This window comes from Chanos chanos, chromosome 8 (assembly GCF_902362185.1).
Source record: "Chanos chanos chromosome 8, fChaCha1.1, whole genome shotgun sequence".
NCBI classification, from domain to species: Eukaryota; Metazoa; Chordata; class Actinopteri; order Gonorynchiformes; family Chanidae; genus Chanos; species Chanos chanos.
Genome location: NC_044502.1, coordinates 13,269,647 through 13,413,825, shown reverse-complemented (window position 1 = coordinate 13,413,825; position 144,179 = coordinate 13,269,647). Strand labels below are relative to the sequence as shown.

Below are 144,179 nucleotides of genomic sequence, written 5' to 3'. Positions count from 1 at the left end.
GCATTGAGAATACTGCACTAAACTGTATGTGCAATCATTGTTGCTGGTCCTGATGTTGTTTCCTGACAGTTCTGGACGATGTTGTGATCTCCCAAGAGTTTTTCTCTCCTCACAAACAAACCTCATCAACACTGAAATGGTAAAAATAACGTCAAATCAACACATCCAAAGCAATGTCCACACTACACATTAAGAGTTAAAAAGTTAATTTATTTATTATGTATTATATTTATTTTCAAGTACCTCTTCAAGCTATATGTAGGAAAGCTATATATGGTATAATGCAGGTTAGAAGTATAAAACATGAAACATAATTCACACTGGTTTGTGCTGTTTCCCTTAACACTATCAAGAAACTCACCTAAAGTTACAATGAACAAAATACAGTTGAAGAGAGTGGACACAATGGTAAGAGTTTTCCATGGTGTCTGAAGATTTGTCAGATCACACTGTTCACAAGTCTGGTTCTGGAATTCTGAGGAATTCTGGGGTCTGGAGGAATTTTCTGTAATAACTGAACAGTTTTTTTATATTTGAATCCTATTTCTAACAATCTTTAGTAAAGAAAATTAAATCACTGCATTGTTGTAAAATAATCCTCATCATTTATGTCTTAACACCAATACAGTATGAAAGACTGAGTCGCTTCTTGATCTATATTTGTATGTATTTACACTGCCAGTCCAGACAGAAAGGGCATAATTACTTTAGTAAGTAAAAAATTCAGAAAGCAAAGTATAGTTCCATAAGTGCAAAGCTTCTAATTCATACTGAGTGTACATAAATGCTTTTTCATATGATCATATGATCTGGTCTATCTACATGTGAACTGGCAACACAGACTTGAGAAAGAATACTGCACATTCATGTAATTACATCTAAAGCTGTAATTGTAATATACTTAATTATGTATGCAGCTCCTCCAGTTGCATTTTGTGAAAATCAAACACATCAGAGTCACTCTCAAGAAACAACTGTGACAACATCAAACTCTTCATTTCATAATCACTGTAAAGTCGTGGAGCAATGTTCCAAAGAGTGACATACAACAGACTATAAACTGTCCTGTAAACACAATATAACTGATGGGTTTTAAAATAAAATATATGAAAGTTTTACAAAATTTACAAATGAGTCGTAACAATCTAACCTGTCATCGGAGCCTCTTACCAGGGATGTGTAGTCTAGTGCCACTGCTGAATTCAGGTGGTGGAGTGGTTGTAGTACAGAAGTAAACACCAAGTTCATCCGTGGTGATATTTTGTATGAATAAACGATGATTTGTTTGCACAGAATATTTCTGTTTATAATCATTATTGTAGTAGCGAGGTAATGAGTTATGAGGGGAGCTTGAGCGTAACACATGTACTGGAGAACTTGACTGCTGTTTGTACCAGTGTACCTGCTCCTTTACAGAAAAATCACAGTTTACAATCACATTCTGTCCAATGTTGACTTGTACGTCTTCAAAACTCTCAACTGCTCGACACCATATGATAAGACCTGAAACCAACAACAACAACAAAAAAAGTCTGTTAAAGATTTTTCACATAAAAAGACAAACAACAGAAAAACTGTATACTTACATAAATTAAGATATATAATACTCATTTTGTATTGAAGTTCTGAATGACTGATTCATGAACAGGTAAGTAACCAGTAAAGCACACAGTCTCTACTGGACTAAAGCACTGCAGAGTAAATTTGTGCAATGAGTCTGACCACCAGACTCAAGAGGAAGTCAGACTTCTAACCACAGTCAAGCACTCCCATAATGCAGTTGTGTCGCCTTTGAAAACACTCACACACACACACACACACACACACACACACACAAACAAGCAAACAGACACACACACACACATTCAACCCAACAACTTACTTAACACACAAAACAATACAATATGTTTTCACATGATGAAAAATTCCTGCTGTATTTTCATTTTTTAATCTTTTTTCAATTTAAATGAATTTGTGTAGTATACTTAAACTAACCACAGATCAAAAACATTTACTTTTTTTTCAGAAATTTCACACAACAAATAACCGTAGAAGTCAATTTCACACAAATTAAATCAACAAACATATCAACTTATTGTTAATACTGTGTACAAATAAAAAGTCCATGCCTTTTGAAGAATATGGCTTTAGAAAAAAGACTATGTCTTAATCCTTCCCAGGCACTTGGGTTTGCATTGAAATGAGTTTGTCTGATTTTGAGCCATGCACATAAGTAATTTTTTATCGTCATTTGATTTATCAATTAAATGTCTTACTGTTGTGGGATGCACCACAGAATGAAGAAGAAGGAATTCTTTTGTTCGAAAAGAGCCAGACAGAATTCCTGTTCACTTACTTATCACTGAAAGATGATTGCATGAAAGAATATTAGTCAGGTAAGCAACAAAGAAGTGAAGTATAATTAATGAGCAAGATCCTTCACCATGATCTGTGAGGGCCACTTACAACTTGAGACAGTAAAATCAATTTGAAGAGGTTGATGCTGGTTACATGTTAAATAAAAACATTTTAACCACTAGGAAATCTCGCACTGTAAGAAAGCCCATAATATAAAGGTTCTCAATCATAAAGCTCAAATTCAGTTTGCATTAAAAGATTTACCCGAGTAATTTCACATACAAGATTCAGGAATAAATAGTGCCCTCTGTGGGTTATCTAAGCAAATTACAACTTCCAGTCTCCGTTCTGAGGTTAACTAGTTTCCTGCCTGCTTAATACTCCTGTCAGTTCTATCACTCAGCTCTCTATGGCATGCTGAGCTGAACCTCAGTTTTAGTGAAATTGCCATCATTACCATCAACTGGACAGAACTCTATGGAGTAGCAGTAATGCAATGCTGAAGAATGTTGACTGATAGCCACAAGGTCAATCCTAAACATGATTGTTTACTGCTGATGCACTTCTGATACATCCACTTAAACTAAGGCTTGCTCCAGATGCATGTGACCTTTGTCCTAGAATCAAAAACTGCTCAGAATCAAAATGGCTGCTTAGGATAATAACACTCCGATCTTTCTCTGATCGAGTGTTCTACCTGCTATGCTAAATTCCTTTCGCTGCCACTGCTATTTGAAATGTGAGTCCTGTACAGGTTTGAAATTTACACTCAAATCCAATCTGAACCAATGACATTCAGGTCTAGGCCCAGCCCTGCCTAACATATTCATGCATTAAAATAAATAAATAAATAAACATCCTGCCTAGTTCTTACCTCATGTGCAGTGTCTGGCCTGAGACCAGGATGTAGCTCTAAAGAATGATGTCAAATGGCTGTATTAAATGGCTCAGGGATGATTGCAATTATTTCCGGTTGAAAATCTAAAGAAAAACTGGTCAAAAAATAATGTTAGGCTGTTTGCCTGTAGATACACATTGTCCCACCCGGCAGTACGTCAGAAAATATTTTACTGGCATTTAAGGCCAAATTACTTGGACTCCTCTGGTGAGTGGAGAACACATGAGCCAGACCAGCAACTTCATTGAACAGTTTATTGAGAGCATGAAGAACAAATACAGTCAACAGGAGGGACTGAGTCTGTGCACAGCACAGTTTTCACAAATAAAAAAAACAAACAAAAAACAGTTCAGGTAATACAAGTCACTCTTCAAGATGCTCACAGAACATTCTCACACATTCCACCCTGATATACCTTCATATATTCCATCATATTCTTGAACATGGTTCACTGCTCATGTAAGTGGCCTCATCAATTGATTGTCTTGGATTCTATAGATGTTTGGGGGCAGACAGTTAAGTTAAAACCTGTTTCCACCATGTCTTTCATGAGACTACCTCTGCACTTTCCCCTAGCAAATCTGACAACAGAACATGATGTGACTTTTTAAATGGCACTCAACATCATACTCAACATTGTTCATAACATGACACTGGTATAAATACAACTGAGGATAAATTCACAAACAGATCTCGGAACAATGTTCATAATATAACAAATGTATAAATACAACTGAAGATAAATTCACAAAGGGATCTCAGAACATTTTGCATGTTTATACTGTAACATAAACAGTGATACACATATGCAAAATACGGTCCCACTTCAAGGTTCTCTAAATTCTGTAGTACGAATAAAGAGGAATTTAGCTCTTTTCACCTATAACACTTGGCTGACAAAGTGATGACTTTTACCATTGCTCTTGAGGAGAGGATGCAAAAACGATTCTCCCTCGGAAAGAGCATGGAAGTCACACATTGAGCAGCTTTCAAGATTTCAAAGAGAAACTAATGAAAAATATGGCTGATAGTACTGATTAACCAAAGCAACATATCAGATAAACTGTGACACTGCAAAAAAAGTGAACTTCCCCTTTATGCACATTTAATTTATTTCCAATTAAGGCAAGATTTGGTTTTCTGTAAGTTTCAAGACTGTAGATAAACAAATAAAAGGCAGCCTGTTATCAGCAATTTGCAAAAAGTTCCCTGACAGACAATAAATAAGATTACACCACACTTCACTGCTCATGTAAACCTAAATACATAAACAGGATTGGGCAGAGTACCAGGACAAAACCATGACTGTGTTTCATGTTGCTGTTTCCAATGCCAGAACATGACTCCTTAGCTTTTCTCTCTGTACAAGAAAAAAAAAAAAAAACATTCATACTTGGTCAGGATCATATTTTAATTTCCAAAACTTAAGCAATGTTCATTTTCCAAACTAGAACACAACATACATTTTCCACATTCCTCACATCAAGTTTTCAAAACCTCAAACGAAACAGCTGATAGTAATAGCGGCCTTTGTTTCCTAAACCACACCTGCATTTTTTCGACAAATTTAGTTTTACATTCAACATCAGACATATAAAGACATGCAAGAGAACTGCAGCACAAGAAGGCAATTTGTATGCATGGCTTAGCATTTCTGAAGAATAACTTCAATAATTCACCCAAGTCCTACACACAGAATAACGGTTCAAACATACCTCTGACATGAAGTTCTACTGGACGTTTGCAAGGAACAGAATCAATATAGCATGAATAATTCCCACTGTCTGTGAGCATCAAATTCTTCAGTAAAAGTGAGAAGTTGCCTTTTCTGTACTCCTTTTGGAAGGTTTGTGTTCGATTCTTGAACTTCACATCTTGGTAAATTGAGTCACTGTGTAAAGCAACTTCATGGACAATCTTACTGCCATTGAGGCTCCAAATTATTGTTGTCTCTTTAGGTGATGTCACATTAGTGCATACGCAAGGCAATGTGACATTGCATCCTGTGACACTTTTCACTGTCTCCAGCAAAGACACTGCAAAAGAAAATCACAACCTGAAACTGTAGTATGAAATAAGGTTACAGTATTCTTTGTGTTTAGAACGGACACACTGCCTGGCCACAAAAAAGTCACCATTTGGATTTAAGTAAGCAAATACTTAAGAGCCTATGATTGGATAATTACTGCAGTGATTAAAATGTTGCAGCTGGCTACAATTCTTTTAACCCTAACAGATGCAGTGAGTAGCTTCTTGTTTCTTAAACAACCATGTCGGAAGACGTATCCCATGGTTATGGAAAAGATGTTGCTGTGTTTCAGAAGGGTCAAATTATTGGCCTGCATCAAGCAAAGAAAACAAATAATAAATTGCTGAAATTACTGGAACTGGGTTAAGGACCATCCAAGACATTATTAAAACCTGGAGGGATAGTAGTGAACCATCTACTTCACAGAAGAAATATGGACAGAAAAAAAATCTTGAATGATTGTGATCGGAGATCACTTGGTGAAGTCGAATCGTAAAAAATCGACAGCAGAACTCCCTGCTATGTTTAATAGTGAAAGTAAGAGCATTTCCACACGAACAATGCAATAACAACTCACAGGATTGGGACTAAACAGTTGTATGGCCACAAGAAAACCACTTGCTAGTGAGGCTAATCAGAAAAAAAAGGTTTCAATTTGCTGGGGAGCACAAAGACTGGACTCTGGAGCAATGGAAAATGGTCATGTGGTCTGATGAGTCCAGATTTACCGTTTTCCAGAGCAATATGGCACGTCAGAGGAAGACGGGAAGCACATGAAGCGATGCACCCATCATGCACAGTGCCCACTGTACAAGCCTCTGGGAGCAGTGTTAAGATCTGGGGTTGCTTCAATTGGTAAGGCCTAGGCTCAGCAATGTCATGTGGCAAGAAAATGAAGTCAGCTTAGTACCTGAAGGGACTGAATGACCAGGTAATCCCATAAATGGATTTTTTCTTCCCTGATGGCACAGGCACAGGCCTAGTCCTGGACGACAATGCTAAGATTCATGGGAGTGAATTTTACAGAGTGGTTCAACTCTCCCATCTTCAATACAAGATTTCGGCCAAAAATTAATGCAACTCTGGACAAAAATAAATGTTGTGACTTTGCATAAGGTTGTCGAAACAATGCCACAGTGAATGCATGCCACAAACAAAGCTAAAGGCAGTCCAACGAAATATTAGAGAGTGCGACTTTTTTTTTTGGGGCCAAGCAGTGTGTGATTGACATCATAACAACAAAATGAGAATTTTGGGTGTAATTCATGTGTGTGTTGTGGCCTTTACCTCTGTCAAGATGTGACATCAAAAGATATAACAGTAGGCATCTGTGGACATTAAAAGGAATAAATAAATAAAGCAGAAAAGAACAGTTCACCCAGCCTCTGATCTGTTTTACTGTAATGACATACTCCACACCCCAGAATACCTGGGCAGACTTCAGCTTTAGAGATCCTCAACATGTCATAACAGGTTCAGTAACACTTAGTCTGGAATTCAAGTCTAATGAGATTCCATGTTATCACTGGCATGACGATAAACCAACAATACTGGCTGACTTTCTCACTGAACCTGCTACTGAAAAGTGTCATACCTGGCGCAGGTCAAAGGCACGGCAAATTTTCTGTTACACAAGCTATCTAGTCAAGACCCACCAGACTTGTCTTTCAACATGAATGATCAGTGTGTGCTTATCGCATGGTTCATTTGTAGGGTGTACAGAGAGGTCAACTAGCAAGTAGCAAATTATTAAAAGAGGTTTACCATTCCACTTTAACTATGGGGCAGAGGCGAGCTTTCCCCCCCAGAGCACACACACTGAACGTTGGGAAATAGCAAGAGTCGTAGCTAATTTCACAAGTTTGAGCGTATAGTTAACTCTCTAACACTGTGACAAGTCTGTGCTCTTTTCCCTAATATCACTTCGAGCTGAATGTTTCAGACTATGGAGTTGAATTAATACGAAAATATGACCTTCATGAACTAATACGGAAGTGGAACAAGCTAGCTATTAACTAGCCGCCCCAAACCAGAATGGAAAGTGTTAGCGAATTAAATGAAAAGACAGCTGGTTTAAGTGGCTCTGCGATAATGCCGTAGATGGAGAGCAAACAAATGTATATACATATAAATATATGATATACGCATTCTCAATATTTACAACCCGTTCGTTTTTATACACGTACAAGGCCTAATGGTACAGCCAGTAGAGGAAGTGATAAACATGGCCTGCTTGAAGCTGCCGAAATTACACTCACATTCAAGTTGCAATGGTCACATAAGGCATCCCCAAGACTAGTTCAGTAACTGCTAGTTCAGTCTATAACAACAACAACCTACACAACAAGGCACAAACGACAAAGCAATTAACAATGTTGTGCGTGATTACTTAGTACAACTACAAGCACTTGAAACGAGCCAGTGACGTCATATCTCGGAAGTTTATTTGCTCACTGAAATCCTTTCAAACTCTCAGCTTTTTGCTTGGTCAAACCAACAAAGTTATACAATAAACCGCATTACAATCAGCGTGATAAAATGTGTAGCTCTGTGGGGTGCAAACTTTCCACAGTTGATAGAGCTCCTGAGAAAAGCAAAGAACTACAAAATGCTAATCACGTCATCGTTGAGGTAATCGAACTGACAACATTCATATGGGATTGGCTAAAGCCATTCAACCTTGAATAAATGTAAAAACTACCCCACACCACCCCCAACGGTTAAGAGCAGAGCCTATTTAGAAATTCTCATAGACTTGTAGAAGGTAAAGCTGTTAACTAATCCACCAGTCAGATTTTGCATTTACATGCTCAGTGACGAGAATTTTGAAGAAAACTTAAGAACGTAAGAAAACTGATAATTTGTTGTCTAGCTGTGTTTTTAAGAGTATGTGCATTATGCTAGCTCTAGGTTCACAGCTGTAACTTTTCGAGAAATAATATTGTGCACAAAATGCAATGGCATGAGATAACTGTAAATCGTCCATACGGGACATTTTCCGACTAGTGGACTGTGTCGGTATCCGATCCATGCCGGCTGCCCAATCTGTTCTGCATATGCACAAATATTAGTGCATGCGCAGAATTTAACCTCTTTTACGACAAAACACCAGTCCGTTCCACGCATGTGGAATTTTTTCTTTTACGTCGTTTCAATTCAGTCTACATTACATTACATTTAATACATTTACATTTTATGCAAAGTGATTTACAGGTAGGGAAACAATTCAAGCTACAGAGACCTATGAGTAAGCACTAAGTATTACATCTATTCAATAGGCAAAGTGCAAGCAATAAGTGCGAGTTTTCTTTCAAGACAAAGAGCAGGAGATTAGGTGGAGAAGAACACAGTGGGTGCGAATACGGCATGTTAGGGTGTTACAGGTGTTAGGAGAGGAGGTGCTCTCAGAAGAGCTGAGGCTTCAAGAGATTCTTGAACATAAAGAGGGATGCCCCTCCTCTGATGGCAGTTGGTAGGTTGTTCCACCATGTTCCACCATAAATGAAAACAGTTTGGACTGAGATTGCCTTGTGTGTAGGGATGGAAATGCCAGATGATGTTCCTTGGAGTGGGCGAGGGACATAAGCCAGTATTAGCAAGATCAGGTAGATGGGTGCAGACCCAGAAGTCACCCTGTAAGCGAGCATTAGTGACTTGAATTTGATTTGGCCGGCCATGGGTAGCCAGTGGAGGTCAATGAGTCGCGGTGTGACATATTCCCTTCTAAGCTGATTGAAAACTAGATGTGCTGCTGTGCTCTGGACCATCTGTAGGGGTTTCACTGTACATGCTGGGAGACCTGCTAAAAGGGCTTTACAGCAGTCAGGCTGAGAGATAACCATGGCCTGTACCAAGAGTTGGGTGGCATGCTGAGTCAGGTACGGCCTGAGTTTAGTCTATTATTTTTCGCTGTTAGCATAGGGGTAGCAACAGACATATTTTAAAGTATATAGTGAGTCTAAAGTCTAGATGGAGACGACATACACATGCATTTTATCGAACAGAATTGAATTCAGGGTCTCTCAGGCAGTTATTTAACTACCACCGGCAGTTATTTAAATACCACAGGTTATGTTGTCAGTTTTCCAAAATCCCATTCATTCTCTCATAGGGAATTTTTTAGCAAACTGGAACTTAGAAAAATGCTAATCTGCAGCATACAAAATAATAACTGTCACTTGCACACTCTATAACAAGCATTAAATATCTTTAAACAGACTCTCACTGTGAACTGCCAGGTGTTTCCGGTTACGTAAACTCACTTGCGGTCGTCAAGTGTTTCAACCATGGTTTCAACACTGTAACACCATAAAATGCTCACACATGCGTGGAACAAATCGGGCAGGAACACGTTGTGTTTCCGAGTGTGCAAGCACATGCATGTGCAGAATGCATCGGGCAGCTGGCACAGATGTGGCACTGACAGACTGAACTGAAAGGCTGTGCCTTTAAAGGCTAGTGTATTGCGAGATCTTTGGCTTACGTGGCTCTGTGCATGACACCCGACTATCTGTTGCCTGCAAAAGATAGTGATGGGGCGTGTAAAAGGGCTGGTTGATGCACGATATTAAATCTATTTTCAACAGTATTGTAAAGAATAATAACTGAAAAATAAAGGTTGTCAGCAATTTTAGTACTTCAGTACGGTTCTTTTTGATGGGTGAGAGCAGGTCCCAGAGACAGAGAAGCTAGCTCACAATTTTATAGGCCATCTGAGGTGTTCGTTAAAAGTGAGTGTATGAGGCCTAAATTTTGTAATGATACTGCAGTTTGATTACCTTTTGGTATTGAATCACACTCCAGATGTAAAGCTCCAGTTGATTTCAGGTTTTAATTTAGGCGTGCTTGTAGAGCAAAGGTTCCTTTTAAGGAAGTTAAACTGATTACTATTGTCAGGTCCTGACTGACTGAGTGTGTATCTGTGTGTTTTTGCATGCAGTTGTTCTACTATGTGTTTTTATTTCTCCCATATTTTTCCTGAAGGCCAACAGTCAATTTATCTTAAAGTGCTATTAACATTTCAAACTGATATCTGATTGTTGGTACTTGTTGGTAGGAGGGCATACCCTTCACATGTGGCTGGCTTGGGATCACAGCTTCCATTGGGTTAGACATTCCATATCTACATTACATTGAACTGGAAGGTTGAAACTATTTGTATGATACTGCAGTAATGTGGTTTTCTAATGGTGCAGGAACCACGAAGTCTGGCCTCATTGGCATGAACATTGCCAGCAGGTGCATGCTGACTTTGGGTTCCAATGTGTGCAGGATGCTGATAGGGCAGACAAGATGACTTTTGCAGGGACAACTGGAACCGAGGCTGTTCACATCCCTACCAACTAATTTATTCCCAAGAGTTTCTCCCAAAAAGCAGATTAGGTACCCTACTTTTCTGTTGACTGTTTAGATATTGATGAGCCGTGTGTAGTCCAGCTTCAGTGGATCTCTGGTAGTGTTGAAGAGGTCACTGTAAATCCAAGGTTCAGTCAGTTCCCTGCACATAGCTCCAGAATACTTCTGCAGTTACACATTGAAGGTATTCCTGGGGAGATATTCAGATATTTTTCCTGTTGAGGATGAATACCTAGCATTCACCAATAAGGTCCAGTATTAGATTCACTGGTATGGCTTGTTACTGTTCTGCCCTCTGATTTACGTTGGTGAAGGAGGTTTATATGTTGCCAATGATGATTGGTTATAGTTTATGCAGTGGCTGTCCAAATAGACACACATCACATTGAATCCACGAAAGACTTTTATTTTGATACGTTGTAAGAGACTTGCTGTGAATTGTGGGAGAGGGAAGTGGTAGACAAGTTGCATGAAGCATAGGTGTGTGTGTGTGTGTAGGCTTCCCCTGTGTTTTGAACTTTCTTAATACCTTCGAAAGCAATGTCTGTAAGTTTTTGGTGGTTTTGTACTTTATTTAACCTGCATAAGTAACTAGATTTTCCTCTATATGCACTGTTAGTTACATGGTGTGCAGATTGATGTCAATAGTAATTGATTCAGTTGCTGTTGGTGGTGGTTCCTTCTCCTCTTGGTTGGTGGTGTTTTGTTTATTATTTTGGCCTTGCCCACCCCTGAAGTCTTTTGCAATTCATTAGCAATAATAATAAAGCTGACTAACAATCCTCAACGTTGGTGTTGGTGTTGTGTTATCACTGGTAGCAAGTTAAGGAGGGAGTTCCACACAGTTATGCTCACCCCACCCTAGACGGGGTCGAAACAGGTGAAACGGTAGTGTTTGAAGCAAGATCACACTATTTATAGGAAAGTAAATTCCCTCCAAAACGTATTTTTGTGCAGGAATGCACCTGATTTGTTCATGCATATAGGCTCTTGGGTGATATATTAATAGGCCTGCCTTTCACAAAATACAAACATACAACTCCATGATGAATATAGCCAGGACAATGTAAATATAGCATATAAATAAATATAACATATAATGTATATTCATAATATTTATTAGTATATACATGTTTTAGTAAAATTCCTGCATCTCTTGTCAATACATTTGTAGCCCATTTCCTCAAAACTATGTTAGCAATGTCCACAAGCGGGCTGCAAGCAACAGCTAGGCGACTGCAAGTGGAAGCGACACAGCAACACAGTGACTTGGCGACAAAAGGTCTCTGCCAGTGTGGGCGCAGGGTAAGTCGTTCACAATAATAGACCAACCATATGTTATATCGCTTGGAAGCATAAAATGTCGAGACAAATAGGGTAATATAATTTTACTATTCCTTAATTGGAAAAAGTTAAGTAAGGGCAGCCCATTCTTCACTAAAAGAACATTTTCCTTTCCTTGTGGCCATGATGTCACCTGGTGGCTTTTACCTTAAAATCTGCAACGTTTATCTAAGTTTGGTTTTTGTGACGTAGCAGAGGAATTCACCATCTGCACAGTTTGACTGACGGCTGTCACAGCCTTTTGATGATCCCCTTCACTGCTCTTTCCTTAGCCAATGGATGAAAGCCAGGCTTTTATAAATGCTTGGCTATGTTGCATTTGTATGAGCCAGGTTGCTGCTTTTGTTTTTGTTAGGTAATTTAGTTTTTTTTTCCTCTTTAATAGATAGTTGCTTTTTGTCTGTTATTCTGGCCTGACCTACCTACAAAGTCTCTTTACATTTGCTTCCACTTAATTTATTTGTGGGAATTTCTTTTGTTGAGGACCAGTGAGCAAGTGACAGGGGAGGCAGATTCTACAGTCACTTTTAATAGTAAAGACTTAACCCTACACTGGGTTGTAGCAGCACAACAGCCCATTGTGCCATCTTAAGACTGCTAAGTGTGGTGCTGCTGAGCAAAGACTGGTGGTGCAATTGTTTGTGTTTGAATTTGAGGTATAGTCCAGGCTTAAATAACACAGCAGCTGATTCCCTTTATAGACAGCCATCAGCAGGGGGGTCTGGCGACACCACTGATGAATCTGATGATGACTGCATAGCCATTTGCAATATTGTGAATAAGGGAACTGCTTTGGGATCAGAGTTAGTCACAGTCAGTGTCAAATGTTCGAGAGTAAAGCAAATAAGAGCTTTGAGAGCTGGTGTAGAATATGGAATCAGTGAATTAAAAATTAATGCACATCTCTCCCTGGTTACGCCAAAGCCAAGCTTAGAGCCGTTCAAGACAATGACGGTACCGTCAGTGCCTTCAGAAAGTTTTGGAGGAGAAAGCCTTGAGAATGCCTCACAGGGAGAAGTGTAGTCTGTCTAATGCCAGGTTCAGATTACACGATTTCAGCCCAATTTTGACAAGATTTTGTCGTCGTGTTGGGGCCGAATATGAATGTCGGGAATGACGAACGGCGCCTTTACCCCGTGTAGTATGACATAATCTAAAAACAGCGATGTGGCATCTGGAATGCCCCATGACACTCGACATAAAAAGTCTAGCATGTCAGAATTTTTCTGTATTTTCCTACCTAGTTTGACATCTCCTATAACTTGTTCCTTGACATGGTCCAATAGGACAAATGTCAGTTGAACTCTCCTATGAACTCTCACAAGTTTGTGAAAGGCAGCATACGATGATTGGTTGGGGTCATACTTGTAGTGTTGCCAGTCTCCTGGCCAAGACACGGCAAGAATTTATGGCACTATGATTGCTTTATCTGACAAGGTGACCATCGTGAAAGAAAAGAAATATCATGTAGTCTGATTCCGTCATAAAACAGTAAGGTTTCTGTTTAAACACTGGAAACAGATCTAGGAAAGAGAGGTTTCAGGGGTGTACCAGATCCCCAGTGACCCATATCAAAGGGAGTGCCAGCAACCACTTTTACCTGGGTGTATGAAGGACAGGGTGCTTGAGGCTGTTCATGATAATATGAGATACTGAGTGTTGAGCACACCCTGACTTTTCTGAGACAGAGATGTTTCTGGGTTGATATGAATGATGCTTAACATTGGCCCAAGAAATGCCAGAGGTGTGCCTTGACCAGAATGTCACAGCCCATGATGTGGATACTGTTGAAATAATCTCTGGCTACACAGTTGTTTACAGAATCATGGTTACATGAGGTAACATGTGACTCAGATATTATAGTGGAAGGAATCCATGCCCTGTGAGCTGGCAGTGAACAGAGCAGTAACCAGAAAAGGTGGGCTTTTTGCTTTTGTGAATTCCAGATGGTGCAGCCCCAGTCATGTCAGTGTGAAACAGAGATTTTGCAGTCCTAGTCCTTGCAAGCTGTTCCATGTTTATTGTGATGGTTGTCTCCATCCTTCCCTCTGCAGATGCAAGTTCCACACACTCAATATCCTAATACATTGACGATAGTAACTGGGGACCTCAATAATGCATGCTCTCCTACACCCTCTGAAACTTTGCTCAATACGTGATGTGCGGTACAAGCGAGAATGAGACTCTGGACATTCATTCATTCATTCATTCCTTCTCTAAACCACTTATCCTAATTAGGGTCGTGGGGGGTGCTTGAGCCTATCCCAGTGCTCACTGGGCAAAAGGCGGGGAAACACCCTGGACAGGTTGCCAGTCCATCACAGGATTCTGGACATGTTATTGGAAAATATAAAGTACACTGAGACCTCCTATGCCCTTCCTCTGTCAGGGAGATCAGACCCTGACCTGGTACGCTGAGTAATTGACTACAAGCCTGTCATCCTATGCAGCCCGCCACAACCGAAACTGGTTGTAGCACTTGTTTGGGCTCTTCAAGTGTGGCTTGAGCTCATGGACTAGATCATGTTTTTTAAACACCTGTGACAAGAGTCCAGATGTGCTGTCCACCTGCATCACAAACTACATCCATTTTTGAGAGGACACCACGATACCTACTAAGCCAATATGCTGTTTTCCCATTAAAAACCAATAGATTAGTCAAGACATAAAAGACTGTTGAAGAGAAAGAAGAGGTTATTCATGGCAGGGAACAGGGAGAAAGCGGATAGCATACAGAGACTGCAGAAGATGCAGGACACGCTTAAAGAAAACAATGCAAAGGAGATTCGGAATAGGATGATGAAAATCACTGGCTACAAAGTGACTGGTGGTGTTGGAGAGGGATGGTGCAAGGAGAAAGCAAGCAATTGAACATGTTTTTTTTTAAACAGATGCTGCATCACGGGTGTGGTTACACATGTCCAGGACAGGTGTGGTTGCACACTCTGAAACAACCTGGCTAGTTGTGGTAATGTCTCTCCTAAGGGTTCAAGCATTAATAGGGGCAGCTGATCTGTGGGAGGGAGAGGGAGGCACATTTGCATTCCCACACCATGCTATCGCCAAGTTTCTTACCCACAACAAGTTTATTTCTCAGTTAATTCTGCTAGCTGATGGCCCTGAGGGAAGAGTCTTCGCCTGGCAACTGCCATGATACCACTCTCTGTTGCCTCAGCATTTTACCATTCACTGTTGCTCTCTGTCACCTCAGAGCTCCAGGTCCTTCTTCCCGCCACCTTGCAGGCTCCAAATTTAATGCCAACACCTGATTCTGTCCTGGTGAGGGTTTCTGCACCTGCAGAGGCTCCAGTTCTGGATTCAGTTGTGGTAGAGACTCCAAATCCAGTTTTAATGGGGAATTTTCTTGCAGCAGTGGCTCCAGCTCTGGATCCAGTTGCCATGGGGTTGCTGGCACTTGATCCAGTCACCGTCAGTGCATTGCCACCTCTGGGTCTCCTGTTGTCACAGAGGTTCTGGTATCCTCTGGGTGTCCAATCCTGGTTGCTGTCCCTGCAGAGGCATAGGCTGTCTCTGGGCACCCTGGTCCTAGACCTGTTGCTGCTGAGGCTCTGGACTTGGTGTCTGCAGCAGCATCTGAGGTTCTGGTCCCTGTTCCAGTTCCTAATTCCTTTGAAGTCTCTTTACCTCAATCTCTGTGCTTACTTCTGTTGCTAAGGCTCCAGACCCAGTTTCTGCAAACTGTAGGTGCTAATTCCCTACCTTTTTGGTGTGGAGTTAAAGTATACAGAAATGTTGGTAAAGACTACTTTGTTCACTGAATATCGAGGTGAAAACTCCCCTGTTTAACCTGGATGGTTTGTTGGATGTTCTGTTCTAGTACAAAATTATGTCTTTCAAAATGCAAAAGTCATTATAACATATGGCCCAACAGCACAGGCCAATGTGAAAAGTTCTGTGTCACTATTTGGCTAAATCAGTGATGGGATAATGAAGCAGGTCCTCCACATATTTCACAATCAATTATTTTCTTATGAAATTTTCAAGGAATATTGCCCTGTTGGGGGTTGAGGGCGAACCTCCTCCTCCACAACCAGAAGTGTCTTTTATTGCCCTTATGATGTCTTATGATCCTTTTATGGCTTAACACACCCTTATTATACTAAAACAAATATTCAGCTGAAACACTGTAAGCAAAAATGGTGTCACAGAATATCTCCAACCTGTACATGAGTTTTGTGATTGCTGCAAGCACAATTGTATTTGATCTTCCCCTTGATCTCAGCCACCAAAGACATGGAAAATATGCATGCTATCAGACATGGAAGCTGTTCTCCAACTATCCACTGCACCATTAAGGTCACTGTAGTTTTCTGATTCTGCAAGTGTGTGATTACACAAATCCTGACGTGCCTGTATTACTACACTGACTTCATTCAATCAGCGCCTTCTTCATGTTAGCAGAAAAGACAGCTGTAGGTGTCATAGGTTAAGTGTTTCTATTGTTTGTTCACTCATGTGCACAAGAATTTCCTCGGGATGAATAAAGTTCTGTCTTATCTTATCTTATCTCATTTGTCATTAATTCAGTTTTGGTGATTGATACTTTTTGTACAAATTGAAGAAATCAGCCTATAGCCACATACAGTAATTTGCTCTTTAACAGACAAATATGTGAAGTTCTCTCCAACGTCCAGCTCATTAGTGGCATCCAGTTTGTGCATGTTCATCATCAACTGTGTTAGAGTGCCAAAAACAATCAGGAGTATCAAAATTATATGAAGCAGACAAGATAGAAGCAATCCACTTATGTTCTGAATCAGCTTTGTTGGAGAGGAAGTAAAACTTTTTTTTCCTTTCAGAAAATTCCAAAGCCAGGGCATTCCAGATCTGAAAGTGGTTGCCTTGAAATGCAAATTTATTCTGTTCATTCAGACACAGTTTTTGATGCATGTCTGGTGACTGTAGATTAAAGGGGATAGTCACTTGAAAATTCATTTGGCCCTTGTAACACTCTCAGTGGAATATAACTATGCAATCTGGTTGACTTGAGACTGAGAAAAGTTCTTTGGTTCATTTGTCTGCATCATATGACACTAGTTCAATGATTCTAAATGAAACAGCAATTTTTCTAAGTCTGCCACAGCTTCCTCTCTGAGGTCACTGTTCTGTCTATTGTTTTACTCTTCTAGGCTATAATGTGCCTTTTTAAGCAAGTTCTATGATGCTATCACACCCAAAGCCTTCAGTAAAATCAAAACATTCTGCCACTTATTGAAATATTAATAATTAGCATCTTCGTACCTCCCTTTAAGAGAGTAAAGAAATGCATGTTTTAAGTTCTGATTCTGCTGTTCTCTGGATTATTGAAAAAGTAAGTGACCGTGAATGACATTCGGGTTTCTCTAATGGTAAAGAAAACAGTGCTGAACCCTTCCTGTCAACCAGACACGACTGGTCTCAGGCATTTGCTTCCCATTTGCTTCCCATTGCAGGTTTCAGTTCAGCACTGGGAGTGTGTATGGCCTTTACAGGAACAGGCAGTGCCTCCTCTTTGCATTTCCCCCTTTTAAAAGGGAACTAATATCAGTCTCTATATCTCATAGTTAAATTCTGATGATGAATAAGAATTTTCAGGTCGAGGCATAGAACATAAGAGTATTTCAGACACTCTAAATATACATGCCTCCTGTGAGGATGTTTGTCAGCTGTTATTATTTATGAATTTGAAAATGTCTGCAGGTTTATTATTATTATTATTATTATTATTATTATTATTATTATTATTATTGATTTTTTTCTGTTATGAATTTAGCTCATACATAAAATGTGCGTTCATGTAGTGCTTTGCTTTGTTTTGGGAAAAGGTTGAGATGGATGTTTTTGTTCAGTGTTTCCGCTAGTAACATTTCTCTGTGGCGTACTGCCATGCCAAAATCTTTGCCGCTATGGCAAAGGAAAAAAAATATCAATCATCTCATTCAATGCCTTGGTGACTTGTCCGGGAGGCCTGATTTCTGCGCTTGCCCCCCATGCATGCATTATGGAATTCAGTAGGTTATAACATTGTCATTTACCAGACGTTCCTATAAAGCTCTGATAAAATGAGCTTACTTATGTATTTTCCAAGGGAAATTAAAAACAGACGAGGTAGGTAAACAGAGCAGGCATCTCTGCATCATCTCCTCCCACCTCTCTCCTCGTTCTCTTAGGCCCAAGCGGGGTTGGCTTAGCTCTTATCCATGCTCTCTTCCCTTTCAGTAACAGCGTTTCAGTAACTACTATACTGCAATCTACACACTTTATGGATGACCCAAGTAACATGACTACCACTAATGGCATACACTTTTCTGTGGCTGCGGCAATGTTCTTGTACCTCTCTCACACACTGATTCAGTGGCATATAAACATGTCCCACTCAACTGCAGACAGGGTCCTCACTGTTGGTTTTGTTCCCAGAACAGAAAGGGTGGCCTCTTCCATTTCAAACAAACTACTGATCATGTAGTAGCTGCTGTTCTATTGTGTTTGGATGTCTTGCTCCAAAGACTTCAATGAGGCCAAGTTTCTCTGCTTTTGTTCACACTTAATTGTTGCTAAGGGGACTGTGCCTTATGTTGACTGTGCTTGACAACTGCAAGACTCCCTCTAATCCTCAGTCCTTCATGACATTGATCAGCTGACAAGCTGAGGCAATTAATACTGCGATGGAGCTCGTAAGTGCTTTTCTTTTTGATTCACTCAGTTTTGATGAGGTTACACTATGGCCTTCCATTGTTCCATCACAGTCACACACACCTTTGACCAGACATGCCCAAGTTTTACCACTATAAGATCTTCTTTTATATTCTGGCCTCTTTGGAGATCTACCAGCTCAGTAGACAAAAACCCTGAATCTCAGCTACAGAATGTATCACCATTATCCCATTTTACATACACACATACTTTCCATGGAAATACATTCATTTCTTACCTTAGTGAGACCCCTGGCCCTGGGATGATGTGGCATGTTTCTATGTTTCAGGGCAGTAGCAGGTGTTTGCTTGTCTAAAGCAGACCAGCAATGATCATCAGTCATTTACTACATATAGAACAGCACCTGCTTGACAAGATCTGATCACTATTGCAGGTTACTGCTGTGTAGGCTATTGGCCTTAATCTGTCACTGTCTATTCTCTAACATGTTATAAATTAAGTTGTGCATGTTAACATACCTAGTTAACTGGTGTACAATATAACTTTGGAATTAAAGTGCAAGGTGATTAATCAGTCCTATTATCAATTTTGAATGATTGTTTTAAATGGCATGTAAAGGTTTTGCGATTTCCTTTTTTTACCAGTACATCCCCTGTCTCTCACAATCAATTTATTGTGATAATCTGTAGAAATCAACAGACGAAAGACATTGTATTGTTTGAGTTTAAAAATATGTTAGTAAAAAAGAACAGCACATAAACTTACATAATTTAAGATTCATAATCCTCATTTTGTAGTGAACTCCCAAAAGATTAATTCCCACTGCTCAGGTGAAGCGTATGATCCCTGTCTGGTTTAAGCAAATGAAGAGGTTCCGCTGAAAATGGCCAAGATTTAAAGGATGTGAAACTTCTAACCACAATCAATGAAACCAATAATGCAGTATAGTTTCATTTTATGTGTCTGAGTGTCTGAGAAAATTCAGAGCCTGTGAACAGGGGTCTGTTATTTTGTGGGATGTCTTAGGTAGGAATGAGAAAGGTGATATTACTTTTGAACAGTTTCAGGATATCCTTGATGTCTCACAGCTTACCTAGTTAAACTAAGGGGTGCTGTTTGGTAATTTTTGATCATGTAAATTGACATTATAATAATAATAATAAAAATAATAATAATAATAATAATAATAATATTTATTTAGAGCCCAATATCACTATTTATAGTCTCAAAGGGCTTTACATGTCTATAACAAAGTCAAATCAAAATTATATCATGCATAAGTTCGAGAAAATAGATAAGTCTTTAGTCTTGTTTTAAAGGTATTAAGAGAGTTTGTTTCTCTAACTTCTTTAGGTAAACTATTCCAAAGGAGAACATGAAAACTACTAAATTACTGTAGGCTACTCACTAACAACAAGAAGAACAAAAAAGTTTACAGGATTTCTTTGAAGGTCTTGTTTTCAGTATAATATGAGGATACAAGAAATGTACATTTCAGACCATCGCTTTAAGAATTTGTTAATATTGTAATAAGCCTTGTACGATGTTCTGATACTCAGAAACACAAACACAACCGTGACAAGCAATACTGGTCTCCTCTATGGTGCTCTCAGTATATCTTCACTCAGAGTTGCCTTGTTTGGCAAAACTTTATTAGGGTACTTATAGTAAGACACAGATGTTTACTGATGTTAAATTAAGCTAAAAAAAATTTGCAATTTCTGGCCACAGGTCTGTATTCCTTACCTCTATCCCGTTACTGCTCATAGGGTTATGTCCAGTTATTAGTGAGATGGTTCTATGAAACTTTCCTAAAGCTAAAGCTGATGTCATCACTTGTGACAAACAAACTGAACAGAACAGAACAGAACAAATGACACAATTACTTACTAGACATAAAACAAACAGACCTCGACAGGGAGACTAGAAGTTGTAATGGGCTGAGATGACCAACAGGTGGCACTAGATATTTTTCTTTCAATCTTACATATCAAATGCTGTAAGTTAGTGGTGGGAAAAAATGATGTTGCTGAGAGGTTTTAAGTTTTGGGTTTTGGGTTATGTAAACTAAACTTAAATATGCATGGACTGGATAGCACACATATGCTCAGTTAGCTCATACATTAAAAAAATAATATTATTTTCTTTGAGCTGTGTGGTGATCATGTAAGTATTTTCATAAAATCGGTTTAAACATGAGAGAGTTCTTAGGATTCTCAAAAGTAAACTACACTTCCTACAATTCTAGTAGGTAGGAACAGAGTCATCATTGTCGATTTCTGCTGCGTTCATGTTGTGTCCAACTTCCGCATGCATACAAGGCTGCACAAATCGGTCTGGGGACGCAGATCGGGTCGTCGCACAGCTTGTGAACTCATATTTACCATTTCTGAGGTCGTAATTACAATTTGGTGTTTGGTTTAGGCATGTGCCTAAGTTGGAAATAACACCCAAAAGGGATTAGAACAACAAATTTATAATTACACCATTACAGTTAATTAATTTAGTTTAGATTGGTAGTGCTAATAGTGGTTCCAGACTGGCCATAGTCCGGGTCACATCTATGGAAGGGGAAGGGGTTTTAGCTTTTTTTTTGTTTTTAAATTCATATAGCATACTTAAAGGGAAGCAAAATAATATAAAATAAAATTTGTTTGGGTGTGTGCGTGTGGTTTTTGAGCAGCGCACACAGGAGTATGAACAAGATTATGAACAGACCTTAAAACTCAGAGGAACAGGCAAATCGAACTGTCTAACTACTAAATGCAAGAATCTAAACTTTTCTTTTCCACTACGTCCAGTGGTGTTGGCATGGTAATTCTTTGTGGGCACTTAGCTGCTCTCTTAAAGGTGTAGTTTCTGCCTTCCTAACATCGCTGCCCTGAAATATGCTGTGCATATTTGCGTCCATAAAGAAAGAGACCCTAGGTTGGGGCTACATTGACCTCTGTCTTCATCAGTGAACTGTGGGAGGGCAATAAGACGGGTAAGTGGTCGCGTTTATTTTCGCCTCTGTAGTCTTACAACGTGCATCTGGTCCAGGGAATGTCATACTGACTCAGCTTATAAATCACAAGGCTGACCAAAGCTTGAAAGTTATACCTCAGCGTGCTATGAATCTTCTTAAACCCATGAGGCAAAAGTCAATGTAAATACCTGAGAGGATATCCAAGTGTACAAACATGGAGGTGAGGCACTCAAAATTGATATCCCACCTCTTCTCGGTATGTCTACTTATCTTGACTTGAAATGGGCTGAGGCAATCCATGCTGGTGCTGCAGAATGCAGGTTTGTGGAGACTCAGTTGCGCTGATGGGAGGTTTGCCATTTTAAGAATGACAGGCTTAGCCTTCCACTTATGGCACCCTGAGCAGGTGAACTGCAGCGTACACACAGCTTCATATCCTCTCCGTCCTCTCATAGAGGAACAGGCAAATTGATCTGTCCAACTACAAAATGCAAGAATCTAACTTTTCTCTTCCAGTTCACTACTAGTCCATCTAACAGCGTTCACCCCATAATTCCTTGCAGGCACATAGCTGCTCTCTTAAAGACGTAGTCTCTGCATTTCTAGCAGCCTGTGTTGAAGCTTGCAGAGCTGTGGCCAGTTTTGGAGGAGATGGAATGCAGCTGTTCCAAGATACAACACAAATCTCAAGCACTCTTCTAGGCTCGAGCTCCAAGCAGTGTGAGTCAAATCCCACCACCTGTCCACATAGTTCTGCCACGTAAGCTTGAATGGAAACAGTGTAATGGAGGCTCTCTAGACATGAAGCCTCCATAGAGGTGCTGCAATAACATGGGAGCAAGATGACAGACTGCGCAAAAAATGAAGAGAACCTTCAAACATCTCACTTGACCTGGCAAATGAATGCTACTCTTTCTTTGGACAGCTGAATTTCAAAAGAAAAAAACTGAATAAGGCCAGTACATTTTGTAAGATGAATATTTTGAAACATGAATGTTTTGTAACTACACGAATGAGATGGGAGCTGCAACTTCAAGCCCCAAAGGAAAACCAGCTTTGCCTCCAAGCAAACTCCCAGTACCAGAAATGAAAAGAAAAAAGGAGGAAGCAGGGGCGTAAGGAGCCAACACGGGGCCCCAATGCAGGAAAGTCAAGGCAGGCACCCAGCCCATCTCACTTAACCAGAACACATGGTGGCATAATGTCAATAGAAAACAGGAGAAGCATTTTGAAGCATGCAGCTTTAAAATGACCGGCAACAGCGAAATCCACTGCACAGCTGGTGCTACAATTCTATTATTATATTATATATATTATAGTAGGCCACGCTTACAGGCCCCCAATTGTCACGGGCCCCAATGCGGGGCCTTTACAGTAACGCACAGTGCTGCTTTCGACCACTGTTTTTCAAAGACAGGATATCCATCTCTATCTCTTGATGAATGAACTGATAGCCAGTTTTCCAAAGCATAATGTCGTGGTAATGTAGAACACTGTTCTGATGTCCTTAAACATTCATGACTTCAGAAAGTAAATGTATCACTTGTTAATTGTCAATTTGAGAAACTATCAGTGTGTGTATTCATACTGATGTTGATAATGATCTCTAAATATTATTGATGTTGATGATCTGAAACTGATATTTTCAAATAAACACAGGTATCAGCTTCAATCATTTAAGACTGTAATGCTTTTGTCAGTGAAAAGCTGAAATGGATGATAAAGTCAGAATTTTGGTTTTGTTTATATTCAAGGATAGGACATTCTTTTTAAATCAGTTCAGCTTTTCCCACAAAGTAGGGAAAAGTTTTATAGTTTTTGTATGGTCAGAAAAGGACAAATCTTTCCAAACAGATCAAAAGGTAAGAACATGGAGGAGGATGACACGTGCTGATCAGCTTTATAAGGGAAGATATGGTTGATAGAGAAGTCAAGTGGATTGGGCTGAATTTTTTTCTCTCATGATATCTTAGTTCTGTGATGTCTTAATATTGTGCTCACTTGTATACTGAAGAACCTCTTGGGAATGATCATTGAAATCTTTGCACTTCTGCTTCCACTGTAGAGACAGCAATAAACTGTTTCACTTTACTCAAAAACACCCCTACCAGTCACAGCCCACCACACTTGTGTCGGGATGGGACATTTCTTCAAACTAAGTTTTTATTCACTTGATCCCAACATTTGCATGTTTTAATGTGTTATTCAGTTTTGGTTGTACTAGAATTTATATATGTTTGCATCTGGGTTTGTTGGTTTTGATGTGGTTTAAACGGTTTGATTGTTTTTATTTTGGGCTGTGTGGAGTTGTCATTACGTGGATTCATGGATTTTGTTGTGTTGCACTATTTGGACTGAGGACGAGTGTATCTATAGGCGAGACACTACGGATACTGGGCAGGGATTGGAAGCATTGCCCGGGCATGTGTGCATGTCATTGTTGTCAGCATCGATACACAACGTGAGTGACGGCTGTGGGTCCTAGCAAAGTGGCTGGGTGTTCGCACGCTGCTCACCTAACTAAATTCAGTGTGTTATTTCAGTAATTTCAATCCCTCTGGCTAGATTTTTTATACGTTTTGTTTGTTTGTTGTATACCTTGCTGAAGGAACCGCGTACTGGCCAGCCTCTCTCCTGTGTTCCAGAGCTGCACTGACGAATTTCGTAAGACGACACTGGGGCATTGACGGGGCCGCGCCAGGAACAAGCCGCTGGAACGACACAGGCAGGACGGCACAGGGGAACAGGCAGCGTGGAGGAACGGACAAAAGTTAAACAAACCGCACGGGATCGCCATTGGTTTTAAGTAGCCTACTGATTTTGTTACTCTCTGGCTAAGCCCAACCAACTAGTCTCTGTTTCTTTTAGAGGATGCTGTTTTAGTTTAGTGTCCTTTATGTTTTTTTGTTTTTTTTTAGACTGGTGCATATATCAAGCTGTGGTATTGAATAAAAATTATTTAACGTTCTCCTGTGGAGTTCCATTTGACAGTGGAGACACCTTTGTTGCTGGTATATCAGGAACCTCTCTATTGTGTGACACTAGCACTAACATCACATGAGTAGCAAATCACCTGTTTTAAAAATAGAACGCATGTCATTGCTCTTCATTATTATAAACTGGTCAGAACCGACTTTAGATTGAGGTTCTGATTTCCTATATTGAGGAATTTAATTTTTAAGCCAGTGCAGTCCTGTTACTCTTCACCAGTTTAATGAAGTCAAGCAGTTCTTCAATTTTCCAAACTGAAAAGTTTGTCGCTACAGGTGCTTTTTAGAAAATTGAGTGTCTGAATCTCAAAAGCAGAGAAATGAGTTACATATGAATTGTAAAGTAACCTTAATTGTCTAGACTGCTTATCAGACAGCAGTACATTATAATATTAAGACTGCAAAATCTAAGTGACTTCCCCCCCTCCCTCTGCTGAATGGACAATTACTAATTTTCCAATGAGGTGTCAAAAGTGCACAGCAGCTGCAGATGATAAACAGCAAATGATTGCTGTATCTGACACAGCAAGTATGTTTCATGTCAACACTGGGACTTTGGACACCCTCTCAGAACTGACTGCCAATATCTATCTGTACATCTCATACTCTATTGGAGAGTAGATTTAGGACCAGAATTGCATGATTTTGCCATAAATTGATATTACATGACATTTCATAAGAGTGCTCTTAGAAAAAGAAAAAAAAAAACATTTTTCAATTATCGTTAAAGCTCCTGAAAATATACAATTTTGTAAGTTAAGATATGAAGTTATAAGTTTAACAAAAATGATTAGATTGGCTTACCAGTGGTGTTCGGTCCTTGTGTGCTATTCACAAGTGTAGGTGTTGAGCCACTGGGAAAAAAACTTGACTGGTCAGGTTCCGTGATGTTCTTTACAGACCGGATGGTTCTACATGACTGAGCTCCAGAGCATGAGGAAGAGGTGCTCATCAGATAGTCAGAGAGCGAAGAGGGCCTCTATTATTGAGAGAGCGAGTGAAAAAAGTTTTACAAGCTAAAAAACTGATTAAAAACAAAAGCACTCCAATGAAGAATCAGAAGCTAGAAAAGAAACCTTTGAAATTGCTCTCAGATCCTAACTCTGAATCAGCTTGCTACCACAACGCCTGACCCTTGTTCTTCTAAGCTTTATTGCCGAGCTTTTATAATCTCTGTGGAATGTACCATTTGAAAGGGAACATTGAGTAAACATATGACACAGCAACACACAGAGTCAAACTGTTTTGCTTTGCAGGACAATACACACACACACACACACAGGCAATAAATATATTATAACCGTTATTAGTTATGTATATATTAACCGTTTAAGCAGCGATTCAATTTGACTTTTTTCAGGTAAAGAGGGAGAGAGAGAGAGAGAGAGAGAGAGAGAGAGAGAGAGACAACAGGGGAGAGCAGACAGCCAGGACCATACCCCCTCCCTTGTTGGCACAGGATAGTTGTCAATAGCTGGCACTTTAGCCCAAACAAGACACACCCTTTGCCTACCACTCAAGCTGAGATACATCTGTCACCTTAGCAAATTCCTGCTTTGGCAGGTTGCCAGACAAGCTGGCCTCAACGAGACTAACAGGGTGTCAAGAGGCTGGACATGACCCCAGGCGCTGCTTTACAGGTGTTGCTTTATGTCATCCAAATAGGCAGTGCAGCCTCTTAAACCAAACGAAACCTTGTTCATTAGGTGTTGTGAGGTAGCAGGAGAATTGCATCAACCAACAGGCATAAGAAAGTAATGGAACAATCCCCTAGGACTGATTAGTAACCTTTAGTCACAACTTAGTCACAACTTAGTCACAACTTAGTCACAACTTAGACAACTTAGTCACAAACACGGCACTCCCCACCTGATCAATACGGTCCTGAAGTCGATGAAACCCCTAATACAATCTAGTTACTTTCTGCATATTAAGAGGCATTGTCTGATAAAACCATGGAGAAACCTAGGGATAGTTATTACTCAGATGTTTGTGGAATATCTAAGCTAAACATGGGAATGACAGATTTACAAAGAAGATTACAAAGAGGAAAGAAATTGCTATTTGTCTGCTTTTGAGTTGCTAGTTCAACCCATGTGGTCACTATCCAAAAGACTATAACAAGAGGTCAGATGGTAATGCTTGTCTCACTCCTTTAGGGGCTTGCTGTCAAAAAATGTTTTATGTTGTTTGGATTAATGAATATATAATATAGTAAGAGTAAACCATATACCATATGTTGTCAGTGAATCATTACTAAGAGTGGTCTTGTTTGGCAAGATTCTATTGTGAGAAACAAAATTCGATTGTGAGAAACAAAAAATGTGTTTTTGGGTTTCAACCCATAGAGATTGGAAAGTTGGAAAAACTACTTGCTGGGCTAAACAATGATAAACCAGCTGGTATGGATAATCTGGATGGACGGTTACTTAAAGTTGCAATGAACATAATGTCATTGCCAATATGTCATATTTTCGTATTTTCATGTTTTGAGCCTGAAAGAGGGGTTATTCCCCTAGCTTGGAAATCGGCCAAGGTTACACCTCTTCCAAAACACAAGCGGGAGAGTTTCTCAGCTATCAATAGCAGGCCCATTAGTATTATTCCAGTGTTGAGCAAACTAATGGAAAAAGTCATTCTTGAACAGATACTACACTATTTTTTTAACTTAATGAATTAAACTCTGATTTCCAGCATGCCTACGAGGCAGATCACTCAACATGCACAGCACTGACAGAGATGAGCGACAAATGGTTATCTTATATTGACAAGAAAATGATGGTTGGAACTGTATTACTTGATTTTAGTGAAGCATTTGATATTGTAGATCATAAGGTATTATGATTCTCTGTTGATTTGTTGGTTATATAATGTACTCCACCCAATTAAATTGCATTGCAAAATGCTGAATTACTTCTGAAATGCAGAAGCAACAGACATTGATAAAGAGAGAATTGACACATGGGAATATGAGTGCATGCAGAAAAGTTCTTGGAAAAGAGAATCAAATCTAGATCAACTGCACTAACTGCACAATCAATTGCACTAACACCCAATACGACTCACCTACCTACCTGCACAATGCCAATGCTGTTGCCAGTAATTCACTGTCCGTGTCAGTAATTCACTGTCCGTGTCAGGTGTTATGTCTGTAGGTGTTATGTCATGTTATGTCTAGGTTTAAAATACGTAGGTTTTTTTTTGGTTTGTTTTGTAGAAGTTTTTTTACTTTTTTTACTTACTTACTTAGTACTTCTTTACCCAGTACTTTCTGTCTTTACTTAGTACTTCTGTTGTCATATTTATTACCCCCCCCCCCCCCCCCCCCCCCCCCCCCCCGTCTTTTTTTTTTTTTCCCTACCCTCCCCTCTTTACTTATTGTGCTTACTGTGGGTATTTATTGTTTTATGTGGTCCTTGTGTAACGCAATCTCGTTCCCCTGTATGTATGAGTCTAAGTGTTGCAAATACTGGGCTCTTCTTCCCTTAGGATAAAAACGAAGCCCCAAGTTATTGTCAGTCATAAAGTTCAGATCCCCTGAAATCTGAATACAAATCAATGACAGGAGTCTCACGTGTTTTCCCATGCATACTGCTGAGCACTTGTTTTCTGATATGCTCTTACTACCTTCAAGCACTAAACTGAAATTTTCAGAGACATTGACAATTACAGAGACAGAGACATTGCACAGGCTCCAGAACATTTGCACAAAGAAATTGTCTTTAATTTTGTTGGGCACACTCTTGTGGTGTATGTTTCCTTGTTAATACCTTGTTAAAAAGGCTGCCGCTCCTTTAAGACTGGGGGGACTGAGAGGCCAATCACTGGCTAGCGGAGTGTAAATTGTTTAGTCATGTACGGACAAGTTTGAGAACGGCACGGGGAATCATAAGTTCGGGAGTTGCAGTTCTATAGCTTAAAACCTGTCAATGTTGATATTAATAGTTCAGTCACAGTTGCTTGTGCGTCTATGAACAACGTAAGTTGCCTGTGTTTCTCCTGTTCGTAAGTGTTTATTGTTGTTCATGACGAAGTATCAGAGAACGTAAATGTCACATTAGCATTCATAGAGAAGTAACAAAGTGATAATTGCTAGACGGCAGATTGAAATGTTCACCGTAATAGTTTGTCCTCTCCCTTATGGAGTTGTCTATATTCAGATTGAGTGCTTGAATGTTCACGATGTTCGTAAAGGTAAGCAAGTAAAATGTTTACGGGGGATATTAACCTGTTTACCCCTGTTGGCGCATGCGCACTAATGCACGTGTGCTTTTCATATTACGGGAATGTTTTGCAAGTGGTTTGTATTGTTTTATGGTAAGCCCATTTGTATTTTTGTTCTGGATCACTTTATATTTGTATTCTGCTTACTCTTTTTATAAACCACACACACACACACTACCTCAAGTTCATGATCGAGTGAAAATAAAGAATCCTTAATTCAAGACTGGTGACTGGAACCCCTCTCTTACAACACAGCTAGAGTTCTAACTGGACTCTCTACAGTGATTTGAACCATCCGAACAGCACAGAGTTTCCTAACTTTCATACCTTGATCATATTTTTGCCAAAATAGAATAGAATGGAATAGAATCTCCACACACACACACACACACACACTGTGAGCAGGGGGCCGTGAATTTAACCTCTGCATTTAACCCATCCTATACACCAGGTGGTGAGCACACACACTAGGCACAGGAGCAGTGGGCAGCATGCCTGTGCCCAGGGAGCAGCTGGGGTTAAGTGCCTTGCTCAAGGGCACTTCAGCTGTGGATGTTGACTGTTCACCCACTTCCCCCACCCACGTTTTTCCTCCCAGTCCAGGGGACTGAACCAGTGACCTTATGGTCACACGCCTGCATCTCTAGCCATTAGGCCACAGTTGCCCCTCTATCTGAAAATGGTAGCCGATAAAAACATAATGTCACAATTTTCAGACCCACCTATATCTTGGATACACCAAAGAAATTCTGCATGTCTTTCTCAAGCAGAGATTTTGTAACCCTTACCTCTCCTCTTGATATGATTGACTGTTGGTCTTCCAGTTCAGATTATTAATGTATTATTTGTATTATTTTGTATTATTTTTTTAATGATAGTTATCTGTAGCGCTTTTGCTGTCTTTTTTCATTTATATGTGTAGACAAGGGATGTGCAGAGAGCCCAGTATTTGTATCTGTATCTGTATTCGTTGAGGCAGAAAAATTATTTGTATTTGTATTTGAATAAAACTGGAAAGAGGTGTAACAATCCTGTTTTTGTTTTTATACACTTCTAATTTTAGGATATTTAACTGTTAATATAAGTGTTCTCCAATAAACTATTATCATAATTATGAACACTTAAATGTAATATTGGTTTATGGTCTTCATAAACCCAGCAGTAAACATGTATAACAATAAACATCACTGAAAAGAAAATCATTTTAAAAGTAGCATTCAGTTCCTGATCCACACTCAACCCATTAAACTAAACTCTAAACTAATAAATACCCACGTGAACATTGTGAACTCTGCCACCACCCACCCTAATTGGAGGATGCAAAAGTGTGACACACAGACTGACTGAGCAGTGAACCACAGCCTGTAGGTGGACTAGCTAGTAACTATTCGCCAGAGCTAACAAAGGCTAATCTCCTACGTGGAGCATCTTGTGAAGTTACACTTTAGTTCAGCTTTCATAAATAAAGAAATACTTTTGGCACGTCAGCACCACATTATCGTAAGTATCAGGACTTTGAAAAGATTGTGCATGACACTGTGTCTACTCCGAAGAGAGAACCACACAGACTCGGACTTGGAAACACTGGGCTTAAATAGTATTAACCATGAGAAACGGGTGGGTGCAATGAATCAGTGAATAACTAATGACTGAGTGATAATTAGGGACGCAACATAGAAGAGTTTGCATTGAATTCTTCTCCAGTGGCTCCCTCTGGTGACCAGAGTGCAAGCACAGTGCATTAGGACCCTTCAGAGTGTGACAGCCTGCCTGACCCCCTGTACCTTTCTTTGGTGACTCAGTCTACTATGGTTCCTCTATTTATGCCCTGCTCCAGAATAGATAATCTTTACAAATCTTCCCCATGATATCGGACCGAAGACTCAAGGTGGAACAGTGCACCATTTTTCACATTCAATGTGAGACTGTTGGGTGCTGTGGCACAACCTGACCAGATATGGTGGCTCCATGGCAGTGATGCTGTGTACTGGATTACAAATACCATAGTGTACTTGAGGAGGTAAGAGGCTGTTTAGAGATTGTTTAAAAGCTGTGAAGAGAAGTCTCAAATTACAATAAACTGACTTAAAGGTCTAGATCAGTATATATTGATGAGGGTGAGAAATTCTTCTTTGCTACTGTTACCTTAGCTTGTTTTCTTATTGTTACATAATCTCTTGGTAAATTGCTTGAAAAATGTGCTGAACACTACTGATGTCAATGTAATAATAATTATTGTTTCACTCATCTCGCTGCATTTTAGGCAGTTCACTCAAAGTAACTGAAGTGCATTGTTTCATATTTATGAAACAAATATAAACCAGACACAAGTTTTGGTTTTTATTTCAGCATGGATAACATCTGAGGACAAAGCTGTGGTTCTAACTACCACCACCTTTATGTGAGACTTCTTGTTGTTCAGATGTCTGTCTGTATGGTCTAAGAAGAAATCAGAGGTGTTGGACATGATGCTTTTTTTTAAACCAATGTTCCTATGTTTGAGTTTATGTATGCTGGAAATGTAACACTTCAGTGTTTGTTTGCCCTTTTTCTTACTGTAGTTGACCAGTGACAACATTGTAGGGGAGGCATTGACCATAAACGTATCTATCAGTGAAGGCTGTTCATCGTTTCATTTAGAGTTCATGGTGTCTGATCATTGTCATAGTTTAGACTCCTCAATACAGATGGAAAATCAAAGGTTTCTTCCTTAGGCTGCTGGTTGGTGCAAATGTGCAGGCAGTGCTTGTGTTCTGTGCACAACACTATGTGACTGGTAAGTGTTGAGTAAAACCATGACAGTGTGATTTTGAGGGAACAATGTAAATGCTGTACAAAGCACAAAATATGTACAAAATATAACTAATAGGGTTTAATATAAAATATATGAAAGTTCTATAAAACTCACAAATGAGTTGTTACAATGAGTCAATCTGGAACTGTTATCTGAGCCTCTTACCAGAGATATGTAGTCTAGTGCTACTGCTGAACACAGGTGATGGAGTGGTTGTAGTAGGGAAATATACAGCATGATTATTAGTTTGTACAGAATATTTCTGTTGGTAATAATTATTGTAGTAGTGAGGGAATGAGTTAGTAGGGGAGTGTGAGCATAGTAATTACTGGAGAACTTGACTGTTGTTTGTGCCAGTGCACCTGCTTCTCCAAAACAAGGTCACAGTTTACTGTCACATTCTGTCCAGTGTTGACTTATACAACTTCAAATTTAGCAACTGCTTGACACCATATGATCAGACCTGAAAACAGCAACGGCAAAAACAGTGATTTTTCAGTCTGCTAAAAAAAACTAATAAATAAACAAACAAAACAACAACAACCAAATGTATACTTAAATAAATAATAAATAAATAATAAAACCAAAGAGCTTAGTGAGGACCTCTGGTTGCACATTGTGGCAGTTCAGAATTATTGACTGATCTGTGAAAAGACACAGCCCGGCAGAATGCAAAGTGTCTGCACGTGTAAACCTCACCACAGTGAGTTACTCCAGCAAACTGGAGCAACAGCCTCCACAGGATGTTGAACTACTGACCACAGTTAATGATGCTCATCATGCAATGATGTTGCCTTTGATATATTAACACACACACACACACACACACACAGACACACACACACAGACACACATACACACACACACACACATACAAAATGAACCCAACAACAACTTGCGTAGCACTTATAATGCAAATTCAGTAGACTTATTTTATATGAATAGAGTGATCCAAGAAGAATAGAGATTCTATTCTCTATTTACATGCTCCCTTTTGGTGACATTATTCGTTGTTACAACATTAACTTCCATTGTTATGCTGATGATACTCATATTTTCTGACCTATCAAGCACAATGACTGCTCTGAATTGGCTAACTTTGAGGCTTCAGATTTCCTGATGCTTAACGCAGGCAGGACTTAAATGCTGGTCACTGGTCCCCCTAAGCATAAGTATCTATTCAGTGATCTAACCCTAAATTTTGACAACAGCATCATCTCTCAAAACTTTACAGCTACAAACCTTGGTATGATTTTCAACTCTAGTCTCTCACTAGTCACTCATATCAAAAACACAACTAAAACTGCTTTTTATCACCTCCGTAACATTGCTAAAATTAGGCCCTTTCTAATAGTAGCTGATGCAGAAGCCATTGTTCTTGTATTGTTCTGTACTCTGGCCTGCCTGCTTCTAGGACCAAAAGTCTTCAGCTGGTCCAGAATGCCTTTTCCTACCGCTCTCCCTTCCTCTGGAGTGGTTTATCTACAGAAATTAGGGAGGCCAACTCTCCTCATACTTTTAAAACCAGTCTAAAGACTTATCTGATTTGTCTAACTAATGGATAGTATCATTTTGATTTGACTTTGCTATGGACATGTAAAGCCCTTTGTTTGTACTGTTTTTCTAAAAGCACCAGGTTATATACTTCCAACTGAACAGATGAGTGTTTGCATGGATTTAGAGAAAACTGTTAGCATGAGGGGGCTGCACGGTGGCACAGTGGGTAGTGCTGTCGCCTCACAGCAAGAAGGTCTCGGGTTTGATTCCTGGCCAGGCGGCCAGGGTCCTTTCTGTGTGGAGTTTGCATGTTCTCCTTGTGTCTGCATGGGTTTCCTCCCACAGTCCAAAGACATGCAGGCACTAAATTACCCCTCGGTATGAATGTGTGTCTGCCCTGTGATGGACTAGTGACCTGTCCAGGGTGTTTCCCTGCCTTTCACCCTATGAGCACTGGGATAGGCTCCAGCACCCCCCACAACCCTAATCAGGATAAGCAGCTTAGATAATGAGTGAGAGTGTGTGTTAATGTGAGTAACCTTTAGTCCAGCAGGTGGCACTAAAATGATAGAGTATAGAATTGTAAGAAGGTGAAAGGATAATAAATAAAATAAAATTCTGATTGTGTCAAGAGCAAAAATAACTACGTTGTAATGAAGAGTTTCAGAAATACAGACTTCCTTGTTTTTAGGATAAAAAGAGAAATATTCTGTAAATTCATATTATCAATACTCATCAGCCCATCGCCAGGGGTATGGAGTCATATATCTGTGCTTTATATCTGTGCTTTATTAAACAAAGACTGGACACATAATGCACACAGGTACGCAGACATGTAGACAAGTCCATGTGGCCTCTTAGTGATCCACACAACATCTAGTCATAATCACCAAAAATTAGAAACATTAATATCTGCTTTTAAACAAGTTCCGCAAAGTTTTGTCTTATGCATGTTTAAGGTGAAACAGTTCCGTGTTTGTGCTGTCGTCCCTCACTGCAGCTGATCAGTAATGTCTCTGGGGCCTAACGTCACAGCACTATAGGAGAACTCTAGGGAGTGAACTTTTTAGTTCACAAACTTTTGATTTTAGAAGTGATCTTTAGTTCCTGGTGATGAATCATTGTGACCATTTAGACACTTAGACCGTTTCATGTGAACATAAAATCAGAGGATCTCTTCTGTAGACTGCTGGCGGGCATGAACACGTGTGGTGTGCTCAGTGTGTGGTCTGTGCAGAACACCATGTGACTGAAACATAAGTGTTTTGTTTAGTAAAACCATGAGAATGTGACAATATCATGTAGAACAGACAACCTGAACGTTGTGCATGAGCTTTTCAAAACCACATGACGAGGCCAGAGTGCATCTGTTACCTTGGTAACTGTTAGAATCTGGCCTACAAGAACATGCATGCTGTTTTCTTCAGCATCTTTCTGTAATGGATGTAAATACATCAAAATGGTAGGGTCAGTTGATGGGGTCAGTTTTCTGCTCTACGTGACAGACATAAGCATAATTTGCCTGTTGCAATGATTTTGGGTCAGTTAGATCAAGGTCAATGTTCAACTAAGATAACTACTGCAAAAATACAGTTAGTATTGGACATGCCCGACTTCATGCTTACGAGGAGATCAATTTATCTAGTTTAATGAAAAAATAATTTAATAGATGGATCCTCTTGAATCACTCACCACAGACTTCCAAACTGTCTCTGGCTGCAACATCAGCACAAAAACTGTGTGTCGGGAGCTTCATGAAATGGGTCTTCATGGGCGAGCAGATGAACACAAGCCCAACATTACTGTGCGCAATGCCAAGCAACAGCTGGAGTGGTGCAAAGCACGCCGCCGCTGGACTCCGGATCAGTGGAAACGTGTTCTCTGGACTCGTGAATCACACGCCGCTATCTGGTGGTCTGATGGACAAATCTGGGTTTGGTGGATGCCAGCAGAGCACTACCTACCGGAATGCACAGTGCCTTCTGTAAAGTTTGGTGGAGGAGGGTTTGGGCTAGACCCCGTTGTTCCAGTGAAGGGTAACATTAAGGCTACAGCATACAAAGACATTTTAGACAATTGCATGCTTCTAAGTTTGTGGCAACAGTTTGGGGAAGGCCCTTTCCTGTTGCAGCATGACTGTGCCCCTGTGCACAGATCAACGTTCATAAAGACATGGTTTGACGAGTTTGGTGTGGAGGAACTCCAGTGGCCTGCACAAAGCTCTGACCTCAACCCCATTGCTAACATGGTAAAAATGATCCCAATGTAGTACTGCAGAGTGATCAGTGCTCATGTAACAGAATTGCTTTGCTGGTTGCAAATCTAGCCATGCTGAATCATCACTGGTTGGTAGTAGCTCTTTTGGAGTCCGCTGTGTTGCACTGCACATCTATAAATCTGCCCCTCCTTTTTTTTTTTTTTTAAACTGTCACGCGTTCCCTTGACAACGCGCTAGTTCGCTTCCTGAGATGTAAGTTACACTTTTAACTAGCTCATTGCTACAGTTCACGTTTTCCATGAAACGTGAGTTCATCTTAAGTTGTACATCATAGTACGGTTAGTAGGGAATAACTGAGCACATAATGAGGTTGTTTTCAAATGGTTTTCAAGATTCAAGAGTTTTATTGTCATGTGCACAGCAAAACAGGCAGTTACACTGTACAATGAAATTCTTACTTTGCTAATCCTCTGTTACCAGACGAGTATGGATAAAAGACAATACATGAATAAAAGTAAAAATCTTATAAGGAAGATAAGAGACAAAAAAACGAGAAAAATAACAGTTGTGGTAGATCCATGACAAGTGAGGTAGATCTATGACAAGTAACTTTGTATTGGAGTATTAGCATTTAAGTTAAGTTTTAATCAATGTAAATATTTTTTTCTGGATGTTTTTCATGTGAACGCAATGTGCAATGTGGCCTGGGAGGTCCATTATGTTCGTTAGGTGAACACTCCATCACTTAAACCCCAGTGTACCATGTGCAGCTTGTAGTGTCAACATGATTTAACCACTCTAGACTAGAGTGAATTTCTAGAGTGAACGTGACCACCTGTCTCTATAGGAAGTGACAGTTCTACCCACAGACAATCTCTCCCATATTGCAGTTATGACAAAATACTTTGTAAATGTTTTCTCTCACTCTGGTAAATCAATTGTGGACAAACAGACATAAAAAAAAATCACACAATTCAGTAAATTAAACTTAAAATTACTGATTCATCCTGGAACAGCACACAGTCTCTGCACACCTAAATCACAAAAGGTTACACTGCAACATTTTTACATGCTAGTAATTTTGATGTTTCAATTTGAATTTTGCAGGGCTTATGTCTTCAAATCAATTTTGTTTGCCCTTTTATGCAGAAATGAATCACTTCCCTTCATCCAAATCATCACAGAAATAGCAAATAATGTCATTTCATCCCAGGGTAAAGGGAAACAGTACTGGTGGTTCCAAATTTCACAGACTTGATGTTCTCTCACTCCAAAACCTTTGCACCTCTCACTTTTACTGTTGAAAGAAAACACAACAATTGTTACACAGGGGCCTTAAATCAAGAAGATGGCACCAATGTGATGGAGTTATATGGCTTTGTTAGAGGAAGAACAGTTTTTAGTTTCAGCAGCATAAGCTGAATGTTTCAAAGCCAAAAGCAAACATTGTGCTACATGTATGTTAACCATTATATCTGTGCTTCGTTAACCTTAAAACTATGACCAAAAGTATTGTCAGTGAAGCATAATCATAGTAAAACATGTCTAACGTAGCAGCATCAGTCAGCTAATCAGTGTCAGCTGACAGTCACTGTGTCAGCAGTGGGCATGGTTACATACAAGCAGTTACTGGTTCAGATTCCAAGTAGTGCACCAGGAAAACTCACCAAGTACTGCTCACCTGTAGTGTCTGAAAAAGCAGTGGGTAATCAGAGTTATATTTTTTTATACTTATATTCATGAGTTTAAGATTACTTGCTGGGAGAGAGAGAGAGGGAGAGAAAGAGAGCGAAAGAGAGCAAGAGAGGGAGAGAGAGAGAGAGAGAGAGAGCGAGAGAGGGAGAGAGAGAGAGAGAGAGAGAGAGAGAGAGAGAGAGAGAGAGAGAGAGAGAAATGTTGCCTTTGTCATATTTATTTGGGAGTACTTGCGTTCTGCTGTGGAACTCTTGGTCCTCTTTTTTCCGTTATGTGTAGGCTGTTGCATTGTTTTCATGTGAGGTTTACGTGGTGAGTCTCTAGTTTACCCCACACATCTCTGTGTTTGTGCTGCTTGTCTTGGTCAGGATGTGGGGGTTATTTCTAGGTGTATAGTCACTGACAATCCTACACATTCTCACTGAAGCGTAAATCCTCCTGTCCTGATGTGAACTGTTAGAAATATTTATATATTTAGTGAATGCTCTTATCACAGACAACAAACACCACTAGAGCTCCACTACCCCAGAGATAAGTTCCTTTTTTAAAGACACAGTGGAACGTACCTGTGATTGTGGAACCTTAACTAGCAACAGAGCAGTTTTATCCACCATACTCAGATTAAAATCCTCAAACCGCTGCTTTTTCCCCCTCAACTCATAAGCCCTGTAGATCTCTGTACTTATTTTGGTGAGGTCATGAGAAAGGAGAAATTATCATACTGAAAATCAGTGCTCTTAAGTTTAAGAGTTTGTACATTTTGGAAGTGAAAGGGTTGAATGTTTGAATGTTTGAGCTTACAGCCCTCTCCCAGAGTAATTCTGTGGTGATTTCTCTGATTTTTACAATGCTAGTGAAGGAGTCTGTATAAAAGACTTGGTGATCTGCTCAGGTGATCACTGAACATTAATTTTTCTCTTGGTGTTAAATCGTTGTGATAACTTTGACCTATGCATATGAATAAAAAGAGGACCTGTTCTGTAGAGTGTATGAATGTTTGTCCTCTGCTAAATGTGATGCATGTGTTTTGTGTATGAGTCTTGTATAACTGGAACATAACTGGCAGTACTTATGCAAAAGAAAACCCCGCCTCTGTGAGAGAGTGTGGTGTAGAGCAAACAACACGAGCTTTGTACTTGAGCTTTTCAAAACCACATGTTTTGAAGCTGAGGTTTTGTAGCTGAGGTTTTCATGCAAGTAGCCCTTTTCTCACTTTTACTCTGTAATCTTAACAGCTTTTTCAGTCCAGCCTACAAGTAAAAATGTTTCCTATTCTGCTGTCTTCATCTTGTTTTAGTTTAAAGAACCTATCAACATAAATACCAAACTAATTTACAGAGTACAAGTCAGCAGAAATGAAATATTTTAGTTTTGAAGTATGAACAATGCATTAAACAAAAACATGATATTTTCTAAATGAACAGACACAGCACAACAGCTAAATATGTAATGCTGCACAGAAAATCTGGCTTAAAGTTTGGCAGCAAATGTAAAATAAACTCAAGACACAGAGACAATTGTACGAATACAAGGCAATGTTCATACGAACTGATGATTTGCACATAAACTGTGTAGACAGTCTTAAATGAGAAAGTTCCGTATGTGATGTATGCAAAATGTTGTGCTGATTAGATATGTGACCAAAGAAAAGCTGTGTTCAAAATGTTTTGGAATTCAGAATGATGGAAAACCAGAATAACTTTTGGTATGAGTCCCTGAGAGGGAATGTTTCATCATGAGGTGAAATTATCTGTTGGTGAAAATATCTACTTTGAATACTTCAACACCAAATATACGGCAAAAAATTCTTCATGGTAACAGGAAGCCTAGAGGTCAACATACTCACCAAAGTTCATGATGACTGGCTGTTGGTACATGACAGCTATGTTGTGTGAGAACATTAGTTGGCCTATGTGTAATACATTTAGTTTTTCACCATTGTTACACTGTGTAAAGTGTTAATTTGATCAGTCACACAGCCTGAGTTTTCAAGACATTTTTATATAATATCTGTTATAGCAAAACTAAATAAGCAAAATGAACAAAATATCACGCGTCCTCATGATCACTCAGAAATTGTCTCGGCCAAGATTGGATGGATATGGTTTTGTAAAAAAGGCCAAACCAACAGGCTGCACCAACTAATTATTAGTAGGCATATGTTTTGGAGACAACACTCTTGAACACCAGTTCTTAGAAAACTGCTGAGATATCTCAAATGGTAGATGCCAAATTTCATGCTCATAATAAGGATCCAAAGAGAAGATAATGTTTAAAGGTTTTACACAAAAGTCAAAAAGGTAACAAGTTTTTCAAGGTATTTTTTTTCCTTCTCTTCTCTATCTCTAGACCATATGCTATGTGAATGTCTGGGTAAGGGGTAATTTGGAACATATCTGCCAAGATCCATTGACAGTTTAGGCAACTCAGACACTAAGAAACAACCAATGGAACATGAACCAGTCAACAACAACAGCTGCATCATCTGCAGGAAGAACAATAAGGGGATCGTTATTGTGTACCATATGTGGTATTAGTGGTCCCTAGGTATTGATCAACAGGTGAATTTTTTGGTGGCATACTGTGTGTTGGTGTCTCTCCCCAAATCCTTACTGTATAGAAATTATTCTGTGTGACTTATCATGTGCTTTACAGAAATAAAACATGCTCACTGATGTTTGTTGTTTGATGATGGCTGTATGGAGAAAAGAAACTGCATTCATAAACTCTGTGCTTGTCTCTAACTTGTTCACATTCTCAATGAACCTGCTAAATTCATTTCTTTATTCAAAGCTTTTTTTTTACTCTGCTCTTCCCAACCACTGAGAGAACAGGTACAATCCCAGGTACATAGCCAAGGAGTTTGAAATGTGTTCATATATGCAAACTTATGTACAGACACCATAATATAAATATTACTTTGATGTTTTATTGTCAGATATACAAATTCTGCCCTCGGGTAAGTTAAACCATTTTTGTTGTTTGCATAGTATTGTTGAACAGACTTGTATGATGAGGAATCAAGAGAAACAACAGACTTTACCAAATGGAAGATTTGCAGTCTGACCATAAGTGTACATATGTCTGTCTCTATCTGCGACTGTATATGTCTGTAGTTCATTCTTTTTCTTCCTTCAACTATTCTTGCACTTGTAACTGGTCAGTCACTGAACTTAGCTGGGGCACTTATACCACAACCTGCCCTTTAATGGCTACATGATTGGCTTGTATTTTGCCTAAATTGCAAGAATGTACTAAAAGCATGCACTGAATATAAATATAAATGTAAAAAAAAAACAGTGCTGTAGCAGCAGAATGCTCCCACTGTCTGACAGAATCACAATGTTGCAGCATGTGGGAAGGATGGAGTCAGACAGGTTTCTTTTAAACAGACACACTCATCCTGTTGATAATCAACAGTTAGGAATGGAAAAAACACATAACGGTGACACGGCATTGCAGACAAACACAAGATGAGCTGTAACCTGATTTTGACCATTGATTAGGCACCAAAAAAAAAGAAAACCCCATGGTCGCACATTGAGCAAAAAATCATTCTTTGCTGTAATTTAACTACATGGGTTTTCTAAACAAAGCTTTAAATTATGTCACATTGTGTAGCAAATAAAAATGTAAAAAGATCAACAATACTGAAAAGAGCATGCCCTCATTTCCAGAGGTTTCACTGCATCTTTAGCAAGTTTTCTTATGACATGATTCCAGTGACATTTGGAACACAGTAGTAATAATTCTCTGGGACAGTTATCGAACTGTGACATCTACATTTTCTCAGTGGCTTTTTGAGTAACACCATGTCTTAGAGCACTCTGCATGATCTCTCCGTTTTACGAGATTTAGAACAGTTTGTGGTGTCACAGACTAAATGGCAACAGACAAAAAGTGTGAGAAAGAAAAGCATGTGAGAAGACAACTGAGACCTGTGTGGTTACACAGTGACAGATGCTCAGCATTGAGAATACTGCACTACACTGTATGTGCAGTCATTGCTGCTGGTCCTGATGTTGTTTCCTGACACAGGCACCCGTATCTCTGAGTACTGCAAAAACGGCAGAGACTTATTTTCACATTTAAACCTGATTTGTGTTTAACATACAGTACGTTGAGGTCATTCATTAAACTTACATTGGAAAGTACTTAATAGTTCCAATTAGTTACAAGTTACAATTCCACATACAAATACTTCATACTTTGTATGTAGAATAAGCCATGTTTCATCTTATAGAACCGTTACTTTCAATAGTAAAAGTCTGGATTAACGGTACCACAGGGACATCTGACAAAGCAAGATAACTAAGGTGTACAGGTAGGTTACACATGCTGTCAGTACTGAACAACCCTGGATTATAACACCTGTCAAGAGTCATTTGCACTCTGTTATTTTAAGAAATAAGTAAGGATGAAGAAATATGAGATACATACATGTGGCCCATCAGGAGACTGAGGCTGTTCTACATCATGATGGTGAGATTGTTGTGAACTCCCTGGAGGTTTTTCCTTGTGGCAAAAACACCTCCTTACAAACACTGAAACGGCAAAGATCAGCGTAACGAGGTCTCACACTTCAAAACATCAAGTCACAAATGGTAATACGTTTATTCTTCTTCATATTTATTATTGGGCAATCTCCTCAAAGTCATTTTAAAAAGCTAAAAGCTAGATGCAATATATATTACATGTATAATTCATATTGAATTATACAGTTGTAACTTAGAGCTATCAATAAATTTACCTAAAGTCAAGATTAACAGAACACAGTTAAAGAGACCGGACACAATAGTAAGAGTTGTCCATGGTGTCTGTGCTGGTGTTGGATCACAATGTCCACATGTCAGATTCTGGTGTTCTGAGGAATTTTCTGGAAAAGCACATAACTGTGAGTCACATTTCAGAGACACGATTTTCACTAAAAGTGAAAAAAAGCACCGAATAATTTAATTTAAAAAAAAAAAGAAAAAAAAATCAGAATTTGAGTCTAAACACCAGCGACATAAATTAAAATGATATAAGCTTTTTTGAACAGTTAGCATATATCCATTAACCTCCTGAAATGTAATTAAAATACCACTGAAAAGAAAGGACAAAAGTACTTCAGAAGTAGTTTGGGGGGGGGGGGAAAGTTATATTAATGCAAAACACCCAGGTCATACATAGTGTAGTTAAATGATGCCTTACTCCACTGGCACTTAAAGAAGACTCTCTCTCTTTTTATTTACACAGTTGATGTTCAATCTAGTTTTATACCTATGAGCGATGTATTAGCCATTTTCAAATCTCTCAGTAAGCCAGAGCATTTCAGCAAAACTGCAAAGTAATTTGCTTTGATCATTTTCTTATTCAATAGGGCACTATAAGTAATTCTTATTCATTTTATTTCAAAGTCACTGCAAGTGGTGAAGCTATGTTCCAAAGCGTTCCATAAAAACTGAGTATTAAGTGTCCATCTACCAAAACACAAGCAATGGATATACATGAAAGTTCTAAAGAAGTTATAAGTGAGTCATAACATAAATCAGTCCGTTATTAGAACCTCAGTAAAGCCTCTTACCGGTAATGTGCAGTCTAGTGCCACTGCCAAACACAGTTGGTGCACCGGTTTTAGCACAGATGTAAACACCAAGCTCATCCATGGTTATATTCCATATAACTAAACAGTGATTTGTTTGCAGTGAATATTTCTGTTTATAATCATTATTGTGGTAATATGAGTTAGAGGAAAGAGGGGAGAATGAGCGTAATACAGGCACCAGAGAATTTGACTGCTGTTTGTACCAGAGCACCTCCTTCTCTACAGTGAGATCACAGTTGAGAGTCATGTTCTGTCCAATGCTGACTCTGACATCTTCAAAACTCTCAACGGTTTGACTCCATATGATCAGACCTGAAAACAGTACAGATAAAAACAGATTAGTTTGTTCTACTGCTGTTTGCTGTTTGAGAGAAAAAATGGGAGAGAAAAAATACCTACACAGTTTAAAGTGCACAATCCTCATCCTCTGTTCTTAATTACTGATTCTCCTCTGAGGAGGTAAGTACCAAGTAAAGCACACAGTGTCTGTATGAGTTAACCAACCTGGAGTGAATTTCTACAGCAAATCTGGCCACCAGTTTGCAGAGGAAGTGACGGTTCTAACCTCAGTCGTATATTCCCATCATGTGATGGTGTTACCTTTGAATATAAATACACATTACAACTCACCCTGAAACACACACACACACACACACACTTTACTTCGCAGCAATATGGGAGCATAGAACACTGTTATTGACTTTTAATGACAGCATATGGACTGATAATCTGACTATCTGTTGTGGGAAGTATAATGGAGTAGGCATGGAATGTCATGGAATACCAAAGATATGAAATAGACCCCTAATGTCCAAAGTCTGCTTCTCAGTTACTTATGACTGATTTTTATATAAATAAATAACACATCAGCTAAATGAATTAATAGTGCCAAATGTATCCCCAAGATGAATTTGATGACAATAAGCTGAGAGAGCAAAGACTTTTGCAAAGAGTTGATGTCTAAATGTTGATACTGGCTGTGTTTGGAGCCTTTCACCAGCAAGTTTTGTTCCACTGGGCAAAACTGAATTTGATGAATGTAGTGTCACCAACACACACACAAACATATTTTGTGTTGAAAACTTCCAGTGATTGCGCTGTAACTACTGAGACTACACTTATTCAAATGAACAAGAGTGTCTACCATGTCAACATTTTCAACTTCATATTTTCATAACAGAATTTAGATAAAACCCTCAGCCTCTCAGCAACCATATTCTTTTTCCACAGTTAATATAGTGCCATCTGTTGGTTATCTTAGCACATTAAAACTCCCAACCTGTCTTTTGAAGTCAGCTTGCTCTAAGATTGCTTAGTAATTCTGAAACTGAATCTCCTCTGCTCAGTGTGTCGCCATGGAAATACAGTGACAAGAATGATACAGTTAACTCCCCATATTTTTTAACATCCAGTTTTCAGATATATGTTGGATTCAGTTTCTGCTGTGTGTAGGCAACATACACAAGAGGACCAAAAGCCTAAGATAGGCATAATCTTTCACATGGACAGACAGATCTATGCCATGAATAAAACAAACATGCATAAATAATATGCTTTTTTTTTCCATTTTCAACTAAATAATTGGAAATGTTTTAACTTCAGTTGCCATTGTTTAGTGACAAAAGAAGCAAGTTTTTAAAAAAACTCAAAACCAAACTTGCTTTAGGAACCAGAACAAAACAAGCCCTTTCCACACAGTCATCTTTATTTACTGAGATAATGTAGCTGGCAAGGTTGTTGTTGTGCTATGAATTTCACAGTTTTGACTCTGACATGGTCTATTAAGCATGGATATGAAAAGGGCTGTGTCTCTTTTGTGCTTGTATGTATTAGCATCTTTTTAGAAGTCCTTGCATTATAAGCATGGATATCACTTTTACAGACGTGGCACAGAACTTAACCATAACCACGAACTACAGAGTCTACATTTTATGGATAAATAAACACTGCATTTATGTCAAATTAACAATTTACTCAAATGTCTGTGAAACTTAACAATGAGTTACATTGTTTGCAGAGGTTCGTTTCCCTTCATAAAAGCGGAACTGGAAAATAACTCAGGGACAAGCGGCGTGTGGACAAGAAACCAGCCAGACCAGAAACTAAGCAGAATAGAATTTATTATAAACACATGAAAGGCAACGATTTTATCGAGGGTTTTCACAATGAAAGGGATGCAATAATCCATTTCATATACCCTCTTAAGGTGCTTACAGAGTATTCAGAACATGTAATACAGAACATTATGATATCTTCCATTTCCTGTTTTTTCTCAGAGAAGATACACTGTCAGTGAGGGTGACCTCACTGAAGGACTGTCAAGTTCGTTAAGTGAAGGGACAAACTACAGAAAGGCTCTAGGAATGAACCTGACAAAGATTAAGGTAAACGTCTTACTTGTGTTTTTCTTTGTATCCCACACAATTCTTTTTTTGTTATTCTTAAAACTTTCAGGTTTCACAGTGCTTTTCAGGATGGTTGTGTGGTTTCCCTTAGAAAATCTGATAATCTTAACAGAGCATGAAGTGACCCTCTGAAAAGCATTAACGATATTCATAATATGACACAGACTCAAACATAAGTGTTCAAAGGTCGCAAACAAAGACCTCTTTGTGGTATTAGGACTGTTTCCATTTTGTCTAAAACAGCAATATGCACATGAAAATATGGCTCAGCTAAAATCTTGCTAAAAACTCCTGTTGTGCATTCTTACTACTATGGAAATACTGTACACACTCATTTATGGACACCATATGGGACAATCATCAGTTTGTATTACATGCAATAGGGGACAACTGAATAACAAGAAACATCAACAATTATCTGTGTAATATGTCAACACATCCTTACTAATGGGTTATTGAACCTTTTTCACATATTGGCCCACCCTAACATTTACCTGGGTCTTTGTAAATCTACTTTAGGCTACGATGGTCACTTTGATTTCTAGCATTTTGGAGTTTCTCCCCTTAACAAATTTGAAAAAGTTCATTTTACACAATCAGCTAGAATATGAACTTCATAGATTCATTATTGAATTAGTAGTGGCGGATGTTTCACCGCTGAATTCCAAAATAAGTGCTATTGAAATGTCAAAGGCATTAAAAACAGAAATACTTCTGGTCAGTGCAGGTTTTCCCCACTGTGTCAATTCTGTACGACTTTCCCTTTTCACTCTCACAGGACACATGACAGAGCCTTAACGTGTACCATAGGTCTTAAAGACACAATGTAAATCTATTCTTGTTCAGTTGGCCACAGAGGTTACACATCAGTGGACGTACTGCATTTCAAACTACAGGTTGAGCATCCCTAATCCAAAAATCCAAAGTGCTCCAAAATCCAAAATGTTTTCAACGGCAACACGACGCCGTGTTTTTTTCATATTTTTTACGGCTAAGTACTTGTGTGAATAAGTGTAAGAAAGTGATTGCTTATCAATAGCATATAAATTCAGAGTCAGGAATGAAGGTGATGCCAAACAACCACAGACTGTCCACACGGGCAGCTGAGGTTGTGATACATTAGCTTACTGATGGTTCGCTGTACACAAACTTTGTTGCATGCACAACATTACTAAAAAGCAAGGCTTTGAACCGGTTCAAGGAATGAAAGCAAAAATCAGAAACAATAGATATTTCGTTAGGTATAAAAACGAAACCAAAGACTTTATATTTTTTATGTTCTGGAACAGTTAATGGTAAACGGTTAATAATGTTGTTTTTTCACTCTTTTATTTGTTGTTGTTATTTGAGCATGCCGCAGGTGCTGGGTCACGCCCAGTTCTGTGATTGACATCGATTGCAAACCTATCAAATGACCAGGAGGCCACAGTGGATTCTGGCCCGAGGACAGATTGGACTGAAGCACTCCCAGTTAGTAACACAATGCTTTTCTGTAATGTTTTGTGACATTAGCGATAGACACTTTAAAGCAAAATATCTAACAATAGACGTTTTGATACTGTCCCGAAAGATACATGTTGTCATATCACACAGCCCTACATGGAACGTTATTAACCAGTATTTCATTTGGTCCTAATTATCGTTCCTGAACCAGTTTTCAGGTGGAACATAAAACCGGAAACATTAAAATACCGAATTGGCTCGGAACGAGTCGATTGAAAAAAATTCTGGTTTGAAGCGCTGTTGAACAGTTTCGTGCACAAAATTACTAAAAATATTGTATAAATTACCTTCAGGTTATGAGTACAAGGTGTATATGAAACCTAAATGGATTCTGTGTTTAGACTTGGGTCCCCTCCCTTTTGGACCAGAACACTTCTTGTCCCAGGTATTCTGGATAAAGGATACTCAACCTCTGTAACTAAGAACACATTACTGAATAATGGTCCATCAAAATAATACATCATAAAATATCAAATTTAAGGCAGGCCTGTATTTCCAAATAAGGCAATAAATACTGTACATTCCAATGGTCCACAGATCAAGTAAGGCAGCTTCATTTCGGCAACTTGCTGGGTTTCACTGGAGACATAAGGCTGATACTGCTTCACCCCATTGCTCACATAAACAGTACGATGTGTCTGAAGAGAAGCATCAGGAAGAGTAACAGCGATGATACAGGACCGATTTTCACACTACTGTTTCTATCATCTCGATCTGTTTTTTCAGCTGGAGCCTCTGTAAAAAAAAAAAAAATTAATAAAAATCAAAATTGATTTCTTTACCAGAAATCAAAAACACTGATTTCTGGTAAGGATTATGTTTGAATTTATATTTTCACAAAAGTCAAGTTAAAATTACTTTTGAAGGGTTCACTCTTGGAAAACTGTCAAATATTTCTCTTAACAAATTTACATATCTTCAAATCATATAAGTCCAAGTAATGTCTGCATCCTAATTCAGCATTTTTGTAAATCAGACCTGCAGAACATGAAACTGCTCAAAGCAGCAAAATGAAAAGGTCCTCAAACCACATGAAACCTACAGAGACCAGTGAACTCTAGCAACTTGATTCAGCATTTTGTAATAGTTCAATTCTCTCCAAATCAGTGACTAAAACACCTTCAAACTGTTCAAACAAACCTGTGGCACGAAGCTCTATTTTTTTCTCCACATTAACAGGAAGGATAAAACAGGAGTACAGTCCTCCATCTGTGATTGACACGTTTCCCAGTGATAGAGAGAAGTTGCCTGTGCTGTACATTTCAGGGAACATGCGTGTCCTGTTCTCGAACTGTGGGTCTGGTTTATATCCGGTTCCATCTGAGACATGTTCATACACAACCATGCTGTCATTCAAGCGCCAGTATACAGTCAAATCTTCAGTTTTGATCACTTCATCTGTGTATATGCAAGGCAAAATAACACTGCCTCCTGTGACACCATCCACTGTCACAACATCTTGAGAGGAGAACACTGTGAGAAGAAAAGCAAATGTGAATAGTGAATTTAGTGAATATAAAGTAGCGGCTTATTGTGCTCAATGTTTGGATAAATGATGATTCTGTGCTTCACAAAAGAGAGAAATCAAACATTTCTGTACATTCGGTCTATTTGTGAATAGTGTTATATGTACCTTTGTCAATATATAACACCAACAGATATATGAGCACCCATCTGTGGACACACAAATAATTAAAATATGTTAGAGAGGACTAAATCACATCTGTTCACTCATAGCAGGGCAGGTGTGTTCCTGTGTTATTAACAGCATGACGACAAACCAAATGTGCTGGCGGACTTCGGTTCATCTCTCTCTCTCTCTCTCTCTCTCTCCATACATACATACATACACACACACACACATATATATATGTGTGTGTGTGTGTTTGTTTAAAGAGAGAGATCTATCTTGTGTAGATTTGCCAAAACTTGCCTTCCTGTCCCTAAACCTCTATTCTCGAAACATGAGAGTAGCTGGCCCTGTCATTGACAGGTAAAATGGAACGTCAGTATCCATTATAAAGTTCTCATGCAGCTCATTGTTCCTTTCCATTGTAAGCAACTTGTTTGAGTTGGCCTTTAGATGGAAAACGTGACGAGTTAAGGAACTGAAAGTCCACACAGCTAGTCTACAAAAACTAGCTTAAAACCGCCAACCACACATGACCAGCTAACATACCGAAACTATAACTAAATTAGTTAGCTAACCAGTTACGTTTCAAGAAAGAGAAGTAACAAGGAGTTACACATATTCACGATGATTTCCTCCAGTTACATAAACACAGTCTTACATCTCCTAATTGTACTGACATTAAGGGAACCGAACAATCAGCAAGGCCCATTTAATAACACGCATATCCAAACTGATGAGGCTATCCTAAGAGATCCGTAATACTGGAGAAATGACTGCTAGTTTAAACTCTCAAAGTAACCTACCGTCCAACCATATTGTACGCAGCTCCACAAATAAATTAATATGGTATAGATCTGCCACATTCGTGCGATACGAAAAGAAGATGCACCCGGAAGATGGGTTTTCCCCACCATTTACTTATGTACTGGGAAAACTAAACTTATGTATGCTTGGGTTGGATGGCACACACACTCTCAGTTAGCTTATATATTATAAAATAAATTATATTTACTTGAGATATGTGGTGATCATGTCAGTATTTTCAAAAAATCAGTTTAAACATGAAAGGGTTCGTAGGTTTCTCAAAAGTAAACTACACTTCCCGAGATTCTAACACGCACAAAGTCGTCATCGTCGATTTCTGCTGCGCTCATTTGTACGCTCCACAGAAGGCAGCGCATGCGTGCAAGCCTGCACAAATCGGGCCGGGATCGCAAGTCAGGTAATGACATGATAGTCACGCAGCTCGTGAACCCACATTTGTCATTTCGGAAGACGTAGCTACCATTTGGCGTTCGTTCAAGTGCTTAAGTCGAAAATAACTCACAAAAGGTACACTAGTTTTTTTTGTTACTGATATTTTAAAATGAATGAATAAATAAACAGCTCTGTCTAGTCTTCTTTTGTTTAATGACAGTTGAAGAAAAGTGAACGTTTTGTTGTATTACCATTTATCACAAGACACCTGCACTGGTCTGTAAATTAATGTACCATACATAAAATTAAAAAAAAATTGTGGGAGTGTGTGCTATTTTTTAGCATTTGACACACATGGAAATATGAACAGGAATATGTGAGCCTTCCATTTACGGTAATCTGGGCAGGTGAACTACAGCTTGCTGATGGCTTCATGTCCGCTCAGTTTCCAGAAGGTCCTCTTCATTTCTGCAAATATGTGCTCTGGCCCTGGATGGCACAGCTTCCTGTCAGCAGTTTGGCTGCTGGGTGGTGAGGATCTAGGACTACTGGATGAACAGAAGTGAATTCTGTTGCTTCACTGTGACATGGACGTCCTCTAACTCAAATAATATGTTAGGACTCGTCAAATTGTGGTGCTGAGGCAAGGAGGTGACTGGTCTGAGGTAGAGGTTTTCCAGCCTTCTGCAGTCTGTAATCCTCTGGGAAGCTTTCTAGTTGAGCTCTCTGTAAGATTTGGGATTTGGCTGCTTGATAGTCTGTGGTAATGGGCTGACCAGTTTGGTCTGCTGTTCTCTGACTGTGCTGAGCTGTGGCCTCCACCAAATTGTTCCAAGTGCTGTATTCACTGGGGTTTGAGAGAGGAGGGGTAGTAGTTACTGAGGTGACACCACAGAAGATGATTTTGTGACATTCTGTTTCATCTCTCAGAATGTCAGCTGTTGCTAGTGACCAACCACCCTTATTTTGGCTGGAGAAGCAATAGTGGGTTTTGGCTCCATCTGTTAGGAGCAGACAACTCAGCCAGTGTCTTGCCCTGTATGAGGTTGTCTATGAGGTCTTGGGAGGAAAGAAACATGCGAAAACACTGCTCTGGCTAGAGCCTTTCAGGTCTTGATGGCTGCAGACCTTCCTGGTAGACCAAGGCAGACTGCTTCAATAGAAGTTATCAGCTGTGGATGGTCTGCCCCAGTTAACAGGAGAGGGCATTATGGACAAACTGGAATGAGCGAGTGTAGGGGAGTGACGGGATTCTTGGGTGATAGTAACAAAATTGGCTCCGCCACAATAGCACTTTAGTGCAATGAAGTTTTTTTACAGTGCTACCCAAAACAGCCCAATAATGCAAAAATCCAAAAACTTGGCAAAGTTGGCAAAACAAATAGACAAATCAAAGCAAAAGTGTTCAAATATACAAACAATGTTTCCTATACTCGCCACACAGAGGTCCTACCATGACCGAGCTCTGAGTTAAACTGCTCTCTAGACACCCAGGGGCTCTCTTTCAATTATCTGCACCGCCCCCAGCTCATACCATAGGTAAGAGTGACAGTTAAAATACATTTCTTTTCCCCTCATTTCACCCCAGATATCTTTAAAAATCATATTTAATACACCCATCCAGCCTGAATGATTATATCTAAATAATGAATCTAGTAAATTTTATAATATATTTCCATTTTCGTATCTTATAATATATTTCAATTATTTGCCCACCCCACAATGGTTGACGCTACAGTTTGCGACGCGAAACTGCCGGAAAGGGAATGTAATATGTTGGGGCTTGACCAAAAGTGCTGCCGTGGTTCCAGACAGAGCCCTCTGTCACAGAGACCATGTAGGTGGTGGTATTTCCACTGGAGATCCTCTGCTGAGTAACAGTGTTCTGCCAGGCTGAGCCCTTTGGAGGTGCAGGCATTCTGAAACTTGGGAACTCTTATGAGGATGGGAGACTGGGGATATTCTGAAGGCCACAGAGCCACTGTGGAGCTTCTTTAGATGTTGTCTGATTGTCCTTAAGGTCAGCCTTTCTAGTAAGGTCTAGTTTGTGGGCAGGCTCTGGTCTTTTAATCATTCTCTCAGATCCATCATTAAGGACAGGATAGGTGTCTTTTGTACAGTTGTTGTTGTGAAGTAGCACTTGGAGCATCTTTAGGAGAACATGACTGGAGCCTTTCTGTTTCTGTAGACAGACAGAGTCTCCTGGGTGGAGCTCACTAGATGTGTGCCCTCCTTTTCTGCCCTACTATTTACCTCATGGAGGATCTGGACATGCTTCCTATTGCACAAGTGACAGGGTTTTTTCAGTGTGCCATTTGCAGCCTGACTGGACCGCCCATACCTCCAGCACCAGTTGTTCATTTTAATTCAGTGTATCATCTGGTCTTTTCTGAGTTGCTGGAATATGAGGCACTGGCTGAGATAGTGCTCTGATTTGTGGCAATATGTGCAAAGGACCTTGTTGCCTTCCATCTTCTTTGCAGGTCTTTGTGTCACCTGGTGTCTATGCCCCTTGCTTCCGCTTTGACCTTTGTAGTCCTGGCACCAGCACTCAAATTTAAGCCATTTGGCTAAGTCCAAGAGTGTGTACACTCCTCCTGGCCCATGGCCATTTGTCTCCTGAACGTGGCTCTGAGATCAGGAGGCAGTTTAGTAATGAGCCATATGAGACCTGCACTGGAGTTCAACCTCACCCCCACGTACCAGTGTCTTAAGGAGACCTACCAGGGCCTGCATTTGCAGAGCAAATTGTACAAGGCCTGCTGTGTCTCCAGGTTAAATCGGTGAAATCGCCCCAAATTTCTTAGTAAGTGTCGCTAGTGTGTCTGAATTAGGGGCAGGAAAGTTCACGAAGGATTCAGCAATTAGGCGTGGCTCCTCCAACTTCAAATGGTCAAGGAGCCCCTAATATTTAAATACTGTGGTTTAGCTGCATCCTCGGAGATCCTCAGCTAGTATCCTCATAACACAGGTTTCTCAAGGCTAGTGTCAAGTGAGGTGTTGATGTCCTGTCATCAGTTCTGTCATGCCCTCTTGAACCTTTCACAGGCATGCTAATTCTTCCTGCATAGCTTACCGGAACTGACGTATGGTTCTCTCTCTCAAAGTCCTGAACAGTTAGATGGTTTCCTAGACATAAGGGGCAGTGTTCGTTCCTTGGAAGAAGAGGTTGGCACACATCTTGGCTGTCCCACTGGGATACTCTCATGTCCCAAAGACTCTCTAACTTTATAACAGTGTGGGGCGAGTCAGGGGTTGATTTTGCTGGCCACCCCATCAGCACCATAAGAACTGTGCTGACTGAAAGATAATGAAACTCTGGGATCCAAGAGACGTTCGATCCATGCATAGACCTCTCTGAATTATGATTGGTTATCTTCTTGCTCTTGACGCTGCTGTGCTATACTGATCCTAGATGTGACTGAAGCGTGACTAGGATACTGTGCATCAGAGTCCTAAAGGTAGGCTGGCTCTTGGATCGAGTGACGAGGGCACTGGCATTGTGACATTGTGCGACCGATATAAGCACCTTCGTCTGGCTCAAAGGACCACAGTGTGGGGAAGATAGGTAGTACTGCAGCTGGGCCGGTGCAGGAATTCTGGTAGTCTCACTGGATTGTCAGTCAAGACACAAGGCAGGGTCAGGTCCAATCCGGTGTAATGGAAGATTGTGTGGTTGTGGATGTGTAAGTGTGTGAGTGTGCGTGCGTGTGGTTTTTGAGCACGCAATGCACACGGGAATATGACCAGGAATATGAATAGACTTCAATATTCATGTAGGAACAGGAAAATCAAAATGTCCAACTATGAAATGCAATAATCTACATTTTTCACTTCCAGTTGACTACTACTCCAGCTAACAGCATTCACCCCATAATTCCTTGCGGGCACATGGCTGCTCTCTTAAAGGCGTAGTCTCTGCCTTTCTAGCAGCCTGTGTTGAAGCTTGCAGAACTGTGGTCCTTGAACAGTTCTGAAGTAGATGGAATGCAGCTGTTCCAAGATACAGCACAAATCTAGGGCATTCTTCTGGGCTCAAGTTACAAACAGTGTGTCACACGCCATCACCTGTTCAAATAGTTCAGCTGCATAAAGTTGAATGGAGATGGTGTAATTAAGACTCTGTGTAGATGCTCCTAGAGAAGTGTTGCAATATCATGGGAACAAGATGACAGACCAGGTAAAAAATTATGAAAAGCTTCATAAATTTCATTTGACCTAGCAAACAGCTGCTACTCTTTCTTCAGACAGCTGAATACCAAGAGAAGACAAAAGTTAATATGAATGTTTTGAAACTAGACAAATGACATGGGAGCTGCACCTGCAAGCCCCAAAGGAAAACTGGCCTTGATTCCAAGAAAACTCCCAGTACCAGACTCAGAACTTATAACACAATAACACTGATACAGACACCATCACCGCACTTTCTGCAGTCAGTAGCCAAACCTCAGAGATTGGTAAGTTTAGCCCTCAGCCCAGCAGAACTCTGTAATGGTACTGAACATTGCTGAAACAGCTGAATACAGTTGGACTGATATTTAAGACTACAAAGCTCAACTGCTCACCTTTGAAAAGGAAGTATTTGTTCTGTCAAATGAAAACCCTGACCAGAAACTGATCTTTAGATCTTTTAATGGAAATTGCAAACTATATGCCCCGCGCCTTGCTTGAACTTTAAGTTCTATATTAAACAGTTAAAGTGTATCTGCTCTTTTAAAGAATTCATTTAAAATTACTGTAGGTGCACTGTATGGTTCAAAATACAACAAATAAGTGCAGTGGGCCAGTGACAATTTGTCTTAGTAACACTTAGTAACACCTTCATGGGCAAGGCCCAGTAAGTTACTGCATTAACCATTTGACAATTTGATCAAACCTAGGAAAAAAACAAACAAGCAAGCAAAAGGCTTAACATGTTTTAAACATGTTTTGTCTGAGTTTAAAAAACATGGGATGAACTTACATGATTCAACTTGCGCCGTCCTCATTTTGCACTGAAATCTCAAATGATTAATTCCCTAAGCAGAACATTTTGTCGTTCTCCGATTAAAGCACAACAGTAGCGCTCAGCTTCAAATGAAAATAAAAAAAAAGCTTTAAAAGAAATTCTCTTATGCAGGAAGTGAACCTTCCAGCCGCAGCAAGTGACACCCATGTTGCAGTACTGTTGTTTCTTTTTCCAAATGAAGAGTCTGTCTGAGAAAACCTTGCAGAACCGGGATATGAGGGTCAGGGTGTTCCTCTTTGTGGTTTGTGGCATGTCTATGCGAGGGGTAGGAACGAGAATAATGATAGTTTGGACCAGTGTTACAAACCAATTGCAGTTAGACTTGGACTGGTTGTGTCTTCCTTATCATGCTTTTTACAGCTAAACCCATCTGTACTGTTTAATAATTCACAAAAGGGGGTGGGGGGTTCCCTGGATGAAAGAATGTCCATCAGTGAAACACAGACCTGACCGTTTAACAATCTCCTGTGTTGTTCAAAGTTCTTCACTTTTGGCGGGTTGGGTTTGGCTTCTTTGAAGATCTAGCCAAAAATGAGTGTCTCTGTTGCGAACTCAATAAGCTTTTAAAAGTTTTCAGAGGGCTTCTTTGTTTGGCAAGAATTTACTGTCTTGACATGAGCTTTTTCTCCTAACTGGGTGGGTAATTATTACAAATATGTTATTTTCTAAGTGAAACATTAACTACTGTACATTCAAATTTGTTGGTTTCATGTGGGTTTGAAGTAGAGATTTTTTATTTTTAAAACCACTATTACCTCAAGTTTTATTACCTTAAGTTTTTGCCTAAAGACGTACTCTGAGAGTAAAGGCTGACCACGTATATTTTCACTTAATTTTAGTCTAAACGCACTGCAAAAAATCAGTGACATTTGCATCACATTTCAGTTCAGTCAACAACATAATGAACATATTTGGGAAGGACACTGCAAACTGCAGGATTTTAGTATAAGGGTATTACCAAATGTGGTAGTTGTGTCACTTTGGTACTGCAGGTGACAGTATTTTACAATCATTTCTTTTTCATCTCATCTATACATTGAAGGATAGGCGCTTTATGATAGAGAGTGGTGTCATGTCACGGTAATGAATGGAAAAAAATATGAAATTGCAATAAGGCTTTAGGCACAGCTTTGCTCTTTGTCATAAATGATATACCAGGACACATTTACCAAAGTGATCCGGCTCACACAACGTTTTGATTATCAATAGTGTGAATGCGGTGTAGATAGTAACAGACTAACGTCAGAAAACCATGCCCACTTTTCTCTCAGTTTCACCCACAGCTGGATATGGGAAGTGAAATGTCGTAAAAGCTTCACAAAATGGTTGTCCAAACTTCCTCTCCGTGTCTAATTATTTAAGGAAGGTAAAAAAGTTACTTGTTGTATTCATCTACTCTGATTTAACTATATACAAAAAGCCAGTTAAACCTTGCCTTCACATATAAGCCATTCATTAATTAGAGAAGTAACTGTTAATCTTTGTCATTTGTCATATGCAAAGACAACCCTTTTATTAGGCTCAGTTCTATAAAAAGTAAAATGCTACCAAAGGACAATGCTACCAACACAAGCCTCAAAGCAAAATTAACACTTTCACCACAAAAATAAAATAGTAAAAACAACATGTCACGTGTCTGAAGTACTGAAACAGTGTCAATCAAAGATAAAATGATCGGTTTAGACGATTGACATAGATGACAAAGTCTGCTCCATGTCTTCTCTTGATTGCAGAAGTGGTGGTGACACTGCAAAGCAATAGCGACTGTAGTACCTACACATGCTCCATATAGGTAATATGGGCCATGTGTTAGAATTCCCAGTAAATAATGGCACCACTAGATGGTGCTAGTGAGTAAACACATGTAAGACACTGGGTCAAATCACCGGGGCAAAGCAAAGAGAGGTAGTCTGTATGAAACTCCCACCAAACCTATCCTTTAAAAAGACCCATCGGCAACACAAATCTAATAAGATTTTTTTTTCACAGGACAGTACAGTACTCGAGCCCTTAACATTAGGTGAGTTACTAGTAAGAACTGGGGTATTCTCCACAGTGACCTCTCCTTATGTTCAGGGTTCTCAGAGCCCCCTATGTGCTCCTTTAGGAGGGCACCCACTTTCAAGGATAAATTTATGAGGAACTATCTCCATCCCTCAACCCTGGCTTCCAAAACCTAAGGGTTACAGATGTGGCTCATGTAACCATTGTGACAATATTGCCCGTGAAAACGCGTTCATGGATGTGTTTAGACAGAAAATCCTCCACTGCAATTACTTTGAAAACTCTAACACCATGTATGTTGTTTTACAGATTGGAGTGTTAGTGCAGATGTTTCTACGTAGACTGGCAGAACACAAAAATGCCATAAGAACAGAAAACCCTAACTACCCCTATGGCACAGCATTTTAAGGAGGCAGGCCACACCAACCCAAACTCTTTTAAGATGGCCATCGAGGTTATCATAAAGAATGTAAAGGGGGGGTGGGGGGGGTAGGCTCAAGCATCTTCTACAAAGGGAGACTTGGTGGATCATTAAATTAAAGGCTACCACATTTCCAGGCCTCAATGAGGATGTGGACTTTTCCCCTTTTTTATAGATTCAAGGTGTATCACTGTTTGTTACTTAGTGTCACTGTTTGCTACCTAGTATGACACACACACACACAGGTCTTTTATTTGTGTATGTTTATGAATGCATCCCTCTCTCGTGTCTCTTGTCCTTGGTGTGTGAGCATGCGCACGTGAGTATTTTTTTGAAAGCTTACCAATGCTCTGTATTTTTTTTCCATTTACTGTTCTTTTACACATCATTAGTGTAATAGTCTTTCTTTTCTTTTTGTACTCCTGTTTATTGTTCTTTGTATAACCGGCCATGTGAATTGTTATGTCCTCTGTGCATGGACTCTTATTTTGTGCTTCTTGAGCGGTCGACCAAGTCATGTGACTGCTCCCACCTTTCTCTCTACCTATTAAATGTGCACACCTGTGTCTGTTTGGCATGGCCTGACGAAGACACTGCAGTTGAAATGCGTAAGCATGTAGCAAGTGCTTAATAAAGGCTTTTTATACTTATTGCGGGAGTGCCTCAGATTTTTTTTCATTTCCAGAAACCTATTCTTTGGTTTAGAGCTATGCTAATAATGGTTTTCATTTGTGAGTAAGCTGGTTTGTGCATTTGTAATGATCACTATTCTGTATTTTATATTGGTCTGTTTTTTTAAAGCTTGAATTGAAGGAGATGGCGCATACATGTGCAGATTACTCATTTTATTTGGAAAAAAAAAACACAACCAAGGAAATACGAGAGTCCATAAACAAAACAGGATTTGCAAAGGACTTCTCAAATTTATAAACTCAGAGCTCCTAAAACAGACATCAGGAAAAGGCAATTCCACCCAGAGTTACAGAGCAAAACTAAGGGTTTTCATACAAACGAACAGGACTAGAAGGTTGGACTTATGGAAACCAGAAAGTGCAAACAAAAATCTAGTATAAAAATGACCAGCAGAGGGGGAGAGAGAGAACAAGAGCATCAAAATGAGATATAGGCTGTGTCCAAAATGCCATACTATATACTACTCGTATACTGATCATGATGGAAAAGTAGTAAGTAGTATGCAGTACATGAAAAATAAAGATTTTGCCGTACACAACAGTTACCCGGATGATGTACTACTCTTGCAAAAATTTCCAGCATACAACCGGATCTCACTTTGTCGGGTACTGCATCCCATAATGCAACTTTCCAAAAATTAAAAAAAACATGGCAGACAGCGACAGCCGTGGCTCCAGCTTCAACTCCAGCTACGAATATAAATGTATCAGTTGCATATTATGGTGTAATAAGTCTTCATATGTTTTCTTATGGAGACACGTTTGATAAATGTTTGTTGTAGTCATGTGTTGTTCGTTTTTAACAGAGCAAATAGCCCAACCAATAGCGAAACTGTAGCACCCTATATGAAAGTTCTCATACTTGCATACTATACTATATACTAGGTTGGGGAGCAGTGTGTAGTACACAGTGTATACTTGGCCAATATGCAGTATGCAGTACACTAGTATGGCATCTTGGACACAGCCATAGTCTCTTGCCTATAATAACTTAAAAATTAAAACAAGTTAGAGATTGCAACCATGCTTATTAAAGAGCAGTTAAAATGGCTGTTTACCTACATCTCTAAACACAGTCGGGTTATTTTGTTTTGGTAAAGAACAAATGTGAGCAGTGATGATGAAGAAAATCGATGTCAAGCATAGAAACAATATTTTACAATCTTTATTTGGTAAAAGTATAAGATGAGTCCACACATGTTAAGAGAAAACAAGGCACAGTGGTCATAACAGAGGCTCTTAAGTATTGTCATGGGTAATAATTTAGTCAATGAAGGTTTTTAGTTTAGCTTTGACTGAATCTCACATTATATGACATATGGTGTCATGCAACATATTTTAACAGTGAATCTAATGAGAACTTTCTTCATTTCAGGATTAATGTCAAGTTTCAGCGATGACAAAACATATGTACTGTAACTATCTCCAGACACTCACACAGACATGTGTTGACAGAAGGACTTGGTGTACCTCCACCTGGGCTCGGGGAGTCATCATTCATATGAATAAAAGCAGTTCACCATTTTGACTCTGTGATTCACACTCAGTGATAAAGACAGCAGCATTGAATGACTGTTTGAGGAATAATTTGATACAAAGCTGTGTAAGTCATTGTGTACTGAGGTAAGGGACAGGGCACAGATGTTCTGGTGCTGTAGTTGGTCCAGGCTGATACACTGTTTTTACCTGAGTTTCAGGTGTTTCATGACATAACGGTAGTGCGCACTTTGTCCTTTGTCTTTCTGTTTTACGGCATGTTTGTGGTGACAAAAATAAATGTTTATGGTCTTTATGGTCATAACACTGTAGTACGGTGGCACTGTGGTATAGTGTGGGCTAGTGGCAACTTTTTTTTTTTTTTTTCGTTTTAGAAATGACCTGTTTATCATTCAATCAGTAAACATGTATCCACGCATGTTTATAGCTTAAACCACTTCAGAGGAATGCAAACCTCCGCAGTTGGCTTGCATGAACGTGTATGTGCATTTGCTATGCTAGGCTGACTCCGTGCAGAGCTTCATTCGGAAATTTGCGGTGCGTATTTTTAGAAACCATGTGTGTGAGAGATTACGGTCGGAGCGAACATGCACTGTCTGCCTGGTCTTTTCGAAACCACACCCAGAGGTTGAGGCATGAGCGTAATCACATCTATCTCAGGCTTTACAGAGTGACCTCAGTAACCATAACAACATGATCTACAAGTACAGCTTTGATGCATGCAATGCACTTCAACATTATACTGTTGCCATATATGGAAACAAGTATGTCACTTCTCCTTATTACAAAAATCCTCCAAACACTATTAATGGCAAAATCCTTGACAAATGTAATAATTGCTCAATCATTTATTTTTTAATCTCCATTACAAAAACTTTAAGAAATATAGATCAAACTGGAAGATACAGTGCCAAAGCCCTCAAACTGCTCAGATAAATCAAAATGAAATATAAAATAGTACTGAAAATTTTGTAAAAAATTGCTTAATTGTAGAACGCTCATGTATTTAGGCTTTATAAACTGATACCAAAAAACCCCCATTAAAGTCAAATTCACATACATCTGTAATTATAAATGTTATATATAAAATGTCTGGTAAAAGCAATTTTAACGTGACTTTGTTTTCTGTAAAACGTTATTTACCTGTTTAAACGCAGCTAAGACCTCACAGTACATTCTGAATGTCTTCAGTGTGCACCAAACGGAAGAGAGAGCTGAAAAACAACAACAATGGAAAAAAAAATGCTGCTGGCCCACGTGAAATATGTAAAAATCGTTTCGTGACCATGAAGGTAGCCACCCATCATGTGCACATGATGGTGCAGCAAGAGTGTGGTAACTCATGGCCTCACGACGTTGAGGGGAGGAAGTGTGGGGGCAGAAAATTCAAGAAGAACATCTCTTTTTTAACTGTCACAGCGTCCCAGTGAATGCTAATTGAGAAGTGTGACAAATACAAGGTAGCAGTGACACACTATCGCACCATGGCATGACCTATGATGGACTGATTTTAAAAACCGATTTGAAAAATGTCCGTCGGCGTCATTTGCTTCTTCTACGGCGTTTTACATGTGATTTGTGGTCCGTTTAAGTGCAGTAAAAAAAACATCTGGCCTAGCCACTAAAATGCAGATATTTCATCATTTCCAGTTTATGGCACTTAACAACAGAAAAGAGCATTATTGATTAAGATTTTGTTGAGTCAAGGGTTTTCAATAAAGTGTTGAACACACAGTTTTTAGCTTCTTTCTGCATTTGGTGATTGTGGCAAGCGTCAGCCGTCCCCCTCCATTGTGTAAATATTGAGTTGGCAAAAGTTGTGGTACAAGTGAATGGTATTGCAGAAACTGCTTTGTCTGCAAAGGGCAACTTGTGTGATTTGTGTGACCTGCTATGTGCTTGCAAGTGTGAAAGACATAGACTAGAGGATGTCTTTTCGAGTGAGCTGAAACTGTGTGGTGGACTCTATACAGAGAATGTTTCCTGTTTGACCCTCAGCTTACCAAAGAAATGACAATCAGCGTTTAATACAATCAGAAAAACAAAGTAGTTAACAAATTAGTTAACAAAGTAGTTAACAAAAAGAGTGATGAGCATCATATTTACATTCCATTATTATCACTGACATATTGTGAAAGGGAGAAACATGTGCTTTGTGTAACAGTCCCTTAATCTTCTCTGGTGTCACAAAGTTGGTCACCATAGTCATGCCATCATTACTTGACATATGTTTCTCTGTTTCTTTTTCATTTTGGAAAGCAGTAGTTTTAAATATTCCCTTTTTGTCAAAAAAGTGTGTGTGTGTGTGTGTCTGTGTGTGTGTGTGTGAGAGAGAGAGAGAGATAGAGATCAGGGAGGTTACATGGTTCCTGATGCATGTTGCAGAGGGAGTTGTTGTAAAGCATAGATGCTGTTCATGGTTGCGACATTGTTTACTGGTCCAGGTACTTCTATCTCTGAGTACTGCAAAAATAAATAAATGAATAGATAAATAAATAATAAAAAAAGACAAGGATATTCATTACAATACACACCTGGGTGAGTGCTTTCATTTTCAGAAGCAAATATACTTAATGTGTAACTTCTGTTAAAGTCATTTATTCACATTAGAAAACTTCTACTTTTTTCATTCATATTTTCATTTTCACTTGACTTTTAATAACGTTAACTAAAACAGTTAACCTCTGGCTCAGACAAGGTCCAGTAAGATTACTTATAGAGAGATAATACAATAAACCAGATTAACTATTGAAAACCTGCTGTCAATATTGCACAATCCAGGCTTCTAACATTTGTAAGGAGATTGATTTCAGCTGTCAAGCTATCTGAATTATTTCACTTTATGAAAACACATAAATAATGAATGCATGGGAGACACATACCAGTGGACCGTCGGAATCCTGAAAGTGTTCCAGATCACGGTCTTGGGGTCGTTGTGAACATCTAAGATTCTTTCTTCTTTTGCAAACATACCTCTTTATTATAACTGCAATGGTACAAAATTACCGCAGATTAACATGAATCCAAGCATTCATTGCACTAAAAAGCATCCCACAATCCAAGGCAGCATACATTCAATGACTAAACAGCATGTGGTTCCCGCCAAAATTATGAACCCGCTGTTCTTGGCTCTTTAGAAAATCCCAGATCAGAATACAACCATCCCAATTCTGTATTTTATTTTCCATTACATAACTTTATTTTGAAATTCACCAGTAAACTATCAGTACGCTCACCTGATGTTACAATAAACAAAATACAGTTTAAGAGTCCAAACACAACAGTAAGAGTTTTCCATGCAGTATGAGATAGAGTCAGATTACTCTGACCACACGTCTGATTCTGGGGATCTGAGGAGTTCTCTGGAAACTGAGTGTGAATCAGGTTTTGGAGACCTATTTTTAACAGTAAACAGAAATCAAAGTGATCTTTTTAATAAGATGTAATTTGTCAATTAATCGACGCAATTCATCAGACAGAATTATAACGTAACATGATTCTAAAACATAAGAGCAGAAAACTGCGACTGCTCATTGCAGAATTAAACATAAATTGAGCCAAAAGCAGTCTTTATTTCTCATAATTACATTCCACCATTGAATAAGTTAAGTTAAATAAGTTAAATATTGCATGGTATTAAAATATATATTGTTCTTTTATAATATAATATAATATAATATAATATAATATAATATAATATAATATAATATAATATAATATAATATAATATAGATGCCTACCAGCTGTAATGTTTATGACATTTTATTAATCATTTGAGATGTACTCACCAGTGGTGTGCAGTCTAATGCCACTGCTGAAGATAGGTGGTGTGTCAACTGCAGCACAGTAGTAAACACCCAGTTCATATTTGGTTATGTTTTCGATGAATAAACTGTTATTTGACGCAAGCCGATATCTGATTCTAAAGTGTTTGTAGTAAATGGCATACAGAGCTGGAAAAGATCGTAATATAGGTTCAGGAGGTTCCGGCGGTTCCTGTTTATACCAGTATATGTCATTACTGGTATTATCACAATTTACTGTCACATTCTGTCCAAAGTCAATCAGAACATTTTTAACACTCTCAGCCACTCCACACCAAACGATCAGACCTAGAGACAAAAATATATAAAACACCTCAATGTCTTATCTTTTTGGTTTAGGATATTTGTGGAAAATATCAAGAACACTGGACAAACTTACATATATTAAGGTAAACAGTCCTCATTTTGTATTTAAGTCCGTGATTGATTCACCTCTCAAAAGGAGCGGCCAGATTACAATAAAGAGTCTAAGAAGGACTGAATCACTTCAAAGTGAATTTCTACAGCAGATGACAGGAAGTGAAACCTGCTACCAACCTGACACCCATAATGCAGTGGTGTGGCCTTTGAAATATTAAGCAAACATAAACAACACAAACACCAGTGACGTATAAGTAAAAAAAATCAGTTTTATTTCAAGGTTTTAAATCAAATTGGCACAGTGATATTAGTGTCATTCAAGTCAAAAAGCTGAATTAAAAAAAGAAATGCTCACAGAACATCATATCACAACTGATATTTTCACAGAAAAGATTCCATCAAATCTTAAATAATTAAAGATCAGCAATAAAGTACACAAATACATATTTAAAGTCATTTCACGATACTATTTCTTGTGGTATCCATGGTGGCAGCACATGACTCTGGGAAAAGACAAACCAAACAAGAAAACAAACAAACAGTAATTGTGCATTTAGTGTCTCTACTCTAGCTCATTCACCAATAACTGTACTATGTTTACATTAGTGCACATATAACAGAGTGGTTGTTTTGTTTCTAAAATTCATGATATGAAAATTGCTGGCAACTTTTTAAACTGGGGTAATTACAGAGATGCATCTAAATGGGAATGAAACCCAAGTGCATAACTTGACATGTTTGCTCATTGGATGACAAAAACATGTAAACAACCTAGGCACATGGTCGCCTGTGATTTCAGCAGAGGACAGGAATGGCAGCGCCGTGATGTCTGTCCTTAACCTTTATATACCTTCTTTGAAACTCTTGGTTTTGTGAAACCACTTTCCTCACTCATTATGGTGCTTGAGGCTTTAATGCTGAATTCTGGTAGGGTACTGTCTCTCACCTCACACATTCCATAGTGCAAATAAGTCACTTCCAACTGTATTTAACGTATTGTGCTTTTTCCAAAGTGTTATTCTGAAAGATCTCTCCGCCCTTCTGTGAGCAGTATGCAAGGGTTTTAAATCTGTCCTTGTAAAACTATGAGCATGGGTGATCCTATCTGTATGCTTCATCACTCATTTATTAGTCTTTCTTTATTATTCTGTCCTACCGCTGGGTACACGCTGTGTACCGACCTTTAAGGCCGTGCTCCAATCATCAGCTATGATGTGTTTTTAGTAAACTCTTTACGATGCTGTGTTTTTGGTAAATGTATATGTGACTATAAGGGATTTGTTTGATGGCCCAGAATTTAAGTGCACCCCTGTCATCATGTATCTGAATGACATATAGCTCCTCTTGGGCTCCCCCTACCTGCTTCTCTCAGCCTTGTGTCATAATCTGGACGTGCTGTGAAATAATTCTGTGTAAATACTTCACTGTAGATATATGAGCCTTAGTGTCACTGTTTGATTTATATTGATTGGTCATTGGTGAGCCAACTGAAAATTAGCCTTGACTAGGTGTTGAGCTCGTAATGCTTACACATATAAATCAATAAGCTTAAAGTAGTTCATATTAAATAACTCAGTATTTCAACATTCTGATTAGAGTCAAATCTGTCCAAGAGTCTGTGATTAAGCTGCAATATTGTCAAAGCCTCAGGGACAACATAATGATTACACCACTTCTCTCTGCTGTTCATGTAAACAGTAGGGTAAGGAATACGAAAAGCATGAGAGCAGGGACAGGGTTGGGTTTTGTGCTACTGCCTCTCTCTTCAAATACAATTCGTTCAGCTGGAGTAGATTCTTTAGGACGTATCTCTGTATGAAAAACAAACAAACATTCCTGGTTACACTTTCTGGACTTGATCTTTTTGAACAGCTGAGAAACACTAGATTTAAAAACACATTTTGACTCTTAATTCAGAACTCGATTTGAACAACCACAACAGACAAACAATTAGTCAGACAAACCTGTGACATGAAGCGCTATTTTTTGTTCCACATTAACAGGAGGAATAGAACAGATAAATGTCCCCCTGTCTGTGAGCGTCAGATTCTTCAGTAAGAGAGAGAAGTTGCCTTTGCTGTACTCTCTTGGGAAACTTTGTGTTCTGCCCTTGAACGCTGGTTCTTGTCGGGACAGAAAGGCAGCGCTCTCAATGATATCATAGACTCTTTTGTTGTTTTTGAATCGCCAAAATATTGTCATGTCATTTCTATTCATCACTCTGTACATGCATGGCAAAATAGTTTCGCCTCCCACTGTGCCTTCCACTCTGGCTAGTAAGGACACTGGAAAAAACAAAACAAAAAAAACAAAAAAAACACACACACACACACAGATTCATCCGTAAACAAATGAGTTCCCAGTGATGCCTTTGTGCACCATCTAGTGGTGGCTGTAGTTTACTGTTATTACCTTGGTAACAGTTTTATTACATCTCAGTTTCTCAATTCGCTTTAACATTCAGCATCATTTTTAACCTGCATACAATAATTCAGTGCACAAAAGAATGTTCCCTTTTAGCATTTGCATGTAAACTGAAACACAGATTTCTGTTGATCAGATGTACTATGTATTTATACATTTCATTTATCTTAAGGAATTTGTTAGTGCTCCTGGCAGTCATTCTTATTTAATTGTTTATGTTATCAATCAATTTATTTTTGCTGTCTAGCTTTTTACAACTGTTTATGTCACCAGACATCTATAGTGATTATTTTGTGCATCTTGCTGCTCTACAGAAAAAAAGTACACCACTAACGTTCTCAAACTTGACATGTACATATTTTTAATAGATGCCATACAAACTTGTAAATGAACTTGCATACAATGTAAATAAAGATCTGTTTTACAAAAGGAAGTATGCCAGTCCTCTGTTTGACTTGTGTGGATGTCTGCTAAACTTCGTATTTAAACACATTGTTAGGGCAGAAAAATCAATTGATTCTGATGTCACCACAGAGAGAACAACACATTTTGCGCATTTTTGTTGATGTGCGTGTGTATAGTATGATATTTACCTTTGTTGACATGGAGCATCAACAGACAGATCAGCAGGCATCTGTGAACACGCATAACATTGAAATGAAGAGTGAGAGAAGAAACAGGTCCTCAGCCCATCTGACACAAGAATGACATGACACAGATGATTTAAGGTCAAAATGGCAAAAGCATGTCTTATACACATGTCGTTATATCATGTGACACTTATACCGAGTATGAAAAATCTTTCAAGCCATACACCAGTTAAGATTATCTAATTTAGCCATATAAACCAAAAAACAGCCAAGGGATGATGTACAAATAACCAAAATCTTAAATAAATGCCTCCAGTCATTTATCCCGCTGTCAAATCTGATGTTTTGATTTAATAATAGAATAAAATAAAAGGGTAAAGTGAAGCACTTTTTATTCAGATACTTTTATGCTGTGTGGAGTGTAACACGTCTCCCCCTTACAGTATGAAAGTGCAAATGCTCACTAGCAGCAGTCTACATGGCCGTTACAGACTGTGCACACAAGTCTGATCAAATGTGCACACAAGTCTGATAGAAATGACTCTAAACACAAGCCTCAACGTTAAAATCGGAGCCTAGAGGCAAAGCTGAGTTGGTTAATCCACCTCTATGTACATTTATGCTTTCAAGTTTGCAAAACAAATATTTCAGTCATTGCAACTGAAAAGCCCACTTGATAACACACTGTATCTCAAGGATAATAAAGATCGTTTGCAAAATGTTGCGATTTTCTAGTTGAATATATTCTTATGTTTTTAGACCAGAGGTTCAAAAGATACATGAGCGTGCATAAAGACATATATACATAAACAAATAAATGTGACGAGAAAATTGTCAAGGAAGTTTAGAACCGAGCGTATTTCACCAATTCTGTAACCAGAGTACGTGTGGTCTCTGAATTCAAATTCCCCCTGAGAATTCAAATTACGAAGTTATATGCCCTGAGAATACAAATAAAACATAAATTTTGAGTATAAACTGATATCTTACCCAGAGTTACCAGTCAACAGAAACGCTGTCATCTTCACCTGTCCTTCTCTCCTGTTCGGAGTTCCCGCTTTTTGTGACACTTCTACTCTTGGTTGGTTAATGTGTCTTGGATAATAAGTCCGCCCACTAAAGGAGTTGTTGCACTCCATGCATTCGTCTTTGAGCGCGCGTTAAGCGCAGAACGTCAATAATACATTATGGAAAACCCTACACTGGATCGGCCAAGAATAATCTGCTCATATCTTTACTTAAATCTCGCGCCACAACTGAAACAGGAAGATTACGCGTAGGCCTATAATTAACGTTATCGATGTAATCGGAACCCAAGCAATAAACGTAGGAATCCCCATATTTGTAGCCTGCAGTACACAATGGTTCGCTGTTGTATTTTGAAAACCGATTGTATGTTGACCGTTTGGGGTGAAATACGATTATTTGGTTCTGGCATGATACTTTCACTTTCAACACCCAACAACATTCGCTACGTTCCATTCACACATTTTTATCATTCGGAATGAAATTATTCCGCTTTATGATTCCGAATGTACTGTTTACATGAAAGCGATCGAATAGTCTGTGTGCATTTACATGTCACAAGCGTACAATCAGAATTCAACCACTTTGCGTCGACTGCTACAAAAGGAATGTACAGATGACATCAGTTCAGGGCACTTAAAAAAGATAAACAGTCAAGAGAGGGCAGAGCCAGGTCCAAAATTGTATTAAAGTGCACTGCATCCACAATACAATAAAGTTCATCAAACCAAACAAAAACACTACATGCACAACTGACAAATCAAATGGAAAACACAGATTATGTTATTTTTTGGTAGAGAGAGATAGAGAGACTGTACTTATTTATTCTTTTTGGCCTGGACACACAGACAGAGAGGAACTGTCCTTAAAATTAATGTGTTTTTTGCCCTTTGCAGCTATTTCAACCGCTGTTTGGTCAATTTAAAGACAGGTAAAACCACAGTTCTAATTTGTACACACCCCAAATAATAAGCTAATTGTTCACACAACCACCAAAAGTGAAAATGACTGCGAGGAAGTCATGAAATGGAGCTGAAGAGAGTAAAATGTAATCAGGAGGTTTTGTCAATAGTATCATAGAACAGTTATGTTCATGGGTTGTTTTTGCAGGATGTTGTTAATGTGTTTTTGACTTTGATTCTTCTTTTCAGCTAAGCAACTGCAGCATGCACTGTTACAAATACAATTTGAGCCAAACTTAGCAGAAATTTCCTTTATTAGCAGTAGTTTGCACCAGCAACTAAAAGTGCACGGGTAGACTGAGTGGACAGGTGAACTTTTTATAGAAAAAGAAGAATGTAAAAGCAAAAAGACCCAGGTTATGTTGAAGTCCAAATTGGACAAAGCAAAAGCAGATTTAGAATAGATACATGTGCCCAGGCTAATGTGATACCTGCAGACACATTTTACTATATACGGAAAAATATATATATATGGAAATGTGGTACTGGGCTCATCATCCAGTAGACTCCTGGGTTTTGGCACTCAGATACTCACAGTGTAAATGGATCATCTATGCTGACATGCCGTTACAAAGAAGAAACTGTGATGTTAGATGGTGTTACTGTCTCCACAAACTTCACCTCCCTTTAATATGAGAGTCTGCCTCAACTGAACATGTTATAAGTTACATACGTTATAATGTACACAACTTCTGATATTATATTTTTCAAGGAATCAACATGTACCCATTGGAATGCCATATCCACCTTGACCCTGATGAAGAATCCTGTTTATCCAGTTGCCTGAAAAAAAGGAGCTGGATGAAATGGAAAAACCTGGAGTCATCAAGTAGGTACAGCCCAGACAATTAAATTATATATATATATCAACCTCTCTTACTTAATTAAGGTGAACCAGAGACCACACTATTCACTGCTGCTGTTGGATGATGACACGCCAGTGCTGGGCGGAGCACAAGACTCAAGTGTTCCAGATGCAAGGTCAGGCTATTGGACATTTAAATAGTCTTCCTTGCTCACTATGTTCAATATATGTTTTGGCAGGTGGCCAAAGCTACTACAAAAGAAAAATATCAAAAGACATTCACTGTAATTCAATAACATTTTAATATGCTTTTGTACCTAGTAATAATTTAGTAATAATTTCTGGTACTCACCTGTGTAAAGTTATTTATGTTATCTAGTTATAGCTAGATTTACAGCTATTTCTAGATATTTATGAAACTATATTTTTGTCTTGTGCTTTTAGAAATTAAAGTACAGTAGTCAGAAATGAGGCATTTCCACATACCTTATTGAATTGTTTGAAAAATGTAATATTGACATAGTCAATAGTGAACATTAACAGATATATCAACATGCAACTCTGGATATGTAAGACATTAGTGGCAAGTGAGACAAGAGACAGGAGCTAAGAAATAACTTTATTTGGGAAAATATATGTTGTATTTTAAAGACTTAACAAAAATGACACATTTCTATAGTTGTGATGTTTTTAAAAAAGACAAAAACGGGGCTAAGGAGACTGCCATCCTTGTTTTCAGAGGTTATACAATACTGAACAAAACTAAGATCCATAACAGCACTGCACTTTTTCCTATAACATTATATAATACTGGGTGAAACATTTTAGGTTATGTTAAAGTATTCCTCTGCTAAAAATCTTTTTTGATCTGTGATATGCCTTATCAGCTGTTATGGGTTCAATACCACTAACCAATTTTAAATATTTCACACTTGAACAACTTTTTATCCCCAAGATCACTTCATAAAATCACAGTGACAACCAAATGTGGTCTCGCTATACAGTTTGTGTTCCAAATCACAAAATTACGATTTAACTCCTGCAGCACATTGTAATATTGAAGTACAGTGTGACAAGGTAAAGCTATGTACATGTAGTCACACTGAGATGTGCAGTTTTGAAAACTTGTAAACATCTTCACATTTGTCAACGCTTTTTGATATTCAGTCTTTCTAGTGTACTAATGACAAGGGTTGATAAATATGAATTTGACACTACTAATGTGACTCTGAGATGCATAAATTTGTTTTTCAGTGTTTAAAGCCTGGCAATAGTCACTCATTATAGTCAGCTAGCAAGTAGTCAGCTAAGCAGCTCATTCCCACCCCTACAGTGTAAAGATTTACAGTATTCTAACATATTAATACATTCAGATTTGAACATCAAAAGAGGTAATAAAATCATAAATAAACTGATGTAAAAATACCAAAATACACTTCATAGTGTGCTCAAAGCATCTGTGCTTCTTTGTACATACCCCAAACAATGCCAGTTCTTCACGCCAGCCTCCAAATATGGTAGGTCTCCACATAGTGAAACACCTTACGAAATTTCACACTGGGGGCGTAATCATGAAAACAGCAAGCCTGTCGCCTAGCTCAAAAGTTCGAGTGCTTAAATGAAGGTCTGCAGTGGTGTATTTGCCCCGGCCAGAGCCGTTGAGAGAATTCTTTCTACTGTTCTGGCCCCAACTAAGTACATGTAACATGTAAACAACAACCTGTGTTGGTGTAAACACAACTGGTTGCCCGTACATCTTTTAATCATATAAATGTTTTCATGCTACATGTAGCTTTTAGCCTCCACCATTTTGGTCAGACTTTGTTTATTACTCCCGCTTCTCTAGAGAAAGTCACGTCCAAACACATCTATGCTCAACTGATTGGTTCTCGTGTGGTTCTCATTTGCATAAAGCTGAATATTTGCCATCTCAATTTCGCAGGCTTCTGCGAATTCGCACTGATTTCAAAACATCAGTGCGAATTTCGCACTCATTCAACCTCAATGAGAGCGATGCGAAATTCGCAGCTATGAAAGCGTGCCGTTAGTGTGACGAACAACTCTTCCCAACAGTATCTGTCTTGACTCAAAATATCCTCGGTGGACTTTCAGCCATTTGTTTGAGTCTTTCTTACATGAGACATAAGGATGACATCACTTCCCTCCATTGTTCACATTAACAGTGAAGGTTATCTGAAGAGAAGGATCAGGAGGAGTATCAGTGCTGGCACAGAACCAGTTTTCATGCTGCTGTTTTTTGTTGTGGGTTCTTCTGTATAAAAATGAGCAAAACAGACAAGTACATAATTCTGTTTAACAGATATTCACTGAAGTTTCTGTAACAAGGACAAGAGGGGTCATACTTCAGTCAAAAGCAATAATTTCTTACACATAAACACACAGTTTCCACCATCTTTTTTTGTTTCCTTGACCATGCGTACATGTATTGATGTAAATTCTGTGCATCACTGCAGCAGTTGATGGTACGTACTGCAAATCATTACTCAAATCTCTCCTATTTTATCTCATTGAACCTAGAGTAACTGTGCAGACAAACCTGTGACCTGAAGCTCTATTTGGCATTTAGTCCTAACAGGACGAATAAAACAGAAGTATGTCCCTCCATCTGTGAGCTTGACATTCTTCAGTAAGAGAGAGAAGTTGCCATTTGTGTACTCCTCAGGGAAGGTTTCTGTTCTACCCCTGAAGTCTGGGTGCTGTCCAATCAGTGATGCAGAACCTGAGATGATGTCATAGATATGCTTGCCACCAAGGGAACGCCAGAATGCTGTCATGTCGCCTCCATAAAGACCAGCATCGCTGTATGTACAGGGCAAGATGACACTGCCTCCTCTCACACCTGTCACTGTGTCTATTAAAGTCACTGCAAAGAAAAAACATTAACAGATATTCAACTGCATTTAAACATACATCTGGAGATACTATCATGACTGAGACTATGGCAATATTATTGTTATGTCTTGCTATGTGTTATCATACTTCTGTCAAAAAGTGTTTGCAGTTTATTGTCATCTTAGAAACACGCTATTTTGTGAGAGGACAGTTTACTTTCAACAAGCAGATAATAAGAAACTGGCAGAGTAATCCTAACCTTTTCACTGTGGAAAATACAGGTCTGTAATTGATGTCAGACACATTGTTTACACACAGGGTCTTTGTGTAAAAGAAGACAAGAGATTTCTCTTGAATAAATGTTCAGTGTGTAATGCATATATGTATAGGATTTGTCTGTGAGGTCTTAGTCATTACTTTTACATATCTATTTATATACATTTCTGTTGGACATGCATACGTATTCATGTCATTTAGTCATATATTTATAGTTTTTTATGCTATTCAGTTATTTGTAGACATCGATGTGTCTAGATATCATACTCTTGCTGTCAGTTTTACAGGTGGAAGAATATTAGTCCTCAGCTTGACTCATATGGATGTTTGTTGTCTTCTAAACTGTGTATGTAAGTTAGAAGTTATTATGCATGTGACATCACAACATAAAGAATTTCATATGAAATTTACCTTTGTCTATAAGAAACAACAACAGATATATCAACAGGCATCTGTGAACATGAAAGAAAATGAAACACAGTGAGAACTCGAAGCTCAATGGATGGAAAGCAGCTGCTGCATTTAGCTGAACACACCAGTGCCCAGCAAACATAACACAGATATGATTCAGACTTTTTAAAGGGTGAAATAGTTCACATAATATCTCATGCATGCAAATTAGACTGAGTGAGAAAGATCTTTTGATCCACATAGCACAAGTTGGTAACTACAGGTGGTAAACAATGGTAACTACAGATGTCCAGATATGTAAAATTTGCAATAGACATACTGTTTTATCCCACTTTGTCTCATCGCATATCTTGGTTTTGTAATTGAGTAAATTGAAATGATACATTTTAACTGTTAATCTTCCAGCTCAAATTATTTTGATAGCATAAGATTGTGTTTAAGGTCATTTGCAGGTTGTTGGATAGCCTCTTTACAATGTTGTGATAACCTCAAAAGATAATATGAATAAATATGAGATAAATAAGATACACAAACGTATGATTTTCAGTGACTGTCTAACCAGCATATGTGTGCTTTATGAAGTGACAATCACCAAGCGGGAAGTTATATGAAATATCTATGAGACCTCTCGTGAACACAATTGCCTGTTTATTAGTGTGAATAGCAAATTAACACTAAGCAATATCATAAATTAAGCCTATAGTCAAATACGATGTATAGGAAAGAAAATGTGTGTCGAGAGTAGCCTTAAGCTTCACCAAGGTAAGCGTTCAAAGCACAGTGACTGCAGTGGCTGGGGTGAATTGATGCAGTTCATCTGTTTTCATCAAAAACTAATTAAAATAAGTTTTGAGTATAAATTAACATCTTACGTTTTACAAGCGAAGGCAATTAGTACAATCGTCATGCTTTGTTCACTTTGCTGTGCTCACAATGAGCACTTTTCCGAGGATATGGATACACTTTCGCTTCCATTTGAAATAATATACCACTGCCCCACCCCCCTGTTCATTACGGTCTGTTTCTAACTGTGCCTGTCCATAGTTCACTCTTTTACTTCCTTCGACTTTTTTTGCACGTGTATTTGGTCTATTACTGAACTTAGCTGAGAAACCTATACCACAGACAACGATTCAATGGCTAAATGCTTGGATTGTACTTTTGCCTCACTTGGAAGTCACCTCGGATAAAGGTGTCTGCTAAATGAAGAACTGTATATGTTAAATAAGAGGAGAAAAAAAAAGAAATGAAAAGAAAAGAAGATGACGTTCTTCCAGCTGGACTCCAAAACGTACAGCTACCGTGCTAAACTGACTTCACAGTCTCTATATTCTTCACCAGTGTGACCACTGGCACCCTCTCCTCTTCTGGACAGTCTTTTTTCTCCTTCTCTTCCACCATATCTTTTTTTCCATTAATTTCCTATCCACTTTTATCTCCTTTACTTGCTGCATTGTCTCTTTCTGCTTCACTTCTTCCTCTACTGCTGGCTCCATACTCACTATCTCTGCATTCTCCACTGCAGTGACCTTGATTTATATGCCTCTGCTTGTCGTTTAATAGTGTCATAGTACATAGAAAATAAAAACTTTGCGGTCATTGCCAAAAATTCAATTCATTTTTTCAAAGCATCTGCCTTATCTACAGATTCAAAGAGATTCGCTGTGCCTAGTCTACTGTGTAGCTTCAGAAAACATTCTGTCACAGGGATTCTTCATTTTTTTACCTCCAAAAATTACACAAATGTGGTAAAGTATTCACCCGACATCTTCCATAAAACATGAATTCACTAACATACTGAACAAATATGTGCCTAACTGGTATTTTTCACCCTTTCGTTCATATTAAAACGTACATATTTCACCCGCCTGTGTCATAATATGACCTTCACAAGCTCTTACAACAGTGAAATCTGACTCACGTGCTTGAGCTGTTCCCATAACTGTTTTCTAGCACCTCTGTAAGCGATCGTCCACACTATTGTTATTAAGAACTTGCAGTGAGGCCTGCAAAAGTACAACTGATTGATCACTATTCATTTGTGGGGCATGGGTGTCCTGAAAATAGTTTTCTTTCGTTGTCTCTGATGGTGTAAAGGAGCTGTCCGATGGCACTTTCCGTATAATCTTCAGTTGTCATTATTGCTATCTTTGCAGAAACATTTAGCGAAGCTCTAATACAAGCTGATATTTTGTGACACAGAACTCATTCATAAATGTAATCTGAATTTTTGATGCCACCAGTACTATCCCAAAATTGAGAACTAAACAGATCCCAGCTGTAAATGGATAACAGCCCCTTTAAAACAAATTAATTTAAGGGCACTGGATTAATTACTTGATTAAACCATTTTATTAATGAAATAAATCACTATTTAAAGTTTGTGAGGAGGTGATTATCATAAGCCTACTGTATGATATAGGTTCAGTGTATAGTATACTTATGAACAGTGATCAATCAGTTGTACTTTTGCAGGCCTCACCGCAAGTTCTTAATATCGATAGTGTGGACGGTCACTTTCAGAGGTGCTAGAAAACAGTGTTTCTCAAACTCCGGTCTGCGGGTCGGCATCGGGATGGGGCCAGGAAACTGCCAGGTCCCAGCCCCCCTTGACTGAACTTCTCGCTTTGAAAATAGTAAGATTAAATCTCTGTGATTGCACACACACACTGTGAACAGTGAGCAGTGAATCTGACCTCTGCATTTAACCCATCCATACACACCAGTAGGGAGCACACACAGCAACGTTATGTGGCAATAAAATGAAGTCAGCTGAGTACCTGAATGTATTGAATGACCAGGTTATCCCATCAGTGTATTTTTCTTTCCTGAAGGCACGGGCATATTCCAGGATGACAATGCCAAGATTCATCAGGCTCAAAAAGTGGTTCAGGGAGCATGAGGAATCATTTTCGCACATGAATTGGCCACCACAGAGTCCTGACCTTAACCCCACTGAAAGTCTTTGGGATCTGCTGGAGAAGGCTTTACGGAGTGGTTTGACTCTCCCGTCGTCAACGAGATCTTGGCCAAAAATTAATGCAACTTTGGACGGAAAAAAATGCTGTGAAGTTGCACGCCATAATCAAAACTAAAGGTGGTCCAATGAAATATTAGAGTGTGCAACTTTTTGTTATGGCCAGACAGTGTAGTTTGAGAAACTCTGGTGTATACTATCCCCAGTTGCTATAAATGCCATTCAGGCCACATATTTTCTGAAAGATCATGTGATGTAGATTATGAATTCTCCCCATTTCGAAGGCGCACAAGTTTTTGTTTTCCTAGCCACACTTTAAAGTTTATGAGTAGGTGATTATCATAGGACAGCAGTATGTTGTTGGGTCAGTGTATGCCACAAGGCACGTTGGTGTAGATTTGAAATTATTCCCATGTTGCAAATACAGAAATGACTGTTTTTCAGAGTAAGACGGTCTCAACATGTGACTTCAGAGGACTGATCGACATGAAGTTGGTCACTCAGTTGACACCTCCTTGCCCAGGTTACCAGGGTATTCAGGCCTCAGCAAAGGAAATTTTTTCGATAATATCTTGATGTTTACAGTATACGAAGACAGAATGACACACACATACTCGCAGAGGGGAAGACTTTTTCTGATGGGTGCATACCCATCCTTCTCGCTTTGTTTTCCATTCTAATCTGTAGTTTTTGATGTTGAGATTTGTTTATGAAACTGAATCATATTTCCTTTAAGAACAAAATGGATGCAGAGTAAGCTATATGCTGAATGCATTTAATACAGAATGCAATGTTGTTCTCAAACTGAACCATTCCATGTTGTAAGGGACGCCTGTCAACCGAAGGTTAAAATTTGCATATTTTCTGTTAATACTTATTTATGAATTGTGGTAGCCTAGGTATTGCTATGCTTTTAGGGCAGAAGGTCAGTGGATTATAATAATGTATGATGTACATAAATAAAGAACATGGAGAAAAATATTGATAACAAACGCTCCTAACACCCAGTATACTGTTTTTGCGCCATTGCCTAATGAGCGCACTGGCGCACGTGGGAAGTGATATTTACTTTGAGGAATTCGAATTTATACGGGGGCGTGTCAAGGGGTGGACTGTGGCGGGCGCTGCCCAGCCAGAGGAATAATCTGCCCATCCAATGAAAACTCTGGAAAAAAAATCACCGTTATAGCTATATTTCTGAGCAGTCATAGTCGCTTAAAGTCCACGATTCGTTCTGTGAAATAGGACATTACGTGATTTGGACATTGTGCGAACACCATATTGCAGTACATAGCAAAATCGCAAGCACCAGCATTCACTGATTTTCCACATTTGTGTTGATTAATAACCTTTTGTTTCACTTCCAAATCATTACTTCTCCTTTGCCTCTTGCTGCTGCTATCACTAGCACTGGTTTTGCTGCGTTTGGGAGCCATGATGCACTTCAAGGTAATATTTTCGAAAGAAAATTAAACAGAGAGATAACGTAACGCTACAACATTCTAGAGACGCGCGACACATGGATGCTGCTGCCTACGAGTCGAAGCATACACTGTTATACGGTAAACTTTTTATTTGTATGTAGGGAAAGTTCACATTAAAATAACGATAGAGTGCGGTACATACATAAGCCGCACTGTACCATTATATGCCTGGCAGCCCAATCGCTTCATAAGAGACTTCAGATACACGTGTTGCGTGTGGGGAAGCTGTTGTTCACTATGTCTGGTTAAGTCCGCTACGCCCCGTGCTCTGACTGGGATTTCTGAACTGTATTATAACCTTATGGGACCACGGACGTGCATGCGGTCCGACGTTGCCCGAACAGACGTTATGCGGCGCATGACTGTATATAAGATGAAAAATAATAATTAATAAAATGTTTCGTTGCATCTGCTAATCAAACTGGGCCTAGAATTCGTTCTATCCCTGACAGAGCTATCCTAATTCATCGTATAACTGTTCATCATACAGGCACTGCTGCCTGACTGTGCATTCTGTTCTGTTGTAGCGTAGTGAAGATCCATAATCCACCCCCCACCTCCCCCTCCCCAAACGCCCTGGTTTACAATTAGGAACTGCAACATTTCTGTTGTTGTCTACCCAAATAATCCAAATGCCCACCCAAAGATGACAGCCTAGTAACGCCTCTAAATTTATACATGAAATATCTGTGAGAATCCAAATGAGATACACGTTTTGAGAATTAATCGACTCCTTACCCCGTGTTACCCGTTAAAATAAACACTTTCATCGTCATTCTTCAATCATCTCTTCGAAACGTTCCCGCCACTCCTCTACATTTCTGTCGACAACCAAAGAAGTTGAGCCCCGACAGTTCAGTGCGCTCAAATTTGACCAAGTTTTCAGTCGCTCAGACTTCTGGGGAAAATCTTTCCAAAATAAAAGGCCTCGCGAAAGCGCTCGCACGAGTATTTTGCTGGACCACGCTAACGCTTGTAACTAACTTAAAGCGCGAATTGCAGAATCTCTATCAACATATCTCATGTTCCACCAGAGGAGAAAATACCCTGGACCATTGCTACACTCAGTTCAAGGGAGGTTACAAAGCGAAATTCTATCCTACATTTTTTATGTCTGACCATGCCGACATTTTCATGATACCGGAATATAAACAAAGACTGTTGCGGAAAACTGCGGTGACGACTGAGGTCAGTACTGGACCGCCCAATCAGAGGACATGCTACAAGGCGCGTAGGATAACATGTTCCACTCCTCCTGCGACGACGTCAACCAGCATGCGGAAGTAGTGACGTGATTCATCGCCAAGGCTGTGAACGATGTGGTCCCTATATCGAAGGTTAGGACCTTTCCTAACCAGAAACCACGGGTAGACAAATCCAGAAGCACTGAATGCACACACTGCTGCCTTTAACAACGGACTTGTGAATGGGAATATGGACCACTACAAAGCGGCGTCGTGTAAACTACGGAGGGCTGTGAAAAAGGCTAAACGACGGTACAGCGACAGTTCCAACTCTCTGACAGTAGATGCATATGGCATGGACTACGGACAATATATTATCCGTATCTACAATCACCACCCTGTATTCTACAATCATCTTGTATTCCAAGTGGTATCTCAGTCATTTATCCTGCAGTGTGGCATAATTCTGATCTGGCTGTCTAGGTAGCTTTTCTTTCTTCCTTAAGTTCTTTCTTTAAATTATATTTTTTCCCCCATTGTGAGTTTTATAGTATATCTTCCTTCAGTTATTTCTTTAAATTATATATTTTTTTCCTGTTGCCAGTTTTGCACAGTTTGCCCTGCTGCTGACCATCATTTCACTGCTACTGTACACTGTACCTTGGCATGTGACAAATTAAACTTGAAACTAAAGAAGTATGTCAATGCAAGATTTAATAACAGATCATTTCAGTAATGTACTGCTGAATCAAGTTAAAGAAATGTTGATGTCGACAATGACCTCTACAACACCCAAAAAATGACATCTTATATAGACTTCTGCTCTTTGCCAATATCATTCTTCAAAATTAATAAACAGGTAAAAGGCACCTGTAATTTAATGAAACAGCAAAATACACAAAAGTCTAATAAACACTATATGTGCAGAGTATTTTATCTATCTGTATATGTTTTTTGTCTATATGTTTTTTTTCCTATGAATGAGCCTGTTGCATGCGAGAATGAAGTCAATGGACATTTTACTCACTTTCATTTGTTTCAGCTTTGCACACACCCCAAACAATAAGTTAATTGTTCACACAAGCATCCAGAGTCCTTACTTTCAGTGGACATTCAGAAAGTGTGAGTCTTTCCAGCAGCAGACATAAGGACAAGATCGTGTCATTCCACTGTTCACATCAACAGTAAAGTCTGTAGAAAGAAAAGGGCCAGGGATGGAGCAGGATTGGCTTCCATGCTGCTGTTTTTTACCCGTTCAGGTTCTTCTGTGTAAAAATAAGTAAAACAAACAAATATTCCTGGTTAGAGGAATAATTTTAAACTAGATCCTTGACCTTGTTTACCTGATGCCTTTCTTAATTCAAAAGCTCTTGTTTGCTGACACAGCTTCTGTTTCCTTAAAATTACAATGTAAATTCTCTGCCCCATCAAAGGAGACGGTACAGCAGTTAAAAACAGTCTGTTTAAATACTGAACGTTAAGGGGCTGGAGAAGAGGGCAGATAGAAAAAGCCTTAAAAAATTGAGACAGCACAAAACTTTTTGAAAAATAATATCTCCTGTCACTTGATACAGTAACCTAGTTACCCTGTGATGTAATAGTAGAACACAGTTCTGGTATTAGGGCTACTCAATATCCTTGCTCCAGTTATTTTAAACATAAAAGACTAATTACAGAACCTGCACTACCAAAGTCAGAGGTGTACTTGCTGCATTTTGTGCACCATGTAAGACAAAAAGTTAAAAAGTTAAGGCAAAAGTTAAATTGTCTGTAAATCCACGTCACATTACAATTGTGATGCAACGAAATTCATGCTTGAAATATGAAAATAACCATTCTTAATGCATTCTGAAAATTACTGAACATGTGAGGAGAGTCATGAAATAGAACTGTAGAGGGTAAAATGCAATAAGCGAGTTTTGCAGAAGAAAGATTCAATAGGCCTACATACATGTAGAATTAAATATAGCGGAGAAATACCGGGGTAAAACAGGTTTACAACCCAACCAGAATACGTATATCAACTGATATCTTACCCCGATATGCCAGTCCACATAAACACTTTGATTCTCATTGTTCTTTCATTTCTGATACAAGTTCCCGCTTCGTGTGTGGCCTACTTAGTCCCGCTTCGTATATACTTATTCCCGCTTCGTGTATGCAGTACATGTTTCCTCCCACTTCGTGTATGCAGTACATGTTTCTTCCCACTTCGTGTTTGCAGTACATGTTTCTTCCCGCTTCGTGTATGCGTCCTCCCGCTTCGTGTATGCCTAATCCCGCCTCGTGCCCCGGTTCGTGCCCCGGTTCATGCCCCGCTTCGAGTCCCACCTCGAGCTCCGCTTGTCGCTGCTTGATCTGTGGCGGAAGTCAGATCTGCAACACGCGTGGGCAGTATCCGAAGCATGCGCACACTACATGACATTTTCTGCCAATTCCAGTTTAACAGATCTGTACTGGTCATACCCAAACATTTTACGGCACAAAAAACGCGTGGAGTTTTCACTGAGTGTCGGAGTTTATACTTCTAATTATGTTATTGAAGTACTGTGCTTTAGCAAAGATACTCTGTAGGCTAAGCATAACATTCACCGCTGGATTAAGCTGTTATGCACTTTACCATGTTATAAAACTTTCCCAACAAGAACGCATAGTTTACTTGCAAATGATCTGGTGGTTTTCAACCAATCATTTTACAAAATGATTTTTGTAAATGGTTAATGTAAATGTAATTTTCTAAAACTGTCCATTCTTATGTTGCAATGAGTATATGCTGAAAGTGACTTAAGTTTCTTTCTTTCTTTTTTTTAACTGCAATAGAACAGTACAAAGTACATATGTAATATGAAATATACAAAATGGATATGAACACAGAATGTAACAGAGACCGGATGCGTATTGCTTTAACAGACCAACAGGTACAGAAAAGAGATAACACAAATGAAGAGACATACATACTTAAGATTAGGAGCAATAACATAAGTAATCCTCCCTAACTATTTTACACAACCACAAATAAACCCCCTTCCTATGTAACACGGTATGTCTCCCTGCTGACATGAGGTTCAGAATGATGGTTTTTGTGGTGCAGAGTAAACAGCTTTAGCCACTATCCCAACACAGCACACATTTGCCCCTCCTTCCTCATTTGATGCCCTGTCAACCGGTTAAATTCATCCACCTAACTAGAACAGTAAAAAAGATAACAAATTAACATGGATAACCAGTTAACATGGATAATAATGACATTCACTATGCTCATGCACTCAGTGCAGACATTAATAAAGTCCACTCTTTGATGGATGATGGACTTACCCAAAGTAAAGTAGAACAGAACGACAAAAACTCTTTCAATATATTTACTGCATAAGCTCACATCACATCATAAACATTGTCATATGTGCGCTGCAGATTCACACAGTGAGATCTCTCACATTAACCAATATTGCTTACTGGACAGTAAATACAGCTTGCCTTTAACCAAGTCAGAAAAACACTACAGATCAACTAGAGCACTCAGTGTAAAAACAAGAAATACAACATGATACCCTACTGGTTATGAATTAATTATATAAAAAGACTACATCAGTAGTCTTACCTCAGGAAATAACACATCTAGGATGAACTGCACTCGATGACAAATGCAGTGGGTGTGGTTTTTCGCAAACCCTCAAAGTGAAAGTGAGGGGCGTCTTGTTGTGCCTCAGACACCAGGTACACAGGCACCCGGAAAGCTGACCTGTTCAGGAATCTGTCCAGCCACTTTGACAGTTCGTTACCACTCAGCATCCTCTGTGTTCAAGAAATAATTTTAAAATAAGTAAATACATACACATTGTAGGTGCCTAGAGATGTCACTGGCACTGTACCACAAAAAAGTACATACACAGCGCACAAACAGCAAATACATGCACATATACATGCACTCTGAAAACACCTGTGTATTCTTAAGTATGTCCTCTACCTTTATCACACAATTTTGGTTAGTTTATAGCATGTAGTCAGCCTTCATTTACAAAAAACTGTACAATGATAAGCCAATAACATACCAATACGTGCTGCTGGGTGTCTGCTGGCTGAGAATAACAACAATACATTACTCTGTTATGACTACACAATGATACATCACAATATTTGTGGCTTGTCGTACCCCTCTATGTGGAACCTCTCCATCAACAAGAGGAACCAACACTGGTGGATTAGTGGCATTTCGTCCTAAAATGCATGTGGTAATAATGAGGCAAATGGGACAGTGAATTAGACTTTCATTTAACATAAGAGACAATACTTACCTCAGTGAATGTTAATCATCTGCACAGAGACTGAGGGCATACTGTGAAATATGAAGGTTTTTTGTTACATTATGTAACTCTGAAATCTGCCACATCCTGTAATTCTGAAGATGAAAAGTTCAGAAAAGCAGACATTTACCATGAGCATGAGGACACCACATTGGTTGCTAGTAGTTTGTCAAGGAAAGCCCTGAAATACACAACGCTGAATCTCATACATGAATCAGTTTGTTAGAGATACAATTAAATGTTACATGTCCAGGTCTGTGGTGGTCTATAAATGTGACTGAGAAAGTGATCATGATGAAAACTGTAAGTATGTACGTTAGTATGACACTCAGTCAACATAGCACTTTTAAAGCATCGCTGCCCGTCTTCTTGGTCCAAAGTCCTGGGTCAATGTGACATGCAATTTGTCTGAAAATCGAATGAAAGCACAAAGTTACATTTTTGTTGTGGATAAATAATCATAACCGTAGGTAGGCTTGCACAATTAATCATACATTAATTGACCATGCCATTATGACTGCCAAGATATATTAAATGTGAAACGTTGGGATTTCAGTATTCCATTGCGTTGGCTCCCCCCTTTGAGTCAAAATCAACCTTTTCTAGTTACAAGCTGCCCTAAACAGTTAATTTGCATTGTAACCAATCACTGATATATCTATTGGGCGTGTAAGTCGAAGGCACTCAAATCACAATCAGCTTAATTTATTCTGGTTGTGCATACAGAACACAGTGTATGCAACTAGTAACACAAAAAGGCATTTCACCGATCGAAAAAGGTGTTTTACTGAAGTTCTATTCATTTAAATTAATAACTGCAATAACAATATGCAGGGAAATAATCTGCAGTTAAGATTTTTGTAATGACTGTGCATCCCTATCCCTAGGCTAAACCTTAACTGGGCTCCTACTGAAACCTTTAGCCATAAAACAAGACTTATATCGAAACCTGTAGCCATAAAACAAGACTTATATCGAAACCTGAAGTCATGGAACAAGGCTTATATTGAAACCTGAAGTCATAGAACAAATCTTATATCGAAACCTGAAGTCATAGACCAAATCTTATATCGAAACCTGAAGTCATAGACCAAATCTTATATTGAAACCTGAAGTCATAGAATAAATCTTATATCGAAACCTGAAGTCATAGACCAAATCTTATATCGAAACCTGAAGTCATAGACCAAATCTTATATCAAAACCTGAAGCCATAGAACGATGCTCCTCATAAAACACGTGACTATTAAACATGAAGAGTGTAAACAGCTCCAAAAATTTGTATAGGCCACAGGACAGGGCCAACTATTTTTCTTATTTCTGGACCTAAATATGGTTCTGTATGCCTCATCTCCAAAACCAGCAGGGAGAAGAGAGTCAAAAAATGATCTCCCTTTCTGTTACCAGGAACACTTGAAAAAGACACATTTCTACATGACCAAACTGCCAACACATTAGGCATATAACTTGGTTATAGCAGAAATTCAATCTGTCTGAATATATTCATTTTCACTGAACACATAGAAAGTAGTGATCCAATTGATCCCATTGTCTGCCCCATGCAGGAAACAAAATGGTGTCCTTTGAGCCCATGTTCTCCTGGTATTACTGAAATATAAATACATATATTTATAATTTTATGTATTTGTGCAGAAATGTACAAAAGCATAAGTATTGCACAAAACCTCACTGGCAGGCCAACCAAGGGGTGCACATTCGAGGTTTTCCATGTTGGCATGACAAACATGTCCACAATGTGAACATCTTTTCCCTGTTCAGAGCAGTATTGATCTTTACTTTACTAAATAAACCTACATAGAACACGTACATGGAGGATGGAAACATGGAAGTTTATGGCACTAAAACGAATTGCATGTCTCTGGCAGCCTCCCTCACAATCTTCAAGCAAGCATTTCCAATCTAAAAATAATCAAATGAAACAATTAATTAGTTACATGGGCAACCCAACTTCAGTCTGATTTCCTTTGAGTTTAAATCCAAGTGAGTGAAGGTACTGCAGCATGAATATACTCACATTGGAATCCATGCTCTGGCTTAAACCCAAAGTCCAGAATTCTTCAGGGGTGAGGCAGACATCTCCATCTTTGATTATTAAGTCTCCTGCAGGACGACTGGTGTCGTATTTCAGGACAACACCAGTCGTCCTGCAGGAGAACATTATGCTATGAGTTATCCAAACACCTGAGTAACCCCCTCTCATCTTAAACACACAAAGAGTTTGCTTTAGCCAAGCATTAATATGATTATGATCAGATGGATATGTCACTTGCCAGTTTATCCTGAAGAGGACCCAAGTCCTCCTCCTATTTGTCTCCTGAGCAAGTGTACAGGTGGTCTGTTCCTGGCTCAGATGTCCAGTATTAATGGTCATGAAGAGATAAAGCCTTAGTCAGTCCACAATCTGATAACACAAAATATTTGCGTCTGTTACCAATAATGGGAATTTCAAATCTAAGTACTCCTGGTCCTGGCACACCACAGCAGCATTCGTTGCAGGAACAACATTTGAACAGGTAAGAGGCTTAGGTGAGACCCTTACTTTCCAATCTGTGAACAACCTTAGCCATGAGACATTAAGCTGGTGCTGTCTCTCATTGCCCTTCACCGCAGTGACCACATCATTTGCAGAGGTGTTGACAATGGTAAATGGTCCTCGTGATGCAAGCAAGAGTTTCTTTCCGACACATTTTTTAGGATTTTAGGACATCATCACCAATGTTGACTGAGCATACTTGCACCGATTTTCTCTTACAGGTCACATAAGATTTTTGCTGTCTTGCTTGTGCTCTTTCAATGTTGTTAAGAACCCTCAAAAACAGAGTTAATTAAATCTAAAATTCTCTCATATTAGACATCCAGTGTCTGTTGTATTTTGTAAGGGCACTGACCCTCTCGATCAATGCCTTAATTTCTATCCCTATGGTGCCGGTGTCCTCCTCTGGATCTCTAACCTCAAAAGCATCTCCCATGGGACAGGCATTCATGACCTCAGGTAAGCAAGGATGCCCGTGAAACAGCAAGAAATAGGGAGTATGCCTTGTGGAACACTGGATACAAAGAAGTTCAGCATTAAAACATTTAGCATTTGGAATTTCTAAATTTATTAGTGCTAACAAGGAATGGCAGCAGGTGTAGCAATACTAGTTGCCACCTTCAAAGTCACTTTATCACGAATATCAAATGAGAATTACGCACTACAGAACTATGACACAAGGTCATTATGAGTTTGACTGTTGGAGTTTGTATATCATTACTGTTAGTCTTGTCATAGGAGTTCCACTTGTCTGTCAGTTGTACTTTTCTAGTAATTATTCTAAAGGACAACGAAAGGGTGACAATTTGCTTAATAAAGATGATACCTTAGGAGAAGTCAAGGTGTCAACCTCAACTCATTAGCACTTTGACACTAGTAGGAAAACCTTATACATACCCTTTTCTTTACAGTATTTCAATGAATACAGTCTCCCAACTGTAATAAAGATGGACAAAATCACAAAAAGTGTTTAATTTTTGTCTTCATATGGTAATAATTATGTTTTGTAACATACAGTTTTTAAATACTCAGAAAATAACACATTTCTATGGTTATAAAGGTTTTCAAAAAGAAATGAATGACCCTACTTACTGACACTGTTGTTCTCTGTACTTTATACAACCTGCTCCTTGGCTGATAACAACACTCTATAATACAGTATGATGCTGAATAAAAAATCGGGGCCATTTTAAAACATTTGCTCTTTTTAGAATCTCTTTAGATTTGTGATATGCTTTATCAGTAATTATGGAGTCTACATTAGAATATAAACTATATGTTTTCATTGAGTCTAGAGACATGTGGTTTCTGCTGTTTGTACTGTAAAGGAAATTTGGGGTCTCCTTATAGAGAGTTGCTAAGTCTCAGAGACAACAAACTTCAGATGTGATGAATCATGTATCTTTATTCCAATAGCATGATCATGGGAGAGTGCACTCTAGTCAAATGTGAGCACAGTCTCTCCGAACAGAGAGAATGACAGAGTATTTGTACAGTGACGCAAACAACCTTAGAGGTGGTGTGATGTTTCTTGGAGTTAACACACTTATCAGAACCACTAACCAGGTTCAAACAGTATACATTTAAACAAATTTTTATCCCCAAGAGCACCTCATAAAATTTCATAGTGACAACAAAAAACAGTCTCAGTATACAGTATGTGTTCCAAATGAAAACAATTCATTAATCCTTGCAGCACATTATATTTGCATGGATGAAGTACAGTGTGGTGAGATGAAATTACAATGTGTCATTGCATTCAGCATTGTAATTTTGAACACTGGTAAACATCTTTACGTCTGTAAACCCTTTGATATTCAGTCTCTCTTGTGAGTTGATACTGTAATGGGTACAATTTGGCACTATCAGTGTGACTTTGAATTTACATCCATATGTTTTCCAGTGTTTGTTAAGGGTTAAACATAGTCATTCGTTATAGTCAGCTAATAAGCCAACATGTTAACAGCTAGTTTCCACCTCTGCACTAGAAAGTCTCTAAGACGTCTTCAAACATCTTAAGAAATTTAAACACAGAAACAGTGGTTATACAAATCACAAATAAACCAATTAAAAAATGAGAAATTCAATGTGACATTTTTCTAGAAACTGTAAAAAAAAGAAACAACCCCCCCCCCCAAAAATCCACCCATATTATACTGATTTCAGTGGAATGTTTCATTGTGCTTTGACTCATTCAGGCTTTTGTGCTTCTTTGGACAGTGGGACACACCCCCACAGATTGTCATTTGTTCAAACCAGCATCAGTCTTCTGTACATCGTTTCCAAACAGGCTTTGTCACAGTAACAGTGAAGTTTGTCTGAAGAGAAGGATCAGGAGGAGTATCAGTGCTGGCACAGGACTAGTTTTCATGCTGCTGTTTTTTTTTGGAAGTTTTTCTGTGTAAAAAGAAGTAAAATAGACAAACACATATTTCTGGTTACTGTGAAGTTTTAACTTGTGAACATGATTCTTGTGAACATTCACTAAAGTGTCTGTAAGAGAAACAAGACCAAACAACTTTAAGCATAGCCGATTACACTGTCTGAACAAAACTGAACACACTTTCACTCATCAAATACAAAATACTCACAGTTCACACTTCAGTCAAAAGCAATAATTTATTATACAGCCATAAACGTACAGTTTCCACCAAACACTGTTTCTGCATCACTGCAAAGCATATATTTAATGTTCTCCTAATTGAACTCATTAAACCCAGAATAACTGTTCAGACAAACCTGTGACTTGAAGCTCTATTTGAAATTCAGCGCTAAGAGGAGGAATAAAACAGAAGTACATCCCTCCATCTATGAGATCGACATTCTTCAGTAAGAGAGAGAAGTTGCCATTGGTGTACTTGTCTGGGAAGGTTTCTGTTCTACCCCTGAACTCTGGGTGCTGTCCAGTCAGTGATGGAGATCCTGAGATGATGTCGTAGACAATCTTGTCGTCATGGGAACGCCAGAATACTTTCATGTCATCTCTGTAAAGAACACCATGTGTGTATGTGCAGGGCAAGATGACACTGCCTCCTCTCACACCTGTCACCGTGTCCAGCACCACTGCAAGACAAAAACATTAACAGATATTCAACTGTAATTCAATGAACATTTAGACATAATTTTGTAGCTGAGACTATGGTAATATTATTGTTGTGTCTTGCTGAGTGCTGCCATACTTCTGTCAAGCAGTGTGTGCAGTTTATTGTTAACTTGGTTTTTGGTTAAAGAACAGTTTGCTTTTTATCAAGCAGACAGTTACAAACTGTGAAACAGCACTCCTGACCTTTTCACTTTGGATCTTGGAAAATAAAGGTCTTCAAGTGGTACCTGGCATATTCCCTTTAGGTGAATGTGTCATGTGTAAATGCAGACAGAATTCTCTTTGTCAAAGGTTTAGTGTGCATATCTTATTTACCTGTAAGGCCTCAATACCGTTATCAGTGAGTATTTTTATAAAGCTCTTAGTTATCATTTCTGTTACTTACAACTTTAAATTAGTACTGCTATCTATGCATCGCAATTTATATTAATTATGATTTTATAGCTATTTGTTCTGTCCCTTGTAGACATTTATGTAACTATATTTTAGTCCTGTGGTTTAAAAAAAAAAAAGTACAGCAGTCCTCAGCTTGACTCATGAGGACGTTTAATGTATCAGTGCTTAACGTTGTATGTAAAACACACTGGTAGGGCAGAGTAATTATGATTTTGACCTCCAATAGAGAACAGAAATAAGACATTTCAACATAATTTGTTGATTTGTGTGCATAATATGTTATTTACCTTTGTCAATAAAGAATATCAACAGGTATATCAGCATGCAGCTGTGGACATGTGAAACACTGAAAGAGAACCAGAGATGAAACAGGAGCTAAGCACAAAGATAACAAGTGATTTAAAGTCAAAATGCAAAAGCACATATTATATAATTATCATAATAACATGTGGCAGTTAGGCTGAGTGGAAACTACCTTTGATAATACAGACCACAAGTTTTACTAGTTTGACAAGCCAATAAACAATAACTACTGATGTCCAAGCAAGAATGAATCATTTTGATATAGATTCCAGTGGTTTATTCCATTTCGTCTGATGTGATATATTGGTTCAGTAATTGTGTAAAGAAAGAAAAGGAAAAAGTTCAGTCCACATAATTTACTTTTTTATGTATGGAGATTGTGTGAAGCTTAATGTACATCACTTTTGTAATGTGTAATTACTAGGGATGTTCCGACCCGCTCTCAAAGATCGGTATCGGGGCCGATTAAGGCATTTTTAAACTAACCAGTATCGGCTTTACTGAGCACGAACCTAAGCCCGATCCTTTGTTTTACGTCAGATGTCACAGATGTCGAAAACGGAGAGCACAATTTGTGGCAGGACGCAGCTAAAATGTCTGCAGTGTGGAAATATTTTAATATCTTATATTTTGGGAAACAAAAGCAGTCCAACAGCCACTTGTAATTTCTGCAATGAAAGCATTTAGCAAGGCGGTAGTAACAAAGCTGCATTCAATACTACCAGTTTGATACGGCACCTTAAAAATAAGCACTCAACGGAGTACAGTGAGTTCACTCAGGTATCTCAGGCAAAGGCTGCACCAAAGCAACACACACTGGAGGATAATTTTAAAAGGAGAGAGAAATTTCCTCGAGTTATCCCCATAGGCTATTGCCTGCGCAGACGTTATTGTTTTTCAGAGCAAGACAGTCTCAATATGTGACTTTAGAGGATTAATAGACATGAAGTTGGTCACTCGCTTGGCACTTTTTTGCCTAGTTTACCAGGATTTTCAGGCCTCAGTAAGGAACATTTTCTCTATATAATATCTTGATGATTACAGCATACGAAAGCTCACAAGCCACAGAAAAAACTTGCAGAGGCAGGACTTTTCCTGTCGGTTGTACAGCTTCCTTTCTAGGTTAGTTTTCCACTCTAATCTGTGTTTTGTTTTGTTTGTTTACATCCAGACATATAGTTTTTTCTTTAAAGAATCAAATGTATAGATTCAGAGGGTACTAGGTCTATATCCTGTAAGCATTTAATACAGAACGCAATATTGTTCTCAAACTGACCAAGTCCATATTGTAAGAGGCGGCATGGCAACCTTAGGTAAATATTTGCAGGTTTACAATCTGTAAATACTTCTGTAAAAGCTGTGGTAGACTAAGTATTGCTGTGCTTTTAGGGCAGAGTGTCAATAGATTACACGGACGTATATGATATACACCAGGGGTGTCAAATGTACGGCCCGCGGGCCAGAACCGGCCCGCGAGATGAAATTTGCCAGATGTGAGAAATTATGACATCAACTGCAATGTATTTATTTGACCACAGGGGGCGCACGGTTCCAGTAAGAGTAGCGGATACAACACCACATTCTTTTGCCGCCGTCTGACCTAAAGCCCCAAAATGTCTTTTTCAAAAAGAAGAAAAGTGGACACAGAATGTAGAATATTTCAACGGACCAGCTCCTATTTATTCACACAGGTCAGTGGGAAACCTGTGTGCTTGGTGCTGCATGCACATGTGTGCTTTTAGGGCAGAGTGTCAATAGATTACACGGACGTATATGATATACATCAGGGGTATCAAATGTACGGCCCGCGGGCCAGAACCGGCCGGCCAGAGGGTCCAATCCGGCCCGCGATATGAAATTTGCCAGATGTGAGAAATTATGAGTTATGAGTTACTGAAACAGTGCGCCCACATGTGTATGCAGCAAGTTGCAGTGCTCAAGGAATATAACATTCGGCGCCACTATGAGACTCATCATAGTGAGAAATATGACAGCTTGCAAGGACAACTGAGAAGAGAAAAGATCAATGAAATGTTAGCGGGTCTGAGAAAACAGCAGTTTTTAACCATAGCCGAGAGATTAGTGATGCGGCGGTCAAAGCCAGTTACCTTATTGCTAACGAAATAGCATTAGCATCCAAGCCATACTGTAAGGGCGACTTCGTGAAAACATGCATGCTGAAGGCAGCAGAAATTGTGTGCCCTGAGATGCGACAAACTTTTGCCAACATTAGCCTGACGAGGAATACTGTGGCAGACAGGATTTCAGACCTTTCCGCAGATTTGGACAGCAAAATGTGAACGTCTTAATAATATATTAGTACTTCTTTGCACTAAAACAAAGACATGGATTTAGAGTTCTAGTTATTTATAGATTTTATGCTATTATTTTACTGGTCCGGCCCACTTAAGATCAAATTGCTCTATATGTGGCCTGTGAAGTAAAATGAGTTAGACACCCCTGATATTCATAAATAAAGAATATACCTTGCATCAGCCAACGAGCGCACGTTCGGTTTACTTTACGAATATCGATATTCACTTTTAAGAATTCGAATTTAACCATGAAATGTCTATGAGAATTTAAATGAGTTCCAACTGATATCTTACCTCGAGTTACCAGCTAAAATAAACATTTTCTTCTTCATTTTCTTTCATTCATTCAGCGTCCTCCATTTAAAACTCCCAGCGTTTAAGGCCCGCCAAATTTGACCAATCGCATAAAGGCGCTCGCGCATAACTATTCCCTATCTCAACAACATGCGTGATTTTTTTTTTTGTTTGTTTGTTAGGGAGGTCGTGCTTAGAGGTGGTGTCATGCAACGCTAAAAAGCCTGACAAACACTCAGTGTAAGCTTCTCCAGTTTGTCCTCCACTTTGAATTTGCTTGGATCTGCGTTCATGACGACGTCCTTACAAGGAACGCATAAACGACTCATTGCAGCTGCTTCCCGTGGTCGAGCAAGACGGAAAATGTCTAAGGTGAGAGTACTGCTGTTTGTAGTCTTGGCTCACAGTGCCAATTCGAGTCGGAGTTGTAACGAGAGTTGAGCTTATTTCTTATGCGTTGTGTTGTGGACGTCAGTCTGGTTCTGCTGTGTATGGTTGACAACCAAAAATAAAAAACTAACCTCTCTGAACTCGTCTTACTAGCGTGGTTACAATGTCTTTATGCAGAACCTTTAGTGGCAAGCACGAAGGATCCTGTTCACCCATTGTAGTCACTTGAAGAAGGAGCTGGGTGAAATGGAATAGCCTGGAGTCATCAAGAGGTCACAGCACAGGCAATTCAAGGATATGCCTGGACTGGCTTGACTAAAATAAGGTGAACCAGAGGTCACACCATCCACTGCTGCTGTTGGATGATGTCACACCAGGACTGGACAGAGAACAAGACTCGAGTGTTCTAGATGCAAGGTCAGGCTATTAGACATTTAAATTAAGAAAAGAGTCTTCTTGTTCACTACCTTTAATACAATTTTGGCAGGTTGCCAATGCCACTACAAAAGAAAGAGATCAAAAGACATTCAATGTAATTCAATGAACATTTGGAGATATTTTTGTGCCTTAGATAATATATGAATGTATATGCATATCTGATTTACTTGTGAGGCCTCAAACTGATATAGTGAGTATTTTTATAAAGCTACTAGTAATCGTTTCTGTTACCCACCTGTTTAAAGTTATTCATGTTATCTAATTACACATAGATTTACAACTATTTCTAGATATTTAAGTAACTGTATTTTAGTCTTGTAGTTTTAGGAATAAAGTACTCTAGTCCTCAGCTTGACCAGTGTGGATGTTTATTGGATGTCTGCTTAACACTGTATTTACACAGAATAAGGGCAGAGTAATTACGATTCTGACCTTAGAGAGAGAACAGAAGTGAAACATTTCCACATACTTTATTAAATTGTTTGCAAAGTATATTTACCTTTGTCCATAATAAACACTGACAGATGTATCAGCATGCATCTGTGGATATATAAAACCTTAGAGTGGAGAGTGAGACAACAAACCAGAGCTAAGCAATAATTATATGTTGGAAAATACATGTAGTTTTTTTAAAGACTCAACAAAAATGACACGTTTCTATAGTCATAAAGGTTTTCAAAAAGGAAATGAATGGGGACTGAAGGGACTGCCATTCTTGTTTTCAGTACTTTATACAATCTGCAAAGACTGATAACAACACTGTGCTTTTTTCCCTAGACTACTATACAATACTAGATGAAACATTTGGGGCTATGCTGAACCATTCATCTGCTAAGAATCTTTTTAGAGCTGTGATATGCTTTATTAGCCATTATGGGTTCAGCACCACTAACCGATTTCAAATATTACACCTTTGAACAAATCTTTATCCCCAAGAGCACTAAAGAAACACATTGTAATTTTAATAGTGAAGCACAGTGTGACAAGGTAACCCTATGAATATGTTATCACATTAATTATCACATTGACCCATGTAATTATCACATTGACCCATGCAATGTTAATTTTAAATGCATAAATTTGGTTTTCATTGCTTGTTAAGGATTGGCCATAGTCATTCTTGATAATCAGCTAGCAAGCAGTCAGCTAAACAGCTCGTTCCCACCCCTGCAATGTAGATTTACAGCTTTCATGCATACTGTTCTGTGTGGCGCACGGTGCGTTTGTTTTGCACGCGTCTTGTTTTCTTCTCTCTCTCTCTCTCTTCCCTACTCTCCTGACGCAGGTGTCCAGCAGTGGCGCAAAGCATCGCATCCCGGCTCGGCTAACCAGAGACGGAGCACCCAAATTTGACGTGTACAGATTTCTCTCGTTATTCTGAGCCTTTGTGATTTTCGTGTTCACTATTAACAAATTTGCTGTACTGTGACCTTTGTCTCGTATTCTGACTTAGTTTTGGATTGTGTCATGGCTTTGGTTGTTCTCGGTTGTCGTGGGGAGGAGGACAGTCAAGGCTTTACGCAGGCTACTTCACTGTGCTTAGGGTTAGTTTATAGCTCTTTTCCACTGGACGGTGCTGGTGCCCGTGCAGGTGCCGGTGCGGAGCCAGTGCTGCCTTGGTGCCTTTTGAGAACCGGCCCGCATTTCCACTGGTTTGGGAACCGAACGCTACATAGCGAAAGTTTGGGTAATTTCCGTGGGGAAAAAATAATGTCGGACAGAACGCATCTGCTTGCTTTTTATAAATTTACTTTTAGAGGCGGGTGCCACTCCTGTATGTCTTTATTTTAGGGAGTTAGTGGAGTTAGGTTTTGTTTTGCTCTGCCATTACTTTTCTAGTAATCATTCAAAAGGACAACGAAAGGGTGACACTTAATTTGCTTAATAAAGATGATACCTTAGGAGAAGTCAAGGTGTCAACATCAACTCATTAGCGATTTGACACTAGTAGGAAAACCTTATACATACCCTTTTCTTTACAGTATTTCAATGAATACAGTCTCCCAACTGTAATAAAGATGGACAAAATCACAGAAAGTGTTTAATTTTTGTCTTCATATGGTAATAATTATGTTTTGTATGGATGAAGTACATGGATGAAGTACAGTGTGGTGAGATGAAATTACAATGTGTCATCGCATTCAGCATTGTAATTTTGAACACTGGTAAACATCTTTACGTCTGTAAACCCTTTGATATTCAGTCTCTCTTGTGTACCAATCATGAGGGTTGATACTCTAATGGGTACAATTTGGCACTATCAGTGTGACTTTGAATTTACGTCCATATGTTTTCCAGTGTTTGCTGAGGATTAAACATAGTCATTCGTTATAGTCAGCTAACAAGCCAACATGTTAACAGATAGTTTCCACCTCTGCACTAGAAAGCCTAAAAATCACAAACCAATACAAAAATAAGAGAAATTCAATATGCTACATTTTTCTAAACACTGTAAAAAAAAATGTTTTAAATGTGTGCTTGCATCAGTCTTCTGTACATCGTTTCCAAACAGGCTTTGTCACAGTAACAGTGAAGTTTATCTGAAGAGAAGGATCGGGAGGAGTACCAGCGCTGGCACAGAGCTGGTTTTCATGCTGCTGTTTTTTTTTGGAAGTTTTTCTGTGTAAAAACAAGAAGTCGACAAACAAATATTCTTGGTTAGTATCAAATTTCAACTTGTGAACTTGATCTTTGTGAACATTCACTAAAGTGTCTGGAGAAAAACAAGACCAGACAACTTTAAGCATAGCCGATAACGCTGTCTGAACAAAGCTGAACACACTTTCACACATCAAATACAGAACAGGCATCCATGAAGGTTTCTCAGGTCAAACACAGTGGTTCACACCTCAGTCAAAAGCAATAATTCATGCACAGGCATAAAGGCACAGTTTCCACCTAACACACAGTTTCTGCATCACTACAACAACATCAACAAATCCTTTCACTGGTTGAAATTATGTAGATGGTACATACTGCAAAGCAATATTCTGTGTTCTCCTAATTTAACTCATTAAACCCAGAATAACTGTTCAGACAAACCTGTGACTTGAAGCTCTATTTGAAATTCAGCGCTAAGAGGAGGAATAAAACAGAAGTACATCCCTCCATCTATGAGATCGACATTCTTCAGTAAGAGAGAGAAGTTGCCATTGGTGTACTTGTCTGGGAAGGTTTCTGTTCTACCCCTGAACTCTGGGTGCTGTCCAGTCAGTGATGGAGATCCTGAGATGATGTCGTAGACAATCTTGTCGTCATGGGAACGCCAGAATACTTTCATGTCATCTCTGTAAAGAACACCATGTGTGTATGTGCAGGGCAAGATGACACTGCCTCCTCTCACACCTGTCACCGTGTCCAGCACCACTGCAAGACAAAAACATCAACAGATATTCAACTGTAATTCAATGAACATTTAGACATAATTTTGTAGCTGAGACTATGGTAATATTATTGTTGTGTCTTGCTGAGTGCTGCCATACTTCTGTCAAGCAGTGTGTGCAGTTTATTGTTAACTTGGTTTTTGGTTAAAGAACAGTTTGCTTTTTATCAAGCAGACAGTTACAAACTGTGAAACAGCACTCCTGACCTTTTCACTTTGGATCTTGGAAAATAAAGGTCTTCAAGTGGTACCTGGCATATTCCCTTTAGGTGAATGTGTCATGTGTAAATGCAGACAGAATTCTCTTTGTCAAAGGTTTAGTGTGCATATCTGATTTACCTGTAAGGCCTCAATACCGTTATCAGTGAGTATTTTTATAAAGCTCTTAGTTATCATTTCTGTTACTTACAACTTTAAATTAGTACTGCTATCTATGCATCGCAATTTATATTAATTATGATCTTATAGCTATTTGTTCTGTCCCTTGTAGACATTTATGTAACTATATTTTAGTCCTGTGGTTTAAAATAAAAAAAGTACAGCAGTCCTCAGCTTGACTCATGAGGACGTTTAATGTATCAGTGCTTAACGTTGTATGTAAAACACACTGGTAGGGCAGAGTAATTATGATTTTGACCTCCAATAGAGAACAGAAATAAGACATTTCAACATAATTTGTTGATTTGTGTGCATAATATGTTATTTACCTTTGTCAATAAAGAATATCAACAGGTATATCAGCATGCAGCTGTGGACATGTGAAACACTGAAAGAGAACCAGAGATGAAACAGGAGCTAAGCACAAAGATAACAAGTGATTTAAAGTCAAAATGCAAAAGCACATATTATATAATTATCATAATAACATGTGGCAGTTAGGCTGAGTGGAAACTACCTTTGATAATACAGACCACAAGTTTTACTAATTTGACAAGCCAATAAACAATAACTACTGATGTCCAAGCAAGAATGAATCATTTTGATATAGATTCCAGTGGTTTATTCCATTTCGTCTGATGTGATATATTGGTTCAGTAATTGTGTAAAAAAAGAAAAGGAAAAAGTTCAGTCCACATAATTTACTTTTTTATGTATGGAGATTGTGTGAAGCTTAATGTACATCACTTTTGTAATGTGTAATTACTAGGGATGTTCCGATCCGCTCTCAAAGATGGGTATCGGGGCCGATTAAGGCATTTTTAAACTAATCAGTATCGGCTTTACTGAGCACGAACCTAAGCCCGATCCTTTGTTTTACGTCAGCTGTCACACAGATGTCGAAAACGGAGAGCACAATTTGTGGCAGGACGCAGCTAAAATGTCTGCAGTGTGGAAATATTTTAATATCTTATATTTTGGGAAACAAAAGCAGTCCAACAGCCACTTGTAATTTCTGCAATGAAAGCATTTAGCAAGGCGGTAGTAACAAAGCTGCATTCAATACTACCAGTTTGATACGGCACCTTAAAAATAAGCACTCAACGGAGTACAGTGAGTTCACTCAGGTATCTCAGGCAAAGGCTGCACCAAAGCAACACACACTGGAGGATAATTTTAAAAGGAGAGAGAAATTTCCTCGAGTTATCCCCATAGGCTATTGCCTGCGCAGACGTTATTGTTTTTCAGAGCAAGACAGTCTCAATATGTGACTTTAGAGGATTAATAGACATGAAGTTGGTCACTCGCTTGGCACCTTTTTGCCTAGTTTACCAGGATTTTCAGGCCTCAGTAAGGAACATTTTCTCTATATAATATCTTGATGATTACAGCATACGAAAGCTCACAAGCCACAGAAAAAACTCGCAGAGGCAGGACTTTTCCTGTCGGTTGTACAGCTTCCTTTCTAGGTTAGTTTTCCACTCTAATCTGTGTTTTGTTTTGTTTTGTTTACATCCAGACATATAGTTTTTTCTTTAAAGAATCAAATGTATAGATTCAGAGGGAACTAGGTCTATATCCTGTAAGCATTTAATACAGAACGCAATATTGTTCTCAAACTGACCAAGTCCATATTGTAAGAGGCGGCATGGCAACCGTAGGTAAATATTTGCAGGTTTACAATCTGTAAATACTTCTGTAAAAGCTGTGGTAGACTAAGTATTGCTGTGCTTTTAGGGCAGAGTGTCAATAGATTACACGGACGTATATGATATACACCAGGGGTGTCAAATGTACGGCCCGCGGGCCAGAACCGGCCCGCGAGATGAAATGTGCCAGATGTGAGAAATTATGACATCAACTGCAATGTATTTATTTGACCACAGGGGGCGCACGGTTCCAGTAAGAGTAGCGGATACAACACAACATTCTTTTGCCGCCGTCTGACCTAAAGCCCCAAAATGTCTTTTTCAAAAAGAAGAAAAGTGGACACAGAATGTAGAATATTTCAACGGACCAGCTCCTATTTATTCACACAGGTCAGTGGGAAACCTGTGTGCTTGGTGCTGCATGCACATGTGTGCTTTTAGGGCAGAGTGTCAATAGATTACACGGACGTATATGATATACATCAGGGGTGTCAAATGTACGGCCCGCGGGCCAGAACCGGCCGGCCAGAGGGTCCAATCCGGCCCGCGATATGAAATTTGCCAGATGTGAGAAATTATGAGTTATGAGTTACTGAAACAGTGCGCCCACATGTGTATGCAGCAAGTTGCAGTGCTCAAGGAATATAACATTCGGCGCCACTATGAGACTCATCATAGTGAGAAATATGACAGCTTGCAAGGACAACTGAGAAGAGAAAAGATCAATGAAATGTTAGCGGGTCTGAGAAAACAGCAGTTTTTACCCATAGCCGAGAGATTAGTGATGCGGCGGTCAAAGCCAGTTACCTTATTGCTAACGAAATAGCATTAGCATCCAAGCCATACTGTAAGGGCGACTTCGTGAAAACATGCATGCTGAAGGCAGCAGAAATTGTGTGCCCTGAGATGCGACAAACTTTTGCCAACATTAGCCTGACGAGGAATACTGTGGCAGACAGGATTTCAGACCTTTCCGCAGATTTGGACAGCAAAATGTGAACGTCTTAATAATATATTAGTACTTCTTTGCACTAAAACAAAGACATGGATTTAGAGTTCTAGCTATTTATAGATTTTATGCTATTATTTTACTGGTCCGGCCCACTTAAGATCAAATGGCTCTATATGTGGCCTGTGAAGTAAAATGAGTTAGACACCCCTGATATTCATAAATAAAGAATATACCCTGCATCAGCCAACGAGCGCACGTTCGGTTTACTTTACGAATATCGATATTCACTTTTAAGAATTCGAATTTAACCATGAAATGTGAAATGTCTATGAGAATTTAAATGAGTTCCAACTGATATCTTACCTCGAGTTACCAGCTAAAATAAACATTTTCTTCTTCATTTTCTTTCATTCATCCAGCGTCCTCCATTAAAAAGTCCCAGCGTTTAAGGCCCGCCAAATTTGACCAATCGCATAAAGGCGCTCACGCATAACTATTCCCTATCTCAACAACATGCGTGATTTTTTTTTTTTTTTTTGTTAGCGAGGTCGTGCTTAGAGGTGGTGTCATGCAACGCTAAAAAGCCTGACAAACACTCAGCGTAATCTTCTCCAGTTTGTCCTCCACTTTGAATTTGCTTGGATCTGCGTTCATGACGACGTCCTTACAAGGAACGCATAAACGACTCATTGCAGCTGCTTCCCGTGGTCGAGCAAGACGGAAAATGTCTAAGGTGAGAGTACTGCTGTTTGTAGTCTTGGCTCACAGTGCCAATTCGAGTCGGATTTGTAACGAGAGTTGAGTTTATTTCTTATGCGTTGTGTTGTGGACGTCAGTCTGGTTCTGCTGTGTATGGTTGACTACCAAAAATAAAAAACTAACCTCTCTGAACTCGTCTTACTAGCGTGGTTACGATGTCTTTATGCAGAACCTTTAGTGGCAAGCACGAAGGATCCTGTTCACCCATTGTAGTCACTTGAAGAAGGAGCTTGGTGAGATGGAATAGCCTGGAGTCATCAAGAGGTCACAGCACAGGCAATTCAAGGATATGCCTGGACTGGCTTGACTAAAATAAGGTGAACCAGAGGCCACACCATCCACTGCTGCTGTTGGATGATGTCACACCAGAACTGGACAGAGAACAAGACTTGAGTGTTCTAGATGCAAGGTCAGGCTATTAGACATTTAAATGAAGAAAAGAGTCTTCTTGTTCACTACCTTTAATACAATTTTGTCAGGTTGCCAATGCCACTACAAAAGAAAAAGATCAAAAGACATTCAATGTAATTCAATGAACATTTGGAGATATTTTTGTGCCTGAGGTAATATATGAATGTATATGCATATCTGATTTACTTGTGAGGCCTCAAACTGATATAGTGAGTATTTTTATAAAGCTACTAGTAATCGTTTCTGTTACCCACCTGTTTAAAGTTATTCATGTTATCTAATTACACATAGATTTACAACTATTTCTAGATATTTAAGTAACTGTATTTTAGTCTTGTAGTTTTAGGAATAAAGTACTCTAGTCCTCAGCTTGACCAGTTTGGATGTTTATTGGATGTCTGCTTAACACTGTATTTACACAGAGTAAGGGCAGAGTAATTACGATTCTGACCTTAGAGAGAGAACAGAAGTGAAACATTTCCACATACTTTATTAAATTGTTTGCAAAGTATATTTACCTTTGTCCATAATAAACATTGACAGATGTATCAGCATGCATCTGTGGATATATAAAACCTTAGAGTGGAGAGTGAGACAACAAACCAGAGCTAAGCAATAATTATATGTTGGAAAATACATGTAGTTTTTTTAAAGACTCAACAAAAATGACACATTTCTATAGACATAAAGGTTTTCAAAAAGGAAATGAATGGGGACTGAAGGGACTGCCATTCTTGTTTTCAGTACTTTATACAATCTGCAAAGACCGATAACAACACTGTGCTTTTTTCCCTAGACTACTATACAATACTAGATGAAACATTTGGGGCTATGCTGAACCATTCATCTGCTAAGAATCTTTTTAGAGCTGTGATATGCTTTATTAGCCATTATGGGTTCAGCACCACTAACCAATTTCAAATATTACACCTTTGAACAAATCTTTATCCCCAAGAGCACTAAAGAAACACATTGTAATTTTAATAGTGAAGCACAGTGTGACAAGGTAACCCTATGAATATGTTATCACATTAATTATCACATTGACCCATGTAATTATCACATTGACCCATGTAATGTTCATTTTAAATGCATAAATTTGGTTTTCATTGCTTGTTAAGGATTGGCCATAGTCATTCTTGATAATCAGCTGGCAAGCAGTCAGCTAAACAGCTCGTTCCCACCCCTGCAATGTAGATTTACAGCTTTCATGCATACTGTTCTGTGTGGTGCACGGTGCGTTTGTTTTGCACGCGTCTTGTTTTCTTCTCTCTCTCTCTCTCTCTCTTCCCTACTCTCCTGACGCAGGTGTCCAGCAGTGGCGCAAAGCATCGCATCCCGGCTCGGCTAACCAGAGACGGAGCACCCAAATTTGACGTGTACAGATTTCTCTCGTTATTCTGAGCCTTTGTGATTTTCGTGTTCACTATTAACAAATTTGCTGTACTGTGACCTTTGTCTCGTATTCTGACTTAGTTTTGGATTGTGTCATGGCTTTGGTTGTTCTCGGTTGTCGTGGGGAGGCGGACAGTCAAGGCTTTACGTAGGCTACTTCACTGTGCTTAGGGTTAGTTTATAGCTCTTTTCCACTGGACGGTGCTGGTGCCCGTGCAGGTGCCGGTGCGGAGCCAGTGCTGCCTTGGTGCCTTTTGAGAACCGGCCCGCATTTCCACTGGTTTGGGAACCGAACGCTACATAGCGAAAGTTTGGGTAATTTCCGTGGGGAAAAAATAATGTCGGACAGAACGCATCTGCTTGCTTTTTATAAATTTACTTTTAGAGGCGGGTGCCACTCCTGTATGTCTTTATTTTAGGGAGTCAGTGGAGTTAGGTTTTGTTTTGCTCTGCCATTACTTTTCTAGTAATCATTCAAAAGGACAACGAAAGGGTGACACTTAATTTGCTTAATAAAGATGATACCTTAGGAGAAGTCAAGGTGTCAACATCAACTCATTAGCGATTTGACACTAGTAGGAAAACCTTATACATACCCTTTTCTTTACAGTATTTCAATGAATACAGTCTCCCAACTGTAATAAAGATGGACAAAATCACAGAAAGTGTTTAATTTTTGTCTTCATATGGTAATAATTATGTTTTGTATGGATGAAGTACATGGATGAAGTACAGTGTGGTGAGGTGAAATTACAATGTGTCATCGCATTCAGCATTGTAATTTTGAACACTGGTAAACATCTTTACGTCTGTAAACCCTTTGATATTCAGTCTCTCTTGTGTACCAATCATGAGGGTTGATACTCTAATGGGTACAATTTGGCACTATCAGTGTGACTTTGAATTTACGTCCATATGTTTTCCAGTGTTTGCTGAGGATTAAACATAGTCATTCGTTATAGTCAGCTAACAAGCCAACATGTTAACAGATAGTTTCCACCTCTGCACTAGAAAGTCTAAAAATCACAAACCAATACAAAAATAAGAGAAATTCAATATGCTACATTTTTCTAAACACTGTAAAAAAGATGTTTTAAATGTGTGCTTGCATCAGTCTTCTGTACATCGTTTCCAAACAGGCTTTGTCACAGTAACAGTGAAGTTTATCTGAAGAGAAGGATCGGGAGGAGTACCAGCGCTGGCACAGAGCTGGTTTTCATGCTGCTGTTTTTTACTGTAAGTTTTTCTGTGTAAAAACAAGAAGTCGACAAACAAATATTCTTGGTTAGTATCAAATTTCAACTTGTGAACTTGATCTTTGTGAACATTCACTAAAGTGTCTGGAGAAAAACAAGACCAGACAACTTTAAGCATAGCCGATAACGCTGTCTGAACAAAGCTGAACACACTTTCACACATCAAATACAGAACAGGCATCCATGAAGGTTTCTCAGGTCAAACACAGTGGTTCACACCTCAGTCAAAAGCAATAATTCATGCACAGGCATAAAGGCACAGTTTCCACCTAACACACAGTTTCTGCATCACTACAACAACATCAACAAATCCTTTCACTGGTTGAAATTATGTAGATGGTACATACTGCAAAGCAATATTCTGTGTTCTCCTAATTTAACTCATTAAACCCAGAATAACTGTTCAGACAAACCTGTGACTTGAAGCTCTATTTGAAATTCAGTGCTAAGAGGAGGAATAAAACAGAAGTATGTCCCCCCATCTGTGAGCTCGACATTCTTCAGTAAGAGAGAGAAGTTGCCATTGGTGTACTCCTCTGGGAAGGTTTCTGTTCTACCCCTGAACTCTGGGTGCTGTCCTATCAGTGACGCAGAACCCGCGACGATGTCATAGACCTTCTTGCTGTCATATGAACGCCAGAATACTTTCACGTCATCTTTGTAAAGAACACCATCGCTGTGTGTGCAAGGCAAGATGACGCTGCCTCCTCTCATGCCTGTCACCGTCTCCAATACCACTGCAAGAGAAAAATATCAACAGATATTCAACTGTAATTCAATGAACATTTAGACAATTTTGTACCTAAGACTGCTGTAATGTTATTGTCGGGTCTTGCTAAGTGCTGTAATAGTTCTCTCAAGCAGTGTGTGCAGTTTATTGTTAACTTAGTTTTTGATTATAACAGTTTTTTTTTAAAACAAGCAGACAATGACAAACTGTGACATAGCACTCCTTATCTTTTCACTTTGAGTCTTGGAAAATACAGATCTGTAAGTGGTACCTGGTATGTTCGCCTTAGGGGAATGTGTCATGTGTAAATGCAGACAGGTTTCTCTTCATGAAAAGTGTGCAGTACATATGCATATCTGATTTACCTGTGAGGCCTCAATACTGTTATCAGTGAATAATTTTTATAAAGCTATTAGTAATCATTTCTGTTACCTACCACTTTAAATGTATTATTGTTATCTAGTCTTGTATAGCAATTTATATTAGCTATAATTGTATAGCTATTTGTTCTGTCCAGCTGTTTATAGACATATATTTATAAGCTATATTTTAGTCTTGTAATTTTAGAAAAAACACCCAAAGAAACAAAAACAACAGTCCACAACTTGACTTATGAGGATGTTTAATGTATGAATAGGCCTAATGTATGAATAGGCTTAATGTTGTTTTATAAACACAGTGGTAGGGCAGAGTAATTATGAATTTGACCCTAAAAAGAAAAGAAGAAATAAGGCATTTCTGCATACTGTGTTGATTTGTTTGCATGGTATAGTGTTTACCTTTGTTAATGAAGTACGTCAACAGAAATATCAGCTTGCAACTGTGGACGCAGGAAACACTGAAATAAAACAACAAATAAAACAGGAGCTAAGCACAAAGATAACAGTTGATTTAAAGTTATAAGTTAAAATGTAAAGCGCATGTTATATAATCATAATAACGTGGCAGTTCAGTGGAAACTATCTTTGATTACAGGGGGGGGGTCAGTAGTTTGCACAACCATCGTTGTCGCCTTGTTTTCCATTTTAATCTGTTGTTTTTGACGTAGAGACTTGTTTATGAAACTGAATCATATTTTTTAAAGAACAAAATATATAAATGCAGAGTAAGCTGTGTCCTGTAAGCATTTAATACACAATGCAATATCGTTCTCAAACTGAACGAGTGCATATTGTAAGGGAACGCAACCGTTGGTAAAAATGTGCATGTTTGCAATCTGTAAATGCTTCTTTAAAAGTTACTGTAGCCTAGGTAGTGCTACGCTTTAAGGGCAGATTGTCCATAGATTATGCGGATATTTATATAATAAATATGAATAAAGAATATGGAGAACAATATTGATGACAAACGTTTCTACAACCCTGGGTACTGTATTTCAGCCACTGACTAACCAGCGCACTCGCGGTTTATGCAGCGATATTTACTTTCAGGGATTTAAATGGAAAACATCTATGTCAATTGAAATGAGATACAAGCGTCAACCAATTTCTTACCCCGAGTTACCAGTTAAAATAAAAACTTTCACCATCATATTTCATTCTTTAATTCTTCGATGTTCAAAAATTTGCGCCGTGTATTGCCTCAAAATATTGACCGATCGCGTAAGGTTGTCGATCGCTCAGAACTCTGGGTAAAAAAACTCTGTGCCAAAATAAAAGCCCGCTCGAGGCGTTCGCCCGGGTGTATTGCTGGATGTCCATAACCATTGTAAGTAAAGCAGTAGGCTAACGTAAGATCTAATAACAGAGCATTTCAGTGACCTTGCACTGCACCGATTGAAAAAAAAAAATTCGATTTCGACAATGTCCACTAAAAACTAACAATACAGTCGTCTTATAGAGTAGGGACATCTGCTCTTTTGCAGATTGTTTTCTATAAATTAATCTTTCAGCCTCATATGAGATTGATTTTAATTTCTACTTTGTACACACCCCAAATAATAAGCTAATTGTTTCACACAAGCACCAAAAGTCCACTGAAAATGACTGTGTGTGAGGAAAGTCATGAAATGGAACTGAAGAGAGTAAAATGTAATCAGAACGTTTTGTCAATAGCATCATAGAACAGTTATGTTCACGGGCTGTTTTTGCATGCTGTTGTTAATGTGTTTTCGACTTTGGTTCTACGTTTCAGCTAAGCAACAGCAGCATGCACTATGTTACAAATACAATTTGAGCCAAACTTAGCTGAAATTTCCTTTATTAGCAGTAGTTTGCACCAGCAACTAAAAGTGGACAGGTGGACTGAGCGGGCAGGTGAACTTTTTATGGACTCTATCATAAAGAAGAAAGTACAAGCAAAAAGACCAAGCTTATGTTGAAGTCCAAATTGGACAAAGCAGATACAAATGCAGATTTAAAATAAATACATGTGCCCAGGCAAATGTGATACCTGCAGACACATTTTACTATATATGGAAATATATATATATATATGGAAATGTGCTACTGGGCTCATCATCCAGTAGACCCCTGGGCAGTCAGATACTCACATAGTGTAAATGGTGTCACTGTCTCCACCTACCTCACCTCCCTTTAATATGAGAGTCTGCCTTGACTGAACGTGTTATATGTTGCATACATTATAATGCACAGCCATGCAGCCTACTGATATTATTGTTCTCTGATATTTTTCAAGGAATCAACATGTTCCCATGAGACTGCCATATCCTGTCACACCAGCAGTGGGTGAGCAGAAGACTCGAATGTTCTACATGCAAGGTCAGGCTACTGGACATTTAAATGAGAAGAGGAGTCTTCCTCGCTCACTACTTTCATTACAGTTTCTGGACGGTTGCCAGTGGCACTAAAGAAGAATTACATCAAAAGACATTCAGCTGTATGAACATGAACATCAACGAACATTTGGTGATACTTTTTTTACCTGAGACAATATATGAAGATATATGCATATCTGACTTACCTGTGAGGCCTCGAACTCATATCAGTGAATATTTTTATAGAGTTATTAGTCATAATATTTGTTTCCCACCTGTTTAAAGTTATTCGTGTTATCTAGTTATAGTTAATTTTACAGCTATATCTAGAAATGTATTATATTTTAGCCTTGTGGTTTTAGAAAAGAAAAGTACACTAGTCCTCAGCTTGACCTGTGTGGATGTTTATTGGATGTCTGCTTAACACTGTATGTACACAGAGTGCGGGCAGAGAGAACAGAAATGAGACATTTCCACATACTTTACTGAATTGTTTGCAAAATATAATATTGACCCTTGTCAATAATGAACATTATCAGGCATTTATTCCACATCTTCCTTGCGATACCCAAACCACTGTCAGACGCTGGATCCAGTGCTGTTTCTTTTTGGAGCCAATTCGTCCGCCTGCATCCTCTATTACTGTTTCCAAACTCAACACGTATGAACTCGCTTTGGTGCCTCACTTCTTTCGCTCTCCCCTGGCTCTTTCCCTGTTCCCTCCAGATACCGAAACACATGTCTCACCTAAAAACATCACACACACTTGCCCAGGACAGTGGTCTGGATGGGTGGGCGAGTGTGTCTGATGTACGTATGTGAGGTTTTTTTTTGTTTGTGTGTCTGTGAGAGGGAGAAAGCCATAGGAGAGAGCTTGAGAAGCAGAATGCAGAAGAGAAACGCCAAAGAGAGTTTCATGCATTGAACATGGAGCAAGCCGCAAGTATATTCAATATATCGCCCAGCCTTACTATGATGCTATTTGAGAAAAGGCGTGAGTATGAAGCAAGGCTTACAAACAACATACACTACTAAAGGTGAACCCTTGTAACAGAGAAAACTTAAGTTGTGCAAGTTGCTGAGGGGTTTAAAATTGATTGAGTTATTAGAAACGATAGCTTGCAAGATACTTTGTTTCTCGAAACAAAGTCAGTTTTCTCTCAAACTGTGTCAGTTTTCCATTATTCAATGATAATAACTGATGCTATTACTTTTTTATTTGTTGACTATATTTGTGTTTGAAAACGTTTCTGGAAATATAGAATAAATGCATTGACTATTTGGTCCATTTGCCTCAAAAATGAGTTGCTTTGAGTCGAGTGTCTTTGTCTACCATATGTTCCCGTTGCCCAAAGGAAGTAACAAAAGGTTAATACAGCTTTACTGCATGTTTTCACTTGGCTGTTGTTGTCTGTCCTCATTGACTACACTGTGTTAATGTGGCTACTTGAAGTTTTTTTGGGGGGGTGGGGAACCAAGCAGCTCTGCTGTGTAGGCACCCATGTGTAAAGTGACTGCTGTCTTTGCGGTGTCGGTGGTTGGGATTCCTTCCATAGCTGAGGATGCCCTAAACATTCAGAAATAATACAGTGATTATCTGCACAGCAGGCTAAACTAAACCAAGGCCTAACCAAGACAGACATTTTACGAATTCAGAAATAAACTTACACTTTTCAGACTGTTTCCCAGATTTGTTGTTGAGACACGGGTACACGGGTTTTATCTTGCATATCTGGCACTCCGCTTTTTTTTTTTTTTTTTTTTAAATCATCATCCTTAAGCTTAAACTGCTTCCAAACCAGGTATTCTTTTAATCTTTTGTCAAGGACTGAGAATCACGTTATTCCTAGTTTATGCGCGAATTTATGACGCCTTGATAGAGAGCAACACGAGGCTTCGTTACTGAAATTCAAAAAGTGCGAATGTGTTTACTGGCAAAATTGTTTGTTGAATGATAATAAAAGTAGGCCGCTTTGACGTCTGAATTTCTCGTATTACAGCAGTAACCTTAAAACTGCAACCGAGCACCCATCCTAATCATAGAATGCTGAATTTCACAATCAAATGTCAGTTCAGCTTCAAATTTTTCAGTGCAACCCTATGGTACAGTTAAAATCGGCTGAGAAAAAAAATCTATATTGGTTAAACGATAGGCTACTTTAATATTCGGGCAATCAGTCGCGTCACGTCACGTCACGTCACTTTATGTTGTTCTCTGCGTGGGGTAACGTCAGACTCCGACGCGAGTTGCAGCTTGTACTATAACGAAAGGTAAATTCGCGCGATGTCAGGAAAAGGGCGATGTAATCATGTCTGGCTTCAAACCGCACAGGTTGTCATTCATTTTAGTTATGATATACTGTTGTAAATTTTGACATGGATTTTTATTCTTATTTTTCATGTATACACTTTTCAGAGAATGTATGGTCATGACATTTTGCCTCAAAGTCATGGAAATTTATTGGTAAAAATGTGTATGAACCCTGAATAGCAATAAACATACCAAAACAATAAACATAGCCTGTAACTCCTTGTTTGTCACTGTCGTACTTTTCTTGTTATTGTTTTGAAGGACTACTAGAGGTTGACGTTTAAGTTGCTTAAAATACAGATACTCAATACTTTAGGAGACTTTGGGGAGATGTCAACTTCAGCTGATTTAGCGATTCAACATTAGTAGGAAAACTTAATATGTACCCCTCTGGAAGAATATTTCTGGAAGAATTCAAACTTCTGAGAGGACAGTGTTACATTTCATGAAATCTGTTAACTTTGATGTATTTAATAACAAATACATATCCCAGCAACTTGTTTGTGTTGTTTGTACAAAATGCTTTTATTTCAAAGGATACTGTATATCATACAGTACTTTTAGACCATGGGATACAGACTATAATCTCTTTACTCTTCATCTGAACTATAGACATTGTGTATTCTGTTACAGTTTGTGCTCCAAATGACAAACATTATTAATTAATCCTAGCAGCACATCATATTTGTAAGAAAGAAGTACAGTGTGTCAAGAACAAATATAATGTGTCATTGCATTCAGAAGTTGTAATTTTGACATTTTGTTACCATAGTCATCCATTATAGTCAGTTAGCAACAGCTAGTTCTCACCTCTGCAAATGAAAGTGTCCAAGACGTCTTCAAACAAATTAAGACGTTTCGATTTGTACACTGATACAGTGATTATAGAAAATCACAAATAAACCATTACAAAAATCAGAGAAATTCAATATTTCACTTTCTTTTCTGTAAATAGATAAGTCCCATATGACACTGATTTCAATGAAACATTTCATTGTGCTTTGATTCATCTAGGCTTTTGTGCTTCTTTGTACACACCCTACTGATTAGTCACTCATTCACACTAGCATCAAGTAGTCTTCTGCACATCTCACATCCCCATCAAACAGGCTTTGTCACATCAACAGTGAAGTTTATCTGAAGAGCAGGATCAGTACCAGTGCTGACACAGGACCAGTTTTCATGCAAAAGTGGTGGGGCCACCTCACCACAGAATGTTAACCATATGCAAACTCCGTAATCTTTTACCAGCAGACAGACTTGCCAGTAGATCCCTGGAAGCTCCTTACAGGCCCACTCATCTGAAACATGTCACTTAGCAAAAAATCACACCTATGAATGGAAGACCTAAAGCAAACAGCACTACATCATATCACATCAAACCAGTCTTGTAATTATGGGCAGTTTACATCCAAAATACCGTGTGATCAATATACAGCAGGAATTTTACCATATCCAAAAAGAAAAACAAAACCTCAATGTCATAATACAATTAACTGACTGTGTTATAAGTTGTACATGTAATAAATGCTCAACCATAAACGCACAAGCATGCAACTTACTGATATTATTGTTCTCTGATGTTTTCCAAGCAGCTGACATGCCTGGAGTCATCAAGAAGGTACAGAACAGGAAATCCAAGGATATGTATCGACTTCCTTGACTTAAATAGGGGAAACCAGAGGCTTCACTATCCACTGCCGCTGCTTGATGATGTCACACCAGAATTGGGCGGAGCACAAGACGTAATGGTTCTAGATGCCTGGTCAGGCTATTGGGCTTCTAAATAAGAGTCTTCCTCACTCACTATGTTCAAAATATATATTTTGCAGGTTGCCAATGCTACTACAAAAGTAAAACATCAAAAGACATTTACTGTTATTCTATGAACATTTGGAGATACTTTTGTACCTGAGACAATATATGAATATATATGCATATGTGATTTATCTGTGATGTCTCAATACTGATATCAGTGGATATTTTCAAAGAGCTATTAGTCATATTTTCTGTTACCCACTTATTTAGGGTTGTTCATGTTATCTAGTTATACCTAGATTTAGAGCTATTTATTGACATTTATGTAACTATATTTTATCTTGTGGTTTGAGAAAAAGAAATACACCAGGCTTCAGCTTGACCAGTGTAGATGTTTACTGGATGTCTGCTTAACATCGTATTTACACAGAGTAAGCACAGAGTAATTATGATTTTCACCATATAGAGACAACAGGAATAAGACATTTCCACATACTTTATTGAACTGTTCGCATAGTGATATTTGTCTTTGTGGACATGTATATATCAGAATGCATCTGTGGGCATAAAAAACATTAAAGTGGCAAGTGAGACAAGAAACAGGAGTTAAGCAATAATTACATTGTGAAAATTAGTTTTTCAAAGATGCCACCAAAATGACACATTTCTATAGTTATAAAGGTTTTCAAAAAGAAAATAAATGGGGTCTAAGGAAACTCCCATCCTTGTTGTCAGTGCTTTATACACCCTGCAAGATCCATCACAACACTGTGGAGCTCTGTTAAACCATTCCTCTCCTAAGATATAAATGAAACGTAATATGTATCATATAAATATTTAGCACTTTCTTTATCTGAAATGTAGAGATTATATATCATGTTACATCAAAATGCTCCACAGTCACTTTGTTAATGCTATTGTTAAAGTAACTGCATTACAATGTAACAAAAGTGTCGAACAGTTTATAATCCCAGATGGGATTATTACACTTTAAATGAGCTTCAATCAGAAAGGACAAGCTACAATTATATTCCAAAGAGGTACATTTCTTAGACTTAACACATCTATCAACAGCACTAGCTAATTTCAAATACTGCACATTTGAACAAATTTTGATCCCCAGGAGCACTTCACAAAATCAGACAGTGACAATAAAACACTCTCTCACCTCACAGTTTGTGTTCCAAATCGTAGAAATTATAAATTAACCCCAGCAGCACACTGTAATTTTAAAAATGAAGTACAGTTTGACAAACTAAACCTATGTCTGCATTGACACACTGAGACATGCAATTTTGAAGATCTGAAAACGTCTTTATATCTGTCACTTTTTGATATTTAGTCTTGTTTACTAATTGTGAGGGTTGATAATATAATAATTTGGCACTGTCAGTTTGAAATGCATCCATTTGGTTTCCAGTTATTGTTACGGATGGAACACTCTCACTCACTCATTATCTAAACCGCTTATCCAAATTAGGGTCGTGGGGGACACTGGAACCTATCCCAGCATTCATTGGGCAAAGGCGGGGGAAACACCCTGGACAGGTCATCAGTCCATCATAGGGCAGACGGATTGAACACGGACATTTAAAAATAAATACAATTCAATGTCATATTTTTTTCTAAAAATTGATCAGTCACATATGACACTGATTCCAGTGTAGCATGTAATGCTGCTTTGATTCATTAAGGCTTTTGTGCTTCTCTGTACACACTCTAGTTGATTAGTCAGTCATTCACACCAGCCATCAACTGGTCTTCTGCACATCACCTCCAAAGAGTCTCTATCCTGATTCAAAATGTCTTCAGTGTACTTTCAGCATTTGTACAAATCTTTCTGATATGAAACATAAAGACTTAGCTACAAGTGGCTAAATGTCCCATGATACCTCTGCCCTTCACTGTTCACATAACAGTGAAGTTTATCTGAAGAGAAAGATCAGGAGGAGTACCAGTGCTGACACAGGACCAGTTTTCATGCTGCTGTTTTTCACTGTAAGTTTTTCTGTGTGAAAATAAGTAGAAGCAGACAAACAAATTCTTGGTTAGTATCAAATTTCAACTTGTGAACTTGATCTTTGTGAACATTCACTGAAGTGTCTGTGAGTGAGACAAGAACAAACACCTTTATGCATAGACAAATGCGCTGTCTTAACACAGCAGAACACACTTTCACACACCAAATACAAAATAAGCATCCACGAAGGTTTCTCAGGTCAAACAGAGCGGTTCACACTTCATTAAAAAGCAATACTCCTTACACAGGCATAAACACACAGTTTGCACCAAACACACAGTTCTTGCATTTGTTGCAGGTTTTTCCGTATTCACATAAGCTAAATACAAACAAATATTCCTGGGGCCTGTACTACGAAGCAGGATTTGTGGGTTAGCAAGGTAACTTCAGGTTTAACCCTGGGTTTTCAGTGTCATGAAGGTGGTTCACTTTTTACTGGGCTGCACTGCCAAGGTAACTTATGCTACACACCCAACCTGCTCTGGAGCAGGTTCATTTCAAGATGAGAGATCAAAACATATAAAAGCACCACCTACTGACCAATCGATTCTCTTTGAAAATGGAGTCACCATTCCTGGAAGATCCCGTGGACCAAATTTCATATCCATTAATGTAAATTTACAGGTAAGAAACCATGCTTTACTGCATTTAGCAAAGATTTCAAATAATGCATTAATTAAATTTAACACTCTTCAAAACAAAAACCAACAAAGAAACGGTAACAGCTTGTACTACATTAAAACATTTTGAAATAGATCCCTATTTCAGATCCCTATTAGATAATGAGTGAGTGCGTGAGTGAGTAGATCTCCCCATGTTAGCAATTGGTCATCTGGTGCCAACACCACCCCTTTTATGTGAACGCACTCAAAGCTAGATTGAGAAAACCTGGGTTGACTTAACGACTTCATCATCACCGTCGTGACATCACTTAATGCGAGACTGCAGTTCTTAGGCTTTGTCAAGCCAGCTAACAAAAACATACCCTGGGTATGTTGAGCTTGCTTCACAGTACAGGCCCCTGTTTAGTATCAAATTTTATCCTGTGAACTTGATCCTTGTTAACTTTTACTAAAGTGTCTGTGAGTAAAATAAGAAAAGACAACTCGAAGCATAGCCATTTATGTTGTCTCACTCATAAAATACAAAATTAGCATCTGTCCATGCAACACAGATTTGCTTTCCTCAAGTCAAACAGAGGGAACACACTTCAGTCAAAAGAAAGAATTCCTTACACAACTATAAACACACAGTTTCTGCGTTTTCTATTTCCATAACCACACATGTATGTATTGATGTAAATTGTGTGCGCATCCGCCGCAGCATCAAAAAATCCCATCATTGTTTGAAATAACTAATGTGGATGGTACATACTGCAGAGAATTACTCAAAGCTCTCCTATTTTAAGTCATTAAAGCCAGAATAACTGTTCAGACAAACCTGTGACTTGAAGCTCTATTTGAAAGTCAGCATCAAGAGGAGGAATAAAACAGAAGTACATCCCTCCATCTGAGAGACTGAGATTCTTCAGTAAGAGAGAGAAGTTGCCATTGGTGTACTCATCTGGGAAGGTTTCTGTTCTACCCCTGAACTCTGGGTGCTGTCCAGTCAGTGATGCAGAACCCGCGATGATGTCATAGACATTCTTGCTGTCATGGGAACGCCAGAATACTTTCATGTCATCTTTGTAAAGAACACCATCTCTGTATGTGCAAGGCAAGATGACACTGCCTCCCCTCAACCCTTTCACCGTCTCCAATACCACTGCAAGAGGAAAACATTATCAGATATTCAACTGCATTTAAATGAACATTTAAATATAAAGCTATTAGCAATAATTTCTGTTACCTAAAACTATAAATTTATTACTGTTAGTCATAGAAATTTATATTAGCCATCATTGTATAGTTATTTGTTCTGTCCAGCTATTTATAGACATTTATGTACCTATATTTTAGTCTTGTGGTTTTAGGAAAAAACGAACACCAGACATTATCTTGACTTATGTACGAGTGCTTAACATTATACATAAACACACTGGCAGGAGAGAGTAATTATGATTTTGACCTCACAGAGAGAAAAGAAATATGGCATTTCCACATATTATGTTGATCTGTTTGCATAGTATGATATTTACCTTTGTCAATAAAGAACATCAACAGACACATCAGCATGCAACTGTGGACACAGGAAACACTGAAAGAGAACAAGAGGTGAAACAGGAGCTAAGCACAAAGATAACAAACAATTTAAGTTTGAAATGCAAAAATGATTATATGCTTTAAAAAAAGATTATGTAATTATCATAATAACATGGCAGTTAGCAGTGCTAGTTTTGGCAGGTGATTTTGATTTAGTCTTAGTTTTAGTCTTTTGACTAAAATAAATATTCATTTTTGTCATATTTTAGTCATTTGATCATTATTAGTTTTGGTCTAGTTTTAGTCACGGAAAACTAGACAAGTTTTAGTCACATTTTAGTCAAATGTATTTGTCACAATTTCGGTAATTTTTTTAAAATGAAATCATAACAGTGATTTCATCAAGCACGCCGATATTCTTATGCTTGCTACCGGTAGGCTATGCACAATTAACGTTACCGAGTCAAGTGAACAAAACATAGAAAGAAAACATAGCCGTCTGCTCCTACCTAACAAAGTCAAACCTTTAAGTTGATTTTGATAAAAGTCTAAATTTACTTATCACATATTTCTTGGTGGTACGTCTTCACATGCCTCTTGAGGTTAGAGGTATTTTTCCCACCGATTTTGTACCCACATGGTTTGCAGTGCGTTTTATTGTCAGTTGTAATATAACTAAAATGTGTCACAAATCCGTACTTTTTCTTCTTCCCAAAGTAGCCATGACATGAGTTGCCAACAGCGTTGCCAGGTGGGAAATGTTAAAGTATCGTACCAGAGGCTTAAAACTGAGTCATAACCAAGAGAACAAATACGTGTAAATGTGTAATTTCAGAAAATACGTATTTACCGAGACGAAAGACTTTTTGGCACCGCATGCAAGCCACCTTGTTTAAAAACAAACTTTGCCTGTCCTCACCTTCCTGCTCAGCTATCTTTTTTTTTATTTGCTAGTTTTCACGTGGATGCAGCAATAAGCTATATCTAGTGCAAACTCTCCTCATATGAGCGTGCGCTCATTTGACGAGCTCACTTAACTTGTAGCCTAATATTATAACGATAACTGCATTGTACTGGGTAAATATAGTACTGGCCAGTAAGTTACTGCAGTCAGTATGAAATACCCCAAATTTCTGATTTTTAAAGAAGATTTGATTACTGGTTAAGTTAAGGACAGCTCGTGAGTTCATCATCACAACAAGAATGATTGGCTGGAAAGAGTGTGAGAGGAGATGCGTAAACACAGAGGTAGGATCCACATTTTACTATCCTGGTCTTGTCGAAAAATGAATTAAAATGAGATAGCCAAGCCCTAGACTGATTACAACTACTAAGGCTAAGTGTCACAAAATGATAAAAATGATCGTACATTATTGGACTTTTGGCATTATTGATCGTATCGTACAGAGGGCAAGATTATCGTACAACTTTCGATTTCCAGAGGAGGGAGGCTATAATTGCATGTCCATTCCTCTGTCTCTAACATATTTGTCTCGATATCTTTGATTATACAGAACACAATCTTTACTAATTTGAAATATGAGCCAATAAATGATAACTACTGATGTCTAAATAAGTAGAATGAATCATGGGATATAGATACCAATAGTTTACCTCATTTTATCTAACGTGATATCTTGGTTGAACAATTGTCTAACAATATTGTTTAACAATAATTAACATTTTTATGTATGGAGATTGTGAGGAGCTTAATGTGCATCACTCTTGTATTATGAATGTGTAATTACTCAATGACAGACACGTATAGGGCCATTATAGGACTTTGTAGTTGGGTGGAGAAGTTTTATTAAACGCACAGCCAAGACTGAGCGGCCTCTCAACACCACCCCAGCCTCAACGGTAAAATCAAAACCAACGGCTAGTTCAAACTTACGAAAACTTTCATTTTTACATGTGATGGAGGAAAAAGCTTTGCATGAAACACGTTCACTCTCACTTTTCCAAAATACGTGGTGGTAGTACTTAAACTCCTTTAAAAGCTGACCCTAAACTTCAGGCTAATGAATTATCATCATTGCAATGAGAATGCACATTGAACACATTGTATATCAGGTATATTTGGGGTTGCCAGCTTCAGCAAAAGCAAACAGGGACACGTGTACTCTACAGGGGTCAGGGAGAGATTATCTTCAATAGCATTAAAAACGCATTTCTTGTGACACTGCAGGATTTAAGTCTGGAGCATTAGTGGTTATCTGGATAGACCTACTATTTGAGACACGTTGTTTGACATTGCAGAGTCTGAAAACTCGTTAGCACTGTGTAGTTTGACTTGTAATAATTTGCACTGCAGTTTTGGAAACACTCGTGTATCCCAATCCCTCTATCCCACTACTGACTCTGCATTTTTGTAATGGTAAATTCATAGATTATACGACGTATAATCGGTTGTGATAAAAAACAGCTGGTCTGTAAATAATATGTCATTGTCTGTATATGCCTGTAGTACTAGAGAGACACCATTGGCCGGAACCAAACTCTTTGTGTGTGTTAATATACTTGGCCAATAAATCTGATTCTGATCTATTGGCAGTCGTAACAGTTGGAACACGTTTTGTAGTGCATCCCTAGGTAGACCCTTTTCTGACATTGTAGGCTACGCGATGGACCATTCTGCTCTATCGTGCAGCCTATCATTCCACCATTCGTGCATATCTCATATTTTGTTTTTGTTAAAAATGGCATGTGCTAATGCGTACAGAGAAAAATAGTCAATTAGTACGTATGTGTGTGTGTGTCAGAGAGAGAGAGAGTTTGTTGGCATCAGGCCATTCTTGTGGGTACCTTCCTACAGTGTTGTTGTAGAACACTTTCTATAACAAGGTATATAGTGTTCTTGCTGTATCTTGGTGTCTCGGATGTGATGCTGCTGTTGCTTCAGCGTGAACTATTGATGGGTATAATGCATTTGTTAGCCCACCCACCCAATATCACCACTAGCCGCCACTGCATGTTATTACAGCAAACAATAATGACATTATAATGACTAAATAAATACCCTATCAAACACAACAGAAACTCCACAAATTACAACAACACCCTATCATTAAAATTTGTAGTTCTCTATAGTCGACTGTCTAAAATGAAACGTAAACTGGATCATTACCTTGAAGCTGTCCGTTATCCGCCGGAGAGGGTTTTCTTCCTTTGGTCGTTCAGTAAACTTTCTTACTGCGAAGTGAGCGACCCTGCAACGGAGCCCTTTTTATACGCTGCGCTAGTGACGTCATAATTGCAAAAGTAAAACCTGCTTCTTGGGCCCACGACCAACCTACACGGATAAGCACTACAAAATAATAATAATAATAATAATAATAATAATAATAATATAACATTGCTAATTACCAATTTAATTATTATTAAAATATAATAATATATTATTGTTATTATTATTCTTATTATTATCATCATCATCATCATTATTATTATAGTTTATTAGATCCCAGTATCACTATTTATAGTCTCAAAGGGCTTTACATGTCTATAACAAATATCAATAACAAATAAGACATGATTTTGTGGTATGATTGTAGTGCCTTGTTTTATACATACTTAATTATTTCACTCCGTGTCTATCAGGACAGCTCCGAGACTCCAGCGTTAAGGCATTGCCTACTTAAATTAAATTCAGTTGAAGGTAAAATACCTGAATATGAACATTTTAGTGCTTCATTATTATCACGTTGGATTACTGTCCTTTGAGTTCGAGGGAAGAAAAGGAGGGAACTCGTTTTTTTATGACTGAAACTCTAATCAGACGCGAGGGGAACCTAAATGTAGTTTGTTTCATGCGAGCTAACATTTTGCAAATTACATACATCGTCTGGTCCATAATATAATTACCTGCTTATCAGTTCCCTTTAGATAAAATGCAATTATTGAAGGCCCTGACTGATACCCGTGAAATCTGTCTTCGAATTACGCAGGGCCCACGGTTTCTCTCACAGCTTCTGTCGAATTTCTTTTCTCACGTGATAACTGTATGATGTCGTTCCTCTGCGATGTCTGCACTATTTCGAATCCGTCACAGCATCAGATTGTAATTACTCCCATAATATGGGGCATGCATTGCTCTTTCGGAAGAATATCTGAGTAACTATAGAAATTCACATTCACATTTATGTTAGTACATGTCCTTCTTGTCAGTAAGATTTCCTTCATTTCATCATAATTCATGAGGTAAACGGACTTTTAAATTGAGCAAACAGAGTAAATTGGATTAGTTAGCAAGAACAACATCGTGTGTATATTCCTGAACAGATTACTTTAATTCCTTAACAGTGCTGTTAACAATGCTGTGAATTTGTGGAAAGTTCCGACCTTGAAGAAAAATAAACAAAAGGATAGTAAATCACCCCCTTCATCGCAACTAAGTCACTGAATTGAAGAAGGACGTAAATTGAAGGCCTGCCCTAGCAAGGTAGCTAGTTTTCGATAGCTAGATATTGACTTCACAATAATTTGCACGAGGAAGTGATAAAAATATTTTGTGAAAATGTTTCATTCCAGTGCTGTTTTTTTCAGGTTGCCTCGTTTGTCCCGCTACACGGTAAGCAGTCACTGAATTTGAAAAACAGTGTTACGGTCTCATATTTTACGATAATAGCCATTTTGAGGAAATTAGCCTATAGCTTCATTAACACGCAGCAATGTGCTAAATACAAGTTGATTGATCTGGTCACAACTCTCTTAGTTTAACCGACTGGGCACCTGGAGATAATAAGACATTAATTAGTACTCTTAGTCATCTGATAAGTAAAAACACCACTGAAATTGTAATTGTAATGATGTCATAACAATATTGTCAACATACTGAGAATTATTATTCATTTTAAAACTCACCCCTGAGGTTTTTGGAACTTCAGTGAAATTTTTGAAGTTTCTTTATAGTTCTACTGTAATTCATCATGTACACAATTAATGTCTACACAGATGTATATAAATAAGTGCTCAGTGAAACAGTATACAAATGAGAGCATTAGCTTACATGAACCATAAACAAGCTTCAAATCCAAATTTGGCACGAAGTTGAAATCCACAGTTGTAATGACACAAAGTCTGTACAGCGCCTTACAAGTCTGTCATTAGCAAAAGCCTAATCTACTCCCAGTCTGTCCTTAGAGTTAGTTGCTTTTTGGGAAAAAAAGAGGGTCCAGTTTACCCAGTGTCAGCAATCCCAGATTACAAATCGTCAGCATTCTTTCTGCATCTTTTAGACTGATGTTCACAATCGTCTATCCGTTATTTTAATCTGCTTTGCGTTTGTCTCGGTTTTGTTTCTCTTTCCAAATATTATCAAATATTCATGCCTGTAATGTTTTCATTTTCCTTTTGCCAGTGTGATTTGACTCTCCGACGGTGAGTTTCTCCCTCTCAGGTTTCCTGCTAGTGTTTCATTTACAATGAAGTTTTGATTTCTTTCTCTCTCTACTTCCTTTTGCAGTGTTTAGGGTGAACTTCATACGGAACATGAAATACATGTTATAATAACTAATGTATTCACACAAGCAATACAAGTAGTAGACATGTAGTAAACAACAGAAAATGAAGTGAACTGAAGACAGGGGCCTCTCAGGACAACATTATTATTATACAGGTGGGTGTTGACCTGCTATGGTATTACTGCCTGTCACACCCAACGTCTCCCTCCCGCCCCCTGCAGCTAGCCCTCATGTTAGGTGTTACTTCCAACACTTCTCCTTTCTCCTCAGCCAGAGTCAAAAGCTGCTCTTCTCAGCCTCTTCAGCCAGGTCTTTCAGGGCCTTCCGCTGGTTTGCTCCAGTTACTCCAGGGGTGCTGTGGTGATTTTAAATATGATGCTGGAACCTTTTTGAGTGAGTGAGAATGAATTGATGTGATTGTGATGCAGAGAATGTCTTAGACAATTACATCTCATTCATATACTGTACATACACATTTGTGACATATATATTCAGTATGGATGTAGAAATGAAGATGAATTGTGGTTGACAATGTTGACTAATGTGTTTGTATGTGTTCATAATTAGTTAAACAAGACTAAATGTATAATAAATGAGATGAACAGGTCACTGAGAAAACATCATAACAACATTATAAGACTATTTGTACTTTGTGTGTGAGTGTGTGTGAAAATGTTGTAAACATTGTCTGTTCTCTATGTACTACACACAAGTGCATATCAGAAGAGGTTCACTCATTAAGTCAGTCTTGTCTAAAAGAAACGTTGCGTTAAGGTGGCCCAGAAATACTCTTGATAGTTTTTACAAGCACAACTATACATATTAGGTTGTCTTAAGTTATGACACACATGCACACAAATTCAAAATGATATTTTTCAAATTTTATTTGAAATAGATGAGTTGTCCTTGAGTGGAATTCAGGACTTGAGCATGAAAATGGTGGTAAACAGTCAACTGGACGTGTTGCCTTTTCCTGCTGTTGTCTTTAGTGCAGGCTCATTGTTGCACTGCGGAGAGATGGTGGAGACGGCAGAGAGGCAGCTGGACGTCCTTGGATGGAATTTAGGACTTGAAAATGGTGGCAGGCAAGTTTGCGTTTTCCCAGGTTCTTCTTTTGGGGCATGCTCATTGTCAGACAAACAAAGTTCAGAGATTTGCATTTCATAAACCTTGCTTCGTATTAATGTATTGGAGGTTGATGGAGCACTGGTTGTCCTTCGATATAATTTAGGACTTGAGGGACTTGAAAATGGTGGTAGTCAGTTGAACGAGTGTTGTTTTCCTGGGTTCTTCTTTTGGGGTATGCTCATAGTCAGACCAAAAAAAAAAACAAAAGAAAAAGAATTATAGTATTAAATTTTGTTTCTTACTGATACATTGGGGGTTGACGGGCTACTGGCTGTCCTTGGATGGAATTTAGGACTTGAAGGATTTGAAAAGGGTGGCAAACAGAAGGCTGAACAACTTGCATTTTCCTGGCTTCTTTGCTGCAGGCTCACTGTCATTCTGTGGAGACACTGAGGAGAGTGGATCGGCTGGTGACTCTACAATTGGAGAAGCAGATGCAACATCCTTGACAGAGATCCTTTTTAGTCTTCTTGTGTTTTTTCTAAAGGTTGAATTTGTCCCTCCATCCTTTCTTTTCGGCCTAAATCGTAACAGTCTTTTCAGATTCAGCCTGCACGGTAGATGGAGCTGATGGGTCTTCCTGCCAGAGTGTTTTCTGCATTGACATCAATATGGCGTGGTCGATGGAGATATCCTCAGGATCCTGTGCCATTTTCAGAACTTTCTCATGTCCACTTCAACCGTTTCAACCACATCAGTGTGTAAAGTACCAGTTATTTCAGGCCACAGAGGCTTAGCCACCTGGTTCTCACATAGGGCCTCTTTAACAATCTGGTTTGATGTCAACTCTTTATCAGTTTCAATCTTAGAGAGGAATCTAATTAAAATGAGGGTGGAGACATTGTTAACGGCATTGGATTCAGCTTCAGCCACGGCTGGTGTGACAGATGTGGCTGAATCTTGAGTAATCGGAACACTTTCATCAATCCTTTCATCAGTAGCCAAGGCAGTAGTAGAGGACACCGGAATATCCACGGTTGTAGCACTGAAAGATTCCTTGATGGTCTTGAAAACCTGACTGCTAATCACGTCCATAACCTCACTGTGAATCAGTTTGGTGACAAGTTCGACTGTATCGTTACAAGTCGAGCTGTCTTGAACACTGGACGTCACAGTGGAGGAAGGAAACAGACATGGGACAAGCAGCTTTTTCACAGACTCCTCTGCAAACATATAAACCATCTCTGAGACCACGGGTTTTTCTCTCTGTGCTAAATTGCAGAGACGACTGAATCTGACATGCTACCAGCAACCGCTGGTGCGACACATGGTATGTCACTGCACTCAGTAAACAGCCGACGAACCTCATAAGCAAGATCATGGGAAATCTCTCCAAGTCTCTATGTGGATGTCAGGTTCTCAAGCCTCCTCTGAATAGAAGCAGGATAACCTGTGTCTGGGGATAATGTCCTGCTCATCTGTTGCTTCTACTCTCTTGATGATTGTCTCCACTACCACAGGCGTGGTTTCCTTGAGCTTGTTACTCAGAGATGGCTCAGGCTCTAAATCATCAACCACTGTATTCCTTATGACTGGAATTACATTGTCTGTGAAAACAGATGGAGTTGGGATGCCCAGGAGGTCAAGATGGCTGAAGATTCAGGGCAGGCCTTCTAGCGTGGATGTTGATCCTGATTTACTATCTGCCACTCCAATGTTCTCTAACATTGCATCCACAATTTCATTTGCAGTCTCGAGTTCTTTATGTTTTGAATCTTTGATGCTTTGAAGTTCATCTTGGATTGTCAGAGGAACATGGCTGACAACGTTCTTCACATTCTCCTCTTTTGTTGTCGTCTGGCCTTTGGTGAAAAGGTCTTTCAGTTTGATTTAAACTCTAGGGTATAGACTTTTAGTAAAACCCCATTCTCTGGTGAATCTCTGACTCTTGGCAGTGGAATTGAGCAGGGTTTCCATTTTAGTGGCCAGGTAAGCTGCTATTTCCTGTGCAGCTCTTTCCACATCCAATGGGCAAGTATACTGAGGAAAATGGAAGTGCAGTTCAGGACAGGAGCATGAGGCTGTAACAGGTGCAGCGCACAAGTGAAAACTACTCACTCGTTCTGCAAGAATTTCACTAATGGCTTTTGAGGTCTTAGTTGGAAAACTCTCGCTTCCAAGTCTCAGGACTTCTGGAGCCTGGCAGACATACAGACAGACAGTCCCTTTTTCAGCGGTTTCACAAAACGAAGCTTCCGCCCCGGTGCTAACACTGGACTCCATAATCTTTATGCTGTCCCTGACACCAGAGAGCAGATCGCTTTTGTCTTTTCCAGTTTCACTCAAGAAGCTCTCTGTTGTGTCCACAAAAGCAGACATCACCTCACCAGTCACTGAGGCTATCTCAGCCTCAATGCCAGTCTTCTTAGGTGAGCGGTCCTTGCACATACGTGGTATCTGTCCGGTCAACAGGGCACTGAGCCTGTTGGCAATCTTGTGGACCACAGCTCGTGCAGTGTTCCTGGTGGTCGCATTCTGAATTTGGAGGGACACCTGCGCGGATCAATCCGAAGCCAGATTTTCAATGGATTTTTTTTAATTGTGACATTAACCTCATAAACAACTTTTTCCACAACAACATTCACCGTCTCAGATGAGACAGATGTGGGCCTGGGCTGGCCTGAGTGGTACATGCTAAGGGAGTGTTTGAGAAGCATATGAACATACTCACCGATGTTTTTCTCTGTGAGCCCAAAGAGCTCCCGTAGAGGCCTACAGCACACCCTTTTGCCCACTTTCTCCATAGAAGTAGTCCGAGTCCTTCAAAAACAACAGTAACAAATAAATCAGTACCTCTACACTTATCTTCAGTGTCCTCAATCCATTAACAGTTACCAGAGCCACTTGAATAAACAGACTAAATCAGTGGCTAACTGAGGTGTTCATATAACCAGTAATTTTGGTCAGCTGGGAAGAGACAGAACTGTGGAAGTAACATCTGGAACTTCTTCAACAAAAGTTGCCACGGCTACTGTGCATGCACACGGACACCTTATTTACTTCACCTTTCTTCTTCTGTGCTTAGTGTAGATCAATTATATTGCAAAACTGATGTGCATTGGCATAGACATAGTTTCTGTTTTCCAAGGACTTACTTGGAATGGCTACCTCTGATGACAAACAGCACTTTCCCCTCCCACAACATCCATGGCTAAAGTTCCCTTGGGCAAGACCCACTGCTCCTGCTCCTGGGGCGTTTTAACTGACCCTGTAGAGCATAGGTGTCAAACTCTGGCCCGCGGGCCAAATTTGGCCCGCAGTGTAATTATATTTGGCCCGCGAGACAATACCAAATGACTACTAGAGCTGGCCCGCCGGTATTATACAGCGCATGTATCGCTAATACTACTGCCATACTCTGGGGCAGACGCCTTGCGAGCGGAGGGCGGTACGACACGATAACTACAAATCCCAGAATGCTCTGCTGGTGTTTTGGCGCGTCAATCAGGACAGGGCCCATCAACATCCTCTCCTCTGTTGACAGTAGTCATAGCGACCTCATGCTACTACTGGCACCGTGCTACCCTTCCCAAAAATGGCGAAAAGAAAGGCAGAAAACAAAGAGTTTTCTGGACAGGTGGGAGGCAGAATATCTGTTTACATACGTAAAAGACAGACCTGTTTGTCTTGTATGCGGAGTCAACGTGGCTATAACCAAGGAGTACAACATTAGACTAGCATCCAAGAGGAGATGCCAGGTGTCTGGGTTGGGTATATCAGAGTAGATCAGTGTGTAGCAAACTGAGCTATAATTAACGTTTTCTTTATGCACTTTTTTTGCTACTCCAAGGCATGGGCTTTAATGGTTGCACGTTCATTGAAGGATGTTATTATTAGTTCATTGGTTTATTGTTGTTATTTTATTTTTAGATTTTGTTATTTTATTTTTAGATATTATTAGTCTGCGGAAAAAGGTTACTGTTGAAATCTAAATCAGAAAGCTGCAAATAAAAAACGGGCATACGATTTTTATTTAAATTTTTTTTAAGAAATGAATGCCATTGATGTTTTTTTTAATTTGAAATCTGATTTTGCATGTGTGCAATATTAAGTTATTTTTTGTATAGTATTAAGTTTTGCTTGTTCCATATTCAGTGTTTAAGCAAAACTTGTTTGGGTCCATATGAAAAGGTTCATTGTTATATCTGGAGGAAGATTTTTTCAATAAATACCAATGTTGGCCCGCGACTTTGTCCAAGTTTTAAATTTTGGCCCACTGTGTATTTGAGTTTGACACCCCTGCTGTAGAACTTCCAGCTCTGGGTTCAATTACTGGAGAAGGAACTTCGACAACTCCCCTAGTCACGAAGTTCATACTTTGTTTCATTACCTTTACTAGATGACTCTTTGTTGTCCGATCAGATATAAGTATGACCCTCCACTGCCTGTAAAGAACAAATTGCAGTTTAAATGTTTGTAAAACCTGGACCCATATTTTTTTTAAAGCTAAATTACTGTATAAAAAGTCAACCCTCTTTTAATCGGCACATTTGGGTTAGAGAGGTGTATTTCGCTTATCATGTTAGTGCGTAAAGAGGTCACAATAAAGCACAAGGATCTTACAAATTTGCCATGGTTCAAAGTGAAATATTAACACATTGACTGAAATAATGTAATAAAGTTAATGAGAAAATAAATACAATGCAATAAAATAAATACAATAAACACAATTCTGCTCTGACCAGAATCAGACGCGTCTGTTAAATGGTTGCCAGATCTATCTGTACACCCCTTCTGTGTGCTGAAGACGCTTAAATATCTTTCCTAAATTTCAGAACTTGATTAAGAAACTTACTTATCACTCAGAGAGAGGAGGAAGTCCATCAGAGCTGAGCACCTGCTATACAGCTGAGACTCTGTAACTGGAGATCAGCTCTTTTTTCTTAAGGGACTTTATCTCACTTTGATACATCTCTTTGGCCTTAAAGAGGAGAGGGCTTATTTGATACAGGTGTGTACAGTCACAGGTATCATCTAACGGACTTGTAAATAAAAAGCCAACATATTTAAAGTTTAAAAAAAGAATCTATTTATAGCATATTTAATCGAAAAAAACCCCATCACCTTGAAGCTTTCTGTTGTTTGATGAAAACAACGATTTCGTGAACTCTCCTGAAGTTGTGTTGCTTTGATGTGAGCAGCGTTAAGGTGAAGCCCACTTCTTTGCATATTCAGAACTGTGGGTTTGCATATGGAGAGCTGTGCTCGAGAGAGAAAGAGCTTGTTTTGTATGTTTGTGACTCTTTTATCAGACGCAAGAGGAACCTAAGTGTAGAGCTATTTCATATATGCTAAAATGCTACAGAATTCCACATATCGTCATGTCATGAGGGTAATTACCTTTTGCGCGTAAGTAAAGAGTAACCTGATGAACTCCGCGCAGTCTACAAAGATTTAGGATTTAAGGAAGGTTGCAACTGTGACCGCAAAGCTTTTCTTCCAGTTACTAACTGTTTCTCTCTCTCTCTCTTTTTTTTTCAGATTTATTCTCTCACACTGTAATGTTATTACGTCACTGCTAAGCTGTGCTGGCGCGAGTGCTAACTATCAGATGGTTAGTCGTTCTGGAAAGTTTGACCACAAGGTTTGGTCTCTTCATTAGAGGATTAAGAACACCAAAATTATTACATTGCAGAAATGGCTATACAGCCATGTTTGAAAACAGCGTTAATATTTCAGTAATGAATATAATTCTTCAAGTAAATTAATTTGATTAAAGCATATGCGCTTCTAGCACACAATGTAAATTGTACTATTCTGTGCATGTGCTCATCCCCATTAAATTACGGCAAAGGCTTTTGGGCACGTGAATTGAATACGTGCGCAAAGTACATAGCCTACTCTTAAACTGCTTACGATGCTGATAATAATTTGTGAAATGTTCAAGAAAACGATAACTAATAATAATAATAATAATAATATTAATAATAATAATAATATTTTGATTCTGCTTAACTTCCACCACATAACGTCAGAGAATGCATCACTTTTCAACCAATTTCTCTTTCACTAATTTTGTTGGCGACTCCGTAGAAGCCGTGCAGTGATCTTTAAGGATTTCCCCTTTTCAGTTGTCTGTTCTCTAGAGATACGGTACTTAGAGCTAGCGGGAAAATTCATTATATACCATGGAAACGAATTTTCCCTAATTTTTACAATTTATAAAAATGTTAATACAAATATGACTGGTGATACATAAGCACGATGTGGAGCACTGATTGAGAATGAACAAGGCACAACAGAGCGGAGAGAGAAAACTGAGCAGGTCCAGACATATTAGGACCAACTGCACTGTTCCAGTGTAATCAGAGGCAGTTATAGTTAGTTGTCTCTTGTTCTTTGTTTTCAAAGACTATCACAGCAAATATATGGTATTTCCTTGAGTGGGCACAATCATTTATAGGCAGCAAAAGAGCATGCATTCAATAATAAGTTTTAACCGAATATCAAATGACAACAAATGGACTGGTCATATGATTAACACTGTTGTCCGCCTGTCTTAACCAGTGTCACATATGTGGTATCCATGTATTAAACATGTATATATCATTTATGAGATTTACACAAGGAAAGGAAAAAAGACAATCATTATTTTATGAAAAGATGTGTTATTTTTTTGTTTGTCAACATTTTTGAATCTCATCTGTTCATATGAGGAAGCAATAGAAAAAAATCTGGTACAGTGACAAAAGCAAATGTTTGTTGTGAGAGAGAGAATACTGAAACCATGAAACTGAGCTGTGTGTAAATAAGGATTACATCATAAATACATGTCACCAAGGTTCAACTTGTATCTGCTTTACAATGACTAAAATAAAGACATTATACCTACTAAAATAGTTGGAGGACTCGTGCAAATTTGGTGACTGAAGAATAAGATAACATTCCTGTCATTTACAGCTAAAACAATACTGTACAGCAATTGAGTAATTTGATATCTACATTGATCGAAAAATTGAGCCGCGCCACACCATGCTGATGATATAATCTACTACCTGGAGGCAGACCTGGGGTTTCCTACCTACTCACCTTTCGCCACCACTGTAAACGCTGCCGAGACCAGTAGTCCAGCCACTGAGAGGAGGTGCGAGGGGCGCAGAACCATACCAAAGAGGATTCTGTAAACTCTGGCAACCTTGCATGGACAGAGACCAGATTCATTTTAGAAAGATTAAATTCACAAAGCAAAGTTGGACCACGTAGATGTTTTATGATAATTTTGAAAAATCTGGCAACCTCCTTGGACGATGAAGCTAACTTAGTTAGTTACATATTAGTGTAATTATGTTTATGTCATTATGTCAGCAAGCATGTTTATTTCAAAAGATGACAGTGTCTAGAATCAATTACAAACGTGGGACAACCACAGGAGAACTACTGTAATAATATCCAACCACCTTGAAATGATCGTGGTCAGTTTACTTTTAGAACAGCTGCAAACGTGCAGCTACTCTAGAATGGGTTGTTACTCTTAAAATAACTACACCATGTGTACATTCGTACTACTAAATACGATGCTTACCGATTCTAATCTCAAACATTGTACATCATACCACTATTTAAGGACCACAGTCACAACATTTTTCTGGGTTGTAATAGTTTTACCTCTAGAGCTACTCAGATACTTGAGTATTCTGGCCATGAATCTGCGGTTGCCATGGCTCTCCTGAAAGCAATGTCACATGGGAAATAATGATATGCTTCGAAGTTAGCCGCTGAAAGACCAGTTTCTTCATAATAAAAGTCCAGACGAAAAAATGTGTTTTCATGAATTACATTCTGACGTTTGTACAATCCATTTACACTAGGAAAAGAAATGTTATCTTACTCTCATAGATCAGGTGGCCGTTTGTACGCAAAATGACACAAGGATCAACTTAAAGCAAGGCTTAGAGCTTACGAAATACAATAAGAGGCACCTTCTTAACAAATTGCCCTGATATACATTGTGTGCACATGCAAACTAACTGTGTAAATTAACGTTAATCTTAAACGTGGAGAGAGTGGATGAAAGATAAAATTGACAAAAGATTTTTTCCCTTTGGTTTGGACTAACAAGCACACAACACAAAAAACTGTCAATGACAGATTAAAAAAAAAACTTAACTTGAATAAATATGAAATCTAACATATTTGCACTCTGTAACTAATAAGCTAAATGGAATGTTAGCCTGGCATGTCACAGTTTAATTACCACCAACTCTTCTAATTATCTGGTGACAGTCTTGCTGCTACACTTAAAATTCCAACACTGTTTTTGGATGTCAACAAAAAATGATAAATTTGCCTCTGCATCATTAAAAAATACCAGTGCAAAAAGTTTGAATACCTGGCTGTGGTTCTAGTACTAGGATATATTTATTGTATCACGCATATGGATGAATTAAAATGTGTAAGGAAATTCTGCGCAGCAGTACAATAAGTGGACTCTTATTTTGATTGAAATATTGGTGAGTTCACCGCCATCTCTGAATCTATTACCCGAAAGTCGTGCAGCTTCAACAACTCACAACTGGTTTTACTCTTTCTCCTGTTCATATATCATTTTTTACTATGGGATCTAAATAATGAACTAATTACGTCTAATTAAAAAATACGCTTAACCAAAAAGAATTTCACCCCTGGAAAAAAACTGTTTGCATCTAAGGAACATGACTTTGCTTTCCTCATGAATTTGAGAAAGTTTAGCAAACACTTGCAACATTTGTATACATAACATGACCACACCTTATCCAAGAGAGAACAGGTCACTGAGAGAACATTGGCTGTGTCCGAGATCACTCACTCATTCACTACTCCCTACTCACTATCTAGGGAGTTCTATGTCGAGGACTATATAGTGAGCTCATCTGCAAAATGAAAAAAACACTTTCGGGCACTACTCGGGTCATTTTCTCTGCACCGTTAATTATGTCATTGCAGTCGCACAATTAAAATGTACCAGATCAACGTCCAATCTCCTCTCCACCGTCTACCATTTTTCTTTTCAGCGCAATGCATGATGGTATATAGTGCTTGGTTAGTGACCATCAGTTGTACACTACTTTTCACGATGCATTGTAGGATTCTTTCAGTCCACTATATAGAGTATAATAATTCTCAGTATACATTGGGACAGCACTATAAAATGGCGAACTCACTATATAGTGGACTACATAGTGAGTAGTGAGTGATTTTGGACACACTCACTGTCATAACGTAAGAACACCATTTGTATGTGTGCATGTGTGTGTCTGTGTGTGTGTAAAAAGGGAAAATGTTCAAAACACTCTTTGTTCTCAGTGTACTATTACTGTCATATGGCTATTTCACACAAAAAGAAAGCACAAGATAATTATATTTTTAATTTTTTATTTATTAATTTATGTGTTGATGTTGTTGTTCTTGTTGATGTTGTTGTTGTTCTTGTTGATGTTGTTGTTGTTCTTGTTGATGTTGTTGTTGTTCTTGTTGATGTTGTTGTTGTTGTTCTTGTTGATGTTGTTGTTGTTCTTGTTGATGTTGTTGTTGTTGATGTTGTTGTTGTTGTTGTTGTTCTTGTTGCTGTTGTTCTTGTTGCTGTTGTTTTGGTTTTGTTTTGTTTTTGGGGTTTTTTGTTTTTGCTTTTGGTGAAGGGGGCGTTCGGGGGGGGGGGGGGGTACTGGCTGTCTTAGAGTGGCATTTAGGTGCGTCTGAAGCCCTTGAAAACAGTGGCGAGCAGTCTTCTGATCATACTGCGCTTTCTTGGCTCCTTATTTGCTGCAGACTCGCTGTTGGTCTGTGGAGAGGCTGAGGACAGTAGGTTTGTTGAAGGCTCTGCAGGTGGAGAAGCAGATGGGGCATCCTCAAAAAATATCTTTTCAATTTTAGTCCTCTTCTTGGGTTTTTTCTTGATGCGGAATTTTATCTTTTTAGTTTTCTTTTTGGCCTTAGCCGTAACTTGGCTTTGGGATTCAGCCTTCACAGTAGATGGAGCTGACGTATCTTCCTGCTGGAGTGTTTTCTCCACTGACTTCAATATGGCATGGTCAATGGAAGTATCCTCAGCATCCTGTGCCCTTTGTAGGGCTTTCTCATATCCAATAGTTTGGACCACATCCGAGTATAAAGTGCCCATTATTTCAGGCCACAGAGGCTTAGCCACATGGTTCTCACACAGGGCCCCTTTAACAAGCTGGTTGGACATCTTGGTTATCAGCTCTCTATCAGTTTCCATCCTAGAGAGCAGTCTGACTAAAATGAGGGTTGACACACTGTTACCGGCGTCGGATTTACCTTCAGTCATGGATGGTATGACAGACGTGGCTGAATCTTTGGTAATCGGAACATTTTCATCTGTAGCCAAGGCAGTGATAGTGGACACTGGAACATCCACAGTTGTGGCACTAAAAGATTCCCCCATAGTCTTGTCAGCCTGACTGCTAATTGTATCCATCACCTCACTGTGAATTAGTTTGGTGACAAGCTCGACTGTGTCGTTACAAGTCGAGCTGTCTTGAACAGTGGATGTCACAGGAGGAAACAGAAACGGAACAAGCAGCCTCTTCACAGACTCCTCTGCAAACATGTACACCATCTCTGAGACCATGGGTTCTTCCGTTTTCTTCTCTCTATGCCAAGTTGCGGAGACAGCCGAATCTGACATGCTCCCAGCAGGCGCTGGTGCAACACATAGGGTGTCGCTGCACTCAGTAAACAGCCGACGAACCTCGTTAGCAAGATCTTGGGAAATCTCTCTAAGTCTTTCTGTGCACGTCAGCCTCTCAATCCGCTTCTGCATAGTGACGGGATCATTGGGGTCCAAGATACTGTCCTGCTCATCCATTGCGTCCACTCTCTTGATTATAGTTTCAACCACAACAGGCATGGTTTTCCTGAGCTTGTCGCTCAGAGATGACTCAGGCTCTGAATCATCAACCACCGTGCTTCTTATGACTGGAATTATGTCCTCCGCTAAATCAGTTGGAGTTGGGATGCCCGGGAGGTTAACAGAGATGCTGCTGTGGACATGGCCTTCTGACACGGATGGTGTTCCAGACTGGCTCCTTTCCACCCCGATGTTCTCTAACATTCCATCCACAATTTCGTTCGCCATCTGCAGTTCTTCTTCATATTCAGTTTCTTTGATGTTCTGAAGTTCGTGATGAATCGTCAGAAGAACTTTGCTGATGACTTTCTTCGCGTTCTCTTGCACGTTCTCTTTTTTTGTTGCAGTCTGGCCTTTGGTGAAAAAGTTTCTGAGTTTGACCCAAATACTAAGGTACGTGCTTTTAGTAAAACCCCAGGTTCTTGTGTCGGATTTTTCAGTCCTGCCAGCAGAACTGAGCAGAGTTTCCATACTGGTGGCCAGCTCAGCAGCTATGTCTTGTGCTGCTGATTCCACGTCCATTGGGCAAGTGTCCTGTGGAACATGAAATTGCAAGGCAGGACAGGAGCGTGAGGCTGTTACAGGTGCAGGACACAAGCGGAAACTGCTCACTCGTTTCACAAGAACCTCACTGATGGCTTTTGAAGCCTTCGCTTGAAAATTCTTGCTGCTAAGTTTTGGGACGTCTGGAGCCTGGCAGGAAGTCTCTGAGACCGTCCCTTCTCCAGTGGTGTCTTGGAGGGAAGCTTCCTCCACCATGTTAATACTGGACTCCATTATCTTTATGGTGTCCCTGACACCAGAGAGCAGATCGCTGTTGTCTTTTCCAGTCGCACTAAGGTAGCTCTCTGTTGTGTCCACAAAAGTAGACATCACCTCACCAGTCACGGAGGCTATCTCAGCCTCAATGCCAGTCTTTTCAGGTGAGTGGCCCTTGCAGACACATGGCATCCGTCCAGTTAACAGTGCACTGACCCGGTCCATAATTTCGTGGACCACAACTCGTGCAGTGCTCCTTCTGATTGCGCTCTCAATTTGGATGGGTAACTGAGAAGTCTGATCCAAAGCCAGATTTTCCATGGACTTTTTCATTGTGATGTTCACCTCATGGACGACTTCCTCCACGATGACGTTTACCGTCTCAGCCGAGACGGATGCAGAGCCAGGTCGGCCTTTCTGGCCTTTGTTCAGGGAGCGCTCGAGAAGCGTACGAACGCTCTCACTGATGTTTTTGGTTGTCAGCCCAAAGAGCGCCTGTAGTGGTCCACAACATGTCTTTCTGCCCACTCTCTCCATAAAAGTAGCCTGAGTCCTTCAATAACAGCAAGAAATAAATTAGTTCTTCTGTACTTATTTTGAATATATATATACTCAGTCCATAAACAACATTCCATTTCCATTCCTGCAGGTTTAAACGATTACCAAAGCCGCTTGACTAAATTATGGCATTGGTGTCCAGCTGAGGTGTTGATACAAACAATAGTTTAGTGAGCTCAGAGGGGAGGGAGCTATGGAAGTAAGATCTAGAACTTTCTCAGGGAAGGATCTACAGAAGTAACAACACAACTTTCTCAACAAGTCAGATCTTTGAGTGAAGAGAGGTGGTAACCATCAATGCACATGGGTGGATTTCACGTATTTCATTTATCTCCCTCATCCTGGCTGTGCTGAGGGTAAATGATTTAACTCACAATACTGACACGGTGCATAGACATGCATAGACATGATTTCAATTTCAGATACGGTAAGAACCTTTTAGGTAGGGCTATTTTAAATGACAAAATCTCTCTGGCCTACAGGCTTTCATTTGATATGGTAGCTTTTGGCCAGCATACCTCTTGGGTGGGACCGCAGAATGGAGACTGGGAGAAGTGCTGGATCCTGCAGGTGTCTTGCTCTCACTTTGCCCTGAAACGGTGCTCAGAGATGGCTGAAGCGACGCAGTCCTTTCAACAGAGTCCATGGAGCTCGCAGCTCTGGGCTCAGAGTTTAGGATGGTGAGATATGCTGGAGAGACGACGTCCAGGACTCCCATGGTGACAAAGTTCATCAGTTTCTTCAGCAACTTTCCCATGCGAGACTTTGCCCCCTCATCCCCCATCACATGACGTATCACCTCCCACTGCCTGTAAAATAAATTAATAGATAAATAAATAAATGACCATAACACATTCAAAGAAGACACATCATGTTTTTTACATTGAAAGGTAAGCATAAAAATATTACACATTTGGCTCAAAATGACGTAACAAATTTACTTAAATGATTAGGTATGGGGGGGGGGGAAACACAGTACAATACAATAAGTGCAACTGGCCTGACTACACTGGTCTATCAAATGGTTGTCAGAATTTGATTAAATTTGCCTCTAGGGACCATCAGAGATATTTTGTAGTTGGAGGTGCTGCACGCAAAACTTCACTTTCTTGCTTAAATTTCAAGTAAAACTCCACAAAGAAACTTACCTATCGTTCAGGGCGAGCAGGAAGTCAAGCACAGGTGTGCTCTTGCCATAGAGCTCAGTTTCTATGTCATTTGAGACTGATCCTTTTTGGTTACTAGAGTTCATCTTGCACGGATACAGTTTTTTAGAATCCTGTAGAGGAGCAGAGTGAAACTTTATTCAATACAATTTACAAAAAGCACAGGTAACACCAGTTCCAGTGGGCTGTTTCACATTTCATTTCTGGTATTAGGAAATGCCTTAAAAATGTTCTTTTTCAAGTTTTATTAATCTGACAGAATATGCAACCTTTTCTTTTTTTTTTTTGTAATCTAACGGTTGTATTGTTTGAAAAAATAATAAATTTCGGGCATGGCCACCGAGATAGAACTATATAGATGGATGCAAAGCACTACCATGCAAAGCAACATTTGTTTCAAACCTACATTCTTTACCCATATTGTGATAATCCGGTTGCTGGAGCCTATCCCAGCGTTCATAGGGCGAAAGGCAGGGAAACACCCTGGACAAGTCGCCAGTCCATCACAGGCACCCAGACAAACACACTCACATTCATACCCGGGGCAATGTAGCGTCTCCAGTTCACCTAACCTGCATGTCTTTGGACTCTGGGAGGAAGCCGGAGCTCCCGGAGGAAATCCATGCACAGAAAGGACCCTGGCTGGCCGGCCGGCCGGCCGGCCGCCCGGGAATCCAACCTGAGACCTTCTTGCGGTGAGGTCTCAGGTAGCCCTTGCGGCGCTACCCATGTAATCATGCAGTAATAGCCTATTATTTGTATCATTTGCATGTCTACTCCATACATGTTATTACAGCAAACAATAATGACATTATAATGACTAAATAAATACCCTATCAAACACAACAGAAACGCCACAAATTACAACAACACCCTATCATTAAAATTTGTAGTTCTCTATAGTCGACTGTCTAAAATGAAACGTAAACTGGATCATTACCTTGAAGCTGTCCGTTATCCGCCGGAGAGGGTTTTCTTCCTTTGGTCGTTCAGTAAACTTTCTTACTGCGAAGTGAGCGACCCTGCAACGGAGCCCTTTTTATACGCTGCGCTAGTGACGTCATAATTGCAAAAGTAAAACCTGCTTCTTGGGCCCACGACCAACCTACACGGATAAGCACTACAAAATAATAATAATAATAATAATAATATAACATTGCTAATTACCAATTTAATTATTATTAAAATATAATAATATATTATTGTTATTATTATTCTTATTATTATCATCATCATCATCATCATCATTATTATTATTATAGTTTATTAGATCCCAGTATCACTATTTATAGTCTCAAAGGGCTTTACATGTCTATAACAAATATCAATAACAAATAAGACATGATTTTGTGGTATGATTGTAGTGCCTTGTTTTATACATACTTAATTATTTCACTCCGTGTCTATCAGGACAGCTCCGAGACTCCAGCCTTAAGGCATTGCCTAGTTAAATTAAATTCAGTTGAAGGTAAAATACCTGAATATGAACATTTTAGTGCTTCATTATTATCACGTTGGATTACTGTCCTTTGAGTTCGAGGGAAGAAAAGGAGGGAACTCGTTTTTTATATGACTGAAACTCTAATCAGACGCGAGGGGAACCTAAATGTAGTTTGTTTCATGCGAGCTAACATTTTGCAAATTACATACATCGTCTGGTCCATAATATAATTACCTGCTTATCAGTTCCCTTTAGATAAAATGCAATTATTGAAGGCCCTGACTGATACCCGTGAAATCTGTCTTCGAATTACGCAGGGCCCACGGTTTCTCTCACAGCTTCTGTCGAATTTCTTTTCTCACGTGATAACTGTATGATGTCGTTCCTCTGCGATGTCTGCACTATTTCGAACCCGTCACAGCATCAGATTGTAATTACTCCCATAATATGGGGCATGCATTGCTCTTTCGGAAGAATATCTGAGTAACTATAGAAATTCACATTCACATTTATGTTAGTACATGTCCTTCTTGTCAGTAAGATTTCCTTCATTTCATCACAATTCATGAGGTAAACGGACTTTTAAACTGAGCAAACAGAGTAAATTGGATTAGTTAGCAAGGACAACATCGTGTGTATATTCCTGAACAGATTACTTTAATTCCTTAACAGTGCTGTTAACAATGCTGTGAATTTGTGGAAAGTTCCGACCTTGAAGAAAAATGAACAAAAGGATAGTAAATCACCCCCTTCATTGCAACTAAGTCACTGAATTGAAGAAGGACGTAAATTGAAGGCCTGCCCTAGCAAGGTAGCTAGTTTTCGATAGCTAGATATTGACTTCACAATAATTTGCATGAGGAAGTGATAAAAATATTTTGTGAAAATGTTTCATTCCAGTGCTGTTTTTTTCAGGTTGCCTCGTTTGTCCCGCTACACGGTAAGCAGTCACTGAATTTGAAAAACAGTGTTACGGTCTCATATTTTACGATAATAGCCATTTTTGAGGAAATTAGCCTATAGCTTCATTAACGCGCATTAATGTGCTAAATACAAGTTGATTGATCTGGTCACAACTCTCTTAGTTTAACCGACTGGGCACCTGGAGATAATAAGACATTAATTAGTACTCTTAGTCATCTGATAAGTAAAAACACCACTGAAATTGTAATTGTAATGATGTCATAACAATATTGTCAACATACTGAGAATTATTATTCATTTTTCCTCTGTGTTTCTTATTTAAAACTCACCCCTGAGGTTTTTGGAACTTCAGTGAAATTTTTGAAGTTTCTTTATAGTTCTACTGTAATTCATCATGTACACGATTAATGTCTACACAGATGTATATAAATAAGTGCTCAGTGAAACAGTATACAAATGAGAGCATTAGCTTACATGAACCATAAACAAGCTTCAAATCCAAATTTGGCACGAAGTTGAAATCCACAGTTGTAATGACACAAAGTCTGTACAGCGCCTTACAAGTCTGTCATTAGCAAAAGCCTAATCTACTCCCAGTCTGTCCTTAGAGTTAGTTGCTTTTTGGGAAAAAAAGAGGGTCCAGTTTACCCAGTGTCAGCAATCCCAGATTACAAATCGTCAGCATTCTTTCTGCATCTTTTAGACTGATGTTCACAATCGTCTATCCGTTATTTTAATCTGCTTTGCGTTTGTCTCGGTTTTGTTTCTCTTTCCAAATATTATCAAATATTCATGCCTGTAATGTTTTCATTTTCCTTTTGCCAGTGTGATTTGACTCTCCGACGGTGAGTTTCTCCCTCTCAGGTTTCCTACTGCATATGATATGAATAAAGAGACAAATACGGAAAAAAACAATGAACCGTATCAGCCGATTACGTGTGCGCACGTGTGATTTTTGAAGCGTCATTTACCTTAAGGAATTCGAAATTAAATGTAAAGTATCTATGAAAACTCAAATGAACCAAGGTTTCATGAGAACATACATGTTTTGAGTATTAATTGATATCTTACCTTGACTTACCGGTCGATATCACTACTTTCATTTCAGATCTTCATTCATTTTCCCGCGTGCCAAAAATGTCCCGCCAACGGTGGACGCACAAATATGATGCAAAGTCGGAAACACCAGCAGAGTTTTATGACTAGGCGCAGAACGTATCTACATAGAAGGCGTTTCTCAATAAGGGGTAAGTCAGGTACGAATTCCCATTCTTGGGAGTTCGGAATTGCTACTACGACATGAACAATACAGGCGTCTTATACAGTGCAGACTTCTACTCCAAGACAATTTCATTCCTCCAAAATAAAAAAAAAATATCAGATAAGAGACAGACAGAGAGAGGGAGAGATATTTTTTTCTCTAGAAATCAGTGTGTCACATAGGAGACCGATTTCACATCGGCTTTATACAGACCCCAAATAATACACTAATTGCTCACACAAGCACCCAAAGCCTGAAAATGATTGTGTGGCAGAAAAGTCATGTAATGGAACTGAAAAAAGTAAAATGCAATCAGTGGGTTTTGTAGAAGATGTATTAAATAGGGGAAACCAGAGGCCTCACTATCCACTGCCGCTGATAATGTCACAGCAGAACTGGGCGGAGCACAAGACTTAAGCGTTCTAGATGCCTGGTCAGGCTATTGGGCTTTTAAATAAGAGGAGTCTTCCTTGCTCACTATGTTCAATATATAGTTTGCAGGTTGCTAATGCTACTACAGAAGTAAAACATCAGAAGACATTTACTGTTATTGTATGAGCATTTGGAGATACTGTTGTACCTGAGACAATATATGAATATATATGCATATGTGATTTATCTGTGATGTCTCAATACTGATATCAGTGAATATTTTCAAAGAGCTATTAGTCATATTTTCTGTTACCCACTTGTTTAGGGTTGTTCATGTTATCTAGTTATACCTAGATTTAGAGCTATTTATTGACATTTATGTAACTATATTTTATCTTGTGGTTTGAGAAAAAGAAATACACCAGGCCGCAGTACATCCCCCCATCTGTGACACTGACATTCTTCAGTAAGAGAGAGAAGTTGACATTGGTGTACTCCTCTGGGAAGGTTTCTGTTCTACCCCTGATGTCTGGGTGCTGTCCAGTCAGTGACGCATGGCCTGAGATAATGTCATAGCTGTCATGGGAATTCCAGAATATTATTATGTCATTTCTGTAAAGAACATTGTCACTATATGTGCAAGGTAAGATGACGCTGCCTCCTCTCACACCTGTCACCGTCTCCAAAACCACTGCAAGAGAAAAACATCAACAGATACTCAACTGCATTTAAATGAACATCTGGAGATACTTTCATAGCTGAGACTGTGGTAATATTATTGTTATGTCTTGTTATATATCATATGTATGTTCTGTCAAAAACTGTTTGCAGTTATCATTGCCTTGGTAACATGTTATTTTGTGAGATGAAAGCTTGCTTTCAACAAGCAGATAATAAGAAACTGGCAGAGATATCCTAACCTTTTCACTGTGGATAATATTGGTCTGTAATTGACGTCAGACACATTGTTTACACACAGACTGTTTACACACAGGGTCTGTGTGTAAAAGCAAACATTTCTGTTGAATAGATATTCACTGTGTGATACATATATGCAGAAGATCTGTCTGTGAAGCCTAGTCATTAATTTTATATATCTGCTTATAAACATTTCTGTTGAACATGCATACTTATTTAATGTTATTTTGCTATTTATTGCAATGTCCTTTGACTATGTGTTTGTAGTTATTCATGCTGCTCAGTTTTAAGTAGACATTGATGTGTCTAGATTTTATAGTCTTGAAAGTTTTACAGCTGGATGGATGTTTACATATGGATGTTTGTTGTCTGCTAAACTGACATCACAACATAAAGAACTTCAAATAAAATTTACCTTTGTCCGTAAGAAACATCAACAGATATATCAACAGGCATCTGTGAACATGAAAGAAAATTAAATTGAGCATTAAAACAACATAAAACAAACAAAGCTCAATGGATGGAAAGCTTTTCAGAAAATGTTTTTCAGCAGTTCTCTAACCAGCATACAGGTGCTTTTTGAAGTGATAATCACCAAGCGGAAAATTATATGAAACATCTATGAGACCTCTCGACTTCACATTAACATGTTAATTTATGTGGACAGCAAACTAACACTGTACTAAACAACATCATAAATTAAGCCTATAGTTAAAAACGATGCATAGGAAAGCACACTTGTATTGAGAGTAGTCTTAAGCATTGTTAAGGCAGCCTTTCAATGCGGCAGGTGCTGCAACACAGTGGCTGGTGTAAATTGATGAGGTTCGTCTGTTTTTATAAAACCTATTCCAAATAAGATACAGAATTTGAGTATTAATTAAAACTATTAACCCTCACTAGTAACTCGGGGTAAGATTTTATTTTCATACTTCATTTTTTGTGCTCACATTGAGTCATCCCAACAATTTTCCTGGAGTCACTTATGCTTCTTTGAAATAAGACCACAGACCGTAAGATCACAGTTTCCCTCCTCCCCTGACTTCACAGTCTCTAAATTCTTCACCTGTGTGACCATCTGCTCCCTCTCTTTTTCTTTTGGACAGTTTCATTTTTCTCCTTCTCTTCCACCAAAATATTTTTCTTCCATCAACTTCCAATCCACCTTAATCTCCTTTGTTTGCTCCATGTTCTTTTTCTGTTTCACTTCTTCCTCCACTGCTGCCTAGATCCTCACCATCCTCACTTTCACTCTTTTGCCTTTTCTTCCTCCATGCTTCTCTCCATCCCATCCACATTCATCTCCTCAACTTTTCCCAATAGACAGTTTGCGTCTTTTCTCTGTTTCTTCTACTGCTGTCAGCTTTGTTTTAATTGACCTCTGTGTTTTCCTATGTTTTCTCATCTGTCATTTTCTACTGGTCTTTTTACACCTTCTTTTCCATACCCCTCGTCACCTTCTGAACCTTCAGCATATCTTCCACTTTCTCTGTCTGTTGCTCTTTCTCTTTTGCTTCCCTCCATGTATCCTTACTCCTCCTTAAGTTTTTCCACACCATCTTCCAGCCTTCCAGTCTGTATTAATATCTTATCCTTGATATCTCTGTCTCTTCCTCCGTCTTCTCCTCCTTCTTCTCTGTGTTGTCCTCAGCAGATGTCACTTTCTGCTCCTGTATCTCCGCCAGCACTCCGCCCCCTTCGCTGCCTTTTCCTATCTTATATCTTAAACTTCCTTTTTTTTTTCTCAAAGCCTTGATATATCCACCTCTGCTCATCTTTTAATACCGTCAAAATACATAGATCACAGAAACTTTACATTCTTTGCTGCAAATTCACAAATTCATTTAGGAAATGATCTGCCTTATCTATAAATTCAAAGTGATTCGTTGTGCCTTGTCTACTCTGTAGCTTAAGAAAACGTTGTCACGATCGTGCTTGTTTTTTTTATCTCTAAAAATTACACAGATGTAGTGAAGTATGCATTCCCCTCCCAACTTACTGGAAAATTTAAGTGTAGGTCACTTTTGGTTCCTGTCGTTGCGTATGTAATTATGGTTGACAATGCAATGTGAAACTGAATCCGTACTTAACTGCTGCAATACATAGCTGGCTAGTCTTTAATAAGACAAATACCTGCTGGCATAATAATGGTAGCAAGATTACCTTATTTCTTTCCATTCAAGTTTTGGTGGCGTTACGGCTTTCTCACTGTACGTTCACACTGAGAGCGGCAAGAGCATAATAATGAAGAAGTGGGTTTGCCCAGGGTGCCATACAAGCCAGAACCACCACTGGGCATGATACATCTCAACGTTAAACATATTCAAAAATTCTTTTCAAGATTCAGCAGGTCAGCTCTTTAATGGAATTATCAATGCTAAACCAGTTTAGGCTAATAAAATCAAACAATAACAGCTTATGTCTCAACAGCTTATGTCTCAAACAATAACAGCTTATGGTGTGGTTTGCCGGTTAAAGTATTTATTAACAAACAGATTGTCATTATGAGGACAGAATTTTAAATTTTCTATAAAATCATGAAAAAAGCATTCTTTGCGAACCACCGAAAATAATCATTAACAATGTAATGATCAGTACTAGATCTAGTACATGACATTTTGTGATAACACATTGTTTGACAGTCTGTCATGAACTGGATGCTTGTGCAAGTTCCCAGTGGTTATTTAACAAAGGGCAGACCAGGAAACAGGTGCAGGAACACAAATGGATTTAAAATGCAGGATTCCAGAATGACTCACTCACTCAGATGGTCCATCAGAAAGGACAAGGCAAGTTAAATGTAGACTGACTCAGGAAACTTACACAAAACAGAAAAACCAAGCTAGATTAACAAAGTGGGCTGGAGCGTCTGGAGGACTGATCAGATCTGGCAACGGTATTGGAGGGGCTGGTAGATCCCTCTCTTTTTTTAGATACTTTATTAATCCCTAAGGGAAAATTAAGACTTTGCATTTACCCATCGGTGAGCAGTGAGCACACACACTAAGAGCAGTGAGCAGTGAGCGCACACACACACCCGGAGCAGCGAGTGGAATTGGAGGTTAGGTGCCTTGCTCAAGGGCACTTCAGCCGTGGATGCTGAGGGAGAGGAAAGTGCTGTTCACAGTTCCCGCCCACATTTCTTTTTCGTGGGTCCAAGGGTGTGAACCGGAGGTGGCAAGTGCCTCCACAGTGGCACTGGATCCAGAGCTGTGGCCCTTTCCGTAAGAAAATTCCATAACAAATTAAACCCTGATTCACCACGTCGCAGGTGATGACTAAGAAAACATAACACAAAGAAGACCAATAGAGGGGGAGAGACAGTCCCAGGGTGTGACAATTTTTGAGTTTAGATTGATTGTAGTAAATGATGTTATTGCTGTTTGTACCACTGAAAGTTTGTACATTTATGGAAAATATTTCCATAAATAATATATAAAAAATAAAAGTACCAGTAGGCTAATCCTTACATGATTAAAATTGCACAGTTCCCATTTTGAATTTTAATTCCGATTGCCTTACATCTGAAAAGGAGTAACCTGGAAAAGAACATTATATCTGCACAACGAAACCCCAGGAGAATTACTTTCTACAACAAATGAAAAATTGTCTGTAGGAGAAGTGAAACTTGTGTATAGTAAGTGTTATATTAAATGAAATCAGTTTACTTTGATGGATTTAGTACTACACACATATCCCAGCAACTCTGTCCAAAATTCTTTTATTTCAGAACAATACAATACAATGTATCAGAAAGTGGGATTGTTACAAACTGTAAACAGTTAACACTTTATCTTAGAAACTGTGTATTGTGTAGTGAATGAATTACATTTAGAAAGGACACATCAAAAAATCCAAATGCAGAGGCTGCCACAGAAGTCAAGTCTTAACAAAACCCAAAGCAGACACAGTACTCAAAGAAAGCAATCCTAGGATACACTGAAGAAATCAAGAGGGCCAAACAGTTCTCCAAAAAAACAAAACAAAAACAAAGGCACAAAGCAAGGCAAACGATAAAGCCAAAGAACAACGTAGGACTTACTCACAGGGGTTCAATAGCAAAAGCCTGAACAAAGACAGACGCAGGAAGGGCAACTTATAAACACAAATCAAACAAGACACAGGTGAAACACACTAACTAAATGACTAACAAGAGTCCAGAGTCAGTATAGAAGCCCCAAACCTGACACTGTGTTACACTGTTACTGTAAATTTGTGTTACAGTAACACTGCACAAAATATCTGTATATAAGTTTGTAATACAAAAACCTAAGATATGTGATTAGAATGTTAGAGAACAGGGAACTCGGTATTATAACTCAACAATTTAGCCTCAGGGACTTTTCAGCTAACAGTGAAGTTCTAGAACTTTAGTATGGAATTCTAGAAGGACAGGGGGAAAAAACTCACCAACTCCTTAAAGAGCTAATCAAACAGCACAAGCAACTGAGCATTCAAGGCGTGTCTGTTTTTAGAGCTGAGATGGCACAAACTGTGATATATGCCAGAGAAGTATGGTGTTTTAGAGTTAGAGACCTGGCAATAGCACTAAGCAAGTTCAAGTGTGAAAGATTTGAATAAAGTTTCATTCCAAAAGAGCATTTCAGAACACTAAACAATGACAGTGTAAACTCTCCTCACCACATGGTTTCCTAATACCAATAATACTAATCAACCCGACAGGTGTTTGTAGCACTGTATTTGTAATACTCAAGTACAGCGTAACAAGCGTAAATATTAAATGTATTAAATGTCTAAATATTACTGCATTTTGACATGTCATAATTTTGATGACAAGTAAACATCTTTACATTTGTAATGACTTTTGATATTTAGTCTTTCATGTGTGCTAATCACGAAGATTGTGAATGAAAGAAACTAGATTTGGCACTAACAATCAGAATAACTCTGAAATACATCCATATGGTTTCCAGTGCTTGTTTATGTGTTACGATAATCAAACATCGTGCTAGCAGCTAGCTTTCACCTCTGTAACATGACGATTTACAGTTTTGGCAGATATGAAGACATTTAGATTTAAACATTTTAACAGATGTGTTGCAAATAATAAAATAAAAATACAAAAAAATTGTCATAATACAAAAATAAATGAATTCTGTATTTGATCATTTTTCTAAAAATTGATCAGTTTCAAATTGATTCCAGTGTAGTATCTCTTTCTGCTTTGATCAATTCATGGTTTTGTGCTTATTTGTACACACTAGTCACCGATTAGTCTGCTACA

At 38.9% G+C, this 144,179-nt stretch overlaps 2 protein-coding genes across 2 annotated transcripts; both read right to left on the bottom strand.

The window, feature by feature from the left end:
* Nucleotides 1-46,983: 46,983 nt before the first annotated feature.
* LOC115819837 (CD276 antigen homolog) lies at nucleotides 46,984-49,023 on the bottom strand. The gene is made up of 4 exons (XM_030783347.1): nucleotides 48,956-49,023; nucleotides 48,153-48,193; nucleotides 47,660-47,992; nucleotides 46,984-47,254 (listed from the first exon to the last, which is right to left on the bottom strand). The coding sequence occupies exons 1-4, from the start codon at nucleotides 48,964-48,966 to the stop codon at nucleotides 47,136-47,138; spliced, it is 504 nt and encodes a 167-aa protein (XP_030639207.1). The 5' UTR covers nucleotides 48,967-49,023; the 3' UTR covers nucleotides 46,984-47,135.
* Nucleotides 49,024-81,762: 32,739 nt separating this feature from the next.
* Nucleotides 81,763-113,636, bottom strand: LOC115819310 (CD276 antigen-like). The gene is made up of 6 exons (XM_030782871.1): nucleotides 113,399-113,636; nucleotides 102,837-103,160; nucleotides 95,284-95,607; nucleotides 87,801-88,065; nucleotides 84,484-84,613; nucleotides 81,763-81,939 (listed from the first exon to the last, which is right to left on the bottom strand). Exons 1-6 carry the CDS (start codon nucleotides 113,634-113,636, stop codon nucleotides 81,763-81,765), a joined length of 1,458 nt encoding a protein of 485 aa, XP_030638731.1.
* Nucleotides 113,637-144,179: the final 30,543 nt, after the last annotated feature.

Excerpts from the sequence above, each read along its gene's own strand:
- LOC115819837 (XM_030783347.1), bottom strand. Across the intron at positions 47,993-48,152 it reads GGTGTTATATATTGACAAAG|TGTTCTCCTCTCAAGATGTT; the intron begins GTACATATAACA and ends TTCTTCTCACAG. Across the intron at positions 47,255-47,659 it reads AATAGAGCTTCGTGCCACAG|AGGCTCCAGCTGAAAAAACA; the intron begins GTTTGTTTGAAC and ends TTTTTTTTACAG.
- LOC115819310 (XM_030782871.1), bottom strand. The coding sequence starts at position 113,636 with ATGAAAGTATTCTGGCGTTCCCATGACAGCAAGAATGTCTATGACATC. Across the intron at positions 95,608-102,836 it reads AATAGAGCTTCAAGTCACAG|TGGTGCTGGACACGGTGACA; the intron begins GTTTGTCTGAAC and ends TTTGTCTTGCAG. Across the intron at positions 88,066-95,283 it reads AATAGAGCTTCAAGTCACAG|TGGTGCTGGACACGGTGACA; the intron begins GTTTGTCTGAAC and ends TTTGTCTTGCAG.